The sequence below is a fragment of the Solea solea genome, chromosome 11, assembly GCF_958295425.1.
Source record: "Solea solea chromosome 11, fSolSol10.1, whole genome shotgun sequence".
Lineage (NCBI taxonomy): Eukaryota > Metazoa > Chordata > Actinopteri > Pleuronectiformes > Soleidae > Solea > Solea solea.
In genome coordinates, this window is record NC_081144.1 from 13211224 (window position 1) to 13355402 (window position 144179).

General features: G+C 40.0%; 11 protein-coding genes across 14 annotated transcripts; 7 read left to right on the top strand and 4 right to left on the bottom strand.

Annotated features, from left to right (window-relative positions):
- Positions 1–4199: 4199 nt before the first annotated feature.
- On the top strand, positions 4200–11740 carry adora1b (adenosine A1 receptor b). The gene is made up of 2 exons (XM_058643164.1): positions 4200–5463; positions 7468–11740. Exons 1-2 carry the CDS (start codon positions 5126–5128, stop codon positions 8234–8236), a joined length of 1107 nt encoding a protein of 368 aa, XP_058499147.1. The 5' UTR covers positions 4200–5125; the 3' UTR covers positions 8237–11740.
- A 7691-nt stretch (positions 11741–19431) lies between these two features.
- mmp9 (matrix metallopeptidase 9) lies at positions 19432–23784 on the top strand. 2 transcript variants are annotated; one of them, XM_058644289.1, is made up of 14 exons: positions 19447–19530; positions 19564–19764; positions 20032–20270; positions 20377–20525; positions 20632–20760; positions 20880–21053; positions 21182–21355; positions 21446–21619; positions 21747–21902; positions 21990–22197; positions 22288–22427; positions 22530–22680; positions 22909–23012; positions 23119–23784. In XM_058644289.1, exons 2-14 carry the CDS (start codon positions 19627–19629, stop codon positions 23241–23243), a joined length of 2061 nt encoding a protein of 686 aa, XP_058500272.1. In that variant the 5' UTR covers positions 19447–19530; positions 19564–19626; the 3' UTR covers positions 23244–23784. The 2 variants fall into 2 exon arrangements, with proteins under 2 accessions (XP_058500271.1, XP_058500272.1); XM_058644288.1 differs by having other exon boundaries at positions 19432–19764.
- Positions 23785–24877: 1093 nt separating this feature from the next.
- Positions 24878–37308, top strand: znf335 (zinc finger protein 335). 2 transcript variants are annotated; one of them, XM_058643208.1, is made up of 28 exons: positions 24878–25258; positions 26558–26751; positions 26850–27126; positions 27216–27293; positions 28423–29580; positions 29670–29852; positions 29972–30136; positions 30229–30490; positions 30581–30758; positions 30843–30955; positions 31053–31071; positions 31157–31273; positions 31553–31629; positions 31770–31930; positions 32033–32253; positions 32337–32436; positions 32937–33025; positions 33141–33400; positions 33532–33646; positions 33772–33969; positions 34641–34783; positions 34921–35060; positions 35156–35253; positions 35372–35458; positions 35589–35672; positions 35780–35839; positions 35942–36047; positions 36593–37308. In XM_058643208.1, the coding sequence occupies exons 2-28, from the start codon at positions 26560–26562 to the stop codon at positions 36724–36726; spliced, it is 4815 nt and encodes a 1604-aa protein (XP_058499191.1). In that variant the 5' UTR covers positions 24878–25258; positions 26558–26559; the 3' UTR covers positions 36727–37308. The 2 variants fall into 2 exon arrangements, with proteins under 2 accessions (XP_058499191.1, XP_058499192.1); XM_058643209.1 differs by lacking the exon at positions 24878–25258 and adding an exon at positions 25430–26418.
- Positions 37309–37697: 389 nt separating this feature from the next.
- Positions 37698–39459, top strand: LOC131468826 (uncharacterized). Its single transcript, XM_058643458.1, has 6 exons — positions 37698–37839; positions 37929–38240; positions 38372–38501; positions 38602–38726; positions 38804–38850; positions 38949–39459. Exons 1-6 carry the CDS (start codon positions 37806–37808, stop codon positions 39105–39107), a joined length of 807 nt encoding a protein of 268 aa, XP_058499441.1. The 5' UTR covers positions 37698–37805; the 3' UTR covers positions 39108–39459.
- Positions 39460–39875: 416 nt separating this feature from the next.
- Positions 39876–42683, bottom strand: LOC131468733 (pepsin A-like; the record flags this gene model as incomplete). Its single annotated transcript, XM_058643272.1, has 9 exons — positions 39876–40080; positions 40188–40286; positions 40508–40652; positions 40794–40910; positions 41005–41201; positions 41310–41428; positions 41897–42014; positions 42190–42331; positions 42592–42683. Coding segments are annotated over 9 exons (1167 nt in total), but the record flags the coding sequence as incomplete, so codon positions are not given.
- Positions 42684–44051: 1368 nt separating this feature from the next.
- prok1 (prokineticin 1) lies at positions 44052–46225 on the bottom strand. Its single transcript, XM_058643682.1, has 3 exons — positions 45981–46225; positions 44982–45107; positions 44052–44488 (listed from the first exon to the last, which is right to left on the bottom strand). The coding sequence occupies exons 1-3, from the start codon at positions 46053–46055 to the stop codon at positions 44369–44371; spliced, it is 321 nt and encodes a 106-aa protein (XP_058499665.1). The 5' UTR covers positions 46056–46225; the 3' UTR covers positions 44052–44368.
- Positions 46226–48297: 2072 nt separating this feature from the next.
- On the top strand, positions 48298–50513 carry lamtor5 (late endosomal/lysosomal adaptor, MAPK and MTOR activator 5). Its single transcript, XM_058643264.1, has 4 exons — positions 48298–48442; positions 48535–48596; positions 49264–49381; positions 50055–50513. Exons 1-4 carry the CDS (start codon positions 48408–48410, stop codon positions 50113–50115), a joined length of 276 nt encoding a protein of 91 aa, XP_058499247.1. The 5' UTR covers positions 48298–48407; the 3' UTR covers positions 50116–50513.
- Positions 50514–51579: 1066 nt separating this feature from the next.
- Positions 51580–72994, top strand: slc16a4 (solute carrier family 16 member 4). Its single transcript, XM_058643960.1, has 11 exons — positions 51580–51887; positions 54340–54425; positions 55178–55303; positions 59994–60144; positions 60440–60572; positions 60710–60853; positions 61155–61316; positions 61410–62057; positions 67331–67542; positions 70509–70602; positions 72510–72994. The coding sequence occupies exons 4-11, from the start codon at positions 60028–60030 to the stop codon at positions 72716–72718; spliced, it is 1719 nt and encodes a 572-aa protein (XP_058499943.1). The 5' UTR covers positions 51580–51887; positions 54340–54425; positions 55178–55303; positions 59994–60027; the 3' UTR covers positions 72719–72994.
- A 5500-nt stretch (positions 72995–78494) lies between these two features.
- Positions 78495–83271, bottom strand: rbm15 (RNA binding motif protein 15). Its single transcript, XM_058642438.1, has one exon. The coding sequence runs from the start codon at positions 83124–83126 to the stop codon at positions 80574–80576; it is 2553 nt and encodes an 850-aa protein (XP_058498421.1). The 5' UTR covers positions 83127–83271; the 3' UTR covers positions 78495–80573.
- A 3107-nt stretch (positions 83272–86378) lies between these two features.
- alx3 (ALX homeobox 3) lies at positions 86379–91459 on the bottom strand. Its single transcript, XM_058642439.1, has 4 exons — positions 91011–91459; positions 87197–87471; positions 86924–87049; positions 86379–86738 (listed from the first exon to the last, which is right to left on the bottom strand). Exons 1-4 carry the CDS (start codon positions 91357–91359, stop codon positions 86379–86381), a joined length of 1110 nt encoding a protein of 369 aa, XP_058498422.1. The 5' UTR covers positions 91360–91459.
- Positions 91460–110934: 19475 nt separating this feature from the next.
- slc6a17 (solute carrier family 6 member 17) lies at positions 110935–126540 on the top strand. Of its 2 annotated transcripts, XM_058643266.1 has the most exons (13): positions 110935–111106; positions 111213–111328; positions 115845–116242; positions 118549–118706; positions 119124–119250; positions 120586–120767; positions 121315–121425; positions 122795–123036; positions 123148–123340; positions 124196–124388; positions 124479–124638; positions 124809–124971; positions 125381–126540. In XM_058643266.1, exons 3-13 carry the CDS (start codon positions 115942–115944, stop codon positions 125741–125743), a joined length of 2193 nt encoding a protein of 730 aa, XP_058499249.1. In that variant the 5' UTR covers positions 110935–111106; positions 111213–111328; positions 115845–115941; the 3' UTR covers positions 125744–126540. The 2 variants fall into 2 exon arrangements, with proteins under 2 accessions (XP_058499249.1, XP_058499248.1); XM_058643265.1 differs by having other exon boundaries at positions 110935–111328.
- Positions 126541–144179: the final 17639 nt, after the last annotated feature.

A 144179-nucleotide genomic window follows, 5' to 3' on the forward strand; every position in this document is an offset into this window, starting at 1 on the left:
TAGACACATTTTTAGTTGATTTTTTTTTTCCTCAGTCATAAAGAACTTGAAATTAAGACTGGTCAAGACCATAACAAATGTATATGTACATGTTAGAATGTTTAGTCACAGTTAGTGGCAGCTACCCGTCCTACCTTCCGTAACACAGAGAACAGTAAAGATAAAGTTTGCTTTCCTAAACTACAAATGATTGATATGCAACAGCATCTAAAGGAACAGAAACAGTACACGCTACACACCAAGGAAGAGATGTGACTGCAGAGAAAGGAGATTGATTAATGCATCTCCATTTCAATGACAAAAAGCACATCAGCTTGGCTGCTTTCCCTTAATTTGTGTTTTCAGTGTGGTGAGCAAGCCTGGCTCAAGGCATGGGCTCTGTGTTTGTTTTTCTAAAATACAAAATGCAAATCCGTTCAAATGAAACCAAAACATTCCCAACTACAATGCAGTTAGGCTTCTACACGCAATATTGGCCTAATACAGGTGCCATATGAGTATTTGTTGTCTGATACTGGCTGATGTGAAATCATATTGTTTTTACATAACACGGAAATATACTTATCTAATTCAACCTTGAACCTTGAATTTTTACACACACCAACATTAGTCTGATATACACTTTTGCATCTTTTGCATAACTGAACAGCATCTTTTTCACCTATCAGAAACCCTGAAATCCTTTTTTTTTTTTAAAGGCCACATATAAACCGTGGACTTTAGTAGACGCTGAAATATCTTTGATTCTGGGCTCGGTGGGAAAGGTGCACTGAACTGTCAAATGTGTCTCATAAAACAGACGCTGAACAGCTGAACCTCACGGCCTCAAGTGGCAAAAACTTTGATGAAATATTTCTAGGCCCTGTGCTCAATGCAGTTTACTGAACTGTGTGTCATCTGTTGAAATTCATTCTTTGGAAAACCTTGGCGGGAAGAAAAACTAAGCTCTTTAAGGAAGGTTGAATGAGATACAAGAAGTGTTTCACCTCTTCCAAATTGTTTACTTGCTGTCATGTCCTTGGTGAAAACAGCATAAATAGTGTTATGAGGCCGTCGGGATAGTGTTTGTTATGCGGAGAATGGCTGTGTTGCCTGTGTGGAGTATCTAAAAGGCGAAACAAACTGAGACAACAACAGCCTTGAATGCTGGAGTTAGGTAACCAGGCTCTTTCCACACCCTGCGCTGTTCTCAACTGAGGCTGGACTTGATATATTCGTGGCTGTCATACAGATTGACACCTAATTGAAAACAGTGTGAGGAAAGCGTGAAATGCAGCCTCGATGTGAGGCTTTATTAAGTGTCTTAGCTCACACATTTGCTCTACACTCACTGACCACTTTATTAGATATGCCTGTTCAACAAATATCTAATCAGCCAATCACATGGCCAGTGCAAGTCAGCGCAAGAACGAACGACCTGCTGAAGTTCCAACCGAAAAGTTGGTTGTTGGTGCCAGACAGCCTGGCCTGGGTATTTTAGAAACTGCTGATCTACTAGGATTTGCACACAAAACCATCTCTAGGTTTGTCAGAGAATGGTCCAAAAAAGAGAAAATATCCAGTTAGATGCAGTTTCTCTGGCCAAAAATGCCTTGTTAATGCCAAAGGTAAGAGGAGAATAGCCAGACAGTAACTCATGTAACCACCTCGTTTAAACCAAGATATGCAGAAAATCAAACCCACATTCCAAACCTTGGAGCAGATTGGCTACAGGTGCAGAAGACCGCACCAACTGCCACTTCCACTACTTTCTCAGGCGTCCTTTTTACCTGACAAAGTGGCAGATGAGTATATAAACATGTATTTATTTATTTATGTATGTATTTATTACCACAAATGAAGCCTCAAGTGGGTCAGGTGTCATCACTGCAAGAAGGCCATATGGCTGCCTGCTTCCTCGGTGCACATTGGCTGACCTCGTACTTCATGCTGAGGCCTCATACCACAAAGCTTAGTTACAGATGGAGGCTGTCTTCAGTGGAGCTTCTGCTAACTGTTGGTCGTCCCGTCACCACCATCTGAAACACAACCAGTTTCACGCTGTGTGTTTGCCATCTTGGCTGATTGAGACTCACTTGTGTGTGTTTGCACAGAGAACAACAATTTAGTGACTGAGTCGCTGGGGTCTGGAAGCATGAAATATCCTTTCCACAGACTTGTTGAAGATTGTTAACAGACTGATCGATAAATCTAAATCCGCCTATAATGTTTCCAGCCCTGCAGTAAAATTCCCATTAGTTTGGAAGACAGGACTGGCTCCAGGCTCAGAGAGGCGCTCTTTGAAGTTTAAGGCACAAGGATATATTTAGAATGACCTGAATATCTGTTCTCGGTGCTTCTCTGAGGTGTTTTGAATTAAATTTAAATGACTGAATCGGAAAAACAAGTGGGCTGTGAATTGAGTAATCGTACCACCATCACATTTGACTATACATACATACTGTATATACTGTTCAAACACTCATGTTGGTTTAACAGTGTAACACAAATATCTAATCAGCTGATCACACGGCAGCAATTCGATGCATTGAGTCATGCAATCAAGGTCAAGACAACCTGCTGAAGTTCCAACCGAGCGTCGGAATGGGGAAGAAAAGTGATTTTGAACGTGGCTTGGTTGTTGCTGCCAGACGGGTTGGTCGGGTTGGCGGATCTATAGAGATTTTCGTGCCTAACCTTTCACAGAGAGTGCGCTGGTGGAAAAATGAGTGTTAGTTCTCTGGGCAGAAAATGCTTTGTGGATGCCAGAGGTAGGTCAGAGGGGAAAGCCCGGATTTATTCAAGATGATAAACAACAGTGACTAAAATAGCCTCTCAACCAAGGTATACAGAAGACCTGTAAACCCAGATAAGTTGATTGTACTTAAACCATTTGTGTCAAGTGATTGCCTCAAATGGTTTAAGTTATTGACAGTAGAGAAAAAGTACAGTCAATTTAAATGTACATAATCAGAAATTTACATTTTTAAGTTACATGCACTTAAATGGTTTCAGTAAGTATAGTGGAGTCTACTTAGAAGTACTGTAGTCAAAACGTAATATTATAAGACAGATACACTTACAATTCTAGTTTTATTAAACATATGAATATATAACATTTTAAAATATTATATTTGGAAGAAAAAAATTCCAATTAAATTATTTGTCAATGACCACCCAATGCAGTACATTTTATTTATTTTATTTAGACACAACCTCGGTGCACATTGGCTGACCTCGTACTTCATACTTTCAAAAACAGAAATATCAACCCACCGTTGTCTGTTGTACTAGGTCAGTCTTGCCTATCAGACCTGAATATTTACTTTAAGCTTGGACACGAACACCCAAGAACTCCTTTTTAAGATTTCTACCAACAACCCTGTTAAACTCCAAGTACACCTGAAAAATATGAAATAACTTCAAGTGTGATATTCAAAGGGCTCAGTTCTTGCATAAGTCCCATGTTTTAGCCTATAATGTTTAAAAAGCAGTGCTCTCTTCTCACAGATGGCAGGGCAGTACTTGCATTTCCAAGGAATTTTAATACGGCTTTAAACAGAAATAGAAGGGCAAATGAGGCTAATGTTAAAAGTGGGCAATAAAGGTTTTTCAAAACTGCATCGAATAATTTGAATTTGACACTACTGTTGCAAAACTATGTAGAAAACACAAGTAGAGAGAGCTACTCAAAAATTGTCACAATTGCAACTCAAAATTGACCTATATGTCAACCTCAAATGTACATGTTTCAAACTAGAAATGTTCCAGCAGTTTCTAATACTTCAATAGAGAAAACAACTCACCTCATTTAGGCAGTGAAATGTCCTTTAAAAGCGCCCAAACTTGCTAAAAACAAAAGGAGCATGCAAAGTGCAAAGACCTTAAATTGCTCTGTGTAAATTATAAAACGCCGCTACTTTCTCTGTAGCTGACATCTTGTCTTGAGTTTTGAACCAATCACAACAGGGCAGCACTGTGGCCTGAGGTAAAACTTGATCGTTTAAGTTTGTTAAATTTACAAAAATGAGTATACCCAATGATTGTCTCATTCACTCTGCATATACTCATACTGTTTAAGCAATGCAATAAAACTCATCTTTAAAAGTGGAATTTACTCAAACTGTTTGCAGAGAATGAACTTTTGGGTTCACCAGGTGAGACTTCTGATACTGGGCTGTATATCTGATTAAAGTGGCTGGTGAGTGTAAACTGTCTGCGCTGTAATGATCACTGCTATTTGTTATCTGCATTCTTCACTGCCTCACCTTTTAGCACAATAATAGCCTTGGAGCAAGGTCCTCCAGCATGGGCGTGGGTGGGAGAGGAAGAGAAATGAAGTGGGAGCTCAGTCACCTCTGCACGACGTCGGACTTTCTTGGGACGGTCCCGCACAAGGCTTCAGCAGCATGCGTTTATTTCTGCATCGCACGCCTCACCACCACATGGACAAGATAAAGCTGGAGTGACACCAGGACTATTTCACTAGATAGACACTGTGAATGGAGCAAAGAAAGAGACGAGACGCTGCTTTTCAAAGCAACTGCATAATTATTCTTACTGAAAGCACAAAGGGGAGGAGAGAGAGGGAGAGAGAGAGAGAGAGAGAGAGAGGGAGAGAAAGGGTATAGCATCCGCCTGCGCTGCAGGTGCTATATCTGTGCGCGCTACTTTCCATGAGGTAGCTGCTTATTTGCCATGTATTGAGCCGAGCATTGGTGAATTTAAAAACGCGGACTCCTGCTGCTGCTGCTGGTGCTGGTGCTGCAGATAAAGCGCCCTCCTGGATAAGTCAGAGCGCACGGGACGGATGCTGTGCGCGGGCAGGTGTATTCAGCCAAGTGGAGGCGCAAAGTAGGAGCGATGCACAACCGCCTGCAGATACAACACCTACTCTGAAGGAAACCCCTTTCATCCCGAGATATGCAGCTTGTTAACACGTGTATTCCCTTCGGAAATGACTGGCGTTCCCCTGCAACTTACACACGATGATGGCCACGCGAAACTGGGCACCGTGGAACTGATGGACGCACGGAGATGATGAGGCTGTAGTGGCCCTGACATAAAACGCAGGGGGAGCTTCTGACTGAGCTGCTTCGCTCGAATCAACCTGGTTCTCATCAAGGACACGATCTCAAGCAGAAGGATGCCCGGGGCACTTTTGTCACAGTCCCTCTACATTGGGATGGAGGTGGTGATCGCAGTCGCGTCTGTTATCGGGAATGTGATGGTGGTTTGGGCGGTGAAAATCAATAAATCGCTGCGAGATACCACGTTTTGTTTCATTGTCTCGCTGGCTGTGGCGGATATTGCGGTGGGAGCCCTCGTCATCCCTCTGGCCATCATGATCAGCATCGGACTTCAAACTCACTTTTACAGCTGCTTGCTGGTGGCGTGCACGGTGCTGGTGCTGACGCAAAGTTCAATCCTCGCCCTCCTGGCTATTGCAATTGACCGCTATCTCAGGGTCAAGATCCCGACCAGGTAATGGAGGTTCACACAGCCATCACATGGAAATATGGATTCATTTTCTCTCATCCATGTGTCACATGGCAAATACATTAGAATATAGTATAATATCCAATAACATAATATAATAGATGGATTAGTGTGTGTATTTAGGCATGTTGACAGCACATACATGTATTTACAAATGTGTGTAATATACATTCATACGTTTAAGTTGCACGCTCTTCCAGTATGCACTTCCATTTTTAATTGCTTAATTACATAGTGTTTCTGAAAGTTGTTAATGTATGTCATTTATGAGCTCTTGAATTGCCTCCTCAGGAGAAATAATATATTTTTATAATAAAAATAGAATAGCTTTATTGTTATTGCACATTCCAAAAAAAATGTTAAGAACTGTATAAAACAGATGTTTCACATTGCTTTCTTTTATGTGTGCAGTGCTTAAACCAACCATTTTCAAGAGATATAGGTTTGATAAATGAACCTTAATTTAAAAAATGTTTTGCATATGGCATTAATTCTTAAGTAAAAGGAAAAATCTTCCACAACTAATCCATGGGTCATGACCCAGACTCTGGGAATGAAAGCCTTAAATGGTGCACAAAAGAATCCAGCTAAAACAGTCAAACTCATAGCAGTCGGAGTAGAACTAAATAGCATGTTGAAAAGTTTGTGTTTTCAGGGCCTTTTCTGAAGATAATCTAATGACTTGATGATGAAACCCCCCTCACACACAGCTGATGTCACCAGAGCTCCAGTGCTGTAGAGAAAGGTTTCATCCTGTCTCATGTTACACTTCACAAAATGCCAGTCCCTTTGTATGGATGCACTGTAGATCTGACTCCTCCCCCGTCCTATGTGTGGAGGAGTAAAATATTGACAGAAAAATGATATCTGGGGTCAGTGGTGAGAGATGATCTTTATTGTTTTTCTGGAGGCCACAAGAGAGATGAAGATTGGCTAAAATTGATGGCCAGTCTCCCCTCTTTGTTTCTGATTGGCTGGACCAGCATTGGTTTCTCATGCGAGGCTGAAACAAAAGGCTGAGCAGTGGCGCTGAAAGGCTACAAAGATAACCTAGTAGTAAAGGGGAATTTCTTGTCTGAGATTACTGTCTGTGAGACCCTCAGACTTTAATCTCCACTTGGTGACACCAGTAAGTCTTCCAGGCTTCTGATAGCATTCTATCATGCAGTTAAGCCCGTCACTCATTTGTATTCAGCAGCTTAGTGTATCGATGTGTCTGTTAGAACAGTCTCTGTCACTGTGTCACTAATTCTTTGCTCATGTTGAGTCACAAAACCACTTCCTATTCTTCTTCTATGTGTTAATGTTTCTAATTTTACCCCACACAGATCACTACTGGGTCTTTTTTCCGAAGCAGGCCCCCGGGCTCAGTGTGTGAATAATGAGCTACATACATAGACACACCGTAAAACATGCATCCCCTAATCAATACTAATCTCCAGCACCTGTGACAGCCAGGCTAATTTGCAGCATTTGTTTTTTCTAAGGCTACACTTGAACAGAGCTCATGGTATCATAATGCTAAAATATTCCCCATAATTTGAGCATAAGACTCAATATCAACTGTCACTAATGATCCAAAAGGAATCAGTTGTTACACACCTACTAACTAGGCCTGTTTTCTTCCCTGCATGTAGGTAAGATAGGACAAGTCTCTTTCTGTATGTGTATCGTTTATTGGTCACAATGAAAACATTTAACGCCTCTGCATCTCCCACCTACCATCTGCTTCTTGTTCATAAACAATGAAAAAGCCAAGTCTGTAAAAAGTCTGTTGTTTCATGGCAAGCAGCTTCATTTTACCACTGCAATGGATTAGAAAGTAACATTGAGCCACCTTTAACTAATATAATTCAGAATCTCCTGAACAAAAGATGCAAGAAAGGTCAATGCAAGGACACTGCCACAATGAAAGGATGTGGTGAAAGAGAAAGTACAGCAGTGTTGTGAGAGAAAGTGCTGATATGACGCTGTTGTTTGCACCTGCAGGTACCGGCGGGTGGTGACCCAGCGGAGAGCGGGACTGGCAGTTGTGATATGCTGGATGGTGGCTTTCATTGTGGGCCTGACACCCATGTTAGGCTGGAACAATCTGAGGCACCTCCAGCTGAATGACACCAACAGCTCCAACCTTATCACCTGCCAGTTTGAAAATGTCATCAGCATGGACTACATGGTGTATTTTAACTTCTTTGGCTGGGTGCTGCCGCCGCTGCTTCTCATGCTGGTTATCTATGCAGAAATCTTCTACATGATCCACAAGCAACTTAACAACAAGAAGTTAACCACCAGCCACACTGACCCCAACAAGTACTACGACAAGGAGCTGAATCTTGCTAAATCCTTGGCTCTGGTCCTTTTTCTCTTTGCAAGCAGCTGGCTCCCCCTCCACATCATCAACTGCATCACACTCTTCTGTCCTGACTGCAAGAAGCCCATTGTCATCCTTTATATCGCCATCCTACTCACCCATGGCAACTCTGCTGTCAACCCAATTGTCTATGCTTTCCGCATTAAGAAGTTCCGCACAGCCTTCCGTAAAATCTGGCAGCAATACTTCTGCTGCAAAGACACACCACCTCTAGACCTTCAGCCCAGCGACAGGAAAGATATCCCCAATCTGGAGCACGAGCAGGCGACACCACAGCAGAATCCAATTCTCACATCTGATCCCCCACAGCAGCAGCAGAACCAGAGAACCGAAACACTGCAGCAACCTAAAGAACATCCGCCCTTACAGGAGCAGAACGCTGTCTAAGTCAAGGAATGGAGCTGATTGCTGGTTGAGAAAGTAATGATCAGCACACACTCCTCCTGGTGAGGAGTCTGAGGTCCTACAATGCAGTTGTGACTATAGGAACTCTGATAATATCAATTCTGAGAGATAATTTATCTTTAACTCAGGAGGAGTGGATTTACTGAAAGATGTGTCGAAAAACAAGGGCAATAAGAGTATCGATAAACTTCGCAATAACGGAAGTCATTTTTACAGTGACTCTGTTCATCTTAGTAACAGACTGAAGATATTAAGCTTTAATGGTTTTGTTCATTATGGGGACACAAGTTGTGCGAACGTTACAAAATGTGCAATGTAAGTTATTGTTGTTGGTCAGTATGAGATTATCAAATGTTAAAAACTCAAATGAACATTTATACATTCAATATAGCAGGTTCTTCTCACTACTGTTGTACTGTGTGTATGTCTAAACTGGCAGTGGCAGAAGAATATGAATGTAATAACAGTGTAAATAGTAGACTGCAGCAGCACAGCTGTGTATGTGCATCTTCAGGGTCTTAATAGCACAACAGTGGCAGAGCAAGAAGCTCTGTTTGAGAGATGTTTACAACAAGGTAGCTTGTATGTGCTGAGAAGGGATTTGTACTCCCATAACTCGTCCACGCTGGAGCAGAGTCCCTCAGTGACCCGACAGTACTGATCCATTAGAAGGAGATGGCCAGCGATATGAGACACAGCTGGAGGGAGTGGGAGCTTCTAACCTTTCAGAAGCTACATGCTGGAAATTCATGTCTGCAGGAGGAAAGCGGGTCATGGGGGAGAAAGAAAACATGCACTCAAAGCTTGTGTTTATCCAGACTCCATGCCTGCTGGTGGTGAGTGTGGGCTCTTCCTCCCGCCACTTCCATTGACTGACAATAACCTTATTACAACTCACAGTGGCTTCTATGGCCTTATTCAGAGTTCTAATTAGTTTGACTGAACCATAAAAGACGGCTTAAAGATTGTGAGATCTTTATGAAGCTTAACATTTTGCATACAGCCGGACTACAACCTATAATTATTTTCAGCACTGACACAAAAACATGATATGAGAATGTCAAGTAATGTTGTCTCTTATAAAGACTCCAAGATCTGGTTTGGACAGTTCACTGATGTTCTCCTATAGTGGGTAAGATAGTTGATGATGAATAAGCCATGCAGTTGCTGTTGCTGCCTTTTGTTTAATTTTGAAAAGTTGTAGTTAAGATGGAAAGTCTGCACAGTTCTTCAGTTAGTCGGAACTGGTCAAGTCGCCTTCAGTGAACCACAGGCGATTAATCTGTAGTTCGGTGAGGCGATGAGTGAGTCACTCTGGACGCCCCTGATTTACATAAATTAGCCTGGGCTTCAACTTAATGCACACAAACAGAGGCCTGCTCAATATCCCATATCTTAATACGCAACACTTCTCTACCAAACTGCAGACTGTTTACATGTCTACAAAGTTGCATACTAAGAAGTGGACTGTACATATTACACATGGGAAGTAAATAGAGGATAAATAAAGTGCCATCTGGGTTAGGTATATCATTTTCATTGTAAATATATCCCATAGTTCAATCATAATGAAAGGCTTGCAAATGACTGAGCACACAATGTAATGCTATCTCTCGGAGTATATTTATCTACAAATAATTTGCAAACTGTGATGGAAAGCTTGTTTTCTTTGAAAATTCCACATACAATTTGTTAGTTAAAACATCTTTATGCTGTTGCATAACATGTGAAGTGTCAGTAAGACGCTCATCGAAGCACTCAAGTAGGAGGGAAAGTTTGCTTCAAGTTTATGGTCGACCCGGAGGGGAGTGCTGTCAACCACAGAGGAGGACAATCCTGATGTTGACTGTCCTGGGATTTGTACGCACAACGTCTACTAAACATCATGTTTGAAAACACTTTTGCACAGCCGGTTAAGAACAAGTGCGCTAATGTTAAAGAATCTACAGTGGATCACATGCACTCGTACGTCTTTGCTTTTTGCCTGCATAGAAACATGTTTTGGGCATTTAACCTTTATTTGAGCGTTAACGTAGATAAGCAGCAAGATTCACAAAAGACATACAAGGGCGTTTTGATGTGGTGCACCTTAACCAGTCGGCCAGTTGCAAGCTGGGTTGGCCCATATTTTTCCACACAGTTAGCCAAGCCAGCACAGACATGAGAAGTGTGAATAATGGATTCATGGTGCATATAAAATGACTCCAAATGAGCGCTGAAGTTGCTGTACTGTGTTTCCTTCCCTCATGGGTGAAGCAAACAATAGAAACAAAGGCTGGTGTAAAGATAGGTGATCATTAATCTATTCCTTTCCCACATAAAGTAGTCATTTCTTTCCTTGCAGCATAGGATACATCCATTGAACTACCTTTACACCTAGTGCATCTACTCAAATTTTTTTAACAATTAGTTGGCACTTTCTGAATTGTCATTATTCAACAGCAATCAACACTTACAGCCCCAGATATCTGAACCTTTTAATGGCACCTGACTGCAGCTTAGAGGCTCGGTTGGAATTCTCATTACCACGGTGCAATAATGCAGCAAGTGGCTCCAAGTTAACAGTTTGGAGTTGTCAAAGGCCTGACATGCCATTTCTCTCCCCTGTACATGTAAAGCTTTAACAGCTGGAGGCGCATGATGTTCCTGGAAGGACCATATAATCTGTGCTGTTCTAAAGTTGTCTGCAGTATCACTTCAGTTAACACTTTCACATTTAAAATGTCTATGTTCAGAAGCCATACTGATCATGTGCACACAATATAACGCTGACCAGAAAGCAGATCAATAGTCTGTTTCAACTGAAGGATGTTTTACATAGTTCAGCCTCTGTGGCTATTCTTATCATATTGGCTTGGTTTCCTGGACAAAGATGCTGAGTTTCATTGGAGAACTGAATATCAAGAGAAGAACCACAAATAGGAAAAAAGGAAATACCAGAGCTGTGTATTTATTATAGAACAACAGGTGACCTTGCCTTGTAGTCTTTACCTGACCCACTCTCCTTGGGGCTTATGTGGTTCTTGACCACTGATCCTGAGGGACGCAGCAGGGCCTCGTTTTACACCCCTTTATATTCTCAGTCTCTAATAAAAAAACAACTCAGGTTCAGGGTGGAGCAACCTTCCCTTTCAGTACCTTTGCACATTCAAACATGGATGTCTGCCCAGTTGCAGACAGACAAGAATTGTGTAATGTTGTAATCACATGTGTAATGAAGGCAAATAAACAATAGCGCATAATGAACGTGACCTCCACAAATCTGTACCTGCCCTTCTCTTCACTGGTGAAATCAATATGTCTTTGATTTCAAACATGCTGTACATTTCAGGGGGACAGTTTGAAGGGAACGCTAAATGGTCTGTATTTATGAAATGCTTAGTTGACCACTCAGCACAAAGCTGCTTAACACTAAATTCATGACTTTGCCATTCATCCATTCATTCAAATTCATATATATACCATTCACACACTGCCAGGAGCAACATGGGGTTAAGTGCTCCTGGAATCAAACCCACAACCTTCAACATGAAAGGCAACTCACTCCACTCACCCCTAAATGCACTGTATTTCTCATTGAAAATACACTGATCTCTGCTTGGGCATCATCTACAAGGCAAGAGTGTTGTGCACCTGGTGCTGCTGCTCATCTGGAAACAATGCTCCTTGTCAAAACAGTCAATATACCATCAAAACATCTGTCTTAGAATAAGTCACATCGGCATTTACAGAACAATGGTGTCGCACACGTGAAGGGAGAACAATATCATCATCATATTGATTGCTGACATTGTTCTGCAATGATTGGTTTCCTGTGAAACACAACAACACAGTACCCACCAATTGTGGTGAAGAGCATCCATGTCAGGCCCATCTGTCTTTTGTCAGACTGACAGTTTGTCAATTTAGCTAACAAGAGGCTGCAAATGAAACAGTTAAAAGTAAATAAGTGGATGCAAATTTGCATTAATCATGTAATAACTAAATATGACATGGATGCAATGTGTTTCAGATGTGCAGTCAGCATACAGGGCGGACTAATTCCATCATTAGCTGTGTATTCAGTCTGCTGAAAATCAGTGTGATCCATTATCCTTAACAGTGGTTTTCCAAACTGAAAAACATAGCCCGGAAGGTTCTCAGCATGTGTGAAAACCATGGTTAAAATAAAATAGAATCGGGGTGTAGCAGATAATATAATTGTTCCCTAGCAATCAATTATTCACCAAACATGGTTTTAGAACATCAATCTTTCTCTTTATTGAATCTCTGCCTCAGGTGGTACGTTGAATACACAGCCTTGAAGAATTGTTGTGGCAAAATGTTCCATGTGCGTGAAGCCTGATGAAGATAATTGACAAGAATTGGTTCACATGATTTCATTCAGAGGGATGTTTGGAACAGCAATGCTTTCTGTTTTGCCAGCAGTTTATTCTCTCCCTTGGCCAAATAAGAGATTTTCCACGTACAGTATGTGACTGTCAAAGATTAATATGTTTTCCCCCTGACACTAATTCCCTCTTCGAGCTCTCCCCTAGCACCATTGACTGTCCTTGTGAAAGACTGCCACCTGCTGGTGAAGGCTATATCTTCAGTGCCAGAAGAACCATCAGGACTGAGTTGGCTCTGTGAAGAAGGATAACAAGGTCACATCTGGTTCCTTCATTAAGCTTCTCCCACAGGTCCTGATGACCAGCTCAGCATCTGTAGACTTTTATTTACATTCTTCCAGGCAGTTCCAAAGACCTGCTTTGCTCCGTGATGACACATGAATATCCCAGGGACATCAAGGATTAGATCTTGTAGCTGGAATGACAAAAGCAAACCCCCACAATTCAGTGCAGCGATGCACATATGCATCCACATGGTACACTGTGGCTGCAGAAAGAAGGCACAAGATCTTAATCACTCTCCCGTTGAATGGTGGCAGTCTGGTGTGGATTAGATCACCATATTAAGATAGATAGATCCAGATTTAGATTTTCACTTAAAAATATGCGGAGTGGTATTTCAAAAACGTTCTATCTTTCTTTTTTTTTCTTCTTTTCTTTTAATCATAAAAAACCTTTTTTGTTGTTTTGTGAACATGAATAGAGGTATAATCTTACCATATCCACATAAAATCACCCACAGTCGGTCACTGTGCTCAACATGTTCTCAGTTGTCAAGGGACCCTTATGATCTGAATGTACCTACAGTATAAAAACAGTCAAAGATCTGTGTTACGATCTTTGCCCCAAAAACATATTGCATGTTTTTGGGGCAAATTGGACAGTCTGTAGGTGACCATAGGTGTGAGAGTGAAAGATTGTTTGTTTCTGTGTGGCCCTGTGATGGACTGGCGACCTGTCCAGGGTGTACCCCACCTTTCGCCCCATGTCAGCTGAGATTGGCACCAGCGCACCCCTGCAACCCTCACATGGAGGATAAAGCAGCAGGAGACGAGAATAAATGAAACAAAGACAAAGAAAGACAGGCATGATGTGTACAGTTTATCCAGGAAACAATACATTCATACTTTTATTAGGGCTTGCTTTGTTTCTTAACGCTTCAGCTTACCAAGACATTTTGGAAAACCCTATGCTTCCAACCCTGTGGCAACAGTTCAAGAAAGTCCCTTTTCCCTATTCCAATATGACTGTGCTCCAGTGCACAAAGCAAGGACTATAAAGACATAAATTCCCATAGAAACATGTCAAAATCTTGAGGAAAATCTTCCATGAATAGTGGAAGCTGTTATAGCTGTAAAAGGGGGGCAAACTCCATATTAAAGTACGTCCATGTGTACTTGAATACGTCATTAGAGGTGTGTATTGCTGTTGGTGTAATCGTCAGACATTCCATGACCTTTGTCCATACATGTATAGTGTATGTCAAGGGTTCAAGCAGTTTTCCAGTATTACAGTAAAGTGACAGTATAGTGTACATGCAACCGTCTCTGTGTTTGTCCTGAGGGAAAATGTTGCATTCATTTTGGGCCATGTGGGTTCAAACCTCAGTAACACCACCTGTGGTAACACCGAGCTTAAACATCAGCAAAGACATGAAAAGTTGAAAGATTTGCCTGCCTCAACAAGTCCGAGCTAAAGTGTGCAGAGGCAGCTGAAATGCTGAGCCTGACTCACTTCCTGCCTCCTATCAGCTGTTTGTCCTTTGTCAACAAGGGGGAAAAAAAATCCAACCTCTTCCCAGTTTCTTGAGCAGTGGTTTTAAACATCTGTCGAATGAAATTTCCCGTATGAACCCCTTATTAGACACTCTGTTTGAATGACAGCACACACAGTTCTATTTCCACCAAAAATGCTATTTATGTATTTTTGTTTGATTTGTTTTACAGGCCCTCTGTTTCATAGCACATTTTGAAAACAACTCTTAAGAAAACATATGGAGGTGTTGCTATTGGGTTAAACAAGAAATAATAATATTCTGTGAAATCAGAGTCCACATCATGACCCAGGGAGTGACACTGTGGCAGAGAATGGAACGCCCACAAAGACCGCTGCTTATGACTGGCAGTAATTGGCTTTTAACAGTGGTGGTGAAGATGTCTGTCCATAAAGCCAGCCATATACTGCCAGGACACGCCTCAGACACCAACTACCCTCTTTGCATGGCTTCTGGCCAAACCCGCCGACTGCTTGTTACTGATATTATATGATTACATGAACACATACAAATAGTCAACAGCATCATTGAAAATGATATCTCCCTTGGGCAGCCTGGTGGCCTGAGGGTTAAGCGATCATGATGAACCACAGTGTCCCTGATTTGCTGCCGGCCAGGGAACATGTGTTACATGTCGTTCCCCATCTCTCACTCCCATCATTTACTTGTCAAATGTGTATCATCACAGTCATCAGATACACATATACCCCTACCGCTGCTTACATGCATCCCTGTGGATGATGGGCTCTGTCATATCCTGTTTCACTCGCCGAGTCGCTCGTGTCCCAACCCAGTAGAGTACCGTGAAGCAGAGTAAAGTGGGGACAGAGGAAGTTTGCATTTTTGGTCTGTGGTTGTTGCTACAAAATCAGCACCGGAGCAATGACAAAGAAAGCAGTGACAAACAGAAATGGTTTACATGGCGTGCAACAGCTTTGATCACGCTGACATGGCACAGCGCTGTGATCCTCTGCAGTGCAGCGGAACTTTACTTCCTATATATCAGATTGTGGGAAGTTGTCATCCACTAATGTGAGCCAGATGAAGTCTGACGAATTTCAGCGGCATCAGATCCTGAAAGTTTAATGTCAGTTATTATCTATATGTAGTTTTATCCATTATGTTCAATATATTCCGTTTTCTAAGTATTTTGGAATTACCTACTTTAACCTAGTATTTTATATACTTCACCCTAGACTAAATTACCTTGAGTGGTTATTGAATGGTTATTATTATTCTTATAATTCTGGCATCTGAAAGTATAATAGCATGTCTACAAATGTTCATATTTGTGTGCTATTTGTTTTTGTTTACTTTTGGAATCAGCCTTTTCATTCACATTAAACAGTTTCACACATTAAGCAGTTTTAGGCAAGAAATATTCCCAAAGCTGACTAATAGTCTAGGTTTAGATAAAGTATTATGTGAAGCAGAAGTCGCTCTCCTGTCTGCGACATGAGTCAAGCCTGTGGCCTCATGTACTCCCACAGTCCCATTCAGATGACTGTACACAGCTCTATGGCAGCTGTTTTAAGTTTGTTCATGAAATTATATCTGTTGTATTTATCACATTGACTTATGACTCATTACAAACAAGCAGCTATGTTGAGTGACACTTGGCTTCCACCCAGGCGTTTGCCTGTTTTGATCCCTTCTTATTTTGGTTGTGTCATTTGTTTTGTTTGTTGTGCTCTAAGGATCACTGTGCACCATGTTCACCCACAGGCATGCATAGTATCCTGGCTAATTAGAAAGGGTTACAAATATTCAGAGACAATACATTAGACGTACCGTTCATTACTGTTTTGGTTTGACTGCCACCATAAAAATGAAATGAACAACATGAATGGCCAGAAATAAAACAAAGGAATCACAGAGGCAAACATCTCGGAAAGCCAGAATAAACTGTTGTGCGAGTTTAGTGGGGTATAAAAACAAAAACGACTCCCAGAATAACTGCAAGAACTAGCAGACTCAGCAGGGCCGGGTAAAGTACCTGGTGATGGTGTCACATTTCCTCCACATCAAACACAGTGATGGCACTGTGCGTTACACAGTCGCTGTGTCCCACCGCAAATTCAACAAACCAGTCGTCATCAAACACAACACAGCTGAACGAAGAGGTTGGCCATGGACCACATTAACTGCAGCAGACAGGATGTGATTTTTGCATTTCTAACTGCCTACTAGAAACATCCCATAAACAGCAGAAACAGTTTGTGTTAATAAGGCAATCCGAAACTAAACAGGGCATGTCACAGCTAAGAAGTTGCAACACTTGCAGCACGGTGCTGAACTGTAAACAAAACAATCTAGACCAGCGTCATCAAATTAGGACATACATACCCTGAAATACATACCCTGGTGTTTTTGTCTTGGTGGGAATAGTGTGTGAAGCTCTGCACATAATGAGAGTTGTCACCTTGAGCAATTGCTGACCTTAAAAAGCCAACTTTCTGACCATGTCTGAGATGTGCGGTGTTTTGTTGTGCTCTGCCTCTCTGTGTTGAAGCAGCCACAGGGAAAATGATGTCTTTCCCGTATTTTCCCGTATGACTCTGTTGTTACATGTTAGGCAAATCCTAACGATTCAGCCCATGTAAGCAGTGAGGATCTTGCTGCTTCTATATGACACTATCCAGTTCTCTGATGACGCAGTTTGTCCTCGTGTGTCAACAGGCTGCACTGCCATTGAGGGGAAACTTTAGGGAAAAAAATGCCACACAAAAAAAATGTGTATTTTTTGAGGTTCTGTGCCAGGCGTATTTTTGGGAGAAGAGTGGTGAAAACCAAATGAAATGTGGCATTTGTTAAAATACACGGAGCCATATTCATTAAGGCTTTGACGCCATGTCAAATTGGTGGCAGATGTTTTCAAAGGAGGCCTGGGGATCTGTTGAGGAGACACATAAAAAAGAAATAACCTTGCATCAAATGACACAGTGCTTATGACAGGCATTCTATTTGAAGCCGCTTTAGTCTGAACGAAACATAACTCACTCGATCAAAGTCAGAATAAATATAACTACACTGTGTAGCTGTTTGTATATTCAGTATTTTGTTCCTGGAACAACGTGTTTGGGGTGGTGTTAATATACATATATATATATATATATATATATATATATATATATATATGTGTGTATATATATATATGTGTATATATATATATATACATATATACATGTATATGTATATATATATATATAAATAAAGAATTTTATTAGCAAAATGAGCATTTGCTAAATCTTTATGGAAAGTTTTTAAATCGTCATGTCAAGCCTTATGAAACTTGTACAAAATGCACTGGTATATATGCTTTACTGAAATGACAACATCAGTGTGTCAACATGTGTGATGTAACATCCATTTATTCATATATGAGGAAGGATACACCCCATCATCAAACCACAGGCAACCACAAGTACTTCACACAGCCTCCTCATTAGGAAATGCAGAGGTACAAGATATCCTTTACCATAAAAGGCAAGTTTCTTGACAAAGGACAAAGGATTCACACCTAATGTGTTGCAATCTTCAAATTAAATAAATATATTTGAGTTGCAGCCATTGTATTGTTTGGTAAACAACTATTCTATAGAGGTTAAGGCAGGAAATACGAGATTTATAACTATATCAGTTAAGGGTAAATGTTGACCTGCATCTCTAAATGCAATCTGAGAGAACACAATCTCTCACTTGCAGCGCAGGCCATTCATGTGGGAATGTAGTGAGTTGATAATCTCAAAATTTACAGATTAAGTTCCTTAGATTGAAAAACATTTGTAGGTTTGTGTTTTGTTGGATTTTCTTTCAACACATGGCACAAATTATGAAACAAGATCCCCTTTTTTGGAATTATACAGAAACATGTGGTTACTCAATGCCACGTAGGACATCCATGTTCTTGCTAATAAATTGGGTTATTTCAATAATGATGCCAGTCAAGACATTTCATCAGCAGCCAGTTCCCCAAATATCTAGTAAACAACAGGTTTGCAATACTGCAAAAAAAATCTTACCTCATCAATTTTACTCAGACATTTCATTCCTTCTTGTATAGCTGATTTTAATGTGTTTTTTAATCATATTATTAACATTATTCTCCTGTTAACATGCACATTTCACGTCTTATCAATTTCAATTACTGCTATAACACCAAAATGTCCAAATTTGGAATTCATTTTAATTCTCTTTCAGTTAAATTACAATAGTATATAGTGCTAATCTAGTACGTATATTATCTCAAGACACTTCACATAGTAAGGTCAAGACCTTATAATTATTATACAGACCCAACAGTCTGTATGCACACACTTGTAGAGATATAGTATTTTCTTGCTTGACTTACAAAAGATTTTATCCAGAATCCAACTTTAGATAAAGAGGAAATTCCTATTTATGAAAAAAGTGGAAGCTTATCACAACTTTAAGCATAAAAATAACACAAGTGTCTGACTGGGTCCCATGATTACTGGGTTATATTCAGGCAGATATACAAAAGTGCTTCTCCCTTATAAATTAAAAGATAATGTACAAAGTACACTCATTAGTTGTATAGATGATTAGGGTGTATTAGGCTTATTTTTGTGATTTTCTTCAAATTCCGAATTTTAATCATGTAAATAATAACTTTAAAAAAAAGGCATAAAAAGTCATTTGTTATTTGGTTAGTAGTGTGGTTTTTCAGATGTGTGTTTTTATTAAACAAAACCATAAATGCAACCCTAATTATTTGACATTAATTGTCTTATCCCCTATAATTGTCCTTGTGTTCTTCTGACACAACATGCCCTTCAAAAAAAAAAAAAAAAAGAAATGAGTTAACCACTTGTTGGGTTAGTTCTTAGGTAAATATAAATGTGGAATGTGGACATTTTGGAAATTCCCCATGTCCATTTAACTAGACATTCTGTCAAGATAAATGTAGGAGGTTTGACATTAGTAGTAGGCGGGGATGAGGTTAAGTGAGTAAGAAGCTGCTCTCCATAAATACCAGGTCCACAGCCCCAACCAAGGACACAAAGCAGAGAGACAACAACAGGAGCCAACAGTCAAAACAAAGAGAGAAGCCAGCGCTGACGGAGAATCACCACTGATCCTCAAGAAGGACGCTTTTATTTTCCTTTGGTGATCACTTGTTCACTGCAAGGCTCTCTGTTTTCTGTTCTTTCTTTTTTTTTCAGCATCCCACAGTAGATCGAAACATGAGAGGCTGTGCTTTAGTTGTTTGTTTGGTTTTGGGGATAGGCTTGCAGGAGGGATGGAGCCTTCCGCTCAAGTCCGTCAGTGTCACCTTCCCAGGAGACATCCTCAAAAACATGACTGACAAACAGTTGGCAGAAGTGAGTAGCAGATGGTTCATTTTGTGTTGATAGATCCTGAAAACAGAATGCAATTAAGCTGTGTAAGGAAGCAATTACTTAAACTGAGATATTAATGACATGAGAAAGATGTTCTTCTGTCTATATGATATATAGCTATATGAGAGTATTACAGTGATTGCAATGGTCAAATAAAAGCATTTACATTGTTCTTTAATCAATGGTTTACTTCATGACGATCTGTGTGATCCAGAACCTGGTGTTATGGTTTGTCGTGTTTTCTTTCAGAATTATCTGAAGAAGTTTGGCTACATAGACAGAGTGCACCGCAGTGACTTCCAGTCAATGACGTCCACCTCCAAGGCTTTGAAGAGCATGCAGAGGCAGATGGGGATCAAGGAGACTGGAGAGCTGGACAAGGCCACACTGGAGGTCATGAAACAGCCCCGTTGTGGAGTTCCTGATGTGGGCAACTACAAAACCTTCGATGGAGACCTCAAATGGGATCACAAAGACGTCACATACAGGTGAGTGCAGAGACAGTATGAGAGGACAACATACAAAATGTATCCAGAGGTTTCATTGTTTGTTATTATTAGCCTGAAATCAGTGTCATTCCGCTCTACTTTGCAGAATTCTGAACTATTCTCCAGACATGGAGAGCTCACTGATTGATGACACCTTCGCCAGGGCCTTCAAGGTATGGAGTGATGTGACGCCTCTGACATTTACCCGCCTCTTTGATGGAACGGCTGACATCATGGTATCATTTGGAAAAGCAGGTAGGTTGCTGTAGAGTGGTCCTTTCATGCATTTCCTACATATTGATATCTTTTGTCACATCTGAACTGTAATTTTTATGAATGTGTTTTTTAAACATCTGTACAGACCATGGAGACCCGTATCCATTCGATGGAAAGGATGGCCTTCTGGCTCATGCTTATCCCCCTGGTGAGGGTGTTCAAGGAGATGCTCACTTTGACGATGATGAGCACTGGACTCTGGGTAAAGGACCAGGTAGGTGATTGTATACCTTAAGATACTACTCTCCATCAACCTTTCCTGTGTAGTTGTCTCCCTCTGGTGTTTTGGTTATACACTGCGTTAAATGAAAACATTATATTCTGTCATCAAAGCTGTGAAGACTCGCTATGGGAATGCAGATGGTGCCTTGTGCCACTTCCCTTTCATGTTCGAGGGCAATTCCTACACCACCTGTACCACTGAGGGCCGTACGGACAACCTGCCGTGGTGTGCCACCACAGCAGATTACAGCAAAGACAAAATATATGGCTTCTGCCCAAGTGAACGTAAGTTTGACAGTTTGGTCAACCAGGGAAATCATAGTTCAGAGGTCATCCAGATGAGGGCTTTTTCTCTTGTGACATGTTGACTTGCATTACCCACTCATCCTTGTCCTTAAATCTCGTCCTGACAGTTTTGTACACATTTGGAGGAAACGCAGGTGGAGCCGAGTGTGTCTTCCCCTTTGTCTTCCAGGGGGAGGAATATGACGGTTGTACTAAAGAGGGCCGCAGCGATGGTTACCGCTGGTGTGCCACAACAAACAACTTTGACAATGACAAGACATATGGATTCTGTCCCACTCGTGGTGAGTGACAGGAACCACAATGCTTAAACAATGTGGCGTGATGCCACAGTGGCCTCTTTTCTTACTGTTGTTATGATGTTGTTTGGTCAGAGACGGCTGTAATCGGAGGCAATTCTGAGGGAGAGCCCTGCCATTTCCCCTTTGTGTTCTTGGGTAAAACGTATGACTCCTGCACCAGTGAGGGTAGAGGAGATGGCAAGTTGTGGTGCAGTACCACTAGCAGCTATGATGAAGACAGCAAATGGGGCTTTTGTCCTGATCAGGGTGAGTAACATAAACATAAGATGCAGAGTGCAGAATGAGTATAGTACTACAGTACTATAGTGTGTATATATAGTACTGGGTTGAGATGTAATTGCGTTCATCATGTTCCTTGTTGTCTATGTTGCAGGTTACAGTCTTTTCCTGGTGGCAGCTCATGAGTTTGGACATGCTCTTGGCCTAGATCACTCCAACATTAGAGAGGCTCTCATGTACCCCATGTACGTTTATATGGAAAACTTCTCCCTGCACAAAGATGACATTGAAGGCATTCATTATCTCTATGGTAAGATTCATGACAGGCTGCCTACAAAACACAAAACAAATCTTATTTCAAATATTGCATTTTAAATGTCAACCATCACTGTTGTAGGATCCGGTCCTGATCCCACCCCACCTCAGCCCAACACCCCCACTACTACCCCATATCCAGACCCTGATGAGACCGACACTACAGATGAAACTGTACCCACTGTTCCAACCACCACACAACCTTTGGATCCAACCAAAGATGCTTGCAATATAACAAAATTCGACACAATCACTGTGATCCAGGGAGAACTGCATTTCTTTAAGGATGGGTAAGCAAATCATTTCTTTCTGTTCTTTACCACAGAAGAATAAATGGTGTGAGTGAACCATCGTAATTTACATAATCTGCTGATCAACAGAGATTATTGGAAGATGTCCAGCAGGAGTGATGGAAAACTCAGTGGACCATTTTCTATTTCTGGGAGGTGGCCAGCTTTGCCCTCAACCATTGATTCTGCTTTTGAAGATCTTTTGAACAGAAACTTGTACTTCTTCTCAGGTAAAGAAACTTGATGAATTAAAGATGTACTGTATAACTGACCATTGACTAACAAACCAGAGGTGCATATATTGATTTTAACTTTTTTATATATTTATAAAGGGAACAGATTCTGGGTATACACAGGGAAGAGTGTTCGGGGACCCCGTAGCATTGAGAAGCTCGGCCTTCCCAGCAGCATTCAGAAGATAGAGGGATCCCTGCTGAGAGGGAAAGGCAAAGTGCTGCTTTTCAGTGGAGAGAGCTTCTGGAGGTGAGTTACAACTATGTTTTATGATTAATCTGGAGAAATCTGGAGAGCTGAAGTAAAGTTGTTGCTGAAATACTTAGACTTAGTTGGTCTTTTAACAAGGTAGTTAAATGTCGCCTCCACTGTGGTTGTTCCCTGTCAAACTTACTGTTAAAATTAGGTTTTACAACACGGCCATTTCTGGAATTTTAATAACATTTCCTGCTATGTTTTTGTGTCTGATCAACACAGATTTGATGTCAAGGCCCAGAAAATTGACAAAGGATATCCCAGATACACAGATGTGGTTTTTGGCGGAGTTCCCAATGATGCTCATGATGTCTTCCAATACAAAGGTAAATAGATATGTTTCAAATATGTATTAATTCTACATTACAAAACACAGCAAACTAAAACTAAATTTAGCATTCAATTGATTTAATTTTAATATTTATGCTTTAGGTCACATCTACTTCTGCCGAGACCGCTTCTACTGGCGTATGAATTCCCGCAAGCAGGTGGATCGTGTTGGCTATGTAAAATATGACCTTCTTCGTTGCACTGATTCTTCATTCTCCCACTACTGAGGAGAAAACACACAAGGATGAGCTCAGAATCGATGTCAGGAAGAATGTGCTTTCTGGGATGTAAATATTTGTCCATGATTGATGTTTTACTACATTGATCTAAGAAAAGTCAAAAGCCCAATACAAGACAGCTAATTGTTATCTATCTATACTGATTCACCCTCAGTCTAATAATATGTGAACTAATATGATATGACGTTATGGTAGTCTAAAATATGAGACCAATAGCCATCATTTTTTTCTCTTAAGCTGTCTAAATGTGATTCAAGACTTGCTGAATAATTTCTTATGTCTGACAGGTTCAGACTCATAACAGTATTAGATTATTTTGATATTCATAGCAATATCTAATATTATATATTTTTGTGTCCTAAAGCTGATTTGTTTAGTATAATTATGTGTGTTTATTTTTCAAAGTGGCTTCAAAGCCAAATACTTGCACTGGAAGACAATGCATCTCTCCTCCACTGAAAATATTTATTAAACTGCTGAGTTTTGTATGAAAGTTTTAACTTAGAATTCAATAAACATTTCATGGAAACTACTGTCTACTGTTCTCAATAACACTTGAGTCTGTAGTAAAGCCTTCATTGGTTTTAAGTTTGAGATAGGTAGGTGTCCAGATTTTTACTGACTGATCCTTTCAGCTCAATAATCCCTTCGGTGAAGGGCAACCAGAACAAGTACGGCGGGAACAACTCGAGTGTCTTTATGAAGATTTATTTCACACACACACAGTTAGTTAGTAGTTAGACAGCAGTTAGGTTGGAAAACCGACAAGTCGCACAGGTTCTGATGGTTAGTTAGACAAAGACACATGTGAAGGTTAACATACAAAAGAGCTTTGATAGCAAAGCTTTGATGACAAACTGCACTCTGATGACAACAGTGGTTTGATACCAACTGAGCTTTGATTAGAAAAGCGCATGCTTAAACATAATATCTGTCACATATGACAATAAATAGAGTGATAGTTTTGCCTGCTGGAAAGTTCTACAGTAGGTGGGACGTCTTCAGGATATGAACTATTTGTTGACTGTTGTTGGACCGTCTTCAGATGGCTCATGTATAAACTGAGCACTTCTTTATGTTTAATACATTTTAGTAAGAAGATGTGTATGAACTGTAAGACAGACTCGGTACAGGTGGGTGGCTGGTTTATTGGGTACACCATCAAAAATAAAAATAATGTGTATCTCAATAAATGCAGTTCTTACATAAATGTTTGATTTCTATTGTGAACCTCTCAGTAAATGCAGTTGTTACATAAATGTTTAATTTCTATTGTGAACCACTCGGTATACTGGTACGTGATTTTGTGCAGTGAAGAAGCATTGTATGAATACATGTATACATAAATGTGTATATATATATATATACACATACATATATATACATACACATACATTTAATTAAAAGAAATTAAAAACAGTATAAATAGATACATAAATGAATGATAACAGCGGTGAGATTAAAACAATAAAAAAGGGGGGGGGGGGGAGGACGAAATGAGGGATTGGGAACGACTGGTCTAAAGGTGTTTTTGTTTTTTTTTGTGACTAAGGCGTATGAACTAAGTAAATGCACATAAAAACCCACGGTCAGCACAACAAGTATACCACTTAATTAGTTTACGACTATTCAAAGTTCAGACGGCGACAAGCGAAACACATATTACTCCGCACCCAGTTGCGTAATACGCCTTTCTCTGAAAGCAATAGTCCGCTTGGTATTTACAAACATAACGTATAAACAAACAATACTTGGCGAAGTCTTTCATGGATACATTAACGTCAAAGGAATACTGATAAAATTGATGAAACATATTTGAAAAATTAGTCCATATCTCCGTTTCTCGACAAAAATAAAAAATAAATAAGTTCCGGTAGCACGAACAGGAAGCAAGGAGATATTCATGGCGCCCGTCTAGAATGAGGCAAAAATTATCGGTGACTTATTTCTGCTCTGTTTAGCGTCTCTGTACTGGAAGATACGGATCTACTCGAAAATACACGGTAAGAAAAAATAATGGAGATTGTAGTCGCAAAGAATGAAAACATTTTCATTTTCTTCAGGGAGAGTATTAGGGCAATCTGCTGTAGCTGAGGCCCTCGAGGTCCCCAGTAGAGCTACCAGAATGCCTGAGTGTAAAAGGGGCTGCCTGGCTTAAAATGGCGATGTGGAGCAGGCAGGGTAGAGGGCAGCTAGGCCCTCACAAAACGGTTAGCACACTTCCATGTCGAAGCTAAACCTTACGTGTCGCCTTCCCAATATAAACGATACACCCCAGTCGTCGCGGTCTCCATATTTAGCCACCCGGAGTACTATGTCACAAAGTGGGAGACGTTTTGTATATGTTTACAGTCGTGCAAAACACAGCAGTGGCATCAAAACAATGCTGACCACCTAAGCTAACGCTAGCTTCTGTGGTTCTTTGGGAGCTAACTTTGTTACATTTGTCATTGTGGTTCATTGCCGATGTCTTAAACTACAACTAGGGTTCCAACATAAGCTTTTGGTTCCCAGGATGGTGGAATGTACGTCTTGTTAAATATATACGCCTAACGCAAAGGTTTAGGTCCTATATATATATATATAGAAATAGAAAGCAATCCCTTCAGTTGTGTTGAGACCCGACATGAGCAACTCATTGACGGTAGTGACTCACGCTTGTGTTAAAGTTTTCCAAAATAAACACCCTGAAAATATGGATGATGAGAGACTGTATCCTCTTGAAATAATAATGAATAAAAGATACATATTTGTTTCAAATGTTTGCAGTTATTGCCATTATGTTTGGAGCAAGCTTGCTCAACAAAAGTAAAATGATTTAAGTGCAACTTAAATGTACTTTTTCACCACTGCCTTTGTTCAGTATTTTAGTTTATTCATACTTATCCATCCTTAGTTCATCATCACTATCACAGAAGATGACATTAATAATCTCTGACCTTGAAATCTAGACAACAGAAATCAAATAGTTCATGTTCAGTGTGTTGCACATTTGTCACACGTGATAAACATATATATATTATGTTCAAGCAGCTGTTCTGTTACAATTGGCAACATTACTCATTCTAAATTCATCGCAGTTGAGAATTAAAAAGATGAATACATTTTCTTTCAATCTTAAATTGTGCAAGTACTCTCAACATTAATGGCAAGCATCAATTAGGTAAGCAATAACAACTACACAAGTTATATTAATTTTATTAAAGCATGGACCTGAAGTAATGCTACTAAAGGCATGCTTCAAGTGTGGTGAACATAATTTTTTTTTTAAATATTGGGTTCATTATATATTTTGTTGATAGATATGGATTCGGAGGAGAATGAAGTGGAGAGCAGTAGTGATGCGGGGCCCGCAGGGATGGAGGTGCCATCTGAAAGTGGTATGGGCATGGAGTCATCAGAGGCCATGTCGGCAGACAGCAGTGATGCTGCTGCTTCTCATGCACAGGCCCCAGAGTCTGACTGCCACGTGGGACAGAGCTCAGAGGGACTTGTGGTAAGTTTTGCACATATGTGGGTGAAAACTGTGATACAAGTAAACCAGAAAAAACTATTAACTATAAACTAATCATATTCTTGCCCCTCTCTCTTAAGGTGTTCATCCCAGAAACCAGCTCCAGTACAGATGCCAGAGTGTCATCGGTCCACCTCCCCGACTCTTCCTCAGTGGCTCAGTCCACCATTGTGTCCAGCGTCTCCACAGTGACTCAGTCTGTGCTGGTGTCAGAATCAGCCCAAGTGCTGGTCCATTCCAGTGCTGTGTCTGAAGGAGCCATGATGGTTTCTGACTCAACTGCTTCTACCTCGTCAGACCTGGGGTCTGCTATTGACAAAATCATAGAGTCCACCATTGGCCCTGACATCATGAATGGTATTTCCACTGTTCCTTGTCTGTTCTGTTATTCTAATGAATGTACAGTTGAGAAGCCCATTTCTGATCTTGTTTTACTTTTTAATCAGGCTGCATATCAGTGACCAGTGCAGAAGAGGGAGGTGCAGAAACTACCCAGTATCTCATATTGCAAGGACCAGATGACGGTGAGTGTGTTAATGTTAATGCTGACCAGTGACGTGTGGTGAAGTTCATGACTGGGGAGGAACTCTTTCGATGTACAAATACATTAACCTAAAATGGAAGCTTATATTTTAATTGAAACATGAAGTTTTTTTAAAAGCTTTTAATTATGTGTTAATCAATTAGTGTTCAACAATATCAAAACAAGAAAAACAAAAGAATATTTAATAATATAAGGTTAACATTTGATTTTTTTTAAATTTTCTTTTTTTCTTTTTTTTTTCTTTTTCTTTTAATTAAAATTGAAAATCATGTATGGTCTTACCTTTATATGTACAGTACATATATATTGTAAGTCCATGCGCCTATTCTTCTCCAAGAATATCTTGTAGTTTTCTGTATGTATTTCAACATTTTTTTTTTTCAAACTTTTTTCAATGAAACTTCCTTTACCTTATTAGTTAGAATAAACTTCTGTGGTAATGACCAGACTTTTTCCAGTTGATATAACTAACAAAATTGCTCCAGTGAAATGTTGCTGTAGGAACAGAAACCAAATCTTCCTGAAACAAGGCTCCTGTTTTAGAGTTCATACCTCTATTAATAGAAAATCAAAATTTACCCAGTGAAGTTTCTAACGGATCAGGAGGTGACAATGACAGGGGTGGAGAGTGGTCAGCATTCTTAAATAATATACATAATCCAACCTTTTGGAGTTACTGGTATATTATATCGGGCAAGAAATTCAGAGAAGTTGTACAGAAGTCCCCTACTATTAAATAACTGACTCACTAAAAGAATACCATTGTTGAACTCTTTATCATAAAATAGTGATTTATTGTACAAAACACTACAGTTATTCCAAAAATAAAAGTCCCTTCTGAAATATTTTTGAAAGTTAATGAAAATGACTACCACATTGATACAATGCTATTTATTGAACAAATAAACAATAAGTTAATTGATAATTGGTAAAATAATTAAGTACACTTGATAAAAATGCAGACTGCCCATGTAATTTTAGTCTTCTAATTAGTGACTTACATTTATTTACACTAGTTATATTAAATTAATGTTAGTGAGGGAATTCAAAAGGAGATCCTTTTTTAATAAATAATGTACAAATCATCTTTATGTATTTGTCCATTATAGGCGCTCCCATGGTAGCTCAGATGTCATCTTCTGCCCTGTCCAGTCGTATAGCCATAGAAGCTCTTGCTGAAGGTCCCACATCCACCTGCTTAGAGCAGGGGGACCTGCAGGGCAACCTTGATCCTGACCAGCCTGATGATCAGCCTGGCCACTCAGGTTACCCAGAGGACAGCAGCAGTCAGCCTGACCAGCCCCAGCACTCCCACCCCTCCCAGTACCTGGATTGCAGTGCAGATGGCCCAGACCAGACAGGAGAGTCCTCTTCTTCCTATGTAGAGTGTTCAGGTGAGGAACCAGACCAGACACGCTCTCAGTCAGGCTTTCCTGACTACAGTGGGGACAACAGTGACCAGGACCTGCCAGGATATGTGGAATGCAGTGGAGCTGACTCAAACCATACCAGTCAAGGTCACTATGTCGTTGAGTGCAGTGCTGGATATCTTGAGTGTGCAGTGGATGATGGAGAGCAGCCACATCATTCACGCAGTTATATTGACAGTAGTGCAGACCACCGATCCCAGATAAGTCGGCAGTATGGAGCTGAGTATGATGGAGAATGTGTTGCAGCTGACTCTGAGCAACCAGGTTGTTCTCAGTACCAAGCCAGGGATGATGATGATGATGATGATGAGGAAGATGATGATGATGATGATGATGAGCAGAACCAGGATCCAGATCAGCCACAGCACTCCCAACAGCAGCCCCAACACTCCTGTTACATGGAGAGCAGCAATGGCCCAGAGGCCTCCCTATATGCAGATGACAGCTCCTCATCAGACCACCCTCTGGCTGACACAGCAGGTTCAGGTGGGCTTCCTGAGGCACTTGAGAACAACGAGAGTCAGCCTGGGCCCTTCATCAGCAGCAGTGGGACATATACCTCCAATCCAGAGCCTGAGCTGACTCAACCGTGCTCACCCAACCAAGAGGAGCCCCAGGGTTCCCAAGGGCCTCAGGTTGAAGCTGGGCTGGTCAGGGAGATGGAGACATCATCAGTGGCACAAGGCACTGGAGACAGACCTCCAAACCTAGCTGAGCTGGAGGAGCTGATGGAAGTCGTGATTGTACATCAGTTCAGGTGTAAGATGTGTCCATACAAGAGTGCTTCTAAAGACACACTCATAAACCACATGAGAGACAAACATTTTAAACCTGCAGGTAAGGTAGCTGATGATCGCGCACATTAATATTTTACTTGGCAGTAAGTTGTCTAACCTTTGTTTCTGTATAAAATGTTGATTGTTCAGGGGATGCGTCAAAGAAGCGTAAACGTGGACGGCCTCCTAAAAGTGAGACATTGGCCCGTCGCCAGTCAGAGAGGGAAGAAGCTGAGGAGAGAAGGGCAGCTAAGATGAACGCTGCTGAGCCTCATCAGGCAGAAGAAGAGGAGGACGATGTTGTGGATGCTGGTGCTATTGATGATCCAGAAGGTCAGGGAGAAATATTGTAATATAGTTATTACAACTTTGACATTTTTAAGATTGATCAATCACAGGATCATAGGAGTTATATTCATGTATGTTGTCCCTGCTCTTTTGTGTATTCTCAGAGGATAGTGACTTCAACCCAGTAGATGAGGACTGGAAAGGAAGACCACCTGCTATTCTGAAGAGGCCCACTCCTCCTATTTCCTCCTCCTCTCAAGGACGTCCTCGACGTAAGGTTGGTCGTCCGAGGAAGTACAGCTGTTTGGAAGAAGGATATGTCAGCAAAGGTAGGTCCTGAGTTTTGATTAAGATATTAAGATAACAAAAGCACAGAGAGCTACTTTAAGCACAATGTGCTTTTTTTAATCCTCTTTTGCAGAAGCAGAAAGTATTGCTAAGAAGCCCAGGGTTAGTGCCGATGCTAGTGTACCTGAAGAGGCAAGCTCTTCTGGGTTAGGCAATGGTCCTGCTGTAGAGATGGATGGAGACACTGTTGAGGCCACAATAAGCCAATCAGATTCTGAGAACAAAGACCCGTCATCCAACACTCAGCCAGAGGGGGAGGAGTTCTTCCAGAGGAAACGTGGCCGACCCTCCAAACGTTTCCTTCGCAAGAAGTACAAGAAGTATATAAATCGAAAGTAAGTATCAGATTTTAAATGTAGTTTAAAAGTAGTAAAAGTGTCAGGTACTGTTCTAAATCGAATTACTTTATCTTCATTATCTTCCAGTCGTTATTATAAGTCTCTCAAACCCCTCCTGCGACCCCACAACTGCTGGATCTGTGGCTCACGTTTCCTCACTCAAGAAGATTTGCGCTTCCATGTGGACTCTCATGAAGGCAATGACCCAGAGCTTTTCAAGTGCCTCCAGTGTAACTATCGCTGTAAGCGCTGGTCCTCACTCAAGGTTGGTTTCCAGCACAATGGTGCTCAAGATTACCTCTGTTTACATTAATGTTTCCACAGTGATCTTTAATTGACTCTTTCACAGGAACATATGTTCAATCATGAGGGAACCAAGCCTTTCAAGTGTGAGGAGTGTGATTACACAAGTGTGTACAGAAAAGATGTCATTCGCCACTCCGCTATCCACAACAAGGAGAAGTAAGTAACTCAGACAATATACTGTATAAATGTATGTATCAAATTAAAACTTTTGATCGCATATCCTCATATGTTGTTTTGTTTTCCTTTTCTACAGAAAGAGAAAGACAGAGTTGGTAAGAAATGACAAGTTTTTTTTTTTATTTGAATGATAAAAATTCCAATTGATATGAACTATGAAATACGTATTGATTGACACAGGTACCAAAGGTGTCGGAGTTCCCCTGCCCTGTGTGTCATAGAGTTTATCCAATGCAAAAGAGATTGACCCAGCACATGAAAACCCACAGCTCAGAGAAACCACACATGTGTGATAAGGTGAGAAAGCATTTAATGAGCGTCCATTCATTTGCCATTATGTTTACAATGTGAGTTGATTTTTTTTCACCTAATGCCACTGAGCAAAAAACCTTGCCATGAGAGGAAGTAAAAGGTTTTGCATACATGTAAGTCATCAGTACTCTTTTGTGGGCTACATTTATTTATTTGTCCTTTTTCTTTTAATGTGTGGTTCACCTCTGTGGACTCGTTTTCCTTCTGTGTTCTGTGAGTTCTGTGAGCCTTTCACTGATGATTCTTTCCTTTCTGTCTTTGCAGTGCGGCAAATCGTTTAAGAAGCGCTACACATTCAAAGTGCACCTACTAACCCACATCCAGAGTCTTGGAGACAGCAAGTCAGTAGTTAAAGCTTTTGTTTTGTGTTATTTACCAATGTGCATCTAAAAAACATGGATGTAGTGGTCAGTAATTTGAAGTTGAATTATTAATTGTTCGATCATATTGCAATGAATGTTCTTCTTTGTCTGTGTGTCAGGTTCAAGTGTGAGTTTTGTGACTACACTTGTGACAACAAGAAACTGCTGCTCAACCATCAGCTCTCCCATACCAATGACAGGCCATTCAAGTGTGACTTCTGCAAATACTCCACTTCTAAAGAAGAGTTCCTGGTCTCCCATCTAGCCATCAAACACACGGGTCAATAAAGCAAAGATACTTTTACAAAGTGTATCTGTGTTCTTATCACCTCACGAATGTACCACTGTGTGATACGTGTTAATGTAGTTAAAATCTCTACAGGTGAGAAGCCTTTCTCCTGTGAAATGTGTCACTTCACGACTAAGCACAGAAAGAACCTGCGTCTGCATGTCCAGTGTCGCCATCCTGAGGAGTTTGAGGAGTGGTCAGTGGCTCACCCTGAAGAGCCTGTGCGGAGGCGACGCAGACCGTTCTTCACCCTGCAACAGATGGAGGAGTTCAAACAACATGAAGATGACTCACCGGACTTACAGAACACTATTGTGAGTCTGTCTGAGGGTTTTGCTAAATTTTGTGGCACTGGAAGATTTTATTCATTTATTTATTTATTTAATTATTTCAACAGGTTGCAGTAGATTCTGCAACACTACAAGCCATGCAGGGGATAGAGAATGCCTCTGTGTCCCAGGATGCACTGGGAAACACCACCATCATCTATGAGCAAGGTCAGAGGCATTACCTTAAATGTGCATTCTGTCATTTCTGTCACCTCGGTTGATGACAGAAGAAGCGTGAAATCCTATAAATAGTTGTGGTGCTGATGAAGCTCTCACTCTTTATGGTGAGAGCTTCTGTGGCAGAACGCACAGCAAACAGAAATGAATTGTCATGATTCATTAGAGACAAATACAATACAACACAAGACAACACACTGGCTAACAAGTTGTACCAAATATTTCCTTCCTCACTCAGATGTTTCATAAGAGCTTTGCCCCTGAAGTTATAACAGAGATAGTAAAGTAGATGACATCATTTAATGCTGACCAAAATTAAACGGTCCATTTCGTTGAACAGTAATATGGATTTCTATTGATTCAAAGAGTGTAAGTCTTAAGTCTCATCATTCTTAGATATTTTAATGCAGAAATTATCTAAAGTTTATTTGTTAGAAATATGTGTGGTGTGGTTTGATGATTTACTGACTTTATTTTCATTTACTCCTCAGCTGAATCCAGTGAACTATCTGCCCAGAACGCCCTGGACCTGTTGCTGAACATGAGCAATGCCCGTGAACTGGTTGGAAACTCTTTACAGGTTGGTCAATTGGTTATTCATTGCTCTTAGAAAATTGATAAGCTACAAAGACATGAAGTGCTGACATTTTTGAAAAGAAATATACAGATGAAGAAATCCCAATTATGCTCCTCAGGTGGCAGTGCTGAAGTCAGATGACAAAGCTCTGGAAAAGGGCACTTGGAGTACAGTGACAACAACAGGCTCGGGCCAGGCCCAAAAGGTTATGACATTCCACGTGTCTGAGAACGGTGAGACTGTGCTACAAGAAGCCTACGAGGCTGCCACTTCTGAAACAGGAGAGCTCACCCAGATCGCCATCGAAGCCTACGAAGGTGGTGGGGACTTCAGTGTGGTAGAGCAGACTGCTGAAGACGTTCATAGCCCTGAATACAGGTAATAATACACACACGTGTAGAGTTTCTCTGATATGTTCATATTCACACAACTCTTTCGTTAGAATGTGGTCGATTGTGCATAGATTTTTCATTAATTCTAATGTTGTCATTAAATGGCTGTTTTTGCAGTAATGGGGAGAACAGCCCCTCTCAGGCTTTAGAGGCATCAGGACCAGAGAGCTTAAAAAGCGAAAAGTACTATCTTGCACCGACGCTTCCTGATGGTGTGCTGCAACAAGTGGAGGTAACTATTGACTGTATCTTTTGCATTCAGACAGCTGTCAGTCCCATATACCCACATTTGGGTTGCAGGAAATTCGTTTTAGGTGTATGAAAGTATGACCGTGTAAATGTTTTTGTTTCTGTCAGCTAAGCAGCGAAGCTCCAGCCTCTCCCTCTGCAACAGACTCGCCGAGTCTCGGCGCTAAGAGGTTTTCCTGCCGAATCTGCATGGAGTCATTCCATGGACGCTCTGACATGGAGAACCACAAGAGGGCGCACTTGGATCCCAACACCTTCAAGTGTCCTGACTGTGACTTCACCTCCACTTCCTGGCCTGATGTCAAGGTAATGAATGTCTCCCAAAATTCCACAGCACTGTCAGTTTTATTCTTCACTTTTCATGTTCCACCATTAAGTCGCACCAGTGTTTATTATGTCATTATGCCGACGTCTCTGTGACACAAAGGCAGACAATAACTGAAGAAAAACACATGCTTAGAACTCACATGGAGTAGATGATTTGACTAGATGCATGGCACATACATTTAGTCAAATTGAGCGACTACTGCAATAAAGGTAATACTGTTTTGTTCTAGTATCATGAGCATTTATTCTTTTGTAATGGAGATGGTGGCAAGACACAAGGCAATCCAGAGGCCCATTGTATAATTTTTATCATACAAATTAACAATTGTCATTGAAAAAGTACAGTCATTTATTACTCACCATGGAGTCACATGGTGCCACACATCTACACCAGACGTCCTATATGATACAATAATGCCAGTAACATGAATACTTTCACTTTCATCAAGTGTTAATATCTTTTTATATTGTAATTTTTTTGGGAATGCATGTTTATTATTCATTATCTTTATCTTTACTGTCTTTACTGCTGTAACAATGTACATTTCCCATTTCACTAATATTTTTTGTGTCCTTTTATCGGTGATTGTCATTCCAACTTGGGGGGCGTCGATTTTTCTGACAGTGATTGATATCCTGTTATATTTTAGGTTCACATGGAGCAGCATTCCTACCTGCGTCCCCACAAGTGTCCAAACTGCAGCTTTGCCTCCAAGAACAAGAAAGACCTGCGTCGACATATGATGACCCACACCAATGAGAAACCCTTCTCTTGCAAACTTTGTGGACAAAGGTGGGAAGCGAAGAAGTTTAAGTTGCCACAAAAATTGTATTCGGTTTAACAGTGAAAACTCTTTTGCCACATGTAAGCATGCATTAGACAACAAAGCGGTAATGAACAGCTGTGTATGTTGTTGTTTTTTTTTTCAGGTTTAACCGTAATGGTCACCTGAAGTTTCACATGGAGCGTCTCCACAATCAGGATCTTCTTACTCGCAAGAGCCGCACCCCGACATCTCAGCAAACCATCATCGTCAACAGTGACGAGGAGGCTCTAGCCACACTGCAGTGTAAGACATATGAACATAACACCAGACTTACAGCTGGTTTGTGCTGAAGAATTGAAAAGAAAATGATACTGTATTCAAAATGTATGTGTGTACAGCTTTGCAGGCACATCAGACTGTTATCACACCCGAGCGGTTGCAGGCTTTGGGACAGGAGCACATAATTGTAGCTCAAGAACAGACGCTGTCAGATCAGGTACCTGTGATCAAATGTACCCGACATACTTACTGTATACCTTCACTCTTTTCTCTCAAACTGTTGTTTGTATGCAGTCTTTAGACCACATTTTGTAACCAAGTGTGTGTATTATTAGGAGGAGGGCACGTACATTCAACAGATAACCACTATAGATGGACAAACGGTCCAGCACCTGATGACTGGAGACAGCCAGCTGGGAGAAGTAAGTAGATTTACTACCACGTGTCTACCAATAATATACATGACAATCATGAAATACAGGACAATACACATTAGCTAAGACCGTGTTGTATGTTTTAGCTTTCATCTCATATTGTAATATCTTGTTACAGGTCCAGTATATCATCTCACAAGATGGAGTACAACATTTGATCCCTCAAGAGTATGTAGTGGTGGCTGACGGCAACCACATACAGGTCAGTGTTTCTCTTTACAAGAAGTTGTTTGTGATGATCATCTTATCGTCACGTGCTGTGTTCAGAGGTGATGCTGCGCTGTTCCAACTCATCTCTGTGTTTGTCAGATGCCAGATGGACAGATCATCCAGTATGAGCATGATGGATCCTTTCTACAGGAGCAGCAGGTGAGTCAGATCATCTGAAATGCTCTCCAGGTTTGTGATAGTATTTATTTTTGTTGGTAAAAACTAACTCTTTTTTTATATATATATTTTTCAAATGTTCAGATTGCTGTGAGTCACGATGGTCAGATCCAGTACCTTCCTGTCAGTTCGGAGCAGCAGATAGTGAATACTGAAGACCTGGAGGCTGCTGCTCACTCTGCTGTCACAGGTTGGCTCTCTTATGGAATAGAATGCACTTCACTTTATTTATAATTATCACTACACAACCTATGTAAATGAAAAGTTTTCTATGATTCTCTACACCATCCTCTCACTTTACGATAAGAATCTATGGGATACAAAATGAGTACTTGGAGATTTTAGATAACTGAACAAATTTCTTTCATTTGCATTATTATAGCCTCTTATTGCATTTTAGTGGGGTCAATTTAGATTTGGTCAGTCTCAGGATGTTCATAAACAAACTTAATAGACCTTTGACAAACCACTTATAATTCATAATCTAATCTAATGTTTGTTTGTTTTTTAATTAAAACCTCATCATTATGTTTTTGGATCATTTATAATGCACCATGATGGAGGCAAAATATTTCAGATCTGTAATGAATGGTAGTATTTTGGTTCTTGCTTTCTAAGAAGACAATTTCACCTTGTATTGTGTGTAAACTATGGGCTTTACGAGACCATGAAAGATGACATAAGTGATAAGTGTGACAATAAATCAAAGTAAATGAAGAATCTTTGTTTTTGTAGCCGTAGCAGAGGCAGCAATGGCACAGACGCAGACAGTCTACACTGAAGCGACACCTGAACAGCTGGAGCAGCTGCAGCAGCAGGGCATCCAATATGATGTCATCACCTTTACTGACGAATTGACAGCTATGTAAACCTACTGGGTTACAAACCTGCGCCGACCAGGACCAATTCAGACCACTATAAGCTGGCAAGTACGGTGCAGTGACCCCGATAATATTTATGCATTCATTAAAGTACCCACACTCATCCACAGTATTATGTGCTTGAGGGTGATTGCACTGTTAAAAATAAGTTCATCAGCTTTTTGTAAATTCAAATAATTACACCCATTGCTTCTAACTTAATCATAGGGGCTGCGCATTTAGGAGTTGGACTGTAATTACTGGAAATGATATGTTAATGTGCCTCAACTGCTTTTATTTGCAAGACAATGTTATCAAAGAACATACAATGGCTTATATCATGTTTTTGGAAGAGGTAGCAAGCACCCAAATGAACATTTTAGTTTTCAGATGGAGTGACAAGGGAGTTTATTTTTGATCTGTTTTAAGATACAGTATGTCAGTTCTTTGAGTGTCACATCTTTGTGTTTACGGAATATGAAAATGTACATACCTTTTGCATTTGTTGGACATTTTGTTATTATTTGATGAATACAAAGTGTTTAATAAGCTGAAAGCTGACACCAAATAAACCACTTTGTGTAAACCTTGTTTTGTATGTTATGTGTCCATGAATGCTTCCAGGGTTTACTGTATTCAATTTTGGTTTTTAAATGTTTATAGTTACATATCCCAATATATACAATCATTCCAATCCAACCACACTTTCTCAGAGATCAGTTGTGTAATCACTGATCACCAGGTCTTTAGTCATTGCATGGTGTACATAGTGCACCAAAAATGTGCTTACGACAGCTAAATACATTTTTACATAATTCAACAGTAGTTTGATGCAATAACAGAAAAACACAAACCACATAGTCAAAACCAGTTAAACCTCACCACAAACTGAAGCCTCAAAAATGATCTTTGCCAACAATATTTTTGTTTTCAGATTAACAAAATTTCTCACAAAGGCAGAACGTTTTTGTGTCACTGAGCCAAAGTGGCAGCTTCCTTTTTTCTTATTAAGGAGGAGCCTCAGATCATCTGAAAACAGGGCAAATATGTAAAGGCAGTAAAATGCTGGGACTGACAACACACTGAAGATGAAGTTTTCCTTTGTCTTTCTTCTTTTATTAGGTACGATGAATAAATGTAATATCAAATTCACAGTCGTATGCTTTCCAGTGCCTTTGATGACATGTCATTAATAATGGTTTATTTTCCAGATATCCCTCATCTAAAAGGGCAACAGAAGATTGAGGAGTATGAACACATTTTGCTGAAACTCCCCTTTCCTTCCTTTTACAACAGCCATAGCAAGTCCTGTTGTAAGCTCTATCCAGGGGGTTGTTTCAAACTACTGGATAGCACAGGATACATCTGCAGCTTTCTGAAAGGAAGAGTGACAAAAGCCGAAAGTGACGGCTGGATTGAATTCAAAATATCAAATGTGCAGTTTCAGGATGGTGGATTCTACAGATGCAGTGTACTGGGAACCCCAGCACCCATCTACAGCGACTACTATGTAGAGATAGCAGGTAAATGTTCTTGAAATGTTCATTGACGTGATGTTCTACTGTGTATGTGTGTTGTGAAAAGTAATGCAAAACTGTATTGTCACCACTTGAGCTAAAATACTAGCTTTAAATATGCATGCTGCATTTCGCAGAAGCTACAAATCCTCGCACTTCTTCTCAGCCTGCGCTGACAACAACCATCAAAGCCCTGAAATCCTCCACAGCACTTCCCACAGACTCCACTGGCCCTGTTCTGACACATGACCACAGTGACAGTCCCGGGTACTCTACCTGCAGATCACTCCATATCTGTCATTCACCGACCATGTAGTGCTCTCCAGCTAAAGAATAATATGAGTTATCTGTCTTGTCTCATTTACAGGTCCCTCTGGGGTTTTGGTCTGCCTCTAACTGTCATTGTGTCCATCATGATGATGATTTTGATCACCGTGGTTATTGGTGTTGTCTGCTTCAGAGTGAAGGCTAGAGCAAAATCTGCACAGGCAGGTAAGAAGGTTACTTAAGGTGATGTGAGTGTTTCTGGAAAAAAAACAAACCAACATGCATAATGTTATTCTTTGCAGACAAACAAGGAGAATTTCAGCATGAGTCACTGAAACAAGACGCCCCGGTAAGTGCAAAACAGGGAACCTGTAGCCTCTGTGACTCACTGTCACATACATTTCTTCCTCTGCAGCATTGTCTCTTGACTAAGTTTGTCCTCTCCAGGAAATGAGTGGCGTAGTCTACACGACGGTGGACTTCAGGGCTCATCAGAAACATGCAGAGCTGTATGCAAACCTGGGGATGCCAAAAACACGAGCAGGATCCCCACACACAGAACATGCTGAGATGGTGGAGTACTCCACACTGGCAATCCACCAGTGAATTTCTCTGAGAGTCTAGTTAGTGCTTGACTTTTTTTTCTGGGACTGTTTTTATTTGTGCATTTTTATGCTGACTTTAAATTAAGACATTTCTTCTAATCTGATCGATTTGAAAGCTTTCCTCAAGCATTATATCCACATGAAAGATTTGGTTCCAACGTGGTCAGTAATAAACACGCCCATGTATGAGTTTATGTATATATGTCATTTCAGTAGTTATAGTTATGTTTTTTCAAGAGCTTGAACCCCAAAAGGTTGAAATTCTAAAGATTAGAAATCACTCTTAAATATTTCCTTGGCATGAGCTTTTTGTCTAAATGATTGAAGGAATAACAATTAAACAATTAAAGATCTATCTGTCTCATGATAAAGGTTGTGTGATTTTCCTCATGGCTTTGTCTGAGTTTCAGATGTCATCCACTGTGTGTCTGTTCACATGGTGACGTCCCGTTATCAGATGGTGTCATCGAGTGATCTTACATTTTTATCAGTTCTTTATCAGCTTCCACCTGGAACCTCTGCTATTCTGAGCTTCACTTGATATTCCTTCCTCTACTTGTTCTTCTTCACACAAAAACGCTGCAGCCTTTCCTTTTTGTGTCGCCTACAAAAGATCAGCTTTCTCTGAAGAGTGAATGAAAGGACAGACTGAACTGATTCTTATTCCTGTGACATTTCACCGTGCTGCGACCAAACATGCTTGGTTGTACTCATAAATATAATTGCTTGTCGTCACCACAGACGCACACATACAAAAATACACAGAACCTTTATATTGCAATAAGCTCTTTAATGCAAAGGTGACATGTTTTGGTCTCCATTCAGACAAATAGACATTACACAGACTTGGCTAGACCAATGTACTGAGCCTGAATATCAAAGATGGCGTAGTACTCCCTGATGAAGACATCTCCCAGGATCCAGAGCTGGCCAGGGCCACCATGACCAAAGCCAGTGTTGCAGCCATAGTATTTCTGCAGTGAGACACGTGGAACAAATAAGTAAATCCTATCCCTGAAATCATCGTTATAGTTTCAGAAAATTGTCTTTTGCAGTGGGTGGTAAGTGGGGGCTAACTGACCTGAGAGACGTAGGCAGATGCAGGCACGGTGAAGGCGTTGCCATTGAGAGTGAAGGTGACATCAGGCATGTTCTGGATGTTTTGGCAGTTCACTGTACCCTGTGAAGAGACCATCACACACAAAGTTAAAGACCGTGTAGTAGCACAAGATCAATTTATTGCCGTTTCGCAGACTTCCAGCTGAGGCTGCTTTTAAAACGTTCTACTTCATAATTTTTATGTGCGAGTTTTGACGTCAGAGCATTACACGTCTGTTTACTGTGGGTTCCGAAAAAGGGGAAAATTTCGGTCAAATAGTGTGGTGTCACGATATGACTCACTTCTCCGTTCTGGTTGGCTGAGGCTCCAACCCATGAATTCATGTTGTTGATGTCACTGGTTGGGCCAACGATCAAGGAGGTGCCAGTGTCAATGATGGCCTGGCAGCCACCACTGCAGGCCACAGTCTGTCCTTCAATGGTAACACTGTGAGGAGCAACCGCAGGAGGTGGATCAGCAAACCCACAAGACACAAGACCCTCTGGCTTGAACCAGAAGGCCTTGTAACATTCAGTGTACTGCATGTGCTATAAGGCAATAACTGATTTTGGATGCGTTTCTTTGTACCTGTCCATCTTGATCTGCCAGTAGGTGGCTGAAGTCAAAGGGATCCAGGTGATTTGGCCAGTGTAGTGGCTTCTGTCAACACCACCAAAAAGCACCTCACTGCCCGGCTGACTGTTCCTGAGAGAGAAAAATGAACGCATCTCATACATGAATGCAATTTGCCATGCTACATGAATCACACACTCCCAACCAAAACATCCTGATTCAATACCTGCTCAGATACACAGAGAACAAAGGCTGGGACACGAGGTTCTGCTCGACCATGTTACAGAAGACAGGGACAACACCATCGGAAGCAATGCTCTGGAAGGCCAGTCCCAAGATGCCATCTGCCGGAAGGTGGACCATGAAATCAGCCTCTGTTTGGCTCATTCCAAACACCTGGTTGGCCACAGAGATGCCGCCCACCTGAACGAAGAACACAACCAGTCCCAGTTGAACAGACCGTGGAGACACTGAATGCCTCCTCGAACATCTAAATAAACTAAGATTTTTTTTCTCCAGGGGATCGTTTACCTCAACAGTGTCATTTGCCAGATATCCATTCATGCTGCCAGTGCCGTACTGGATGGAAAGAGCTTGGTTGCCCCACTCGAAGGTGGAGGACTGCTGTGGGTTAAACCTATTGTGGTTCTCTGCAAAGAAACAACTTCACCTTTACATTTTTTATTTAAAAATGTGTTTTATTACAATGTCAAGCAACTTTAACCCTTTCTAATGATGAAGTGAGTCACATCAAACATGTTCTTAAAGCTCCAATGTGTAACCGTTCAGATGAGTCTGCAGAGCTTTCTGAAAGGATGACTCCAGGTCCACAATCCAACTGTTCTCTTTTAACATTTGTTTCACCATCTCACTGCCTCATTCATGTTTCAGTGAACTGGGAATAATTCCTTGAGCTAAAGTTTGTCTCCCTTGACTGTCGTAGCTGTCTTTCCCCCGCCTTTCCTGCATCAGTCGTGATGTAAAACGCTGCTGTGCTGAGAAACACAGAGAGAGTTGTGTGGATTTGAACGCATCAGCATTCTGTGAAAGCTAAAATACTGTCCACCTGCTGGAGGCTTTATCCTGGGCTGCAGCAGAGTAAACCCAGTGCTACTCACCACAGGCTTGGCTTGAGCAGTAGACTGAAGGGACCCACAGGTTGGAAGAGCCAGTGTCAAAGATGACAGTGAAGGACTGAGGAGGGGTCCCAATGGAGATCACACCATAGTAGGACATCTATGATAGGATATGAGGAGTTGAATAGGTAAAACATTGGCTTGATTCAAATGCAGAGAAATATACTATCTGTGAATCTTTGTGCTTAAACTTTACTGTTGCACAAATGAGTGACAGATGATGTGTTTATGTCACAGTCATAGACTCATAGAATCACATGTTGCTCTGGACTTACGTCAGCATAATTGCTCATTGGCTCCAAACCAGTCTGGTAGAACTTGGCCATTGGGTTGTATGGGTAATTTCTCGTGTACTCCTCCCATATTCCTTTCTCCTGCAAGGCTTCCTTGGCAGACTTTCCCTTGATCAGGGGAACCCTGCACACAGCAAAGCGTATAAACAAAAACGCACAGATGTCCTCAATCTTGTAGCTGGAGACGTGAGACAACAAGACTGTACTACACTGTGCTACTTGCGAGGTTGTTAGACCTCAAAGTAAGATGGAGTGTGATGGCCTTTAGATTTCCCCCCAGTAATAGATGAATAGATTGTCTTTCAACACTTGAGTCTATTCAGGTGTAAAATGTCAAAGAAGTGAAAGTACAGGCTGCTTTTCAAGCGGCTAGCTCAGACTCACCTATGAAGAAAGCATTCAGTGAAAACCACAAGGGCGGACAGAATGATGAGCCGCTTCATGGTGCTGATTTCTTTGCTGTTGGACTCAGATGAGTGAAGTTACTTTTATACAAGTCGAGTCGAGTCCTTTTATACAAAATATCAAGGTTGTGTCTTCAAAATGCCCTTCTACATAAGTTCAAAACATGTGGAGATAACACATATGCGATACACTGATAAACTGTCTCTTATCTGTCAAGCAAATGTCAACAAATGGACGTTTTTTCTAGATTCAGAAAGATATTATGCTTTACTTTAGTAGATGTGTATGTTTATTCAGTGCACACAAATCTTTAAATCAGTGTTAAAATGCAATAAAATCTGATAATCTTGTGTTTAAATAGTAGGCTACACTGTGATCCTAATGGGTTGAAGTACAGTTGGCAGGATTTCTGATAACAGTTAAACTTGACATTAAATCAAGACACAGGGTTTGCTGTAAATTAAAGAAAAACTCAATGAATTTTAAGAAAATCCCTTGAAATCCAGAGCTTTTATTGTTGATTTATCACTGGAAAGTTTACGTTCAAAGCTACAGTGCATTTTATTGGTCATTTTTGTGTTTGTTGATGTTAATATGCTTTGTGAACAGAAACAATGTAACATTATTGATTTGCAGCATACTTCATATAAAAACAGGATATATAAAGCAAGACTATTAGAGTATATACCAGCAATGTAAAGGGTGTCGGGGTAAGAAGCAGTTATCATGTCAAACAGCCAAATGACTGGGTTTTTCTGAGCATTAGAAAACTTTTTGTAGGCGCTTGCTTGTGTTTTCTATCATTTTAGCTTTACTAGTGCAATCTTACTATTGCTTTTGTCTGCCTCAAAGTAAAAATGAAAATCACTTCCTCTGTGCAGCACGGGAATGTCATCGGGCTACACGAGAGCTAAGCACTGCTACTGCGACAGCTGTGTATGGACGGAACAGACATTTGTGTATATTATTTATATACGTATATGTTGCATTTATCACAGCTGAATTGACTGAAATCATTATTTTGATTCTTTATTTAAATAGCTGTTACTTCATTCTGTCTAATGAGGATTGTATTATATATGAATTCATGTGGATCTTAAAAGCAGATGAATACATATCATCGCTTTGTGTTTTTAAGATTAGCAGTAGTAGTAGTGGTAGTAGTAGTAGTAGTAGTAGCAGCAGTAGTAGAAGTAGCAGTAGTGGTAGTATCAAGAGAATGTTTGGCCTTCACAGTCAGATGCCTTTGGTCATCAGTTTTTGATATATACCAAGGTCACCTAGTTTCACTGGTGGAACTTACTATGACCTTCATTATAATCAGACTAATGCCACTTGATCCCTTTACACACACACGTGTTTAATCAAGCCACTTGCTGTAAACTGCACAAAAGAACTGCGGGGCATGTTTTACGTGACATTGTTATTGTTATATTTTATTGACAATTATATCTGTACATTTATTTTTGATAAATTAACACAAACTGAGCATGACAACAAATGCTTTTAAGTTCACAAACAGCTTTCCAAGGAGCCTTCGAAAAATGGCATTTGCTGTGGCTCCTGTCGGTTGGTTACACTTCCATGACATCATTGTGTGCATCAATAGAATACAAACTACAGAATATTATAGTACATAGACTACACAGATGAAGAGTAAAGACAGTGAAGATGACACATGTGTTCTTTAAACCACATCCTGTTCAAGTCTCTGATTTCTGCTGTGACCTTCTTCATCCCAATGTTTGGACGTCCATTAATAGTCAATGTGTTTGAAGTTCTCAGTGCATCTATACTTGCTATCAGCGTATCCGGTGCACACCAAATGGGGGAGACAGGGGCAGGTGTGGTGTTGCCTTTTTCCTGGATATGGCACCTGAAAATGGTTGAAAAGGAGTGGAAATAATCCGACAGTTTAATTCCTCTACAGCTGACAAGTGACGCCACAGGTCCTAAAAGGATACTCCTTAAACGTCTGAATGCAGAGATGGATGTAGTGCTAGAAGAAAGAAGTAAATGTTGCCATCTCCCACCGATCACAGTGATTAACAGCGCAGATTGCTTGCTTTGCTGTGAGGAAGATCAATATCCTCTGCAGTTATCAGCAGCTTTTTCTAAAGCTTCAGTCAACCTGCCAGCACTAATCTGAATTTTCACTAACACTGTGATAAGTGTGTGTGTATGTGTGTTTGGGTGTTTTCTTTAGATCGGAGGACCAATTCGGATTTTTTTCTGGCTTCTACAACATCTAAGGTAAAAACTTTTTTGCATTATGATAAGAGGTTATTAATACTTATTTATCCATTAACATTCATCACTATTGTGTCAGAGTGTATGGATGCAGATTGGTACAATAATATTTCCCCCACCTTATGGCTGAAAGGGTGGCATTGGTCCCCCTCCACACCTCTTGGGACACACATCCTCAGACCTCTCAGCCACAGACTGACGGCACAGCAGAGACCAAAGCCACACTGCACATCTCGCTCACAGGCCTGCAGGACGGACAGAGAGACACAGGGTGATACAGGTATGTGTAGGAAAGAATGAAAGAGACGCCAGAGATGAGGACGGTTCTTTTGATGCCACTGAGCCAGTCTCATTTTTGTTTATGCTAATAGAGATCCCCCTTGATTGTTAGTACAATGAAAGCCATTCTATCCATTGCCTGTCGACTCCCTAATCCATTTACAAATGAATATCAATCAGACGACTGAGATAATTTCCTCTCATTTTTCCAGTGGACTTGAAGCAGAGAAGGATGTGGTCTCTCCTTCACATATAATCACATTTTATGAAAATTGTTCACCAACGTAAGCTGTTTTTTTTTTTTTGTTACATTCAAATTTTGTTGTTTGTTAAAAATCAAATGTCAAAGTTGAATTAAAAATGGCTGTGGATGTTTTGACTGTAAGTAAAAAAAACACTTCTCTGTAGACTAAAATAATTCAAGTCAGTTCATCAGTTTGTCAGTATATTGTGTTCAATATTGTCACAGTTAAAAAAATCCAAATATCTGTCAGCACCGACTTCACAACGGATATGTCATAGACATAGGACTGTCTGTCCGACCAGGCATTATCTGGTCAGGAAACTAATAATCAGCTTTTTTCACTTGGATTGTTTGATTTGCTGATAAAATAATACAAATACTAATCCAGTAATAAGTAATAAGAAAATACAGTGTCTTAATCTACTCAACAAAATAGAAAATTATAGAAATGAGTGCTAAAAGTGATATAAATAGAGTAGTTAATCATTGAGAAAAACAACATTCTAACATTGATTACACAGTTATCTAACATCTGATAAAAAAAAAAAAAACTACTGTTATTACAGCACGGCATAAGCCGAAAGCTGTCACTCACCCCTGTGATGATGGCTCCACTGGACCAGCTCAGAGACACCAGGAGGAAGGACAATAGCACCGCTGTGAAGCCCATGACAACAAGAGGAGAATTACAGTGTCTCACAATCGCTTCTACACTGGACAGCAGCTGGAAACGGACTCTCCTGCACCTTACACTAGATCCACGACCCTCCACTCAGTCATGAAGGTTTCCAATACTTCTCAAGAGGAGGGAGGGGGGGAGCCAAACTCTCTCCCTCTTTTTTACCCACCTCCGACCCCAATCCACCCTCCCCATGTCTGAGCCTTCTGACTGTCTCCTCAAATGCTTCGTCATCTTGCTCATCCGTACGATGTCTGATGGAGAGTGACTCTAACTTTTTGTCTGCTGTAGGGTTTGACCACACATCAGCTCCAAGCAGAAGCTGGCTGATTTTCCATGAGTTTTACATTTTAACACAACATATGTGGAAAATGGCTTCACAGTTGATGAACTAAAATGAATCTGACACCTATTAATTAAAAAAAAGGAATCAAATCCATTGTTTGTCAGAAAGAGGCAGCCATGACATAAACAATATCACCAACATTCACTTAACACGTGTAATGAAGTGGTCACAGTTTAGCATGGTGCCATGTACAGTGATAACAGAGAGATGAAGGCATCTATATAGTTACCAGTAAATCTGTCACACGAGCCATTCTGTAATTGCTGCAAAGTGTTTACATCTAAAAGGTTAATGTTGCAAAAACAATTTGTTAAGACTTACACGTCACACCTCAGTGACATTACTTACTGTGGGATGTTACAAAATGATATGAATAATGAGCCGTGACTCCAAATGCACTATAGCATCAATTATATGGATCAGTGATTACACTCTGACTCCGGGTCAGACTTCTTTTTTTCATTAAGCTCATCTATAGATTTACTGTGCTGTGCCATGTCTAACAGATAATGACTTTATTTGAAATGTATGCCTTCCTCCTCAATACAGATAGAAACACTGACCTTGTCAGGACCAGTCGTCCTCATGGGGACACCAAAACCTGGGCTTAACGAGGCACTACCTCATTTATGAGGAATTGGTTAAGGTTAGGGCTAAGATTTGAAGGTTAGGGATAAGGCTTTGGTTAAGATGTCAATGAGAAAGAGAATGAGAATGAGAGGACAGCTGAGCAAACATGCGTGTGTGAATAAGATATAATGTGTGTGGACCCAGAGAATGATTCCATCCACTCAAAGGCACAAACTTGCACTTGGACGTGTGTTTGCCTACGTGCATGCTCAGACAGTGATGGGCAGCAGGTTGTCAGGAAAGAGAAATATGAGAGAAAGAAGAGGAGAGGAAGAGATAGGAGGGTTAATCAGTCGGACGTTACCCTGCTGCTGCACAGGTGATGGATTCCTCCATTGCAGTGGCCACATAATTACATTCACCCATTTCTGCCTTGTCAGCAGGAGCACTGAAGCTTCACTGTCTTGAGACAGGTAGCAGAAATCATGCAGGAAAGCGAGCCAATTGGTGGTGGCCTGCAGCTTACTTTTGTTGAATAAAATACATTAAGTAAATCCATCATAAAAGCCTCCGGCTTTTTAGCAGAAATATTACAACCATATTTTATGTTCCACAAAGAACATAAATACATTTTTAGATTGGAGCGTTAGTAAAAGTTTAACTTGTTGAAAAGTTGATGGTGGGAATAATATTTTGACATAATTTTATTTTGCAGTAACAATATCTGATTGACAAAAAAACTGGAGTTTGAAAACAAAGCAGTGGCTAAACTATGAATAAAGATTTCAATGAAGTTATTTAATTTACATTTATGGTTTCATTATTGACTCATATTTTTAGTATCCTAGCAACAAAAGCCAAAGATATTGCAAGGTATTAGCGATACTCCAGTAGTATCACATTATATAATGACACTGATCTATTTTTGTTTTTGTGTGTGGGTGCATGTACGTGTGTTTACCATGCTGCTGTAACGTAATAATTTAATCTATCTATCCATCTATCTATCTATCTATCTATCTATCTATCTATCTATCTATCTATCTATCTATCTATCTATCTATCTATCTATCCATCCATCCATCCATCCATCCATCCATCCATCCATCCATCCATCCATCCATCCATCCATCCATCCATCCATCCATCCATCCATCCATCCATCTATCTATCTATCTATCTATCTATCTATCTATCTATCTATCTATCTATCTATCTATCTATCTATCTATCTATCTATCTATCTATCTATCTATCTGCAATTTGTATTATTAAAGCGCGTTTCGAGCAGTTTAGTCCTCACAGGGACCCATAGACCATGTGACGATCACCTGACGCCAGGCGGAAGCTCCGCGGAAGCAGTCAGCTAAAACAACAACGACTTATCAAATTCACTTGAATTTTTGAGTATCTGAACATCGTTAATTATGGAATCCACTCTGGAACAGCACCTGGATGATACGTAAGTCAGTAACGCACTTTTTCTGAGCTCGTGTGTGAGATATTTGAACGTTAAATACGACTCTGCTCCCCCTTGTGTGTGTGTTTTGGCAGTATGAAGAACCCCGCGGTTGTTGGTGTGCTGTGCACGGATCATCAAGGACACAGTCTGGGCTGTAAGAAAACTTCTGTACATACATATGTAGCTCAAAGTTGAGCTTATGTTATGTATCACATCTGCTGTGCAGGAATTAACCTTCCAGTGTAGTTTCACCAGAGTACAGTCAGAGTAATTAAAACCAAGTATAAACTTCTCATTCTGATATTGTTTCCCAGTAGTCTTGTGGAGTACAAAACTGCTAGCTTCAATTTCACAAATTAGCAAATGTAAGAATCCATTCATTGAAACAGGAATGAGAGAAAACTTACTGTGCACATTTTGAAAACATTCGATAATGATACAATTCATGATCTCCTACTGTAACATTCATTAAATGAAATCCTTTAAAAGGAGATCAATGACACTTCCATGTTTTCTTCTTCTTCTGGACTCCCACACTGTCTTTGTGTGAAGTTTCAAGCACTTTTGCTATAGAATTCTTTTTTGTTCACTGATGATATCTTTGATGTTCTGCTATAAAATATGGATAATATGGAAATAATGGATTCTCACTCACAAGTTGTGACTTTACTTCACAAATGTCTTGATGTAGGATTCAGCTTTGGAGGAAAACATAGAGAAGTTACACATAAGATGGATGCTGTTCAATTAGAATCATTATGTTTGGTATTACTTGTTTCTTTCCTGCCTAATGACTCTGCTGTATATTTCACAATCACCAGGCCGCGGCTCGCTGACTGATGATCATAGCGGTGTTGTGTCAGTTCTGGCCAAACAAGCTGCAGCTCTCACCAGAGACCCGACTGACACTCCAACTGTGTGTTTGGAGTCTGAGTTAGGGTGAGCAATAACACCATCTCTCCTTGGTACTGTATACATATTTTACATTCTTGGGGAGATTAGTGAGTTTTACAGAAAGACAGTGATCCAGAAACAAAGATTTGAACGTCAGTGCCCAAAGTCTTGGCACAGGAGCTAATCCGTGTAACTATGCTGCCCCCCTGTGGACTCTGTGAAACACCTGCTGCACTTCAGACTTCAACAGTAATAAATAAATAAAGAAATTATTATCAATTTATTTTAAATTTTATATTGATTTGAGACTAACTGTAGATGAGCCCGCTGTTTTGTTTTTTGAAAAAGGTGTACATTTGTGATCTAATGACCAAGTTTTAGCTGGTATCATGATGATTATGTACTGACTGATTCAACACTTTTAAAAGCTACTCAGCTAAGTTTTTTCTTCAGTTTTTTAAGTTGTTTCTGTGTTGGTTTAAACAAATCACATGCATTTTTAAAAACTTTACTTCAGTGTTACGCTTCTTTTGCTGATAAACAGTATGATGATGATGATAATGATACCAATCGGACCTCATACCAACAACAACAAAAATAATAATAAAGCACTAACGATATGGTTTATGTACTAACACTAATCATTCAAATATATCTGACCAGTTATTATTGTTAAGGGGTATGTTTGTCTGACAATATGTAATTTTCTTTCTTGTAGAAACATTCTGGTGAGGAGTCACGGTACCGTCACAGTAGCGGTTCACAAGATAGCATCTTGAAGAAGTTGCTCACTGGGCACTTTTATTATAAAGATTTGTAAATGTACATCACTATAATCACACAATCTAAATGAACAGTTGGAAAGAGAAATCTGGGGGTTTCCCCAGTGGTTTGCTGTGTTTTCTGTATTTTCAGGTCATATTTAAACTAGACAATGATTTCTAATATTCTAACAGCTACTGAGAGGAGTCAAAAGCCTTTTTTTTTTTAAGTACCAATCAATTAGTACTACTATTTTATTGATGCTGTGCATAGAACAGATCCAATATGATGTTCATTTTCTGTGTGTGTGTCTCTCCCTGGGCTCCCCTCTCTCTGTGAACGTGTATATCCTGTAATCCATCCAGGACACTCATACACAGAGCAACATCTCTTAATAAAGTTTAACTTGACTTTATGCTGCCCTCTTTGTTAAGTATTCATTATTTTCTCCTTTACTCCGTGTGTCATAGTTAACCAATATATATTTTTTTTGGCAGCTGTTTTCACCTAAGTCATGAAAAGCAGGATTCAGAGTTTGCAATCATTTATGCAGCCACTGAAGCAAAGACAAGCGGTACGATTTCATGCGTACAGTCATGAACAAGCCATAACCTGAAAGTAAGTTTCTTTTTTTTCTTTGTTTTTTTAAAGAGAATGAACAGGATCACACATAAATTGTCTGGCTTACTGTTTCACTAGCTACTTCTGCTTTCTCCCAAAAAAATAAAAAATACAATCATTCAAAGATTCAAAAATATTCCTACTCGCATCAAGCTAATTTTGCTGATTGGAATCAAGCGCTGCATTATCGTTTTGAAAATAAATTCTGTGTTGACCATCAAACTTAAAATGCAATCAAAGATAAATGAACGCTTCATTTTGAACATAAAAATACCAAAAATGATTATTATTATTATTGTTATTTTTTGTTTTAAACAAAAAGATTGTAACACAACTGATGTATTTCATAAGAGCAGGAATGCGCTAATTAGTTTATTCACCTTCTATATGTTATATTATATTCAATCCCATATAAACATGAACAACAATACACATTTTTTTGTACAGTTAACACATATTCTAATCCATGTATCACTTAAGAAAAGTGATTTTTGTCTTATGAAGATGATTCTTAAATATTTAAACCCATTTACCAGTGGAATATTACATCAGTTATTAGAGTAATTTGCATCAACCATATCCTTGATTTTTTAATTCGGGGGAAAAAAAAGAGCTCTGTCCTCCACCGTATGCGTCTAAAGACACACATACAACCATTATTTAGTAAAGTAACTGTGCTCTGACTGTAGCAGCTTGTTTTCTGTGGGCTGTATTTTGGTGGCGCTGCGTCTCCTCTCAGGACTCGACTGTGTAAAGTCTAGGGTGACACTGATGTTTTGACCGCAGAGCTCCTTACCGTCCTCCCCCCTCCTCCTCCTCCTCCTCCTCATCTGAGCCCTCAGATGAGGTTCAATGCTACGCCTAAGTCACGTGGTTCCCCACAGCGAAAGCCTCGTTCGCTGCGGCTCCTCAGCGCAATCAGCGAGGTTGAGCCTGGGATGAGAGATGCAACTCAGAAAGGCACGTCTGTCGAGGCAAAGTTATGGCACGGTCATCCTCGGAGGAACAGGTCCTGCACCATTTTCTCTCTGCCAAAAAGTGCATCAGTGATGACGTGCACGCTTTTCTGGAACGCACAACTCCGGAGCGAGAAAACCCCAAATTACGCATCAAATCCAACTAATTGAATTCGGAAGTGAAGCGCGTCAAAAACACAGAGGGATTCCAGGTAGGTGCTCAAATTTTTTTTTCCAAATGTAATACTTTGTGTGGCTGTTCATTAATTATGAGTTGTTTGGCTATTTGTTTGTAATTTCATTGTTTTCTTCTCTGCTCCACCAAACCGTCTCCGACTGAAACAAACAAACAAACAAACCAATTGGCCCCCAAACTATTATTCTGTGTCAAATTACCCCTTGGTTCAAAACTTTCCAAATACTTTGCTTTAGTGCAGTGCAACAGGCCTGTGGTGTGAAGATAACTGGCTGTGAGCCAGATGTTATCAAGACCTCCGTCCCCGTTTTCTGCGCATAGTAATGCGGGTTGTGTGCATGCCCTCCTAGACTAAGCCAAAAGCTTTTAGCTCTGAGTTTACGAGCCCATAATCTCACAATTCCTCATGACTGGTGTTTGGCTCTGCTCACAACAAAGGCGTGTGAATGAGGTTTCTTTTGTGAATTTTACTAAACTTATCAGGCACACACACACACAAACGATGATAACAAAATGTCACATACCGTTTAAATATCCAGAATAACCCCATTTGACCCCATTATCTCCTTTAATAATAGAGTAATTATGTATAAGTCTAGAATAAGCCAAATGCAATGTGATATGTTCACTTTGAAATTAATGAATTATCTTTTTTGCTTTGGATGCAGTTTGTTACACATTCTCTTCAGTATTGAGTACTGTGTACATCTACAGTTAAAGTGATGTCAGTAGACAGTTTTTTTATTCTACTATTTCCTTTCCCAACAACAGTGCAACATTATATTTTTTTTTGCTGTTTCAAGTGAAAATGTGTAAGTCTTTGGAATAGGAAATGGAGCTTTGTTTTCATGTCATAACTTTAAACCCTTGTTGACGTGGTCAGCCTTTGTGTCAACAGTCTTCTGGCTTAAAACTGATGGAATTATTATGAACTGTTGATTTGTGCATTTTTCTTTCTGTCAGTGTCAGAACAGGTCCCATCCCAGCACTGGCAGGCATGGCTTTGTTGCAACAAGTAGAAAACAGTCCTCATTAGACTGTCTAGAAATGTGTTTGTTAACAAAGGTTATGCTGTGCAATAAACTCAAACAGGCTGTGTTACACCAGGACAATCATGTTGACAGTCCAAACCTGTGGAACAGGGAGGGGAGGTTTCCTCAAGCAAAGATGGGGGTGTATTCCTGCTTTTTGCATGGGTATAGTCTTGAATTGATTGCTTTTACTCCACCTTTTTTTTTACTAGGAGACATTGATTAATAGTAATTTGTGGATGAGTAATTTTCTAACTTACGCAACTATAACTTAGCTTGATAAAGTGGCGTCATTTTGCTAAAGAAGTTTTGTGTGTGGCAGGTCACCTTGAGCCTTGACAGAAATATGCAGAGCAGCTACAGTATTACAACTCGACTTATTTGGGTAAAACCTTCCATTCTGCCATGACCCAGATTTAAAAAAAGAAAAGAGCTGCATTAATACTAAATGTATCTTTTTTCAAATTTTGTTCGATAAAAAATTCAATGCATAAACTAAAATTGTAGGTAATTGCATAATGTTTGCTCTGTCAATGCAGTGCAATTTTTATAAATCAGAGCAGCTTTTCCCCGCCATCTGATAAACTATACCTGTAATAGTACAACAAATTTGCATAACTTCAGTTAACTGTCATTAACTTAATAATAAATATGCAAAACAGGTAAAAAAACCAAAAAAAAAACAGAATCTATACATTTTAGATGGGAAAACTTTAGTTTGAATGACTTTGCAACAAAAATGCGTGTTTTGTAATAACCGTACGATTAATAAATAATAATCGATCAATGCTGATGATTTTAAAAAATGGCAAGTATTTGCCCAACCGATTAATAAGTGCTGTAAGTGTTTGTCATTGTCTCTGTTATGAGAGGAAGAACTAGAGTGCAACACTCTGTTGTTTGTGCTGCACATGTGTCAGACTGCTGACTGAAGCACTATTCCTGCATCCCAGTGCAGGGCCTGGTTTCTCTGATGTCTGCATTTCCTGACTAAAAAAAACATGTGAATAGCTCTTGTCCTCAATGACTTGTACATGTAGAATCACACACATAAACACAGATCAACAACAGTGAGCCGGATATGTCCTCAGAACATGGCAGAGAACACTGACAGAACTAAAAGAATGTGTATGTTGTACTGTGTCTTTGAATAAATGATGTGTCTCTGTACCTGCTTTAATATGACAATAATCAATATTTGTTCAAATCTTTATCATATGCAAAGGTGATGATATGTCCTAATGTCCTGATATGTACTACTTAACAACTTCAAACATCAGAGGTGGGGGGAGGAGTCTGACATAAGTCACATATTTGAGGACTTACTTGACTCACGCTGGTTAAAGACTCGACTCGACTTAGACTTGAGTAAAGTTACTTTTTGTTTTATGTTCTCAAATATTGAGGAGTTAACGTTCTGGTTTGTGTCTGCTTTAGCGGCCTGGCGTATCAACCTGGAAACCGAGCGACACAAACACCTCTACGTGAGATTTCATTCGACACTTCAAATCCCACAGAGAAAGGTAAGACAGCAAGTCAGTCAGTTTCTATTTGAAATGAATTTCCATTGTTCAATGTAATTATTATCTTATTTGTGTGTATAAAAATAATAATATAATAATTCAGTTGTATGGGACCGTGAAGCAATCCTTACATTGTATGAGTCATTCAGTGTTTCTATGACATAATTTTAATGTGGAATATGTGGGAAATCTTCATCTTCATCTTCAATCTTCATATGACTTGACTTGTAACTTGTTTGATTTAAAGCAGGGACGCGACTTAACTTGCTTAATTCTTGCAAGAATTTTTGCTGGTGACTCGAGGGTAAAGACTTGAGACTTGAGCCTGTGATTCATATGTATGACTTACTCGCATCTCTGACGATTATTACAGGTTTGGTTACTAGTTTATTAGTGTGGCTCTTTACCATTTAGCATCCTCTCTGCAAGCGCAGCCTTGCTGTAGACTCGGTCTCGATTAAGTTTCAAGTTGAATGGGACCAACATTTGCTGTCATCTGTGGAAGAGATCACTCTCAGCTCCTCTTTGTGCAATATTTGTAGGATCCAGTCTCTGAACTGTGATGGGAGGCGTTTAGTGACCAGTTGAAGCAGGTTTTGCCATTCACAAGAATGCTCCACACAAAGAATTGTGTCATTTTAATATACAAAAGGCAGGGTAGACAGTAACATATCTTTGCTTTCAGGTTTCAGAGATCTTTATCTTAAGCCTCAGTCACCATTATACTCTTTTTTTTTTTTTCTTTCTTGCAGGTACAAAGTTAATCTTGATGCAGCCATAGTTCCCCTCCATCCAGCGTGAGGATGACACTCAGAGATTAGGACTTCTGACCCTATTCATCACCTCTGCAGCCAGCAGGCAAACGACCAAACCAACAGGTAACACCCAACAAACATTTGAATCAGCCATTTTCTGAGAAATTCTGCTGATAACCACTTTATCCTGTAGCACACGATTACCTCAAAAGACAAACTGCACATTTTTCACAGTAGAAGGAGTACAAATATGTAAATGCAGTCTTGATTGCCATAAATTACATAAAGTTGTCTGTAAGAAATAATCCAGAAAAGGTTGCAATAGCAGGCTGCACTGCAACTGAACACATACTGGCTGACAAACGGTAGAAGCCGAGTCAAGACAGAGCGCTGGGAGGACAATGACTGACTACATCACATCTGAATCACCTGTAAGCAAACACTAAACGTTACAGTATGAAGCACAGTTCACTGTGAGTTGAGTGAAATAGATCTGCAAACAAAGTGCTGTAAAACAATGACAACGATCCCCAAAGCTGTGTACGTGTGTGTGTAGAGACTGGGTTAACGGATAACGACAACCCCAGACAGAACACAAGACCCAGTGAACTTTGAGATTTGTCTGACTTTGAGCTGACGATGCTTCAGGGGACTCTCGTTGTAATTCTCCCTACTGTCCACATTAGTCATAAGGAGATGACTTAGTTCCCAGTGTTGAACATGAGTGACAGCAGCCACAGTCGTAATCGACTGTAATCGATGCAAAAGGATTGGAACTTTCCCACACAGATTTCTAATTGCTGAACTCCCATATTAACATTGACTGATATTTATAATGCAACAACTGTATATTTGCCCCTGATCATTTAATATCACCAACAACCTGTCTGTATAATCATATGAGAATATGGAAATAATGGTTCAGTCACGTTGGTGTATGTTCGTGCATGTTTGCCTCTATTTGATTTGTTTGAATAAATCACCAGGACTGTAGTATGTTGGCGAGGTAGTCGTAATTTCCAAGTCACTCACCTAATTAAGGATTTTCCCTATTCATATTTACTGTACTAATAATATAAATTCACCACAATCAACTTATTGTGAGTGCATCGCAGTGCATGAAAAAAAAAAGGTAAAACATCCCATCCCTAATTACGATGACAGTATTACACAAGTATAAATGCTGTGTATGGTTATTATTACTTCCTCAACTATGATGCTCGCTAACCTCACAGTCACCAATCAATATTATCTGACAGCTGTAGCTGGGGCTTTTATTAGATTGACCAAATGATGTGAATACATGACCTACATCAGTTAAGTCAGCTATTTGATTGCATGCTGAGGGTGTGACTGCAGGGTTTTCCCCCTCTCCCCATACTGAAGTTTGAAGCGCCAGTATGATCCTTTCCGTGAGTCTTTTTCAAGCTTGGCTTAAATCTGCCTGAAAAGATGAGCGAGGTTTCCCAAAGCTGTTTAGTATTAACCTAAAACGTATAATCTGTGATTGAAATATAACCCAAAGCATGGCTCCATTACTGAAATTCAAACAATGATTAGATGCTGCTTTCACTCCCTGACCGATTATCAGGTCAAAACATTTCCCTTAGAGCTGGTGTTATGTTGTGTCATAATAAGAACCCCTGCATGAGAAACACAATAGATACCATGTGAACGTTAGTCTTTTAACTGTTTTGGATACGGAATAACACAGTTTCTTTGTGCCGCAAATGGAATCACAATTTTCCCATGAAAACTCCTCCCTTGTGGCCAAGAGAAAAACATACGCTTTTATAGGGGACCAATATAAATATATTGTGCGTGGTGTTCTTTCTATTGCCTTTACACTGTGTGCACCTTTAACGCCGTAATGGAAAGTTAAACCAAAAAAGGTCTGCATTAACATTTAAATATCCTGTATATGGTGAAGTTCTGCTGGTCTTGATTGAGGAAGGGAAGGTATGGAAACCTAGACAAAGGGTGTGAACCTGCATTCCTTACATTCCCTCAGTTATGGCAGTTATGGCAGTTTAGAGGAAGCAGGGGCTTCTTTTTACTGGGGCAGTGTCATGGATTGTTCCTTCAGTTCCCTGGACAGTAGTTTTTTGTTTTTTTTAATATAGTAAGGCATTCTGGATCTGCTGCTATTGTTTGATACAGAGATACCAGTGTGACATTTGAGGAGCAGGTTTGAATTGGTCGTGACGCTGCCGGCAAAATGATTAATAATTGCGTTAATGTGCAGTAGAGCCAGGAGAGCGGATCTTGAGCTCTTACTTTTTAAACTATGACAAATGTCATTGATGACAAACTGTGTTACCTTGTAACCCGTGTTATCTGATACTCTCCTCTTCTTAACCTCCTCAGTCGCCCTATTTAGTGTCTCATTTGATCTGTTTGCTGTTTTCCTCATCTCCTCTCTGCTCTCCTCCTGTTCTCTCCTCCTCTCCACTGTCCTCACAAAAGAAAAACATGTGATTACATCATAAACATACTGTGTGTAGTTTATTAAAACACATTATATCACACAACAACCAATAATGTCACAGTCATCACTACTCATTAGTCCACTCTGGCTCACAGTGTGCTGCTACAGCAACAGGAGAACATGTGTTGCTGCCTCACCTGCATCGGTTGTCTTCACCTATTTCATCTCTCATTAAATATTATGAAACTGTAGCCTGTGACTTCACCTCACCTCTGAGCCACAGCTCTATGTTGCACGTCTTATTTATGTTAGTATTAATATTGACCTGACTAAATTTAGTTTACTTTGTTTCATATGCGTATTCTACTCTATAAATGTTTACTTTATGCCCCATTCTGTTGTGTGTGTGAGAGTTTTCTTATTATTAAACCCAAAGATAGAGCACACAGTTGCAGTAGCTGCACTGGGCTGGGACTGTGTGGCAATGGCATGCTTCCAGGAGTGCGTCTTAGCAGAATGTTCGAATCCCAGCAGGGTGTCGCATCATTGGGCCAGTGGGCGAACAAAAGGATCCATAAAGTTTTTACTAGCTCAGCCACTTTACTAGTCCGCTCTGTGTACCAAGAAGGTGGAGATCAAAAGATCGCATTGTTTCATTGTGACTCTTTCTTGCTGCAGGAATGGTGTTTTTAAAAGTTCCATCCCTGCAAAATATGTATGTAGGTCAGACAAAGAACGAGTGTGGAGAACATTATTATATGCAGTGTGTCCTGCTGGTAGTGTGGTGTTAGTTCTTGACTCAAAAAAAGCTAATCTACAATCCCCCATCGCTCCGACCCTCAGATCCCCAGCACATTTTCAAACACTTAAAGCACACTCTAAGGACAACTTGTGAACAGCACATGGGGTAAATATTTTCCCTCACAGTACACTGGCCCAATTCATTCCCCTTTTAATCCGCTCTCTGCCTAATTTGGTCTCGGCTTCTTATGCATGTCTAAGTCACACTGAGTTACTGATGAAAGCCACATATGGCTGGTTATTATAAACACTTGTTTACTATGCCTTTTACTTTGCTCAGGGTAACAATTGCTTTGCAGCTTCTGAGAAAAGGTTAGGACTCATGCTCATGTTCTTCATGTGTTGCCAGTGTGGTTAACAAGTTAACAAGTCTTTACAAGTCAATGGAATTTCATTTCATCACTCAATGTAGTTCCAGGGTGAAAATTGCAAAGAGACAATTTGAAGGGTTGACTGTAAAGTGTTAGAGGATTAAACTCTCATAAGCGCCAATAAAACTTTAGTTTATTTAATATGTGCATTTCATTGAGCATTTCTTTGATTATTTCACCAAGCTCCGCGAAGGAAGTAGATCTCTGATGAACAGTGATGAGGAGTGAATGAGATGAGATCAGGTAATGAAATAGCACACTGCCTGCTGTGGATGAAAACCACAGTACAGATATTTCATAATACAGTCAATAAATCACCTTTTCAACTGGAGTTAGAGTCTTAACTTCAGCAAGTTAAACATACAGTGTGGGTCCATGCAAACACCAAACACACTGTGCACAAGTCTTAGATTTGTTGTTTTAGCAATGACTATATATATACTGTATATATATATATAGTGTAAATTTAAAATTGAAGTATTGACTTTAAAAATAGCAGCAGCCCTGTCTCTCTTAGCAGTGCTCTAAAGCTTTTACTTAGTACTGGGTACAATAATTATAATTAATATGATTATCATATAACCTGGTATGTTGATTTCTACCGTGACATCACCCTGTAAATAAAAAACATGGTTTACTGTGAGTTGCTCAGTGGAGGGCTTCTCTCTCTCTCTCTCTCTCCCTCTCTCCCTCTCTCCCTCTCTCCCTCTCTCCCTCTCTCTGTCTCTCTCTCTCTCTGTTTCTCTACCTGATCCTCCTGAAAGTCTGGGATTCATTCTCTTCCATATGCTATAGCTGCTGCAGAGTCTGGGAAAGCATCTGAAATCTGAGTTGTTTACATCTCCTCCTGCCACTGAGTGGTCTTTTTCTCGGTCTGTTTTGAAGTCATTACTTCATGCCCAAAATGAAAAAATAGACACCATTTATAAATGATTTAGTAGAGGTTTCTTGGTGGCTGCCTGAAGGAAAAGCAGTAAGAGTAAGACAAACCTAATATTACATTTTGAGGTTTATTTTGAAAACAATTAACAAATTATTTTTATGCCACATTTGTTACTGTGTAAGACATTAATCTAAAAGGCTGCTAAATTATTATTTATAGCCATGCAATCCAATCTATATTCATAGCCTGTACAATTAAATTAATGTGACTGACCTGATTATCTAGCCTATCTATTATAATTATTGACATTTTCTTTCTTTTTTTTCTTAGTGAGACTTTCTTAGTGCAACTGAGTGACACAGCCATGAACCTCTTCAGGAAGGATGCCATGAACACAAAGAAGGAGAAGGAGAAGGAGATCCAATATGAGGATCCTCCAGATGGAGGCTGGGGCTGGATGGTGGTGCTGCATTGCTTCTTGGTATGTCCACCTCAGTTGTTTGCATGAAGTAAAGACATCTTGTTGTGAACTTGTTGCATATTTAATCTATACTTTTGCTTCATTTCAAATATTTCAAGTCAAGTCTAAAGCATACGACACGAGGTTCACACCATCTGCACTCACTCACATCACTGTAAATAATGATTTAAGCCTTTGAACCAGAAACATTGCAATTATTACACATGATAATAATGTGTCGACCTCATAGACATCCTCTGCTAACACTGAGTCTGTGTTTGTGTGTGTGTGTGTGTGTGTGTGTGTGTGTGTTCAGGTAAATGTGCTCGTGATGGGAACACTAAAGACCTTTGGGATTTTTTTTGTGGCATTCCAAGATGAGTTTGAAGGCTCTGCGGAGAGCATCAGTTGGATCGGTTCCATCATGTCCAGTATGCGGCTGTCTGGAGGTTTGAATCATAAAATATGCTCTATTTAGCTCTGTGTCTGTCTTTATGTTCACACTCAGGGGTTGAACTGCAGTGAATGAGGAACATTTTTTTTCATATCCTGTGTCTTTGTGCTTCGTCCACTGCATCATTTGTAGCACCCATGGCCTCAGTGGCATGTGCCAAGCTTGGAACCAGGGTGACCTCCATCATTGGAGCAGTACTGGTTAGTGGAGGCTTCCTCTTAAGTATTTTCGCAACCTGCGTGGAGTTCCTGTACTTCAGCATGGGAGTGATAGTTGGTGAGTAGAGACATACTGCTGGCACTAATTATTATTATTAATTATGTTTATTTTTTGCCTCCTTTATCAGTCGGTACACCATACACTGTTTTGCAATATGCAATATCCTCTCTAGGTTGTTCCTCATTAGGCGTTTCCTGGTTGACCTGTTACATCACAGACAACAATGTCTTTCTACGTCCATTAACTTAAAGGCATTACATTCTTTAAGCATACCTTTGTCTTCTTCTTGTATTATTTCTGGGTCAAAGCTGGGGGATGGGAACTGTGCAGCATGTGCATAATAATCCTTTTCTTGTAGGAATGGGTTTCGCACTACTATACCAGTCCTTCTCAGTGGTCACCGCTCTGTACTTTCGAAGGAGGTTAGCAACAGCGTATGCAATTGGACGGTCTGGAATGGGTTTGACCTTTGCCCTCGCCCCGTTTACTCAGCTGCTTCTGGACCGATATTCTTGGCAAGGTAGGCAGTAGAATTCTTTTAATAAGCGGACCGTAACTTGTGTTTTGACTTTGTCTTTTCTGTGACATTTTGAGCTTTCTTTCTGTCCCACAGGGGCGTTGCTGATTCTTGGTGGTCTCATGCTGAACCTGGTGGCCTCTGCCATGCTTCTGCGACCCATCAATGTGAAGCCTCCAGTGTCAAACTCTACCTCGTCTCCCATCCAAAAGAGCCCCACTATGTCTATCAAGAGCACCTCAGAGAAGGAATACACCAAGACCAGCTTGAATGGCTCCTCTCACTTATCCAATGGCATCTCCCAGTCAGACTTATTCCCGTCCCCTCCTCCTCCTCCTCACAGGGACACTGAGAACCTTGGGAATGAATGTACTCAGGGACTCCAGTCATTGAAGCCTGAACTGACCAGACTGGTCCTCAGTGGTGTGAATGGCCATGAACCTCACCATGACGTGGGTCAGTGTAAACCCACATCTCCTGACAGCTCAGCTGAGCTCAATGGATACAAGAATGGTTCCACCAATAATGGATTTCCCTCACATGCCAGCGTACCCAGTGAGGTGAAAGTCAAAAAAGCCAAAGTACTTGATTTCTCCCTACTTAAGGACCCGTTCTTTTGCATCTACACTTGGTCAGTAGTTTTCAGCCAGCTGGCGTACTTCATCCCCTATTTCCACCTTTCTGCCCGAGCCAGAACCTTGGGCATCGATGCCATGGATGCATCTTTTATCATCTCTGTGGCAGGTGAGACACGTTGGTTTATTACTACACCTTTGTCGTATTCACCCACACAAATTGTTCAGTTATATAGACTAGCAGATATTGATGTAGTGTGTTTATTGTTAGGGCTGGGTCATACTTACCATGTTCCACATTTGCAGTTACCCGTCAGCCAGTTCCACACATGCATACTCGATCTCACGGGCCATTTTAATAATGGCTATTTCTTACGAGGAGTTTGCCTTCTTTTGTACGTCCTGGTATTCTTTGGGTGCGTTTGCAGTAGCCTCATTTAGTGTGGTTAAATCGAACCATGGTTCGTTTTCCCTCCGAGTACGTTTTCTTTGGATTTGGTGTAAATGTAGTCTGAGAGCCTTGCAAGTGAACTCTGGAGCGGTTCATCACTGATGTGAACTCTAGCTGCACCGATCACTGCAAGCGCAGTATTTACGGCTACAGTCTCAGCATTCTCAGCATGCTTATCTACATCCAGAAGTGAGGCGAAGGGAGAGCCGGGAAATCCTCCGTGTCTGGCAGGTCCCATCTCTTCCTTCTCCGCAGGCAAACTAGCACATTCAGCCAAGTATTGTTGCCCCAAAGTGCAGCAAAACTGCCTACTCACCTCTGTTTCTTGGCCGCGGGCAGAAGGATAAGCACAACACCTGCTGCACAGGACCCTCCAGCCTGTGGGCAAAGAAACAGTGGCGAGTCTGCGGTTATGCGGCAGTCCAGGCTTACAATGCTATCTCCGCTAAATGTGCAATCCACAGGTAAGCGCTTTATCCTCACTGGGTAATGTGTATGAGAATACTGAGGCTGCCCACTGGCCACCTCCTGGCCTTCAGTGTGCTGCTCATCACCAGTGCAGCAGTGCAGATGAACATGAAACTGCTGATTCGCCATGATGTAGAAGTAGCTAGGGATTGGTCTCAGCCCTTAGTTATCACCATATCGGTAATAGACAAAAGCAGCAGCAAACAAAGTCAAGTCTTTTAAGTGTATTACTATACTTAAAGTGTATCACACAGTGTCTTTATAATAAACATCTACTAAGCAATATTTACAGACATATTGGATACATGCATCAAATGAATTTGCATATGTGATAAAAACAATACATATAAACTCCCCCACTTTATTAACACATAGCTTTTATAATGCTTACTGAACTATTTTGATAAGCAGTTCAAAAGACCCCACTCTCTGGTATGTCTGTTTCAAGCTCTCTGTCCCATTTGGCGAATGTATATCCAACACCTGACCAAACTTAGCCATTGCCATTTGTTTTTACAGTTAAAGGCTGCTGTTTATTCTTAATTCCCCTTGTCTTCCCTCTCCTGTGGTTGATACACCACTCATGTAATACAATCTTTTTTTTTAAAACAGACTAGACTGCTGCCATTTGTCTTTGTACTTCAGATCCAACTTAGATTTCACAGTGACTGTGAGGAAGCAGGTCCAGGTTTTAGGGGTGATGTGAAAAATGTCCCCACTCAACTTCTGGGCATTAATTATTTGTGAGCTGCTGAGTCTCTGCAGTCTTATGTAATGAATGTGCTTACATAAAAGCTGAACTTTGGTCTACTGGCCAGTGTGGGTGAGTTTAGCAGTATGACATTGATGAGGCCACTCCATATGAACAGAAAACAGCATTAACATTTTGACCACAGACCCCATCTGTGTGTAATTCATTAAGAGTGCTTGGTCAGGCTTTGTGAATAATTTAAAACACCCTAGATGGGGTCGCGTGTTTATGAGTTACAGGCTTCTGTTTTGTAAGCTTTCCCCTTGTACTCAGTACTCTGCAGATAGAGATCATTTTCCCCTTCATATCTGGTGTCTTTTAGATAGTGATAGTGACTGTCACATGGTATGAAACACATCTGGCGTGAGGATGTTGTTGTCGCGGGGGACGTGGAAGTTGCTTTTGTGATAGCAGCACAAGGATTGAGGACAGACATTTGAGGACATTTGCTACATATGAAATGTTTTACACATTTGATGCATCGCTGCTCTCTTTGGCTTTTAAGGACAGATGTGGTTTTATATTGTCCTTGGGATTGTTTAGGTGAATATAAGATCCAAATATTCGACACGACCCTGTTTAAAATAGCAGTATTTTATGGATGAAATCAGCTCGGTTCATCTTAGCACACACCTGCAAAATAGTCCCATGTTTGGGAAATCATAAAGCCCCAGTTTTTTTTTTATTGGATCCAGATCTGGGCTCTGCCTGAGCCATTGTACAACTTTCATCAGTGAAAGTATTCGTTTGTCGATTTAAATGGTTCAAATGTCATTATTGCGCTAAAAGTTTAAATCAAACTATATCATCAGCTTTCTAGAAGATGAAGAATTGGTAATATTTGTAATTTCCACCTTGACTACATTTTCAGTTGTGACTCAAGAAAAATAGTCCTGAAACACAATATTGACGCCTGTGTTTTTTTTCATACATAATAGTAATTCAGACACACTCTGTATCGTGTTTTACATTTTACTAAAAAAAGAAAAAAAAAAGTTGATGGGAAAAGTGAAGAAAACACTATGTCCTTCACAAGAAGCACAGCTGGGATGGGAACAGTTATGGACTGAGCTGAAAATATGACTGGAGTCAAGTAACATGAATGTATAACATTACGCAGGATACAGTAAAATGAACTGAGGAATATGCTTCAAGGCTTCTAAGGTGCCAGTGAGCAACAAGTTCAATTGCTTGTTCTGTCACATTGTCTGGTCCTGTGCTATAATGAGAGAGAAATAGAGACGGAGCCAGGGAGACGGGGCCACACACACCACAAAGCCTCTGTCCCAGAGTCCCACTGTCTCTCTTTCCCCCGATGCAGCGTTTGTCATAGAGGCCCATTGACTGGGCTGAGCAAGGGAGGCCACTATCATCCGGGTCTGTGTGTTTGTCAGCTCTCAGCCACCAAACACTGGAGCTGACTGAAGTCGCTAAGCAACAGTTTACTTGTAAAAGTTGCTGGCATGTTGACAAGGAGGGCCCTCAACTTTGCTCATGTCCAGTTCTGAAGTGGCTGATACTTTGCAGAAGAGCACTGACGCAGCAAAATGTACAAAAGAGAACACAACACAAGCCAGCAACAACCTCAGAGGGAAAACAAAATAGCTTTTATTGTCCTTTTATTTAGTGACAAGGTGGCCTGATGTGAGTACACAGTCAGCCAGAAAACAGGCATAAAACTCCAAAAAAAAACAAACCCAAAAGCTGATTATATTCACTCATCTGTATGAGAAAACAAATATAATAGTGTTAAGATTAACTGGCACAGAAAGGTGGAAACACAGAGACTGTAGTCTTGGCAAAGACATGCAGATGGAACACATTAGGGTGGACCGGGTAATTACAGGGGTGGAAACCTAGGAGAGCAGGAGCTGAAGTGTCTGAACTGAGACAAGATGTAAATATTTCATAGTAAAACAGGAAATAATGGGGGGGTCTGTATTCTAAGTGCATGGTCTAATGCACATAGTGCAAGTGCATTTGGGGTGTGTCCAATTCACTGTCAGGCGCATGATTCAATTGTACTTAGTCTGTTTATTAGTCTTGGTTGTTTTCAGCATAATAAACTAATCAAAGTGTCAGTTACCATTAGCTTTAAAAGCACTTGCAATCACACATGGTTAGTTTCTCTTTCACTTGTGTGTAACAAGCTCACATATATACACTCACACATATACAAGCACATTATTATATTTGTACTGCTATGCAAAATGATGTGCAAAAACAGATTCACTTTCCAATGCCTTAAGATGGCAACCTGCACAGCATCTGACCACACTTTGTGTTAAGATTGAAACGGGAGCTCACAGAGCCACAAGTGCAATATGCCATTTTAACAATATGACAAGTGTGTGCGTCTGAAACTCACAGACACTTGGCTTGCACTTGGCTTGCACACGACTTTGCAACACATGTAACACAGGACCCAGACAGTAGGATGACATGCTATCCAGAATATATAGAAACAAATGGACAAAACCAATAATGTCCTTGGTGCCACATCGAAGCTGCAGTGTGTTGAGGTTGAACACGAACAGCTGCAGGCCTGGATCAACCTGCTGAGGCGAAAACACACAAACAAACGCACAACTTATCTGTATGCAAGCAGGGACACTCCACAGGACACTGTCTTGGGTCGCTAGAGGAGGGCACATAAACATAGCACAGCTGCTTCGTGTAATTCTTCAAACAGCGAGAAACTCTCTAGATTCCGTTATGTAAGCGAGGTAGAGGTGTTCACTGACGAGGCATTTCATTCAAAACCTTAAAGAATAAAGACTTAGTTCATCATCATTTATAACTCACCCAGTGTTAAACAATCTAGATGATCGTAACCTCTTGTAACTCAGTCATTTTACTGTATGAAAAGTAATATTTGGCCGAATTGTCCTCTGTTTTGGGTTTAGTGTGAGTGTAAATGGCTGCAGCCATTGCAGTTGTGGTGCAGAGCCTGAGCAAAGGATGGGTAACTCTGATCCGCACAGAACCAGTTTGTTTCATTGATCAGTGGCTAAGCGCAGCCTGCCTGTAGCTATTCCTGTGACGGTCAATACACCACTGCAGTTTCTGCACTGCCTATCGCGTTCCAGTTGACCTCAGCAGTGAGCAGCACACATCTTGCCCTGTCATCATACCTGAATAGAGCAAAACACTGAATAAGGAGCAGTTAAGCCACGAGTTGCCATCGTTTGTGGATGTAACTAAACATTTTACGAAACAGGAAGAGACATCACACGTGCTAGAGACACAGCTATGTTGCAGTGTATTCTTCCCTCACATTCTTTCTTTACTCTGTCTACACACACACACACACACACACACACACACACAGAGTATGGTGCCTGCAGTCATCTTAACCAGTTTATCTAAGCTAAACTAAACTAAAATACATGCCTTCAGGTTTTGTGGATTACGGCTAAAAAGATAACGGAACTGACAAGTAGCACAAAACACATTTACCTTTTGGGTGAGCTTGTGAATTATGATGATGGTTGTTGTCATTAATAGTCTGTTATATGTGGACATGTTGGACTGGAACTGGACCTGATTGTTTTTTTGTTTTACTACCTGGATATTTTGTTCTCCACTCTGCCTCTCTGCTCTTTAAGAGACTGCTGAAAACACGACTACGTTTCAGTATCAGTGACAATGTTGCATTTCCTGGATGTTTGTGCAGCCATATCAAATCCTTCTACTCACATCGTCAGGAGTGTCACTTGTTTCCTCTCTATTTTTAGAAGCCGTTTAATTCCTTTGTTTGCTTGTGTTACAGGTATCACAGAGACCATCGCCCAGTTAGCCTCAGGCTGGGTGACAGACAGGAACCTGTTTCATAAATACCACTACCACAAAGCATACCTGATACTCTGTGGCCTGGTCAACCTGCTCTCCCCTCTGGCAGATTCCTACATCCTGCTGATGGTTTATGCTGTCTTTTTTGCCGTCTTCTGTGGCGGCTACATGGCTCTGCTGCTGCCTGTTCTAGTAAGGATACCATTTCATCTGCATAGTACAGTGCATCTGCTTACGCTTCAAAAATCATCAACTCGGTCAAATGATAAACCCTCCCATTTTATCAGTTGTGTGGGTAAATGATGTGGTAGGTTAAACACGTTCAAAAATCATGAGCATTTCATAGATAAGAAGGCATTCTCTGAGGTTATGAAATGTTTATTTACAGCTGTTTAGTTGCTAGGTGAATAGGAAATTGCTTTTTTTTTAAATCTCTTATTGTTTATTTGTTCCTTTTTGTAGTTTCAGAAACAGAAGTACATCTAAATACATTTTTATTTTATTTTTTATTTTAATTTTTTTTGGGTGGAATTACAGACCCCACATAATAAATTGCTGCCTAACTGTTGCTGCTAAATTCAATCTATAATGGTTTCAACTGGGCTTTATCCATAAATGTATCCAAGGCTTTGGTTCTGGTCTCCTTACCATGTTGTATGGCAGGTAAAGGTTAATCTAAATCACTTGAAATAAAAGGCAATAAAGGTTAGTGGGGTCAGCGAAGGAACCACAGATTCAGAGATTTGACCGATAGTACCACGGTGTGCTCTCTCTTTACATCAGCGTCGCTCTCACTATATTATCAGTCAGTAGTTCATTTACCATACTATCCAAGACCATAATATAACCTCTATAATCTTGTGAATGATAAATACTTTGAAGTGGGTTCATCGTTTCACATACTGAAGGGAAAAGTATCCATTGGAGATATTTCTTAACAACCGTTATGGGTGGAACAAGATTTTAAGTCAGCGAGTATCCAGTATCTTGAGGTCACATCTCACCTGCAAACATGAGATCATGGGCTGTACATGGTGTGACTTCCCTTTAAAGGCCAAGACATGCCCCTGGGACTAACTGACAAAAACCGTGACTATAGAAGGCATCTTATATTGCGTTCACACCACTTCATCACGTCTTGATTCATGAGCTCTCAGTAGTTACTGCATTTGTGTATGTGTGAGTACTCCGTCTCATATAGGTTGGTCCACATTCACTCATGAGCTGGACCTTGGTTTTGACCTGTGTTTGGATCCAATTTGTTGTGAGAAAATATGCAAACAAACATAAACATGTCTCAAAACCCATTACACACACACACACACACACTCACACACACACAAACACGTTTGTGCTTCATTCATAGTGAGGACCCACATAGGTATAATGCATTCCTAGCCCCTTACCCTAACCTTAACCATCACAACTAAATGCATAACCCTAACCTTTACTCAATTCTAACCCATATGGTTTATATGATATTTGGTCTTCACAAAGCCACAAATACATGACTAAACACACACACACACACACACAAACACTGGTTTGTGCAGGCAGTGATTTACATTCAATTGGACAGATGGAACAATGCAGTATCACTAACCCTAACTGAACTGTAATTCAAGTCTAGGCCTAAGACTTTTTGTATATCTTATTCTCTACTTTGCACTACAATTGTGTTTTAATTTATTCAGTTGTGTTTTAATTTATTCTTGTTTGATTTCTGTCCTTTGGCTGCTGCAACATGTGAATTTCCCCAGGGTGGGATCAACAGTCTAATCTAATCTAATCTAATCTAATCTATTCCATTCTAATGTACTCTAATCTAGTCGGATCTAAATTTAACTACTTACTCTGAAATGAGGTTCTGCCTCATCCCATAAGGACTACTGGACCTGAGGACACTCATAGGTCACTCATAGACATAGTGCATTCCCTAACCCATTAACTATCACAACTAAATGCCTAACCCTAACCTTAACCCAGTTTGAACCCTAACTCTAAAACCAGGCTTAACCCAAAAACAGATATGACAGAAATTTGAATAAAAGGTTTTTTTTTGGTTCATAAAGCTTTTTTGTTCATGTATAAATCTATTATGTTAATATGTCACAATACACAACTCAGGCTTAAAACGTCATTGCAGTGTAGACTGTACACAGCTGATCAGGAAGTCTCTGGGTGAACGGTGACACTTTTTAGAGCAGTGGGCTTCTTATGCAGCAGCTACAAGCTGAAGCAGGGTGTTTTTGGTGCTACTGCAGTGTATGAGAGAAACAATAAGTCTTTTGACCGTCACGTGTTCACCTTATATCTCCCGAATAAAAAAATTTAAACTAGTGACCAAGATATGGGCACGCTGAAGCAACATGCCACCAACCTCATCTAGTTCAAACTAGCAAGTCAGGGGTTTTGTGATGTATTTTCAGCCGTTACCTCAGACGTTCGTTCACTTATGTGTTGACAGACTTGTGCAGCAAAAGGGCAATCTCCCAGTCTAATGTTAAGAAAAGGGTGACCCCGATGACCGGGCTTCCAACCTCAGGCCTGAAACTTGCTGACCCAAATAGATGAAGGGGACAAAAAATAAGTAACTTAGTGTATGTTTTTCTATTAGTAAAATAGTATTACTGTGGATTTAGATATCTTTTATAGACTGGAATAGAAACCTCCATTGTCATTTGTGTGCTTAAATATAACGAAAGTGCGAGTGCTCCGTTCAAGGACACAGACTAATACAAATCATGCTCAACATCCGTCCATCCATCTTCTACCGCTTTATCCTCCACATGAGGGTCGCAGTGGTTTGCTGTGCCAGTCTCAGCTGACATACGGCGGTATTTCACCAGGGCCACATAGAGACAGTCTACTCTCGCACTCACACCTACAGTCAATTTGGAGTGTCCAATTTGCCTAATCCACAAATCTGCATGTTTTTGGACTGTGGGAGGAAACCAGAGAAGCTGGAAAAACATGCTCAACTTAATTTTTTTTTTTTCAGATTTTATAAAGCTGTTAGTACTTTAATGGGTAACTGTTTTTATTTATGTGTTGCTAGTTCTTTTTTAAGCATGACATGCATTGGCAAATGTTTTAAAGCCACAGCGCAAACAGAAGAAGTCTCGGTGTGACAAAAGATGTGTTGTTCTGCTCGCCAGGTCGATCTCGTGGGCGCGGAGAAACTCAACAACTCCATGGGCTTCTCCATGTTCTTTGTTGGCCTGGGTTGCCTCACGGGGCCTCCGTTAGCAGGTGAGTGGATCCCGTCTACACATGCACACGATAACAAACATGAACAACACGTGTGCACTGAAGACTGTAGCCAGCATGACCTCACTTTACAGGACAGGTTTGTGACACACGGTGATGTATGTAGACGTGTTTTAAGTGGGTAAATAACGGGATCAGTGGAAGGACTGAAAAGCCCCTTTTATTTCTATATTTTTGGAAGGGTTTGTGGCACATTCTTTCATGGGGCCCCCGATTCCTTGCAGTGCCTCCAAGTATGTGTTTGCCTTTTTGTGTGCATGCAGAAACCGAAACTGACAGGAGAAAAACAACCTACATTTGCAGTCTGGAGATTTTCAGGGGGGTGATGGATCAGATTTCATCCTGCCTACAAGCCTGTTGTGTGTTCGTGGCGGGGTTTAAGTCATTTTTTTAAGTGATGACAGATTGTCTTTGTTAGGTGTGGAGAGCTGTTTCTAATCTGGCAGCAGTTTGTTATGGTGTGTTTTTTTTTTTTTTGCTGCATACTTCCTCTAATAAACTATGCCTTTTTCTAGGTCAGCTCAAAAAATACTAGCAATGTCAATCATTTGGTCAAATGAAACCACTTGTTTTTTATAATATAAGGAGTGCGGAAAACTTTTTTTTAATTGCCCCTAGGAAAACTATTTTTTCCAGCTGTTAACATGTGGCCCCAGTTTAAGTGTGTGTGTATAAGGTTTTTTTTTTTTTTTCTTTGAACCTAATGTCATAGTCCCTGGATGTAGGATGTAGGGTCATAATTTGACTTATGACCCCCTCCAGAAGGTGGTACGGAAATAGCATGTGGCTCTGTTTACCATTCCTGTGGTTCAAGTAAGAAACTGATGTAAGGCAAAGCATGATCTACAGGTTGTTATAACATCCCCATTGTCCAGTTCCTGCCTTCAGGCAAGTCTGGTTACTGATTTAACTGAAGCTGTAGTGTGGACATAGCTGCTATTTATTTGTCTCACGCCAATTCACCTGTTTCGAAATAAACTGTCACCAGAACCATAGGAACACAGGAAGTTATAGAATGAAGTTATAGTATACGGTCACCTTCAGTGTAGTTTATTCAACAAACGAGTCCTCGTTATGTGTTAAGTGATATTTAAAGTGTGTAAAATGTTTTGAAATTGGGAGATCAAAGAGTTCATTTGTAAAAATGTATATAAAATCAACTGTTTTATTTTACCTCTGTATATTTTATTAGCTTTAGATTACTTTTTTTGTGGATTTCAGTGGATTTTGGTTTTTCATTAGTTTAATAACATCAACTACAGCAGTATGACATAAAGCAGCTGTAGCTCCTCAGACAGCCTGAGTACACAGGCAGTAAAGGGAGAACTGGAGAATTTAACAGTCAAATTGATTGAACGTTGGTTGATTGATTACATTTAAAATGTTATTTTTTTGTCATTTTATTGAGTGGAGGTTTTCATCTGTGGCCTGAAGTCTCCAGATGCAAAAATACATTTCGTAGCAGATGTCATTTTCAATAACACTTAGGGCTTTAACAAGTCTTTTGTATGATCAGTATACTGTAGGCAGTGACTTAAGTGGCTTTCCTGTGATCACACTTAGTAATAACTTTATAACTAAAGCTACACCATGTTTCCCTTCACAGACATCACATTGATCTTGGTTCCATTTACATCTGTGATATTTAATAACTGAAGCTCCAAAGCAACCTGATGTGTAATAGCTGTTGTTGTATCTAATCTAGAAAGCTTGTTTAATAGCTGCTTCGATCCTGATGTGAAGACTTCTCTTTAATCTTTAACATAACAGCACCGTGGTGATGAACAAGTGTCTCCCTCTAACTAAAACATTGCCATGAGTAATTACATTAGTAATTCTTTAACTCCACATGAAATAAAAGCGACTCCTGTGTGGTTGGTGTTTTCCAGGGTTCCTCTATGACTACACTCAGACTTACGACTGTTCCTTCTACCTGGCTGGGCTCTGCTACCTGCTCTCCTCAATCTCTCTGTTCTTGGAGCCACTGGCTCAGCGCTGGAAGCCCAGGAAGAAACTGGTTCAAGCCAAGAGTGCAGAGGGCAGCTGTAAGACCAACGGCTGCTTCACTCCTGACCGTCCGCAGAACGGCGTAGTGTAGGAGTAAAACCCAGGGAAAGCTTTCAATCTTGAATGAGCATGAGCATGACTATGGGCCACAACATGAAGTCGGAACCTGAGTGACTCCTGATCTCTGCAAGAGACATAGTCTGACGAGAACCAGAATATGACCACAGTGGCATGATGTCAGTGGACAAACAGTAGTCAGGGAATGGGTGAATAATTTGTTTAGCTGAACTTTTGAAAAGCCAAAATTTTATTGTCAAATTACAAAAATACTTTTTCCTCTCTTTTTTCTTTTAGTTAGGGTTAGGGTTAGGGACCACAGCCAGCATATTTCAGTATTAGCAGCATGTCAATTACTACTTTCACAAACATAAAACAATTCAAAACAGACATCAATTATTTGTTTGTGATTTGGTGACAATGCTGACACTGATGCACTTTGGGCGACATTGTGATTATGTTGCACATTTGCTTTGGCCTTTAACTTTGTCCGTCTCTATAGCATCATGTGTAGGGTCAGACAGTAAAGTTACATTTTTCACCAATTTCACAAGACAATAGGACAAAGGGGAGATTGTTTGTCACATAGAAGCATTTCAAAGCTACAGTATAGCCAGTGTGCTTGTTTTCAGTGATGCACACACATGTTCTTGTTTTTGTATGTTTATTAATGAATGTTCTGGACACTAAGACACACCATTCAGATAGATTTTTTTGGATATCTCTTGCTTTACATTTTTTCCCCCCACATAGGGCATTACTGGTATCTTTAAACAAAGTGTTTTTTGTTTTTTTTTTACTGACCCCTTAATACCCTTGCATACCTTATTAGTCTTTGTATTTGATTACATTATTTAATTTTTTTTTCATAGTTTTTACTGTTTTTCTGAAACTTGACATTCTCAAAAATGTCCACAGCTGGTGGCTCTAAATAATATACACATAGTGTTATATTACCTGAATTTCATCTCTCGCCTCTGAACTCAGTAGCTGCTTTTGGTGTCAGCTGCTGTCAGTGCACACGACTCCTGCAATTTGAACTGCTTACATTTGAAAACGTGCACTGTCAACAGTAAACTAAGTATCAATTGACATCCAAACATTTAAACTGCTTTTAGCATCTAAAAGTAATGTTTAAACTAATCGTACTCTTCAACTGTTATTATTATTTAAAACTACTCATCTCTTCATTTGCAGTTTAATGTTGAAACACAGTGTAGCTGTGTTCAGCTTTTACTCTTCAGCCGTCAGTTTAAACGCTTTTTTCTATGACATAAGAAATGGACATCCCAGCTGAATCATTACACGACTGACTGACTGACCGATTGCAGCTTCTTTCAGCTCACTTTGACACTTTGACTGACACCTCTGCTCTTTTCCACATTTCAACCTGTTTACAGTCATTGCACCTGCAATTTACTACACAAATAAGCACACTTAATTTTCTTCTATTTTTTTTTTATATATCAAATCTGTTGTGAAATTTTTAAATGCCTACTACTTAAAAAAAACCTGCTCCTTCTGTGGATCAAAGAATTATATTATGCATTTATATCAATAATGACTTGCCAGAACCTGCTGACAAAAACTTGCTCACACATTACTCTCACCTTGTGAGCTTTTCTATTCTTTTTTGTTTTTTTTAAACCTGCCACACGCACACTATCACTGAAACTTAAGCAAACATACCACCTCATTATTTTTGATCAGAGCTGGCTGATCCAGGTCTAACGGACCTGATGAACTCCACCGAGCAGCAGAACTTCCTGACTGTCATTGTATCAACCCTATTTGTCTTTAAATCTCTGACCAACTGTTTTACAAAGTTGTTTTGCCAATGTTGCCCATATAAATGTACGGGGCCCCCAACTGACTGTTGCCCAGCCTTTACAGTGCCTGCAGGCAGCCGATTAATGGCAATGCAACTTATGATTTTATTGTGTTAATCCATGGGAGTCTTTATATATATCTCCATAAATGTATGTATATGTATGTATATATATATATATACATATACATATACGTATAGATATATATGTCTATGTATATATATATACATATATGGTGGAGGATTTTGAGTTTTTACGTGGATTCTTTGTTTTTCACCAGTTTGCCTTCCAAGGTACTGTATTGTATCTTTATTAACCTCCTGTAATGTCAGCCAAAGACACATTAGAAACCTACCTACAACTTGAAGCTCATTATAAATTAATTGTAAGTTTGGTCACTGTTATACTTTAAACCACTATGACTATCCATTGTTCAGTCATGTTGTAAGTTTTCAACAAGGGTGGCCCAGAATCCAGAGAGGGACAAGTGCTTTGTTACACTGCCCTCTTATGGCTGACGCAGGCATCGACTCAAGGAATGCCATCTTAATTAGTCCCAAATTATTCCCCCTCAACTCACTTTCACAATATTGAGCAAGGCTCTTTGTATTGTCTCAATAACCAGTCCTGCACAAAAGCTCTTTTGGCTCACGAGCTGCGTTCACCACCAGTATGCAATCGTGATTCAAGGCCTCTGTATATTTTGTACCATCGTAAAACTTTGATAAAAAAAGTATCTCATGCTTTAAAAGTAGATTTAGTTTGAGTTTATTTTACTTATTAGTTATTTTTGATCTGTTAAGGAACTATGTGTTTGAGCAATACTTTTCATGGCTGCTTGGAAATATTTCTGACACCACTGTGAAGAAAAATGTATGCAAATTCCTGTTTGGGTGAAGAAGTTTTTGTCACTACTCTTACTCCTGGATTTGTTAAATCAATGAGTTTAGAAAACATGCATAACCAATCATAGCTACCTTGTTCCAAGCCTTGTAACAGTGCACACTCAGCTATAATAAACTGATGTGTAACTCGGTCTCTTTTTGTGTAATTCAAACAACTCACGGTGATAAATGCACTGATAAGACAATTCATCTAAAAAGGAAAAAAAGACACCAGCTGCAATTGCAGTTTAATATATTTTATTGTCAAACCATTAAGACATGCCACTGTAAGTAAACAATGTTGTCTCAAACATGGGTCTCAAATTAGACCCTGGAAAGTCTTTTTACAGTTATTTTTGTCAAAAATATCCACATTAAAAGGCTACACACGGTCAAACAAAGAAGACATACGGCTCACTTACCTATGAAGAGACCAGGAGGTGTATTTATCAGTGGCCTTGTGATCCAACTTCTGTCCAGCAGAGTTCTGTTTAAGAGACAGGAAGACATGTTTTTATGTCATTAGTGTTTGAATGTAAGAGAAAAACCTGTAGTGACTGTAATGGTATAAACCTCACTGCTTCATGCTATAGTGAACTGCACCACAGGCAAGTGTGAAACTTAAATGAGTGGATTTGTAGCTTTGTTTACCGACCTGTAAATCAGGTGGAAATCATCAGTATATATAGTAAGATAAGATGTGTTGCACTGAGAAAGTTGTATAATTCCATGTTGGACATTGGTTTAAATTAGCAAAAAACGTACTGCCTTACTAACACCAACATACACGTTTATTATTGAAAGCAAAAATGATTATCTGAAAAGCTGGTGATGCTTTGAATCCAAAGTGTTCTTATGAAACATGTCATTAAGATTGACAAAGTTTATTTTGAGTTAAATCTTTCTATTTAACTGATATAACTGCATCATCATGCTGCGTATAGTAATGATTAATGGATCAGACCTCATTGAGATATACTTGAGAGAAAAGAAAATATTAAGTCGTATTCCTTTAGGTTCATTAGTGTAATACAATCACCATAAAGCAGGGATGACTAGTATAAATGTAACAGTCAGATATTGAACATTGATTGATTGATTACATCTAAACTTAACATGACATGCTTCCGTTGCTGAGTGATAATCATCATTTTATTGAGTGGAAGTTTGGCCTGAAGTCTCCAGATGCAAAAATAGATTTGATTTTCTTTTAAATTCTGCTAAATCACAATAACACTTAAGGCTTTAACATTAAATAATCCAGGTTTTCTGTATGATCAGTATAGTCAGGAGTGGCTTTCTAGTGATCACAGTCATTCTCAGTCTTACATTAGAGAGAAAACACTTAATAACTTTAATAACTACATTTACACCATGTTTCCCTCAGACAACACATCAATCTTGCCTTTAGTTTTTTGGGCTATTTTTCCTTCAGTGGCACAATTGCACAATTGCATCTATATTTAATCATTTAAGCTCAAAAGCAACCTGATGTGTTAAGAGTTTTTCTGGTATCTAATCTAGAAATCGTATTGAACAGCTGCTTAGATCCTGATGCAAAGACTCACCAGATTTTCTCTTTGATCTTTTTACATAACGGCACCTTGGTAATGAACAAGTGCCTTCCTTTAACTACAACATTTGCGCGAGTCATTATATTAGAAACAAATGTAGTAGGTCACTGTTGACATACATCACATTTTGTGAAATGAATTAAAACACCTCTATTTGTAATATGTTATAGTGGGCAGTAAACAATCCCATTATCTTTGGTCTGGGATATGTACCAGTTGCCAATACAGAAATGACCTCAGTAAAGACTTTAGATTGGAACCAGTGCATTTGCATTTGTATGTAGTGTTGACACTTTTACTTACCACTGCTGCCTGAACCACCGACACAGACCTGGCAAGCAGCACTTGTTTTCTTACTCACCACTGCGCCCTTCTCTACTGGTGTTAGATACCAGCTCTGTCCTGGATGTCTGCTGTGCAGTAGTGTGATGTGTCAGGTAGGTGACCGTGAGAGAGGAAAGCAGCTGCTCCGTGGTCCTCAAGATGGCAATGTTTCTCAATGTTTCTCTAGTGATGAAAAGGGTTCTTCTCAGCATACAACGCTGCACTTGTTTTCATGCTAATATGACTAAAAGTGGATGTCAGGAGGAAATTGACAAGTCTCCTTCCTGTGTAAATTGGACTTAAACTTAAAAGCAAAGGCAAAATGAAAAAGGTCTCCTAGAGGATGTTGGGGAAGAGTGGGGTCCGCAGAGTGGATTCCTTCCAGCGGTGTCACATGATGTAATTGACCTGGCCCGTTTTTTGTCTTCTCTCCATGCTGCAGCAGAACTCAGATGTCAACCAAGTACATCTTCAGCACGGCAAACACACCTCTTCATTCGTCTCCTCGGAGAGCGTTCAATCAGAGGAGGACACAAAGTTAAGGGCAAACAATATTCCTAGCTGAGGTTGGGCCAATCCTTTTCCCCTGTGCCAAACATTAAGTCAAATCAAACCATTACTGGGGAAAAAAATATGATAGACAACTCAGCCCAGTAGTTCAGCTTCGCCTCTGCAGTGAGACAGCATGAACTGCAGATGCTATGGAAATTTCAAGCGGTGTCACCAATCTCCCGAGTGGAGTGTGTGACGGCCAGTGATGGAATTTCCTCAGCTCCTATTCAGAACCAGGAACAAAGCACACGAGACCCTTAGATAATGAGCAGGGGAAATGCAGGTGCGTGCTGCTGTTTACTTCGGCCCCCGTCTCCTGTACCGCTCCGCTGTCTGCATCTGCCTCTGTTTCACACTGCAAACTGCTGTAAACAAGGCAGAGGCTCCTCGATCCTGATCAGGTGTGCACATGCCAACAGGAACGGTTGAGGGTAACACAGGGAGTCATGAGGGAAGAATTTAAGATGGACAACTTATGAGCAGCGATCCTCACATGAAAACAGGGCTCTCTCTTCGCTGTTGCTAAACAATTTGGCAATTGTCTCCCTTTTCGTGTGAAGAAACAAAACATCAAGTGACAACTCCTTCGAAACACAATAAGGCAGCTTGTTTCTTCAATTCACTTCCATCGAAGAAACAGGTTTCCCTTCAAATGAACAATTTATTAATAATCGGTCACATTAAGTGCCAAACCGCACTTTCAGGTACGTGAACAGCTTCGCGTGGGCTTTAAGGATTTTCCTTTCCAATGACATCAAAGTGTACAGAGCTCAATTTTCCATTTTTAAACAGAAGTCATCACAGGTGCAGATGGGCTACACAACTTAAAAGCGTCCTCAGCAGTGAGGACTCACAAACACAATGTTGCCTTCACTGCAGAGGTTGTCAGCTCTGCACGCGTCTCCTCGGGAGTCCAGTGTTGCAGTGGGTGTGATGTTGACACATAACAACTTTCAAACATGAATGTTTCCAATACATATGAAACCACACTCAGTAAAGAATAGCCTAGGGTGGATTACTACTGCATGACAATCATACAAAAAAGAAAAGATTGTAAATAGGCTTGTGGAGCATGTCGACAGTCATGAGTAAAATTTTGTCAGATTCGACCGTTAAAATGTAAACTCCAACATAAACTGTAAAGGTACTGTTAAAACTTAAAAATCACACATACCTATTTACTGAGCAACTGGTAGGTTTTTCTTACTTTTTTGTACCAAAATTTGAATTTGACTGAATATTATTATCATTATTATTAATGAAGAACCAAATGGTTTCAAAGCAAAAGTGTAACAAAATGTCAAATATCAACACAAAGTTCTCTAAACTTTTGATCCATTATCCATTACTACTGTTGTTTTCCCCCCAAATCACATTACACAATCCTCTCTAAGGTAGGGAAGCGCTTAATAATATGTTAATTAAAAAATATAACATGTTAGTATTTGTTTACTGTGCCATCTATGAGTATTGTATTATGGGCTGTTCCTTGGGCAAAACTCACTTCTGTTAACATTCAGCATTCCAAAGAGTTGAGGTGACAATTTGACTTAACAGTGTCTCTGGACACACACCGAGTGCATTGTCTGTTTTGAACTTTAGTGTTCAAATAGTGAGGAACATAATGAAAACACTCAATTCTAAATCATGAACCTCAACATGTCTTGTCTTGTAAAAGAAATAACAATGAAGGTAACTAAAATGTATAAGCTCTATCCAAACACTTCTAATCAAGTAAGCTATGAGAAACTTTGATATCATAGGGACCAGCTCAGCTTTAATGCAAGCTCATCAAAATGAGAATACAGTGCACAACCCTTCTTGTGCACACCTCCCTCCATTTACGGAATACTTAAAGCTATCTTGCTGCCATTAGGGTGGTTACCTAAAGAAGGCAAAATAGTCAAACCCTTTGGCCAGTGGGGCGTGGTGCATTGGAGGAGTTGTGCATCAACCATCAAAATGTTAAACGGACCGTTTCTGTAGAGATTAGCTTTGCATCTGCAGTACCAGATCTGCACCTTTTAATGAAATTAAAAAATTAAAAACTGCTGTTAACCTATGCACCCACAAGTCACAATATGATGGTAGAATTATTAGGGTTCGAGCAACAAGGTTGCAAGAACCCTCTTGAAACTGTAAGGATTATTAGTGCATTGTAATTTCAAGCTTTATAAATCATGTCATCTGATTCCTCATGTGAGTGTTTGTTTTGGAGGTAGACACAACAACACTGATATAAAGGCAATAATATACTTGCCAGGGATTTTTTTTTTCTTTTTAAGCTTTTGCCAATATAATGTCATATGGCAATTGTTTGTGGTTTTATTGCCATTGAGGTGTTATTGTGTCTACTCTGAATCTACCTTTGTATTATTGTTTTCCTGTAATTTATGCTGACATTTTAACTTGCAAATTAACAATTTCTTTCTGTAGTTCTTATCTCTTGTTATGACATTGGAATTTACAGACTGACCTATAGTAGATTTGTGACTTTATGAGCAATTCTTACACCCTTTAAAAATAATTTCAAAACCACACAACCTTTGAGTTTTGTAGAAGGGCACTGTTTGTCCTTTTAGTGGATTACATGGCAACATACAAACACTCAAGAACCATACTAGTGCACCCTATAATGCAGAACACACAGCATGCAATAGTAACTGACATACAGCAGATTTTTTTTTTTTTTTTTAACATGATGTGAACTTAGTGTGTTCAGATTTTTAAGCTGCTCCACGAACCACAATCATGACCAGATAGTCCTCTTCACTTTTAGCCAGAGCTTTGGCAGAGGAATCCAGGAACTGCTGGGAGAAATCACAGGGAGGGAAAGCATGAAGAACCCCTGTGTTGTCTTTATCCCTGTTCGCTCCCACGGGCAGGCTGATGACTCCTGCTGCTTGTTTTTGGTTGAGGTAGGACACCAGGTTCCGAAGCGGGCGCTGAGTTGAGGATGCAGGGTCAGATGAAGATGTATCCTCTGTGGTCCCAGGAACTGCCAGTAGAATGGCGTAGCCATCGGGACCTGCCACTTTGATGCGTCGGGACACCTCGTCGAGCTTGGGCTGGTCCAGACGGAGACGCTGAGTTATCTTCAACTCGCTCACCTGCCTCCCTGTTGTGCCGTCAACGAGCAGATCACTGGCTACATTGTAGTCACCCTCCAGCAGGTGCATGTTGGCTGGAAAGTTGCTGTTCTTTAATAACAGCATACCATGCCAGGCCAAACTGAGTCTGGTGCCGTCCGGCTTGGACAGCTGGCCCCCCTTAGAACTGCTCTCAGAACGTTCTCTCTTGACTGGCCCTTTACTGCCATCACCTGCTTTGCGTTTGCGCTCTCCAACTGCTGAAACAATGCTGCTTGAAGAAGCCTTGTCAGAGAGACTCTGGGTTTTAAGTCTCCGTTCTGCTCCACTCCTTTCTAGGCTGCTATGGCGTTCTCGTGCAGGGGAGGGTCTCTCGCCCCGCACAGCACGCTCTGAGTCACTGAAGCGGCCTCCATCTCTGCTGCTTCCTCCAGGACTACCATCTGGAGAAACGCGTCTGCGCCTTACTGTCCTCTCATTGCTCTCTGGGGAGTGATCAATATGTCGTCCATCCTCCATTACACGCCGCTTACGTACAGGTTCTCGTCCCTGAAGCTCTCGTTCCAGAGACCAGGGCTCCCGTGCCCGCCGTTCACGTTCCAAGTGCTCAAGAGGCTCAAAAGGTGAGGCTCGTACTCGTTCACGAATAGCCGGGGTGGGCCACTCAGTTCCAGGAAATAGTTCTCTTTCCCTAAAGTGAAGTGGCGGTGGAGTCCGTTCCCTGACCCTGAGTGGTTCAGGTGCAGCACGGTGGACAAATGACTCGGCCACCATGTCAAAAGGTGGTATTGGAAGAGGCTGCAGGAACTGCTGCTGGTAGCGATGCTCAGTGTCAGCAAAGTCCACTCTCAGTCTTCTTTCTGGACCTCCGAGCGGGAAGCCCCTCATGTGTGTGCATGCTGCCTGAGCAGCATCCAAACTTTCATACTGAATGTAGGCCCAAGTGTCCCCCTTTCTGTAGTCAATTGTCCTGATAGTGCCAAAGCGATCAAACTCTCTTGCCAGGGCAGCCAGCGGAACCCACGGTCCAAGTCCACCCACCCACAAACGTGTGGTGGGAGTTGCTTTCCCATAGCCTATCTTTATGGGATTGCGGCCCACTATTTTGCCAGACATGCTTAGCTTTGCTCGGTGAGCCATGTCAAGATTTTCAAATTTCAGAAATCCATATGTGCTGGTCTGTCCTCGTGTAGGCCTTTTAATGTCCACCTCAGTAATTACTCCAAACCTGTCAAAGGCTCTCCTCAGGTCGGCCTCAGTGACAGTTATGTCCAGGTTGCCTAAAAACAACGTCCTGTTGGCTCTTTGGTCATCTTCTGGAGCTATAAAATCCTCCTCACGAAAAGCTGCTCGCTCTGCAATGAAGGCTGGACGTGCCCTGGCTTCAAACAGAGCAAACTCCCTGTCCCGCTCCAACTCTCTGGGCAGGGGGGGCGGTGGGGGTGGGGGCAGCCGTCCCAGGGCCAGCTGCTGCAGCCGGTAGTCTCTGTATCCGAGCCCCGTGGGAGAGAGGGGTCTCTGTAAATGTCTATGGCTTTGGGTTGCACCGTACAAGTCTCTCTCCACGGGGGAGCGGCTTCTTCTCCTGTTAATGTACACTGCCTCGATTTTCAACGGCCGGTCGTACAGCACCAGCCGCCCCCTGGCGTGCTTCGCAGCCCGGGCGTCTTCCGGCTTCCTGAAATTCACAAACGCTATCCGCTCGTCGTTGCTACGGCTAATCTTGACACTCACATCTCCAAATTTTTTAAACTCGTGAAAGAGTCCGTCTTCAATGTCTTCATCGCTCAGCTGGGTGCCGAGGTCGCTTATTTTGAGGGTTTTGTACTCACTCTCGGTGCTGGGCGGCTGGACTCGCGGCTCCCCCCGTGAAGTGTTACGCTGCGGGGCTAAATCCAGCGTCAGGCTCAGGTTGTGGTTTTTACCCACGGAGCTAGCGGCAGCAGACTGACAACTATGATTATTTCCAGTCCGACTATGGCTGTCGAAATCCCTCTCTCTTTTCTCACCAAGTAGACTCCTTCTCGTCGAGCCACCGTCACTTTTGGTCGAGCTATTTCCGTTATTACTCCCACTGGAGACGGAGAGAGCCCCCATTTTCTTGCTGGTCGGGTGGCATCCTCCCCTGTCTCGAATATCGTCCAAGGCCCGGGAGCGCTTTTTAATCGGCGACCGCTCTTTACCTTTCATTTCAGTCAAGACTAAGCGCCTGATGTTTCGAGTGCCGTTTCTGCAAATTAGTACAGAAAATTAATGAAACGGAAAGCGGATTTAATTCACTGACCCTGCAGCAAAACAACAACAGTCGCCATTTTGTAAAGATTAGATTGAAAGCCCGCCCCTTCGCTCTCATTGGTTGAAAAGTGGGTGGAAAACTTTTAGATCATATGTCAATCATCCGATGAGCCCGAAACGTTGAAATAATGTTATACGTTGGGTGTTAAGTATTCGAGGTGGATACATTATCACCAAGGTAGTGTTTTTTTGTCTTGATTAACCGATGATTTAGTCACTGCTATTTGAAGGCACCATTTGTATGATCTGACCGCGACCTGTTTATTGTAACTGTAGTTCTATGGACTATGGATGCACACACACTAAACAAATTAAATTATCAACAAGGGAAACAAAGAATATGATTGCGTAGGAAAAGACAGGGATATTTCCATCTCAGTGACACAAGTCTCTCATACACCACAAGATGGCAGTATTTGAACAGTAGCTAAATAAAAGGTAAACCTGGCCTTTCTCCCTGGGAATGCATCCAAAACAAGCTGCTGATGAATCTCTTGTAATCTATACATTTATACAGTAGCCTGTAACTGTACATTTATTATTTTTAAAGCTTAAAAACATGAAATGAACAACCTCTTAAATTGATTCGTAATTAAGTGTTAAGTAATTTGATAAACTACTATATTTGTCCATGTCCTTTAGATAACAATGTTTGAGGCACCCATTGAAATCAATAAAGAAAACAGCCAATAATATGTTTCTTTCTATTTCTCAAGTTCAGCTCTTAAGAAGCTGAAATAACAAATTTAAAAAGTGGCAGCCATTACAATACAGTTCATAGCAAGTTCGTTCCACTTCTTAATATTTGTAAAAAAAAAAAAAAAAAAAACAGTCCACAGTACCATAACATGCTAAAAGTCAGGTCTGTGATGGATTGTCATTAATGTATGATCGACTTTAATGGCTGATTGTGCTGAATATGACTCACTTTGCTGTTTGGCTAAAATAGTGTTTATACACTATTTTACTAAAAATGCAAGGATCTGTGCAGTCACAATAGCAACACTTAAAAGCTGAGATCAATCTTGTTGAGATCAAAGCACACAACAGTGGCCAGCAGGCACCGTTATAGATTTTAATGAGCAATAAATCATATTTTTAGTCCAATAATGAGGCTGGGGGTACAGTAACTTCACTACTCTTAGTGGCAGTCTTCACCTAATGACCCTGACGCACATATTGATGCTTAGTTATAACTGCCCCCTGCATTGTGTGGCCTCAAGTCAATCGTTTTCATGTACTTCATTCAGCAACATTAATATAGGTTGCTGGTTTTAATGTTGTGTGGTGTGGTCACTTTCATTTATATGAGGATTTGTCCAAAACTCCTCATCCATAATCATAAGATCGGGTCTTTTGTTTGTCAAATAGTCTATACTGCAATTATTATATAGATTACAACAGTGTACAAAGTTTATCATATAAAATTCACTAAGCTGAAGAGTTTCCTCTTAGGTTTACAGACAGATACAGTTGATTAACCTACTTCCCCCTTTAAAAAAATAAATATAAAATTGAGCACTGATCCACCATCTGCTATTTCTTTAGCTTTCCTAAAGATGGCCATCTTCTCAATCCCTTATCCCTTCTGACAGGGCTTCTTATCTGCTCTACTTAATCTGGGATTTAATCAGGGGGAATATGTAACAGCAGTAAGGGCTGCTGTCTCCCAGGGTCTGGCTGGAATTTGAGGCTGTGGGTGTGGAAAGTGTTTCTGATGGGTTTGTGCAGTTTTCTATTGGAACCACATGTTAGTGGCTCGCACAAAATCCCGACACAGACTACGTGAATGGCAGCTAATCCAGTTTGGCTATCATTGTGAAGCAAAGAAAGAGAAAGGAGAGCCAATCTATTCCCCCGTAAGCCATGTACACTCCTGGGGAGTGGAGTGGAGCCTGGGAGAGCTTTGTCCACCACTGGAACACTTCTCAATTCAAGTTGCTTTCTTAATCTCAAACCGATTTAAATGTTTGCACATCTGCCATGAATATGTTGGTATTTAGTAATTTAATCCAGATGGGATGGTACCATGCTATTCAGAGTTTCCTTGACAATAAAGTAAATTGTTTGGGGTAAAGCACAACAAGGAGCTTTCCTGAAAACAATTATTATGCGTTGGAAATACATATGAGACTAAGTATGCCACGAAAACACATTTATGTTATATTATACTTAAAAGACAACACATCAGTGCATAAAAGCAGAAAGCAGATGACCTGTCTTTAGTGAAAAATACTACTAAAAAAAAAATACGCCCAGAGCCACGGTGACCCCAATTTCTTCTATTAAACTGTAGCTCATTATTCAGTTGGTCGGGTTTACCACTGATGCCAGATGTGAATTACAAATGCCTGCCTCAACATGAACACAGCCATTTGTGGGAGGCTCTCTACTTTATCATCAATAGTGAAGTGTGGTCGCTCAGTTAGTTTTTCATTAATGAACCTGCCACTTGTTCCTGATACATGAGGTGCAACCTGAATTACTCTTGAAGTGAAGCCAAGTATGGCTGCACATGTATGGCCCCTCTGTGGACATCCAGGATACAAAGGAGCTCACCGCACTGCAGAAAACGCTGTGTTTGTGACAACCACAGCCCGCGAAGCATTCTTGCATCATGAACCACATTCCCAGTTGTGATCCAGACTTTGGTAAGTTCTCTTGGTTATCGTTTTCTGAAGGAGTCATGTCCTTGCTAGAATGATTCAGACCAGAATTGTTTTTGTTCCCTTTTCCTAACCTCTTTTCCCTAGAATGACTTTCCTACTGAATAAAAGAGATGATTTTGATGGATGACTTTATTGCAGGTCACACTATAAAGCACAACAGACACATAACAAAGATTAATATGATAATTACATTTTTTTTTATATATGCTTAAATAACTTTTCATCTTTGGTCTCTGCATTGTGATATCTAACTAAAACTGGAAACAAGAAAGTTCCCTTTAATATGTTGGGTTTCATGCATAAAGTTCAAGATGCCTTAATGAAATTCCTCTTTCAGGAACCTCTGAATCGAGAATTGGCTCCAAATATTTTAGTCATATGCTGAAGAGAGTGTGTACATCTGGGAGTGCTCATGGGTCAGAAATGTAATATGCTTTGGCTCAGTCAGTGCATAATCGGGGGGCTGGCACTGTTGTGGTCATGTAGGCCAGGAGAGGATGCTGCCTGGCTCTTTGGCTTTCATCCGCAATGCCACCAGGCCCGTGGGTTTGTAGTCGGCCTCAGGCCCCTCGATGGAAGGAGACCCCAGGCCTCCAGGGAAGCTGTGGAGTGAGTAGAGGCCATTGATGCCAGGATGGTGAGATGGGTGATGGTGGTGGTGATGGTGGTGTGGGTGGCTCGGTGATGCAGGCATACCCATGAAGCCCTGCAGGTTGCTGTGGGGATGAGAATATGGACTCATGCAGGACGAGGGGATGGAATCGGCTCCAAGGACACAACCAGCACCTGAACCACCACCTCCTCCTGAGGTCGGCCCTGGCCACAGATTTCCCTGCATCTGGACGAGATTAAATTAACATGGAAATTCTTTATATTTTGCAGTGAGCATCAAGCAATATACAATAACAGCAAAGGTCACACTGAACAAGTACCGTTTTGTACTACACATAGTATCGCAGCAGGATCAGTAATGTACTTCTCCCACTTCAGCCTGTATGTAATGTGAGATAAGCAGTGGGCTACCTGGTATGTATCATGGCGAGGCAGAAGAGAGATATCATACGTTGCAGCAAAATGGTTGCGGACCTCCTGAATTTTCCCATAACGCTCCCGTTTCCTCCACTTGGCCCGACGATTCTGGAACCACACCTTCAAAAACAAAAAAAATATTGTATAGCAGGATATTTTCAATGCTTGTTCAGTCCACAAACTCTGGTAGTTTCATATTTCCTATTTTACACTTACTCTGGTAAGTGTAAAATATGAAAAATATGAAGTAGTTGCCTAAACACACACCTGAACCCGAGCCTCAGTGAGCTCGGTCCTCAGGGCCAGCTGTTCTCGGGCATACACATCGGGGTAGTGTGTCTTCTGGAAAACTTTCTCCAGCTCCTCCAGCTGAAACGTGCTGAAAGTGGTGCGATTGCGTCGCTTCTTGTTCTTGCCCGATAGGTCGATGGAGTCAGCGATGGAGTCGCCCTGTAAACCAACGACTGGCTCTTTCAGTTTGCCACAACAGTCTGTGCTGATCCCAGGATAGCCCATGGATTTTGGACCTCCTTTCTCTCTGACTGAGGCACACAGAGCACACAGAAAGGTAGACTGTTATATACCTATTTCAAACATACGTATAAATTCATATAAATGCATTTTTTTCTTTTAACATTTGTGTGGTGTTAGATTGCTGTTTGTTTGTAGTTAAAGTACTACCTCTGTGTATTTTAAGGATTTGCATTAATCATCTTCGTATTTAAACTTACATCACTCATTTTATTAATAACAAAAGGTTTGCTCTCACAGAAGCAGTGGCGAAATAAGATCCTTCAAAAAGACATGGATTATTACATGTCTTTTGAAGGATCTAAGAGACTGAGTTGGATCTTAGAAAACACCCAATTTCTCATCCCTTTCACGAAGTAACACTGATAACATTCATACCTAAAGCCAGCTTAAATGTGTTTTGAAACTCAAACCACAGCATCTAGAAGATCCCCCCATGAACATCGGGATGAGAAACATACATCTGTACAGAATAAGCCAGTGTTTGGAATCAAACATCGCATGTCAAGCAACTCCCAGAACTGCCAGAAAAATAATTTAAACTCCACTCTTAAAACAGAAGACTTTCACAAAGATATGGTCCTGGCATGCAGTGGTCACAACCATTAAATTGTATCTTTACATATTATTACCAAATCAAATTAAATATCAAATTCAATGTTTTGTTTATGAGGTATCGTTTAAGAAAAACATTTATCTCTTGCTTGTTTTTTTTACGCGGACGGTTTTAAATCCCTAACAAAAACTGCAAAAAGAAAAAAAAAAGGCTGAGCTGTGAGACTCCTGAGAAAATCAACAAACATCAAACAGCACACACAAAACACTAATTCAGTCAAGCAGGGTTTTAATTGGATTAGCCCAGACAAACCATATTTAGGCAGTGACCTCTCACAGAGTTGGCTTGAATTAAACTCACCACTAGGCAAAGAGCAAAGAAAAAACAAGATTTGATTTCATTTGGAAATACAGAGACAGGACGTTTACGGCCACATTCCAAACCCACGTCAGTGTACGCATTATTGGGAAACTTGCAATATTCATGTCACAACATTCTCATTACGAATAAAAACAGCAATAGCATATATATATATATATATATATATATATATATATATATATATGACACGTATGTAAATGACAAAGCGCGTCATTGTTTGAATTAATCAAGCATATTCTCAGTGTTACGTTCAGCAGTTAAGGAAAATCTGAAAGTCTGAACTGTTTCTTCCTGTTGCACGGAAAGAGCTGCTCCCTCCTGCAGTGTTTGGAAGTTGTTGTCCATGTTCATTAAGTTTAACCCTGAGCTCCAAAACAAAATCACTCTCCATCTTTCTGCAGGCACTCACTCACCACCGTGGACCGCTGAGACACTACTCTGCTATTCTCCTTATTCAATATGGAGCCCAGCAGAGAGCACTTTTCATTGCAACATTAATTTCCTCATGTCCATTAGAACCAACCTCACACCGCAGTTCATGCTGGATATATTCATCAAAATTGCAAACTGAAGCCGCAGGACACAGTGCAGCTTTTACTCTATCAAGCACCCACATCTGCTCTGCCTCCTCTCGTCATGGTAGAAATTTAAGCTGTTTCTATTCCAGGCCTCTTCCTTTGTACATTAACATTTTCAGTTTGTGCAAAACTCTGCTCCAGTCTTTCAAACATGTTTAATCATGCGTCATCAAAATTGTGCCAAAGTCCCTGATTTAAAATGTGAGAACATATGAATAATGTGCAGATAATTAAAAAAATAAAAACAATAAAACAATCTCCGTGTCTTACAAGGACAGATTTGTTTATGCTGCTGCATGGTGACAAAATGTTTCCAATTGACTTTAGTGATGGACGTTTCAATTTAATGGATTAACATGGTGCATTTTTATGCACGACAAATATGAGCAAAGTATAAAAGAAAAAGATAGATTGCACCTGTGAATAGATTTTTGTCCGACATTTATTTTCAACTTACAATTGACAATATAACGCAGTATAAAACATAATGTGGTGAATTGTCAGGTATTCATTTTTTAACCCACCAGTGTGTAAAAGCCCCAATTAAGTGTTATTATACATTCTGGCCTCACTTTTATTTGTTAAAGAAAATGTGAGAAATCTTAGGGCAATTTAAGATATTTGAATTTGGCATCATAAAAGTTAAGTGATTTTTCTGATAATTTTTTTAGGGATTGCCTCAATAACTTGAAAATGTATAATTTTATATATTTGTAAGAATGCATTGTGAATATCAACTCTGCAAATTGATATTAGAACTTCAAGGTGGAAAATAGGTCAGATGGTTTTTCATGTGTTTGTCTGCACCGATGAACTTTCCTTCCACGGCTTAGACAAAACAGGAAGACGCCTTTGCTTTCGAGGGTCAACAAGCCCGAATACACACACACACACACACACACACACACACACACACACACACACACTGTGTCCATCCTGAACAATATGCGGCAACAAATGAAATGATATCTAACAGTTGTCAGTGATAAAGCATTTGTATGTATGATCTGTGTCTAGAGAGGAAAGGAGAAAAAAACTCTCTTATTAAGAGTAATACAAATCCACTAAAAGAAATCCACCCGAACAGTTGATATTGTTATCAGAACTAATTGTGAAAGACGTTGACTTTGGCAGTAACGGTCGTATATTATTCTGGACACAGATATTAAAGAGACCTTATCAGTGCTCGTGTGCTGTTTCTTTGCACAATCAGCAACAAAAAAAAAGACTTGTGTAGTTTTCTTCCCCAAGATGGACACTTGTGTATTTGTGTGCTCACGGTCTTTGAGCACACGCCTGCTCTCTCTAAAATTAAAACCCAACCCCAACTCTTGTTGTTTCAGCCTGCATCACACAATATTGCTTTTATAAGCTTATAAAAGCAACTGAGAGGGAAAATGTCTAAAATACACATAAATAATCAACTGAAGTTTGGCCTAAATAAGTTGACAGCTGACTAGAGGCCTAATGACACACCCAACTTGCTGCCAGTCTGACCTTTAACCTCGCTTACTTTCTGTCAAGTCTGTCAAGTGATAGAAAACATGACATTTTTACCACAACCAGGCCTTCCTGTGCATCTAGTAAATATCACATAACACCTTTGTGTGATTATGAATTGACATAACTGTTACACACTGAAAACAAATTAATGTAAAGATTTGAAATATGCTCCACTGGATTTTTTATATAAATTAAACCAAGCAAAAATACGAAAAGGCAAAATAAAATAGTATTTTGTCTGAATAATAACTCAGGAACTTCCTACCTGAGTTCAGCCAATTATGTAGTTATGACTATTATTTTATTTTTGAGGTAGTTAAATTGAAGTGGAAGTGCTGCAACACGGAAATGTAAACGCATTTCAACTAAAATGTTAAATATTATGCTACTAAAATTCATAGTGTAATTAGAATCGATTGGTTATTATCAATAGAAATGTAAAACAAAGTTCTCAGGGAGTCGTAAAGGTATTGTGTTTGCTCCAACTTTTCGTCTTCTAAACATTTTAGAACAGAAGTGACCTCAAACTTACCTTCTGAGTTGTTTTCATAAAACGTGGACTTGCCCTTCTGGTCGTGGTTTAAACTGTCCAAGAACTTGCTGTGTTTAGACGGTGAGGCGGGCGCGTTCCCCGTGGCGGCGCCGTGCGTAAAGTCCGCCGAGCCATCGCCAAACCTCCCCATGCCGGCGCCGTACAGATCCCCGCGCAGGCTGAGGCGGTGAGGGAGAGGAGGAGGTGGTGGAGGAGGAAGGTGCGAGGGTTTCTGCAGCTCATCGCACGGGAGAAAGGAGCCGGAGCCGCCGTGCTCCAGACCCGGGGAGTTTTCTGGCGTCCTCCTGCTGTTCTGCGAAGAGAAAGGCAAACAACTCTCCGTCTCCATCTTCCTGCTCCAGCAGGCAGGACAGACAACAGCGACTGGGCGCTGATAGAGTGCAGGGTGAGAGAGTGAGAGTTTTTTTCCCTTCTTCTTCTCCTGTGTTCATGTCAAGTGGGTGGGATTTAACAGATCAGAAACAAAGACCCGTGAAACCGGACTTGGTGTGTGTGTGTGCGTGTGTGTGTGTGTGTCCGGCAGTCTGATATAATCCGCCAAAAATTCAATCACGTGTGGTTTCTGTTCCTCCAATTAACCATTTAATTCCTATTTCATATATTGTTATGGACCTAATCAGCAAATCAAGCAGGACAGGAGAAGCGCGCGCGCACACACACACACACACACACACACGGAAAATGACCAAATTAAATTTTTTATTTCGTTTCATTTGAATTTATTTCACCTGAGAATACTTTAGTGTTTTCTGTAAAAACACTTTCATATAGTCGGTCTTCTTTTTCCTGCACGTGCACTACAACTTTGGATCAAGCACCGATTATTATTTTTCCTTGGTAGATAAATACATTTGTGGTCATTGTTCGAAATTGTTGTCGACTTTCGACATGTGTTCGAAAGTCATGATGAAGTTGACATTATTCTGAAAGAGAAAGTCATTTATACAAAGCGGGTGGAAATCAGTTGAAGGCCGCGGAGGTCAGAGAAGAACTGGAGAATAAATTACACGAAATTATACGCAAAAGAACGCAATCAAATATGCTAGTAATAAAAATCAAAGTGTGATTTCATAATAATTCTCACTTAATTTAATAGATTTTTTTTACAGATAAATTACAGCCTAAACTAAATTATTTTAAATGAAAATGCGACGGCACTTTGTTAAAAAACATCCGCTACATTGTTTTATACATATATATATATATATAAAATATCTAGAGTTGTGATTTCACTTATTGAAATACATAGTCCGTTTATTAATTTTTTTTTATTAGTTTACAACTAATTTTAACTATTAGACAGCGAAGACTAGTGCTAGAAATACTTAACAGTTTAGGCCTAAATGTGTATTATCATGGTCATTTGTGGATGAGGTTAATCCGCAGTTGTTACTCTGCGTTTGCTCGATTGTTCGAGCAGCTTCACTTCGCCGCGTCTTTTCAGCGCCCACTGTGATTTCCTGCGGTTAAACGAAATAAAACTGAATGTCTTTCAGAGATTATGGAAAGAAGGACAGTGTTCAAAGTGATAAAATACAGCTTTAATTATTTTTGATATTATTGTCCGATATGTTTTTTAAAAAAACAACAACAACAAAAAACAACAACCTTAGAGTCACATTTGTTTTGATCTGAATACGAAAATAAATAAAAGTAGAAAGATTATGTTTTATCTGACTGTGGCACAAGATGTGTTTTTAGCAGAATTTAGAGTCAGTAGCAAGATACAAAAAAAAAACACAAACAAAAAAAAGGCTTTTGATAGTGACATTTTATCTCTAATCTATAGACAAACTTCATCTAAACATAGTGCACTTACCAGGTTCAGACACGGGGGCCACTGGTTTGGGGGACATCTTAGCATCTCAGTGGATACCTGAGGCCACACTGCTGCTCAGCTGATGGACACGTCTGTAAACACAAGGTCCATTTGGGCTGAGAGGCCTCATAAGCCTCATTTGACTCCATGCTGAGCTCTGAAATATCAAAGTGAGCGTCTACACTATGTTACAGATCCAAGAGGAAAAAGCTGTGCTGCAAGAAATACAAGAGTTAACATTTGAAGGATGGCTCCGTGTGTATAAGCTCAAAGGCTTTCCTGAATTATTGTTTTTATATTAAATGTATTAGTCGTGGAAGTCAATAAACTACCAGGAAACATTTCTAATGACACCCACACATAACATTCTCAAACTACACTCTGAGACTCGTAAAAATATAAAGACATAAACACAGACAAAATACTACCGTTCATCTGGACACCCATTATAAAGACATGGCTGCTTTTGTGCAGAGGAAGAGCCCCTTTAGTTTTAAAGTGATTAGTGACCTCAGATATAAGGCCTAATGGCATTTATGCGTAGCATGACTTAGATTAACATGTCTGCGTCGGTAAAGCTCAGCTAAAACGGCTGCTGTCATGTTCATCACAACCACAGTGCCACCTTTTTACCTTCCCACACTCTAACTGTGTGTATTCATCCCCATAAATGTCAGCTTATAGCTGTTCTTGCCAGCATTTATCAAACTGTCTGGCTGACCACCATTAAAAACCTCATAATTCTGTTAGAGGAGGGTATGTTTTAAAATGTCCACCGAGGGGTGGGGGGGGTTGGGGGGGGGGATGCGGATACGTCCCTCAAATCTTGTGTCAAGCATGTCCTCTGTAGCCTGAGGCAAGCGAGCACTCTTGAATTCACAAACTCAGCTGAGTAAATGCATTCCAGAAATGTGGGCAGAAGGAAGAGCGTCTGTGCTATGATCTTGGAGCTGCCGCAGGTAACAGTGTTTGTATGAATATTGCATCAAGAGAGCATAAGATGCAGGGTATTGATGTTATTTGCTGAGGAATCAGTGTCTCCTACTTGACAGCTGTCTGCTGTGGCTTGCTTAATTATTCTTGCAGGGAGGTGTGTGTGTGTGTGTGTGTGTGTGTGTGTGTGTGTGTGTTGTTCATAGACTAAACTCTCGGGATAAAACACACATTTAAGTATCTGCCACATCAAGCAAAACAAAGCTTTTGTCCTTTATAGAATAAGCACATTTATGTGAATAAATCCTACGTCGACAAGTGAGGCGTGTGTATCTTCACTCTGCACGGCAGTTAAAAGCAGTAAAATGGCAGAAAACAGCATCATCCCAATGTCCATACCATGACCCGCTCCACTCTTTGCTCCCTGCGGTCCTAGACCCTTGTCCTCTCAGTCTGTCCTGGGCATGACCCTGCACAGGAAATCAGTTCAGCCTGTTGGGAGTTCCAGGTCGCCCCCCCCCCCCCCCCCCCCCACCCTCCACCACCACCACCACCTCCCAGCTCTGGGTACAGACAGCGTGGATAAAGGTGACCCTGCACTCTCACATGCACCCTGCGGCCCTGGGGCTTTAAGAGCCGCTTCCACCCCTGCCTCCTCTACATCCTCTCTGCCTGGCTGTCAGCCTGTAGAGCTTTGTCACACCGTGTTACACCTTACATCCTCCCTCTCTCACACACACACACACACACACACACACACACACACACACACACACACAACTTAGTGTCCCAGTTGTATGTGTGCGAGCAGGCCCAGCTGCATTATGCCCTTTATGTCAACAGTTTAATTGATATTTAGTGACGCAACAAAGGTGAATGTGGGTGGACAATGGGAAAATGAAAAAATTCTCACTACTCTAAATACACCTGTATATTTTCCAGCGTTGTAATATAACAAAGTACAAATACTTTGTATCCAGCCTTCCAGTTGGAGGACAACTCGCTCTTCCACTGAGCCACCATGCCTCAATCCTCACTCCTCACTTGTTTGATACTTAAGTACAGTAAATGTCATATACTTTAAGACTTTTACTTAAGTAATATTATAAAACGTGACTTCAACTTCTACCAAAGTAATTTTCTGCTAAGCTACTTTTACTCAAGTATCCCTTTTCTGTACTTTATACAAGACTGATATTTTCTTTAAAACACTTATCATAAAAAAAAAGAAGCAAATCCTGAAAATGGATTTCTAACAGTAGTTTTATTTGTATGTTGTAATTGGCACCAAACCTTTGGACCATGATTCTCCCCCCAGTTCTTAGGCTCCCATAGACCCAATATAATGTAAAAAAAAAAAAGTGGACATATAGTCTTCCAGTTTGCTCATTGCAGCCAAGTAAGAATATGCTGAACAGCCATCAGGGGGCGACTCTGCTGCTTGAATGGAAGTCTATGGGAAAATGAGCCTACTTCTCACAAGAGTGATAAGATCAGTAAGCATTTTCCTGAGGAGTTACTGCTCTTATTCACTAGTTTCAGGTGCTCTTCAATAGCACATGATGCCAATTTCGTAAATTATGCTCCACATCCAATATGTGCAGGTTTCAGGTTGCTTCAACATGGCAACGGACAAATGAATGGGAATCTCAAGGCTTCAGAAAGGGGGTTCAGATTCTTGAGGGACATTATGAGCGGTTGCTACTTGTTCATTACACAAAGTATGTTGTACATTGTGTATTTTCTACAGAGGTGGAAACTATTGAAGTACATTTACTCGTGTTACTGTAACTGAGTAGGTTTTTTTGTGTTTTGTTTTTTAAATGTGATTTTACTTTTACGTAAGTTTGTTTTTTTGGAAGTACTGTACTTAGCTACGTTTTAAATCACATGTGTTACTGAGTAAAAAAAATGTTAGCTTTAATAAAAAAAAAAAACCTCCACACACTGGAAACTTTGGCAGTGAATGATGAGGACAGGTGAATGATGACGACAGGTGAATTGTCGTTAATTAAGGTCCCTGAGTGAGTGAGAAAGTTAAAGCATTTGTGACCTTTGACCCATTTTGACAAATACATTCTGTGTTTTCAAATTTTATTTTTTGCGCCACTTTAATTTGTGATGGTTTGCCTTTAATTAAGAACTATTCACGTGAGATTTGTGTCCCCCTGTCCTTTTTGCACGACACGAGAAAGACCCCCAACTTTTTACCTTAACCTTAACTACATTTTAAACCAGTACTTTTACTTAAGTAACCTTTTATCAAAGTAGAATATTTCAGTACTCTTTCCACCTCTGATTTTCTAACATTCCACCCTATCGCCTCGCTCGTATAGAATCACAGTTGGGATATGTTGTCTATCATGAGATTCTTGCCAACAAACAACAAACATCTGACCCATTCCAACAGCATGAATATAAAGACATTATTAAGATCGATCTGCCAGATGAACACCAACACAGATCACAGCCAACTCACATGAAGCAAAACTCTGTGCCTCATACAAGCTGGCTGCTTTTGTCTGACTATCACCGCCTGAGGTCTTTCCTCTCACGTACAGGGAAGTGATTCAACCTGAGGTTTGCATTAGAATAGGAGAAGGATGGCTAATTCAATTATCCACCATGAATGCACAGCGATGATCCCATATGCAGAGCCAGGGTTCCTGTCAGAGGCCTCCCTCACATCCTCCAGTCTGTGTCCAGAAGCTGCACAGCCAGCTGAGGACATGATTGGCAGCTGCTGACCCTCGAGGTCGCGCGGCTGGAGAGGTGCATTGTGGGATCGCGAAAGCCGGTCGTCTGCAGCAAAGGGGGTTGAGGTTTCGAAGGGAAGTGGGAAGTGGTGTTGTTGTCCTCTGTCTGACCTCATATGAGGCATTGTCGAGCTCACTGGAGCCCAGAGAGCGTTAGAGGCAGGTCCACATGCACGTCCACGACGCACACACACAAGGATGATGAGCCGCGTGTTTATCTGTCGGAAACAAAGGGGCAAAGACTTACACGGACAACAAAGAGATGTTTGGTGGTATTGTTTTGGTTAAAATTGTATTGCATGTTTTTTTCCACCACACAGCCCTGCGAGATCATTGAAAAGCAAAAGCCTTTTTCTAATATTCTCACTGCTGGTAGGATCGTGACATATTGAACTACTCAATTAACCCCCCAGTGAACTTCAAACCAAAAGACGGCCATGTTTGACAGTGTAGACAAACCAACAGTGACAAGCCCTGCATCTTTTGTTCATCAAAATTTGGAAATAGTTCCTCTCTTCATGGTCATGTCTATGAAATAAAAGATTCACTGCAGCAACCCATGTTGCATGTTCTCTTATTGCAGTTTTGGATCTTGGGAGCCAGGAGCACATTGTTCAAATCTAAGACAGAAGAACAGGCACCGCATCCTGATGAGGCACCGTTTATATGCTCTAATTAATGGCTCAATTACAAACAAATAACCTAAATCATTTACTAATCCTTTGTAGATTGGTTATAAGCCTTTAATAAGAACAACATCTGATTTGCGAAGTTTGGAGTAAATTCTCCTTGAACTCAAACCTTTTTCTTTTTATCTAATTAATTCAGTAGGGAAACTTCCACCTCCTAGAAAAAGCCAACGCACATGGTTCTGTTTCTTAACAGATTACTAACAGCTATCAGATTTGCTCGATTATCATAAACCCTACATTACTGTAAGGATTGTATAAATATTTTTGTGCCTAACTTACTTTTGCTGCCGGTTAAAACTAAAAAAAAACAAAAAACTTTTATTATTTCCTTACAAACCTTCATAACAGTTTCAAACTCAGTTAGAAACTGGGGGGCACAACAGCGTTTATTCATTTCTCATGTTTATAAATGCGGATTTGAGGTGAAATCAAGGACCTTCTACAAACTTGCAACCCAGGCATTCAAGATATTACTTTAATGAATTGAAATGTATATAAAAGCATTAGCAAACAATCAGTTTGCACACTTTGCACCTTAAAACCTCTTACCTCTTCAGGAAGTGGTACAATATCTCACTGAACAGAAAACCTACAGTATCTCTGTGAAGAATGAAACTATTGGAATCTTTTTCACTTTGCTTTTTTTCCCTCAGTATACTCTTTGAAGCACATTTATATATATATATATATATATACGGTGGCGATGCTATGATCCACTTGACCCGAGGTGTTGATATTCAAGCACCTTTCAAAATATTTATTTTATTTTATGCCACCCCATAGGATTAATTCTCAATTAGTGTTAATGCCAAACCAAATTGCATTGAGTGAGTCAGTATAAATGTCGTGATAAATGGCGCTGCGCCGTGGCATGAATCCTATAATGAAGGACAGACCAGTGAAACCTCACTCACTCACTCACTCACTCACAATCTGCAGGAATTCATGTACACACTCACCTCAGCGAAAGCATCTGCTATATAGGCCTCAATACGTCGGACACACGCCAGAGCTAAGACGTGAATAAATCCTAATGTGTTTTAAAGTGCACGGGGAGTCGCAGTGCCCTGACGCATGCGTAATGGCACAAAAAAGATTTCTCAACTTTGGCAATTTGTGAACTGTCAGCTCAATGTAGCTCCAAAATGTATATTTATTGTTCAGATTTAGAGCCATATCAGTATCGCACACTGCTCTACATACATGTCAATTTGATCCTTTTTTCTGGTGCCGGTTAAATAAAGTAACATTAGGCCTAAATTAGAAATGGTCAATAAAGACAATTTCCTTTAAGGTTGAAGGACACGTGCAGAGGGTCGTCGATGTGAGGTGAGTGTAGTCGGTCATTACAGGATATTATTACATTTTCTAATGCAATGAGTCAAATGTTAGATGATCTATGATATCCATCGATAATCTTGTAGATGCAGTTTTTGCAGCACGGATCTGGGGACTTGAGGAGTGTCCCCGGCTTTTGTGTTGAGTGGACAGTGACACTTGGGCCATTGGGATATTTATGTAAAAAAACCTATCGAATTATAGCATAAAGACGCATTGCAGTAATTTTGGATAACCTATTGTATAATTATTAATATATTTAATTGTTGTGCGTTTGCATTTATATCAATATTTTTTTGCCATGTTTGTTTTTTTTTTTACAGTAAAATCCGACTGTTGATGGTCTGTAACTGAAGTTTGAGGAAGAATAGGCCTTTATGCTGAACTAAGAAATGAGAAGAGAATATGTACTGAAATGAAGCTGAGGTATTTATCCTGCGCGTAAAACTCAAACCTGTTTGGTGGATAACAAAAGTTACTGAGTTTCTATTTTTGCGAATAATATAAGAAAACAAATCTTTAAGAATTTGATTTTTTTTAAATTTTTTAATTGTATTTACCTATGTTATTATTCATAGAGTTTATGATTAGTTTTGCATTAATAGGCGGGAATCAGTTTCTGTCTCTGGACACTTACGATCGGAGAAAATTGTTTATTTTAATTAGAAATCCACAAATCACAGGGTTTTTACAGATTGCAAATCACAGCAACGGACGAACGAAGGAAATCTTTTAATTATCCGATTTCACGAATTGTGATTTTCCTGAAATAAAATAAAATGACTGTATTATTGGCAAATTAATTTAGGTCAATGTGGTGAAAGTTTTTGTCAGCGAGATCAGGAGATTAATTACGAACCTGAACGAAAAAAAAAAAGAACCAAAGAAAATCATTATTTTGTCGAAGTAAACATCAGAAAAACTTGAAGCTCTGGTTTTCTCAAGTGACGGTAAGATAGGAAAGAAACACATGTCCGTTGCACAATCATAGCCTGCGAATTTATAACATCAAGATAAACCCTGTTGTTTAAAATCATCATTACTCAAAGCATCTTCGCGGAAAACGCAGCACATTTGTCAGTTGTCATATTTGGAGCTTATAGGTCGCAGTCCGTTTGTGTATGACAACTGACAGGCAGTATGATCCCTGGCACTGCCACAGACAAACGCAGACAAACAGACTCACTCAGGTCTGTGATCCTTTTCCAGGACCCGCGGCTTTGGCAGCGCTGCCTCTTTCTCCTGCGCATCAAATGAAAAAACTCCTGACGCACAGGAGGTTTGTCTCCATCAGCTTTCTCAGACATCTCTATATTCAGGATGAAACACAAGAAAGCACAGCGAAATTGCATGTTTTTCTTCCCTTTCTTCTTCTTCTTCTTATGTATAACAAACTTGTAAAAAAAATATATCATTTTTGCAAGTTCAGCTCAGGAGAAGGTGGTGACAGTTTAGAAATGTAACCAAATCAGTGTTCTCATACTCATCATTTGCTATCAACTCATGGTGTCTGTTATGAATTACTCTGCACACTAGGGACTGTTGTGTGGCATCTCATATCTCTATCATGTCTCTTTACAGTGCATTTGACATAGAGATAGATAGATAGATGATAGATAGATAGATAGATAGATAGATAGATAGATGGATAGATAGAGAACACTATATAGACATTAACCTTAGTGCAGCCCTACTCAGATATAACTTGAAAATAGAAATGCCTCATGATAAAAAAAAAAGGTTTTTGGCCCATAAAGCCATTTTGCTTTCAACATGTTTGATGTCATTCTCAGAATGCAAAAACACAGATTATCATGAATGTACGGATGAAAATAATGATCCTTCAGAGAAGATGTGCCGAATGCCAAACCCCCCGGTGCAGTGCAGCCCTTTGTTCCTGTCCAATCAGATACAGCTGTACAAGCCAAGCTCCACAGGGAAAGCTAAGGTCATCCTCCCAGCGGATGCTTTGGCCCATCCTGCTACTGGTGCCCTGAGGGCCTGGGCACAGAGCATGACCCCCCAAACAGCCACCCAGACACTGGCTACAACACCCTCTGCACCCACAGCTCACTCAATCCATGGTGGGTAGTGTTTTTTTTCTCCTCCTCTCTTACTCATCCTCCATTTTCATTATGTTATGTTTTTTTTTTTATTGTGCAGAATGCAGCAGCACATGTGCCACAGGCATGTACATGCATGCATATAATAAAAGCACACTTTTGCTTTACTGCTTGATTTCTCCAAACTCATGGGGAGGATCTTTTTTCCCCCGATCACCATATGTGCACAGCTATCATCTGAGGAAAATTCTTCACGTAGATAAAACTGACTCTGTTATTTAGTTATCAGGAGATCTCAGTGCAGAGATGAGGTCTGTGACTTTGACACATCTTAAAATGAGAGTGTTGCAGCTCTGCTGGGGGAGAACAGACCAGCTTAGCCAATTAGACTGAGTGGATTTCCACCTAGAAAGGACATGTGAGAATTTTGCCTGTTTAGAAAGAGAAAAAGTAAATGACCTTGGGGGCTGAAGTGGCTGGATAGAAAATAAACTGTTTGGAATTACTCTGCACATTGAGGAATAGAAAGCAGCTGCAAAAATCTGAACCTACTCAGTAGATTTCTCTGTGATTTGGAAAAGCTTTCACCAGGCCCATCACTCTAACCTGCGGTGCTGTATTGTTTTGCACGTCTCTGCTTTTTTTTAAGTAGATAACCGTGCCGCTGGAGTGTCAGGTTCACGTTAAAAACAACTTATTTTCTTAACAAGAAATGAGGCAGCACTGCAGCAGACAAAAGCACTGACGCACATGGTCATGGAAGGTGTGTGACAATCGATCAGAAAACTTTGAGGGATTTAGGGTAAGGATAATGAAAGCTGTAGTGGGTGGGGATAAGGCTTGAGTGCTCCAGTAAACGACACACTGGAGACGTCTGCACCAAGTTTCAGAAAATCTAATTTATAGCCACTTCGCAGCAGCTGGATTTGCACTTCCGACAAGGGGATATCGTTTGCAAACAGCATGGATATGATGACTGATGGATATGCAGAGGTTGCTCTCTTGATTCTTAAAATGCAAACTTGACTGCAACACATGTTGTGCAAATTTACATGCAGATACGGATTTAAAAAATATTTGATTTTCTTACCTTTTTTGGGGGGGAGGTGGTGGTGGGGGGGAGTAATAGCACAGATTTTTGTATTTACAGTATGTGCCATGGTTGCATATTTTGGAACTTAGTAACCAATAAACTTGCCCAGTCAGACAGCTAAGACATTAAATGGTAATACCACTTAGAACTACACTCTGGAGCTACTCCACTGACCATAAATTGAGGACTGACTCGAAGGTCTTTTATGTTCCAGGAAATACACCTTTTCAACCAAGAATCCTCTGAACTTTGTGTCTCTTCCTGTTCTTTCTTTAGGGAGCTGAGCTGTGAGATCAGAGATGATGGAATACTGCTCTTTTCGTCCGTGAGAAACAATGGTACGTGCTCCTTCAAAACACTCTGAATTGTCCTGGGGCACAGCAAAATCATATTTGACATCTGAAATTCAATGGTGTGTCCCAGTAAGGATTTTAAGCCCTGCCATCGAGAGTAGAGTCAGCTGCAAGCCACAATTCACTGACTTGGCGTTGGGGGTAGTGAGTTTACAGCAGCATAGATGGAAAAAGAAACCCAAAAGCCATAACGTTACATTTGAGCCTTCTCTGGCTGTTATTGTGCACCATCACTCACAATCATAAGCTCCAGCTACAGCACTCTCACTTTATAAACTTCTTATTCAGTGTGCCTGAGATTAGAAAAACGTTTGGTAATCAGATCAGCCTGGATGAAGACTCGACAGCTGACACTGCAAGCCTCGAATTTCGAATGTTTTTGCAACAACTTTGCTTAAATCACTGTCAACCCTAAAACCAGCAGAGCCACAGTTGTCGCTGATCTGAATGATCCTCGGCGGACAGATCATCAATTTCATGGATGCTAATTTCCTGCGACGCGCTCTGTGTCCGATGATTTGTTGGTGTTGGTGTGGAGAGCAAACCAGTGACCACATATTAGTCAAAGCTTGTTTCCATAGAGAGGCCGAGGCAGTGGAAATGACCACTGTCCCCTTGGTTTGCAGACCTGACAATGAACCCTGAAAGGCCAGCCACCCCCCAGACAGCTTCCCCTCTGGCCTCCAGTCCCCATTATCCAGCCACAGCCTGGGGACCAATCACCCCGACTGCCCTCTCTGTCTCTCTTTTTCTTCCCCCCCATTTCTCCTCCTCTTTCACTATCTGTATCCTCGCTCTCACTCTCTCTTCCTCTTCCACTCGTTTTCTCTCTCTCCAGGTTCTCTTTACTCTGTGCTCCCTGTGTCACCAAACTGATTAAAACAAACACTGACCCTATTTTGGTATCTAATCCAATTGTGCTCCTTTTCTTCTCACCGGCCCTGGAGCACGCAGCGTATTAGGTATCCTGGGAGCCACACGGCCCCCCTGTGTGACTCATCTTAGATTTCAAACACTCAGGAACCTCACATATGGTGGGCAAAGAGTAAATAAAGTATTAATAAACTCCCCCCTTTTAGCCCTCGTGTAAACAGCCTCCAATGTACAGTTTGATTGTGATTCTAATGAATATGCAAAAACAAAGTGGTGCGTGCGGGACTGTGTGCCAGTTGTATTTCAAGAATGAAGTGAAAAGTTAGTCGTGCTGGTGAGGGTGCCGTGTGGGGGGTTATTGAGAGAAGACTGCTGTTTATTGTTTTATTAACAGGGGCATGTTGGCCTCATCAGGTCAAGGCTTTACCTTTGGCCCCGAGAAAAGGGACCATAGAGAGCAGCAGCCATTGTGTATCAACAGCAACCCATTGAAGTCTGTGTGTGTCCGTGTGTTTTGACGAAGTGTTGCTATTCATTTCGATTCTCTTAAGACTTTCACCAAAGCATTTGCGTCGAAACACATTCTCTTGCAAACTTTGTGTGATCTATGGTTAAAGCCAGAAGTAAGTGTTGGGGTTCAGCGCTGCTGAGAGACCACCTGTAGATAAAGGTGGTATCCGATGTTTGTAAATATTGCATTTCCATGTGTTTACAGTGTCATTTAACACACATGATGGATCTCAAATATAGAGCATTAATTAATTGAACAGTGCTTCACACTGAGCTTGACAGGGAGCTGACACATGTACTTTATCATGTGTGGAGGGATGTTGGCATGTTGTGCGTGTCTGGAGAACTGTGCAGCGTGTTTCTTATGTGAGTGAACAAACAACAGAGTGACACTTTAATGCTGATGACTTTAAAGCTTTCAACCAGCGACTTTGAGCTGAGGTACAGTAACATTACTGATACCATCTAGTGGTGATCAAGGGCTACATCACCCAGAGTTATTTATTAATATCGTGTATCTACTTGATGTATGGACAGTGAATACATCAGTGGTCCAAATGATCATAAACAAAAGGTGAACACGATACTTTTTGACATTGGAGAAGTTGACGTTCGGGTTCAGAGACAAGTTCTGGCATTTCACTTTGAGCATTTCACTTATGTAACCAATGAACGCACAAAAAATATCTTCATTTTATTGAACTTTTAACCTGGAATCCACTGAAATACAACACTGAACTGACATGAATGTCAAAACATCATGTTTTTTTTGTTTTTTGTTTTTTAATATGATGCTTTCTTAAGTACAGTACAGTTTGATAACATGGTAAATTGATTATATGGCAGTCATAATCCTGTGATTTTAACAGCACTTATGCTCATCAAACATACCGTTTTTTCATTGTAATTCACTTACACTAGATTGTCACAGTGTTGCCACATGGACTTACTCTCCACTTGCATGTGTAGTCTGTGTTCTGTAAATATCTAGAACCAGGTCAGGAAGCTGATATTCTGAACCTGCATACCTATAGATACTGTAACATCAAAATCAAGCAACTTCTTTAAGCTCTTTTTAAAGCTGGCGCATATATCAAGAGCTCGGAGTTTAACAACGTGCAGCCAGATGGATGGTCTGTCAGACAGGCACCTTCGATATATGGAGACCAGCTTTGATTATGGTCAGACTCCTTTTGTGGGCCTCGTGAATTATGGTCAATTACTTTTACCCTCTTATAATAATCATTTGTTTTCCCTACTGTCAGGAGGGAGACCTTGGAGTCGCTATTACCTGAAACTTCAGTGGGCGGCTACAGGTTAAAATATATGGCGATAAGCATTCCCACTAATGGCCGTGGCGCTCAGAGCAAAGGCAGTTTTTATAGAGCCCAGAACTGTACATCAAACCCCAAGACTAGACCAGATTTTATGACCAGGTCATTTCACCCTTTACTCTGTTGTTTATGGTTTTAATGGCAGGCTGTTGCCAGCTTTCATGGCTGCTGTGGCTGATTTTTAACTCGGGCAACATGCTGCTGACCCCAAACTAAGGCAACTTTACAGCATGTATGACACTCTGGCTTAATCATTTGATCTGTCCTGTTGAAATACAAGGGCAATTTTCTGTTATTATTCGCACTCTTCCGTACTTTTAGCCACACACAGATACACAATGGGACACTATTATTTTCTTTTCACTCTTCACCCTGCTTTCAGATCGATAATGAAACAGGGTGCGAGGAAAACAAGACATTTTATTGAGAGAGATGTAGGAGGGGGAGCGGTGGAGCGAGGAGAGAACGAGACAGCGAGCAGTGGTAATCAATGGCGGCCACAGAGCGATGGCAAAGATGAGGTCATTTGTCTCCAGGTTTTACAGACTGAGTCGCTGCAGCCGGCCAGACTCTGTATGAGGGCGTCTGAACAAGCACAGAATCTATCACAGTGACAGTGACTGCTGGCCTTGTTACTGATGAAGACATGACTGTGAACACGGTGAGAGGAACAGGCTGAAAGAGCAGGGCAGGTATACGAGGCTGACATTCACTGACCAACCACTTTTATTTTGATGTATTCTATCATGTGCATGTACAGTATGTATGGTCATGTTTGTACAGTAGTTGCTGCTGTCGTTCCTGCTATTAGATTCATAATGATTTTCCTGACTCAAATGAAGTGGGAGAGTGCGTGAAGGAATCTGTTTAACTGACTACCCAAGTACTGAAAGGACATTCATCACTGTGAATTGCTGAATGCACTTTTGCTCTTATCCTTGATGAAAACCCAGTTTTTTTAACTGACATTTTGCTTCAGTTTTTCTGAGCACTTGCTTTTAATTAACCACAGTTTTCATCTCCTTTTTTTTATGCCTCTTACTTAAACACAGAGTTATAAGGTTTTAAACCAATTCTGGAAAAGGTTCATAATGTCACTACCAACCAACCTGGTTTGAACCAGTGTGCCATCCTGGAATGACCCACTACAGACATCTACAGACACATTCTGAATGTGTTTGTCCTCTCTTGTTGTCTTCGGTTGTAAGCTTTTGTCACCGCAGCACAAGCAGCTCTTGTTGCTCTGTACATATTGGTCTCCAGGTTGCCACTCCCTACTGCAGCCCAGATGGCACTGAAAGCCCTCCCTCCCCAGCAGAGGTCTCAGCAGCCTACGTCGACAGACGGGAGGGAGATAGAGGGAGGAGGGAGGATTATCACGCTACTTGTTGTGAGACATGACACTAATTCTGCAAACCGTGGGAAAACAGCCAATCAATCTTTGTCACTGGCCGATCTTGTATAGGACAGTTGAACAAACCACTTTAGATAAACAAATATCGTAAATGGCATATACATATAGTACCATTGTTTTCAGGTTTTCTCTGACCACTTTGCCTTTTCTCATTTCACACGACAGGCACTCGTGTATGGTGATGCCACAATTCTAACCAGTAGAGGGTGCAATAATATCACAGTCAATCCTCAAGAATCACAAGTTAACATCACAATTAGATGTGAATTATAGATCTGATAATGTTTCTTAGGAACCGCATCGGTCAGCTTGCTATGGGATTTGTGGACTTCTGCAAAGATCACACTTTATTTTTTTTTAAAAAAGAAAAAGCCAAAACAAACAACATGTATTTTCATTTACAAGCAAACATCTGTGAAGTCTTTAAGGTTTAATGCTCACTTAACTACGAGATGTATTTCTTGTCATTTTATTACAAATTGGTGGATTACAAAAGGGAACATTTGTGCATAATTGAATTGCCTGGCCTTTTTTTTTTGTTTTGTAAACCATGAGTCATGCTGTGCTCTGTTTGTGAGCAGCAGTGGCCTTTAATGTGCATAAGTCCATTAGATGTTCATCCATGAATAAATAAGTCTTGCTGCCTATGTTTTCATGTCGGCCTCAGAGCTCTGTGAAATAACAAGATCCCGGGATAGATCCATTATAAACACATGGCATGTTGTGTTAGTTTTATGTTTAAATAAATACTGTGGTGTCAGCAGGTGCTATGCAAACGTGGGATTATTTTTTACTGAAGTGAAACTTCTTCAAGAGCAACGTGGATTCTACAGAAATGCAACGCAGACAAATCTCGTTACATCTTCGGTTGTTTACTGTACCTCAGCATCTGCTGTGGTTGAAGGTGGTTAACCAAGAGATAAAGAGGTGGGAACACAGGGTGTTTGGCGAATACCGACATACAAAGTAACATCAGCTTGCTATACACATGTATACGCACAACCCAGGCAGGGTTTTGACAAGAGTGCAGCTGACAGTGTCAGTGCTGTCGGCCAGGGAGCAAACATTCTGTTCATGGTCTTTTATGCTGTGACATAAAAAAGAACAGTGCGGACTCCTGGCATCAGTCACTGCAGATTACTCTTTGTAAGAAGGAAGAGTGTGTCATTTTCACAGTCCACTAACTAGGTCTGTGGGGTTAAGTTACTTAAACACTGTCCTCTAGATTCAGTATATTCACTGCTGATTTATTAAAGGTCTGCATTTATTATTTTGTCTTAATAACTGCAAATGGCTACTTAAATATTTAATTCATACAGTGCAGAAATCATAAACACTCATACTTCATTGCATCTGCCACAGAAAAATGTCCCAAACCTATTTATACCAACAAGACCCATTTCATTTATATTATGCGTGATGTGGAAGTGTTTGCTTATTTCTCTTACTGTACAGCCTCAGACAGCAGGGTGCTGAGCAGCCATCTGGTGTTCAACACAGGGAGGCAGCAGAAGTAAAACCAGTGTCCACTTCATATCACCACTATCTACAGGGACGGCTTTAACACAATTATAGCTGTACCTAATACTTTGACCTTTACATCTTGTTGTGCTTCTCTGCCAATTACCAGAATCAGGTGGTGGAAACACGCTCAACTCAAAACAAGACTCTTAATTTCACAATTCACAATTTCACTCCTAAGAAATTAACATAAAAATGTGTGTCTGCCTTTTGCAACAGCATTTGTCCACACACACGCTGCACAATACACCGCACCACATGTCCTATAATCCCGTTGACATGATAGATGTTTTTCCAGCTGAAACTGGTTGCAGGATTTCATAGTGCTTCTATTTTTGCGTCTGTGAACAGTCACCTGTCTGAGATTATAAAACCCTCATTCATAAATTCAAGCTTTCACCCAGAGACTGACTTATTTGTCATCATCCCATAAATTGACCAAATCTCCATATTGACATCCTCAGAATGTTGTCTTGTGTCGAACCATCACTCCCATCATGCATCACCAGATAAATTAAATGTTTATTACACAGTCTCAATGCCACATTTCTGCAATTGATATAAATACTGCACATCCATCACATGTTTCAATACTCCTGGTTGTCCTTTAGCAGTCATGACTTTTTTGTGTAGGTTCCTGTATCTAGAGATTAGTCTTGAAGCATTACCAGAGAGCTAATGAGCCTTTTGTCACTTTAACAGCAGGGGTGGGTGATTAAAAGGAATGGGTAAAGGGCAAGGGAGGAATAACAAATGAGCTTTCTCTCCTGGAACACTGCAGAAAGCAACTACCTGATAAATGGGCACTAATGTTTACTATTTTTACTAATTTTCAGTGTTGTTTCATCAGCATTATCATTGTAAAGAAGACAGATGGGGCTTTTGGTCAGTGTTTGATGGTGTGATGCCTAAATCTGCATGGTTACAGTTGCCCTGCATTCCACTCTTTTTTTTCCCTCTTATCCGTGGACAGAGAAGCAGCAGGCAGTCAGTCATGGGACTGACTCTCCCCTCATTTGTCCATCTATTTACAAAGTGTACACTCTCACTCCCAGTGGAGAGTAGGCAAGGTGTCAGTACACTGACACAGTTGGGAATGCACCATTAATTGCAGTCACGGGGGTGGTGAGTGGAGAGGGGAAGTTGAATCATCCGTGTCAGTATGGCTCACTCGTACAGAAACACCCCCGAGACACGGCTCTGATTTTGGCTGCCTGTTGTCGTCAGCATGTTTAACACGGGACCTTGGCAACCTGGTTCTCCTGAGATTGGACTTAAGGCCTGGTGCTCCACTGATGGTTATTAGAGAGTGTGCTTTTGCATTATTGCATATGTCATCTGCCCTCTCTGTGTACCAGGTCCTCAGTCATCCACATCCAGACCTACTGTAAGTCTTAAAAAGCTCAGTCAATTATAGCTCAGTCTAATGGCCCATTACCCTCCATTCTGGGGTCTAATACATAATCTAATATAAACTATGTGAAATATTAAGGCTGCATTTAAGGGCCTTAATGCAGTTTCTCCCTCGACAGCCTTCTGTGCTGTGTGTGAGGAATAAAGATAAAATCACTCGGGCAGCTCAAGGTCAAGACTGTTAAGGTCAGAGTGGTAATGATGGAGAGCTGTGTTGGTGTTGCATTATAAGTAACATTTCTTCTGTGATGCCATGAATCAACTATGTAACGTCTTTACCTGCCTCAATGATCCTTAGTGTAATTATGACCTGTGATTATTAATAGAGCATTAAGATGAGTTACCACTGCAGCATAAATCTGACCATGACATGACAAAAACTGTAATGACAGGATGAAACACCAGCACTGTGATACATTTTCTCTTGAAAGGCAGAGGGTTGTTGAACTATATCAGCAGCTCAGCTCAGTAGTTGTACTGCAGAACAACATAGGTGGGGGGGGGGGGGGGGGGGGGGACAGAAGCATGAGCAACCATCATATGATTTGTGGTTGCCATGGCAACTGATCCCAGCAGTCAGCCCTTGGAAAGTGAGTCACATGAGTGAATTGAAGGAGACAGGGAACATGGCATGCATACATGTTGTCAGTTGATGCAGTAGCCTGTTATACTTGTGTGTGTGTGTGGGAGGGAAGGAGGTGTGTTTTAGAAGGTGTCTTGTGATTGGAGGACAGACTGCAGGGTTAGGAGACGGTCTCCGTTTATTTCATTACATTACTGATCCGAAAGTGAAACATGGCATATAGTAAGAACAGGAGTGAGTAGAAACAATCACTGTAAAATATGACAGCTGACAGCAGTCAGTGCTTTGAAAGCCAAGCTTTGTGTTCATCAGTGGCAGAGCATCCTGTGACTCCAGCAGATATCAAACTTACGCACATTCCATCTGTAAATGTCTCTGTATCATGTCTTTGTTTGACTCACACCTTTTTTTTCCATCTCTAAGCTTGTTGTGGTGACAGAGAGAGGATGATGCTAATGAGCTGCTCTATGAAACACTTCTAAATACTGACTCACCCACTGTGTTCCACAGGATCAACTCCAGGATGTCTAAGTTGTCTGGATAATGATCCATTATAGTGGGACAAAAAGGCCATCTTTAAATAGTAATCTGCAATATTATCTTTTAGACTGCACTGAGAAAACTGTAATTCACATGTATATATCTACTCCTAAGTTTAATAAACTGAAGAATATTTCTTTTAAGGGGCCAGATTTAGTAACAGGACTAAAAACAGAAGACCACCTCTAGGCAGGCAGGATCAGATATGAAGTGTGAGAGCAATATCACACTCACTGAGTCAAGGGCAGAATAAAATGCTGGTGTCAGAGAGAAAAATGACTGTGCCACAAATTATCTTCACTACAGAAACTTCCATTAGGAACCCTTTCCCTCTCCACACACACCTCTTGTAGTCAAGTGTGGGATGACATGTCAATTATTGTGTCAACAAGAACCTCCTCGTGTAGTTAGTATCATAAATTGCACATATTATCATTATTATTATTATTAATATTATTATTATTATAGCTATTGTATTTCCGGGCTGCGGGGATGTTCACTAATCTGGACACCAAACGCAGCTCTTCCATCACGTCGTGTGATGAGTTTGAGTGAAAGCCATCAGTGTGTGATTCCTGTATTATGTCTTTGGGAACACTGCAGATGTTCTTCTGGACCAGCTGCTGACGTGCGCGCGAGCGGCTGAGTCAAACCTGCGTCAGACTCCGTCGTGACTCGCCACAGACATACAGTAGTAATGTTTTTCATTCCGTGCGCGGCTGAATTTATCCCACAACACAGCCGCAACCACGTGGCAGCGTGAGGTACGAGCGAGTCTTCGGGCAGAGCAGAGCATCGTCAAAACTCTGATGTGAGACAAACGCCTTCAAACCTGCACAGGTTAATGTTGTTATAGTGGCAGGCGTTGAGCTCCTGCGTCACACTTTACGCACAATGCGCCCCGTGTGACTGGAAGCTCAGTGATTTCGCATCTCTTTGCGCGCAGATATGTTGCACACGGAGTCAGCGCATGAATGAAGATACTGAATAAACCGCTCACTCTTTGGATTCACACTGTTTGCACGCTGAGGACGTCATAATCCGTCCTGCATACTGCACGAGGTAAGGATGGCACGCTTGTAACCATTGTAACCGCCATATATCGCGTTTAATACACGCGTATTCTGTCTGTGATTGAATAGTTTTGTATTGTTGAGAATTGGCACCTCTTTAAACACGGAATCACTTGACAGAGACGGGCGTCAGCTCTCACCTCATCACCTGACAAATGCTGCTTTATTTCGTCGCAGCGGTGTTCGCCGTGATCGTCGCCCATTAATCATCCGAGTTTGACGGTGATGGCGCGCAGCGAGTTTCCAAATTTACCAGCAACGTGACGTTTTCTGCGCGCGGCTGATCACCCGCTGATTTAAACATGAGCCGTGAGCATCCTGGCTTTGTTTTTATCAGGTGATTCATTTGACCTTCACAAGGCTTCAGAGGTTATACCCACACAGACCTGAAGCTATGGTGCGTGGGCCTGTGTGTAGCGTGTCTGCAGGACGCCTCATCGCGGCCACGCAGGTGCTCCCCTTGTGTACCTGTGCCTGTCAGTGTGTTCAGGCTGAAACCTCAGTGAGAGGGAGCACAGTTCACCATAACTGGCATCTGACCAAACCTTATCTTTCACAATTCTACACCCAGATAAGGCTTAAATGTAAAAGCTGCAGAGGAACCTGACTGTGGTGCATGTCTGATAGATACTGAAAGAGTCAACACTGAGGCTTCAGTGTATTTGCACTTGTCCTTCAGGAATCTCATGCCTGTCCATTTAAGACGGAGCAGAGGAGAGATAGGCGATGGTGATGCTGCAGGGATGGGGTTTCAATTTTGCACAAAGAGCCATTGCTTAGCAACCAGACTAGATAAAAGTGGAGCATATCTTTGTAGCAGAGAGGGAGAACCTGTGTGGGCATATAATCACCACCATTTATTTAGCAATATATAGCTCCAGGAGCACAACCTCCCAAGAGGCAAATGCACGCTTGTCACAGACATCTGTCACCACTCCTTCTTTTAAGAGAACTCGCATCTTGTCACGTATCACCCTTTTCATTAATGTGTCGTTCAACTCTTCTAATTTCCTGCCTCTAATTATCTTCAGCGTCAGGGAAAAGAAAACCACACGTGCCTACGTTTCCCTCAGATGGAGCCTGATTACTCAGTCATGATCTGTAACTGTGACTTGCACTGAATGTGAAGTCCAGCTCTAAGTCCGTCTCTCTATTGTGCCATCTGTGTCAGCACATACTGTGAAACTGTGTAAGTTGTTAATGTTCATCTGCATCAACATCCAAAAGCCTCACTGCTCATGATTAAAAAGCTAGAGAGGAGATTAACGTTGGAGGGAATGGGGCAGTGTGTTACTAACTATAGCTACATTTTCATTGTATTTTAAAATAGGGCAGACATGTCGTGTTAGAACATTCAGCAGAGCTCCTGCTTTACACTGCAGAAAAATCCACAAAAGTCAGCAAGTCATCCATTTGTGTTTGCAAACATATGCGTCGTCGTCCCACACTTGATTCAGAGTGTTCCACGATGACTCAGTATTGTGAAGTTGTAGTTCTGCTGTGGGAAAAAAGTCACTGCTGCCCTGGGATATGTGTTGATGTTGCACCCTGAGAGCTGCTGTGTGTCGTGACTGCAGGCGCTCATTGCCACTATTCAGGAATGTGATGTGCGTGCTGCTGGTGTGACCTCCAGGTTGGCTTTTTCCAGCCGACTGGCAACTGTACTTGAGAAGCAACCATGAACAAAAGCTGTTTCAATTTCCTCTGGCTGCATCTGTTGTCAGATTAGACGCCCCTGTCCCTTTTAAGTCTGGTGTCAGTCATTTTCTGCTCCAGAATTATTTAATTCATGTATAATACATGCTAATGACTTCACAGTGTTTTATATCAGTTCAAACGCGAACATTTAGAAGAGTCCTGTCTTATTCAAATGTGTTTTTACAAAAACAAGAAATTCAACCCACATGACAGTCACACTCTCATACAAGGAGCATGTGAGCAACACAAGTGAAAAAAGTCCCGCATAGGAATCTGAACTCCTGTTTAGAAGCCTTGTGACACCATGTTGACGTTTTGCTACCAGAAACTCACAGAAGTTGCCTGCAACCAAGCGTTATCCAGCTCTCAATCGCGCTATTTTCCTCTAAAAGGGAAACATAATTCACAAAATTGCCATCATGTGCTGTTGAAGAAGACGAGCAACTGATTACCTCCTCAGGAAAATGTTGTGTTGTGAATGAAGAGGGAAGCGGATCGTTTTCCATTCAAACGTCTTCTTGTAACCAGCGGAGTTGCTCACTAGTGGCTATTCAGCATATTCTTAATTCCTGGTTGCCTTCAGGAGGAAACTGTAAGACTACATCATTTTTTATATATGGTCTATGCCCTATGTCAGCTGAGATTGGCACAGCGACCCTCATGTGGAGGATAAAGCGGTAGAAGATGGATGGAGTTGAGTTGATTACGTGCCTTGCTCAGCAGCATCACTTCAGCTTTAGTTGTGGAGGAAGCCTCTCTAAGATCAAGGCCACAGCTGCATCTTCAACACAGTCAAGCACCTCGTCAGTTTCAGTGTTTTGTGCTTGCAGCTGCAACATTTCCATTGAAAACAATGAGGCTTTTACAGCATTTTTATGGTGGAGGTTAGGAAAAGTGTGTCATCGCTAACATCATCAAACAGCAGGGGTGCCGTGTGGTTCAGAAACTCCTAAAACAAACTGACCATTGTGAGACTGACAATACCGTTTGTTTGCCTGTTTTATGGTGATCATAAGGTGACGTGGAACAGGATCTGGGTGTTCATGAAGGGGGAGATCCAAGCTTTATGGACATTTTTGATGCAGTCACTTTGATTCAGTTTCCACTGAGGAGGACAAAGACATGTAGGATCATTAGTGGACATTTGCAACAAGCATGTGCTAAGTTAACTTGTGTCAGCTCATTCCCCACATTCTCTGCAAGAAAACCTGTGATTTGATACACAAACACTGGAAGCTTTCATCACAACGACTAACAGTATACAGAATAATCAACCTCCGCAGAGACTGAACCTAAATACAGAGTATACTAATAATTAGTGAAAAGTTTGCTTAGAGGCTTTTGTTTTATTGCACTGTTCTCCACTGGAGGCTGCTCACTGCTGTTTATGCTGTGCACATGACTCAACTTTAGTATAATGGGTCCTGCTGTAAAAAAGGATTGTAATTCAATCTCTGTGAGTCTCATTCGCCTTAATGAAGTGGATTACTGAAATACCTCACTTAGGGCTCTAATGTGCCACAGCTTTTCTTCCTTTACAAATGCTGTATGTAACAAGCAAACAGGAACAGCAGTGGACATTATTTGGAATTAAAATGTATTAGGTCACTGAGGACAAGTCTGACTCTTTTCTTGTGGCACTCTTAGGGGCTACAAGTACTGAAATAGTTTTCTTTATTAACTGGTTTGACTATTTTCCTCATTAATCACTGACAACATATTCAGAGCTTCATGAGTCTGTGGGCCAGCGCTCACACTGAGCTCAGCCAGAGGTGGACATAGGCTACGTTTGTATATATACATTAGTAATACCACATTTTTTCAGGGATTTAAGTCACTACACTGTGTGGTCCTAGATGCCCATGCAACATTAGGGGGGAATGGTCTCATCAGAACGTATGGCGATGTTTCTAATATGCATGCGCTGAGTGTTTACGTCATCACCCTGCACCATTTTGACCTTCCTGCCGCTTCCATACAGAGTCTCTCTGATATGTTTTCTGTTGTAGGTGGTGACTCATGCAAAAAGGAATCAATGTCCGCGTGAAAGTCAGATGCAAGACACTTGTAGTTATGAGTGTGAAAATCTGATCTGTAATGAATCTGAAATGAATTGGATTTGTACAATGTGGCCGGGAATCTGAACATAGCCATAATGTTTAGTCAGACAAACACACGTATTAATTAACCTTACTGTAGATCTGCAACTAATTGCTATTTTAATTTGTTATAATTATTTGTTCAAAATATTAGGGAATCGTTATCAGTCAGTATCAAAATCACAGGATCGGACAGATGAAAATCCAGAAATCCAAAATAGTGCATGCTTCACTATGCACAGTCTGTAAAAATGTAAATACAAAGTCATGTTTGGGCTGTTTATTTCTTTTTTTTGGGAGAGCAATATCTGTTACACCGTTTGATAATTATGTCTATGAAATGACTCGGCACAAAAATGTGTTGTTAACAGCTTCATAGTTCATAAATGGTCTAAAATGACTGTATCAGACTAATATCGGTAGTTTGTGATATCGGTATCAGACACAAAAAAAAGGTATCGTCCCATTAAATTGAGTGATCAATTCACATCTTATTTTTTTCAGTTCTCATTGACTATGCCCGTCTTGTTTGCTAAAAATGGACTTTTAACTTTAACAACATGTCTTAAACCTTTACAGTCAGTTGCCTGTTTGAGTGGCTTGTTTAAAGTTTTTACTTTTTGAAGTGTTGATATTTTTACCTGAAATGATGATTAACTATTACTTGAGATTAAACAACTTTCTTTCTCCAACAATTTCTCTTCACAGATTTAAGAAATAAGCACAACTCTCTGCCCCTGGCTCATCTGCAGCTCCTCTAAATTCACCACCCTCTTCCCTCTGAAGGAGCACCTGTGTTGCTGCCATGCCAAAGAACACCAAGGTGACCCAGCGCGAGCACAGCAATGAGCCTGTCACTGAGTCTGTGGCTGACCTGCTGTCCCTCGAGCACCCAATGGACTATAAGAGCAGTCAGATGAGCATGGGCCTGAGTCCTGGCTCGACCGCTCCAGTAAAGGCGCTGCTGCCCTCTCCAGACCCGGACGCTGAGGACGGTCGACCGGCCTGGAACAACAAGCTGGAGTACATCCTGGCACAGGTGGGCTTTTCAGTGGGCCTGGGTAATGTCTGGAGGTTCCCCTACCTGTGCCAGAAGAATGGTGGAGGTAGGTGAATGGATGTTTGTACAGTCTGAATCGCAGTAACGTGAAAGGTTCGTGTAACACACTAACACTTCGTAGGTGTTAGTGCCTGGCAATCACTTACAGAGATGTGATTTGATTGAGAATACTCTGTGGTCTCTTGACGGTTTGTACGAAATATAAAGTGTTATCTCATAAAAGTTCAATTTGCATCACATTGCTAATACATAATTTAACAAGATCAGCAGTTATTTATTGAATTAGTTGGCACTGCTTTGTCTGGAGACAGTATTAACAGTCAGTCCTGCCAGTAGAGTATATAACATGAATGTTTCACTTCAGGATAAACTGATGGTGACTCCTGCACACGCTGACTTCCATCCACAGCTCATATTTTCAGAATTGTTCCTATTTACCATCTCTTTTTTAGAAGGTGAGAGGAGTAAGTGTGTCTGTGTGTTTGTTCAAATGTTTTGTGGAAATATTGATTTCATCTTTAATATAATATCATTAGTTCTACTGGGTGGATTTTGTTAGTTTTGGGCAGCTATAGCTCTCCCAATATCCCAATATCGTCTTTTTAGGCCATAACCCCATATTGTATGATATATTTAGCCAACAAGTTGTTAAGTGTTCGTTCCTCTCTTTGATAAATTGTGTCACGTCAACCAATTTTGCCAACCACTGGCACAAATCAGAGGGGCAGTGTCTTTAACGTTCCTTAATGGACTGTGCAATCAGAAGCTACAAGATAAGAATAATGTGGTTTCACTCAGGGTTCTACTATAATGAGGGATCCTCCGCTTTAATCATTGTTGGTTTTGCTTCCAGGTTTCTCAGCCTTATCTGCCTGCTATTATGATTTACACGTACTATGATGAGGTGAATACATGGTGACTAAAACATGGAGGAAGTAGAAGAGTAAACACTTATTTTCTAGGCTTTCAGCGTTGTTGGTTTGACCTTGTGTAGGAGGGTTTGTGTGAAGAAGCTATGATTGAAATGCATGAAAACAAAGCTGAATATGTGTGTATTTGCACATTTTAATTTAGAACGTTTGCGTGTGTGTGTGTGTCCTGCTGACTCATCGCATTGTCTTGCCTGGGCTTGTCCAATTAACAAGGACAAACTGTCGATGTCTTCTTTAGGATAAATCCATATCTCTATATTGTTTTTGTATATTGCTATTTCTGTTCTATATCTATAGGTTTAGGTTCTGTTTCCATTCTTGTTTTATTTCTTACTTCATTTACATCTTATCTTATCTTGAGTTGAACAGAACAACACAACGTGTCTCATTTTTGTCCTGACATAAACAAAGTTAATTGACTGAAGACACTAAAGACACTTTGATTTGATCAGAAATGAAATGACCCCGTCCTCGCGGTAATTTTTTTGTGTGTTCCATATTTGGAAACATGCTTCTTATGTATGTATACTTACCTTTTTTGAAGGATACAATGACACATTGGCTTTGCTCAAGGCTTTAGAGCCAACAGTAAAAAAGAAATGACTTGGAATTTGCACTGAAGTGATGTGGAAAAACCTTGGGTGGGGTAATCCATATAAATACCATCCAGCTGGCTGGCTGATGAGCAATATTTGAAGTAAAAAAACAATAGAGTGAACAGTTACCACAATAGTTCTCTACTCACATTTTGTTTTCCTCTATTTTTTTGCTCAGAATAAACATCAAAGATCTGTAAAAGTAGGCACTATAACACAGTGGTTACTCTTAACAGTCCAGATAATAATACAAAAGCAAAACAAAACCCTATGTTCTTTGTTTCCTTTGTCTGCTGCTCGCTCTAATAGCCACTCAGAGCATTATCAGCATTTTTGATCATCGCAACATCACAGTCATTTGGTTTGAGTCTGGAAACCGGCTGCTCAAACCAGATGTCCGTCAGTGTGAGCCCATTCTCTCTGACTTTGGATGGTTTGGTAACCATGGTGTCCCTCTGTGTCTTGACGTAAGCGGGACTGAACATGGTCTCTCTCTCTCTCTCTCTATTGTCCCTTCTGCAGAAATAGACAGGCCTATCTGAGAAAGTGGTGAATGGAAATTAAAGATGACTTAGAGCAAAAATGAGATTATAAAAGAGAAAATAGGAAGATTAAGGGGTTAGAAGGTGACATTTGAGTGGTGGAGGAAGATGAAAGGAGGAGACCTCAAAATAGAACATGTAAGAGATGAAATTAAACAGCACCCCCTCTACTCCTATACCAGACTTTGTCCTTCCCTGTACATGGTTTACAAACACATTCAAATTTACCAAATGCCATACAGCCGTGCAGTAATCCTTCTCTCTGACCATCCTCTGTCTCAGGTGCATACTTGGTGCCATATTTTATTCTCCTCCTGCTCATTGGCATCCCCTTGTTCTTCCTGGAGTTGGCTGTGGGTCAGAGGATCAGACGTGGCAGCATCGGGGTGTGGAACTACGTCTGCCCACAGCTGGGAGGCATTGGAGTTTCCAGTCTGATGGTGAGTACCACTGTGAATTCATCTCGTCTGCATTATGAGCCAAAAACAGGATCACTGTCACTGATTTACCGCGTCAGTCATTCTGAAAGTGATTTCATCAATCAAGTGTTAAAGAGGGCAGGGACATGGTTGGCCTGGGGCAGTGAGCCGTGCGGTAGCTCGGATTTGACAGAGTGAGATTCAGCGGCTATAAATAAATACCTTCTCAGAGAGAACCTCAGCCCTGGCCGCTGAGAGCAAATGGCTCAATAATTCATGCTCTTTCTGGTCCTAAGCTGTGTACGCAGCGTCTTTGCTCTAACTCACTTTGACAAACTGTGTGTGCTGTTCCCTTTTCTTTTCCGTGTGCTGTTTGTGTATTTGTGCAACTGTTTTTAGGAGTGACACTGGCTGATGTTTTCTCTCACGTCCCTTCAGGTTTGCGGTTTTGTGGGCCTTTATTACAACGTGATTATTGGCTGGAGCATCTTCTATTTCCTCAAGTCTTTCCAGTATCCACTGCCTTGGGCTGAATGCCCCATCAGGATTAATGGAACCCAAGCCAGTGAGTCACAAAAAAACAATGCACAGCACAACAGGTAGAGATGTACAAGTGCAGATACAAATGTCATTTTATCTTTGGCAAAGCCCAGACACTGATTACAGGAAAAGGGAAATGAAGACTGCAGAGTCCTGCAGAGACAATTCTCTGTTCAGCTAAGTATCGCAGTGGATGCAGACACACAGAGCAGGGTGGCGACTATAGCTACAGAACGTGTCGTCGCATTTTAGCAGCTTGCGTTGCCTCGCTGTGGCTGTGCCGTCTACAGTGGTGGTCCTGCAGTGTAATAGAGAAGTGCTTTGGCTGTCTCCTTAGATGAGACGGGCCTGTGGTGAAACCCGTCAGGTAGAATGATTCAGGGAAATATCTAATCATGATTCTCTGACAGGTATTGTGATTATGATTTCTGATACATATATACAGTATATATGTAATTATAAGTCAGCTGCAGTTCAATATTTATTTAATATCACACATCAGCACCATGAAAACATTAAAGGACCAGTGTGTAGGATTTAGTGGCATCCAGGGCTGCAGTTGAGTATTGCAACTAACTGACTCCATCTAAGAGGAAGTAACAAAAACACAACAGTTCTTCTTCTCTGACTTCATTCTTTTCTCGGCTCGTGTAAGTTTGTTTACCTTGACAGCTTCAGATTTCATCACGTGATGTGATGTTGCTGTGACCTCCGGTGTTGTAACTCTACATGTGACACTTCTGAGGAGGAGTGCAGGAAGTGCAATTGAAACAAACTTACACTAGCCAAGAAGAGAGTCGAGAAAATAACGATTACGATTCGATTATGAAAATAATCGTTAGCTGTAGCTCCATGGGTATTACATTCTTTTTTTATAAGCGGAGAGCATATAGCAATCTAATATTGAACAAGTTCAATGCTAATTGCATTGTTTTAAATTGCAGTTTCAATCTGAAAACTGTAAGTGTTCAGCCCGGTCAGATAGTACGAGCCAGTACAATGGTTTTCAGCCTGTAGTGAAAAGACAAACAGACTCTGACGTAGTGAAGAGCATCAGCTTTCATTAGCATTCGAGGGCAGGGAGTCGACTCTTATGGTTATTAATGCAGTGACGCTGTGGAGTGTCCGATTGGATTTATTTTGGCTGGAAAATGTAGTAACCTACATATATGTATATACATATACATATACATATATAAGTATATATATATATATATATGTATATATATATATATATATATATAGAGAGAGAGAGAGAGAGAGAGATGAATAGAGAATTACTCTCTGAAAACAAAGAGATTTGGTCTAAACACATTTTTATAGATCCTGCTTTCCCTATCTTTCTTCTCTGCTGTTGTAGTTGTGGAGCCAGAGTGTGAGAAAAGCTCAGCCACCACTTATTTCTGGTACCGCCAGGCTCTCAACATCACCAGCTCAATTGACGACACTGGTGGCCTCAACTGGAAGATGACCCTGTGCCTGCTGGTGGCTTGGATCATGGTCTGCTTGGCTGCCATCAAGGGCATCCAGTCCTCTGGGAAGGTATGGGGTATCCATGACTGCACAGCAGGATTAGAGGCTGCAAACTGTAGAGATTCACACTGTGATTTTAGACCATAAATATAAAATATTTCGACAGATTGAAAATCCCGTTTTAAGAGACATCCAGCATTAATAATAGAGCAAAGGCTGGCTGAGGATGCAACAACTTTGTTTAAAGTTCATCAGAGAGAGTGAGTCGTATACTGTATTGTAACATCCAGCCCACGGATTATAGATTATACATATATAGATTACGACCCTTATGTGGAGGATCACACCGTAGAAGATGGATGGATGGATAGGTATTATTATAGGTTATATAATAGATAAACAGAGAGTAGATTTAGCAAAAACCCTACATTTTTAGTTGTATTTTATGGTTCAATAGATGCTCATAATCCTGGAGGAAGGGTTTTTGTGTCAAGGAGAGATTTCACAGATTTAGTGCCCGGCAAACACAAAACAGTTTTGGGATTTATGCCGTGTGTGGGTGTCCATGGCAACACTGTGTGATGTGTTTGACTTCATCTCTCTCCCTCTCTGTTAGGTGATGTACTTCAGCTCTCTTTTCCCGTATTTGGTGCTCTTCTGTTTCCTGGTACGAGGTTTGCTGCTGAAGGGAGCAGTGGACGGCATAGCTCACATGTTCACCCCAAAGGTGAGATCAAACGACTGTGATTCGTACTCAAAGAACAAAGCAACTCTAAAAGAGGTTTACTGCAGCAGTGTAATGGCCGTTTGGGCAAATGTAGTCTCTTCTTTTCTAATCCTGTAACTTGATTGACATCATCTGTGGAAGGTGTCTGCCTCTTGACCACCAAGGCCATTCAGATTCATTCAAAGAAAACAGCACGTCCACATTTTGTCAAGTGTTGGTTAGATACCCCCCTCTAGTGGTGAGTATGTATGATTGCACATTAAAATAGACTCATGACTTACTGTGAATTACTGTGCAGTTACTTTATGAGCTGTTTTCTCTGGTCATGCAATGAATTAATTGGAAGTTGCACTATCAAAGGAAACAGGTTAATGAGTAAGACAGATTTATGGATTTATAGCTCTTACATTACACTATGATTAAGTCTCCGCCTCAGTCGTCCTCAGAGATAAACCAAGTATCATCTGTAGAAGTTTGACTTTTTTTGAATTTTTTTTTTTTCAAGTTGTTTTGTTATATTTCATGTCCCCAAAGATGTCCACCCTATCACAGGAAGAAAAACAAACAGAAATCTTAATGAATAGGTGAAACTGATCTTCCTCTAAGGTTATATTCAATACCCTAAGTCAAGTGTTTAAAGGCGACATAGAATGCTTGTATCACACATATATGTTAGTTATGGAGGTCTACTTACATATATTAACTTGTTTTCATGATTAAAAACCTCCTAATCGCTGCAAACGAGCCGATCAAAATATCTCCTCGCTGACGCTCTCGTCAGCCGCGCTGTTTTAGACCAAACAGTTGCTGTGATTGGCCAGCCAACGAGGGCTTTCCTACTGTCCTGTGATTGGCCAGGTACCTGGAAGTGACGTAATAGATAGGCCAGCGCTCAGATACACAGCTCCCCCTCTGGCACGGTGGATGCTCTGCATCTCAGCAGCTACAACGAGACTAGTTCTTCTTCTTCTTCTGCGGTTGAATGTACGCAACCGGATGTGCCCGGACTAGTGCCCGCACCGGGAGGCGCTACGGTGGTGAGGATTTCTGATGACAACATCAAATTAAGGAAGTGTCGATCCGCTTCGCAGAGCCCAGGAAAACAATACAACACTATTTTCTCAGCAGTGGCTGAACTGTTTGTTCTGAAACTTTAGGGTTTCATAAACGAGGTAATGACGCAGATACACACAAAAACGCAGCGTTAATTGGAGCTTCCGGTCTATGTCACCTTCAAGGACGCAGATGTAAACTGTTTATGAAATACTGTAATAAATCAACTTGAGGGGGATTTTAAGACGATAAATGACAGTACATATGATCCACTACTATAAGTTTATGTCTCTCTCTCTCCCTCTCTCTTCTTTAGCTGGAAAAGATGTTGGAGCCACAGGTGTGGAGAGAAGCAGCTACACAGGTCTTCTTTGCGCTCGGTCTGGGCTTTGGCGGCGTCATCGCTTTCTCCAGCTACAACAAGCGAGACAACAACTGCCATTTTGATGCAATACTGGTCTCCGTCATCAACTTTATTACCTCCATCCTGGCCACTCTAGTAGTGTTTGCTGTTCTCGGCTTCAAGGCGAATCTAATGAATGAGAAGTGTGTTGTAGAGTGAGTATTTTTTGACCAGCCTTGTCTTACTCACTCACTCATTCCCGCCCTATAATCTCCTCGCTCACTAACACCTTCATCTTCTCCACACCTCTAACTCTCCATGTGCAGGAATGCTGAGAAGATCCTGGGCTACGTAAACACTGGTGTGCTGAGCAAAGAGCTCATCCCTCGTCACATCAACTTCTCCCATCTCTCTGCCCAGGACTACGAAGAGATGTACGGCGTCATTAAGACAGTGAAGGAGGACAGCTTTGACCAGCTGGGCCTGGACGCCTGTCTGCTGGAGGACGAACTCAACAAGGTCAGCAGGAAAGACTTTAAAGGCCTGAGATGAAAATGTGAATGTGTACCAGCATAGTTAGAAATGGGAGAATAACGGTCGAGATGTCGCGAAATATTTGTTTATTTATTAGAAATGACAGATAAGGTGGAGATAAAGAACCACCAGGCCGGTATTTTCCACCAAGGTCAGGGCGCCTGTTTCCACACAGCCACTCAGTCGCGTGTTAATGAACATGAACGTGTAAACATGTAATCAAGAGGTGGATATTGTGTTGTTTTTCTCAATATGGAAATGTAATCAAACTTTAATTTGTATTGACCTTTGAAAATATGTTTAATCATGTTTAACAGCATGTTGCCTATCGCTTCTGGGAAGGCTCCGTTTTTATCAGTAAATTACTATGCAGCTGACAACCAACCCCCTGTCACATGATGCATCACCTTATTTGTGACATTTTCACTCAGGAACTATCTCAACAAATGGAAACAGTTCGACTCAGCTACTTAATTACTCTTAACATTGTGATTATAAATAACATTTGAAGAACTGATCTAGAAAGGTGGAGGCTGGGGGCAAGAAATGAGTGAGGGGGGTTGGGTGTTATTTAAATGGACGACTGCCTTGGTGAGAGAGTGGCTATGATTGTAGCGTGACTAATAGATTGTGGTCAGCTGGCTGTCAACTGATTACAGCTGAGGCGTATGACTACTGTCCTGCATGAACTAACATGTTTGTTGTTCCAGTTTGGAATGATTCATTTGTTCATAGCTTTATTAGTTGTACCTTTTCTTTCTTTTTGCCTATTCTATTAGTGTTTTGAGGCCACTGTTCACCACTGTAAACCCTCTTTGTCATCATCTGTCCATGATCCAGGCTGTTCAGGGAACTGGTCTTGCATTCATTGCTTTCACTGAGGCCATGACACATTTCCCTGGTAGTCCCTTCTGGTCCGTCATGTTCTTCTTCATGCTAATTAACTTGGGGTTGGGAAGCATGATTGGCACCATGACCGGCATCACTACACCCATACTGGATGCTTTCAAGATCCGCAAGGAGATCCTGTGTGGTGAGTCTTGATTCTGGTTCCTCAAATCAAAATGAGATCACTTGATACAATTCTCTGACTCTGATTGTTTCTTCTACTTCTCTCCCCCAGTGTTCTGCTGTGTCATAGCCTTCCTGATGGGTCTGCTGTTTGTGCAGCGGTCAGGGAATTACTTTGTCACCATGTTTGACGACTATTCTGCTGGTTTGCCTCTCATAATGGTGGTGATCCTGGAGAACATCTCTGTAGCCTGGATCTACGGCACTAAGAGGTACAACAGACTGATTTCTCGACAGAAGTGTGCCTAATTTAATATCTGTTGTAGATACTGGGTCCTTCAAAGTGGTATTTGGGTTTTGGTGTAAAAATTGTATGAAAAAAAAGACATATTCTGATTGAATCGTCTGTCCTACATTAGTTCCTTCTTCCGTGTCTTCACAGGTTCATGCAGGACTTGGAAGACATGCTTGGTTTCAGGCCATACTCCTTTTATTACTACATGTGGCGGTACGTCTCTCCGGCTGTCTTGGTGGTGCTCATTGCCGCCACTGTCCTCGAAATGGTGATCAGCCCTGCGGGATACAACGCGTGGGTGGAGTCCGAGGTCAGTGTGGTTACTCCTCACTTTTAGTGCTTTCACACTGACAACGCTCTGGCACGGTTCAGGTTCTCCCTCCAAATTTTAAACCGAGGTTTGTCAATGTAAGCTGTAGACAAGCGGAAGAAGGTACGACAATGTACCAGTGAAAATGGCAAAGGAAACAAATGCAGTGATCTCCGGAAGAGACTAAATGTTTGGTGGTATTTTTGTGTTTCATTTTCTGAATTCATAGAAGAAACGCTTGTTTCCACACAATTGTTCTACTTAACTAGCACCAAGGTTCTGAATGGAACTAGAACCCAACCATGCCAGTGCTTGCCAAAGTGAAATCACAATGTGTGGCTCTTTTTCCATTTCTTTCTACATGTTTCATACCTCTGTGTCTTTTTCTCTATCCTCTGTATCTTACTAGGGCTCAGAGCATTTCCACAATTACCCTCCCTGGGCTTTAGCCCTGGCCTATACCCTCATTGTTGTGGCCTTGCTGCCTTTACCCCTTGTCTTCATCGTTCGCCACTTCAACCTGATCTCAGACGGCTCCAACAAGCTGTCTGTCTCTTACCGTAAAGGCATGATGAAGGACATCTCCAACCTGGAGGAGCAGGATGAGCAGCGCTTCATCCTCAGCAAGAACCCCAGCGAGACTCCCTCGCCAATGCCTGCCCACCGTGCCTACCTGGGCCCTGGTGGCACTCAGGAGATGACCAACACCAACTACGGCACCAGCACCAAGACGGGTTACCAGAACATCGGCTCTCCCGAATCTGAGCTATGATTCACTGGTCTCGTAGATCATTCCGTCCATTAAACCCAGAGATAGAGCTAGAGAGGAAGACAGGGAGGAACAGATTCACTGCCAGTTGTTGCAGTGTTCATCACATCTTAACCCCACAGCCACATCTCTACCCCCTTCTCTGCCTCATCGCTCCCTGCCTATGGTTCTTCCCCATCGTAGGATCCATGCTGCTAATAGCCCATCACTCCGGCTGAGATGAAGGGATCATGGGAATGTGAGTCCCTCTTGGTCTTATAAGCTTTTTCATCTGTCAAGGTATTCCAGTGGCAGAGAGAGGGGCAGAGGGGGGGGGCAGGGTGAAGGTTATAAATTCGCCGGCGTGTGCTTAGATACAGACTTTGTGTTGTAATAAGCTCTGGCTGAGGTTAAGGTGTGTGCAACACCAACATGCTTAATGTTGTGCTGAGATGTAATCTGGTGTGTTGACTGTTTAGAGAAGGTCATTTCTGAATGTCCCTTGCTCTGGGTGATGATCATTCTTCTCTGGTTCACTTGTAGAGGGTTGTGTTTTGTGTTTGTGGGGACAGGATGGAAGGAGACACTCATCTTGCCCTAATCTGCATCACTGTATGAAACCATTCCTCATCTACAGTATATGACAAAATGATTACAAATGCATCCGTTACAGTGTGTAATTAGTGATTCTGATAGTGTACACAGTTTTACGATCACATTATATCTTCACGTTGATTGTGCCTATCATGCATCAGCAATAATAACTAGTCAGAGAAGAGTCTTAATAAAGCTGTGGTTCTCCTTCTATCCACCCCCCCCCCCCCCCCACCCCCCCCTAATGTAGAATACTATACATGTGTGTTGTGCAGTAGTCTGGAATGTCACCGTAAATCATTTATATACACCACAGTAGTGTAATAGGTGGAACAAACTTTTCATTTTTTTCATTTTCGTGAACACTGAAGCACAGACACCCCTCGTAGTTAGAGCATCTCTGAGCCTTAACACCTTTTTTTGTTTTCCCCTTCAAACAATCTTCTCTGTAGTGTTGGTATCAGCACACGCCGTCTCTGTGCTGGTCCAGTCGCAGCTGGCATAGACAAAGCCATTCTATTCTTTTTAATCAGTTATTTTAATTAAGCGACTCTATTTTAATCACTGCCTTCGTAGAGATAAGCAGACTGGCTGCTTCATGTTTGTTCTCCTCTGTACTGGCGAGGCAGGCAGAGAAGGAATCAGTATAATGCGAGTCGTGTCTTTGTGTACAGACAGACAGACGGTGCATGTACAAGTGGACGTGCATTAGTGTGTTGTCATCCACATCTGAATGAGAGCTCCCCGTGACCCGGCCTGTTTAAAAATAGAGCTGTGTTACCCAGGGGATGCCGTGGCAACGCACCATAGATACAGGTCCTCTTCTGATGTGGTGGAGAGAGAGAGGAGACCACCTTGCTTTGTCTGCACCACCTGCACAGCTGTTTGTCCAGAAATACAGAGAGAGATTAAACATTGTAGTGTCGACGTGTGACCACAGTAAGTCTCCAGTGTTACAGTGTTAATAATAATAATGGGTTAATAATCATACCTCATACCAGGGAGGTTGAAGTCTATGTTTTATTGTTTTACGTTTTCTGAAATTGTGACCACTATAGACATCGTTTCTTCTATTTGTGAGAACTAAAATAGAACCTCTTTATTTTTAAACGTGTAGTATTGTATGACGATATGTGTTTAAGGGTATAATGTGGAACTGTAAAATGATAAAAATGTTGCCTCTACTGGCCAGCAGGGGGAGCCAATGACACACACACACTCTTGTGGCCCCTCCCTGAGACAATACTTGAGACTGAACAGATGTAGTGTGAAGCTCACTCTCATTGTTTTGGTGCCTGAACAGCGTCTCTGTTGTCAGTGTTTGCGTTATGCTTTCCTCGCGTTGTTATCTTGGTTAGGTTTTATTTTATATTTTCTTGCATTTGAGTTCAGAACAATGTCTTGTCTCCTTCACTTGAGCACTTTAAGTAGATAAAGACCCTGGGGTTGATTGTTATAAGCACATACGTTTGACAAAATGCTGTGTAGAGTTGAAACCGTAATCACAAGAATGCTTTGACGGAAATGATGAGCAATATTTATGCACATAAAGTATATACAGTACACTCTGTACTGTATATATATTAATATATATATATATAACACTTTCTAATGTAAAGACATTAGCATTCCAACAGGCAAGCACATGTTTTATGATAATATTTATACTTGCTCACTTTAGTGTAAGAGTCCTAAAACTGTAGAGCTAAAGGGAATTCAGCCACTATTCATTTTATTATTTATACCTTTGCTTTTTTTTGCTTTTTTCTTACTGTGACGTCACCTTGTCTGTTGTGACGACTTCCAGTCGTTTTTAAAAGCATGTCTATATTGATGCTTCCATGCCACTGATTTGCACTGTCCCTGGTTTATTTGCATATTTATTAAGGAAAATAGTAAATTGAAATAGATCACATGTGTGGCTGAGGTAGAAGCCCATTACGGGCTTGTGAAAGACAATGGAAAGTAAAATGTCAAAAAAATACATAACTGTACAAGAGAAAAAACACATGAACTATAACTCAAATACAAAACAAATTCACCAAACACTACAAAAATCGAAATTATATAATGGAATCTTTAGTCATCAGAACATGACAAAGCATGATATGAGTGATGACCCGTGTCTGTGAAGTGTAACAGGTGTTCATGTTGCCTCAAACATGCTCAGGTTTCAGGTTCAATTATGTTATGACATGACTCATCCTCAGTCATTTAAAGATAGAATCCCCAATGGACTCTTCATCAAACATAATGTTACATCTATTCCCCCCTGTTTTTCATGGATCAGATGATCGAGCAGACAGTCTTCACCTGTAAAAGAAAAAGAGGAGAAAAAGTCAAAAGTTTGACATAATACAGACATACAGTCTTTTGTGATGATATAACACACGTTTTGTATTATTTTGCTGCTAGTGATTCCAGCTGAGGGCGCTCACCTCTGCAGAAACGGCACAATTAGGGAAGCACAGGAACGTGAGCACAAGGGAGTTTCATGGAGAAGTAGAAGTGAATTCTCTCCAGACAGGAAACTACAAAATACAGAGTAAAACATGTGTAGATCATGTTAGTTAAGGAAAAGCACTGCCATCGTCACAGAAAGTGTCTTGGCTTGTAACTACAGATGTGTGTACATGATGCAAAGTTAAATACAGGATCTTACACATTAAGAGAGCACAATCACGACACCAGTTCCATTTTACTTTGGGAATGGTATAGCTTTCAGGACAATTCATATCTTGTATATGATGTTTTACATATGAAATCCCCCCGAAAAACACTTTCATGCACTATTAAACTTAATAGTAGTACTAATAATACCTAAAATGATGATATTATGATACATTACTATTACTACTATTGAAACCAAGGACTCCAACTCCAGGGTCTTTCTGTCTTGTTCATGTGTCAGCTGTTGCGTTAGATTCCACAGAGCTTAACTGAGTTACTGGTAAATTATCCTGAGATTATCTCAACAAACGTAAAGTAATAGTGTATTTATTTAACTGTGCAAATAGTCTGTGTGTGACCAAACCATAGTTATATTTATAGTATTTAAGACGGTGTATTTACTCTGTACATATTGATGTACATTCTGATAAATTCACTGAGTATCTATAGTAAGAGTGACAGGATGTATTCTTGAGCTGTAAATAATCCTTGTATATTTGGAGATATTTTTGATTTTTGTACTGTAGGTAATGTTGTTTCAGTGTCTGTTGGTTTGTGGTGTTGGTGTGTGATTGTTCTCAGTAAAAATGGACGAGTGTGTGCGTGCGTATTTGTATGTGTGTGTGTGTTTAAAAGTGTATGTAGGTTTTTGATGTTTAAATGTGTGTTTTCTCTCCTCTGTCAGTGTTGTGTGCTGCTGATCTAATCTAGTAGCTAAGACCATGTCGGTGCAGTGAACTGCGACCTCTAATGTGAGCAGTCTCTTCTCTGTGTTTCTCACTGGAACTGCGGCGGTTTCCAGCACAAACCTGGCAACACAATCAAGAAGAAATGTGTTTTTTGCGATAACAGCGCAACAACAGCAACAGAAATCTTTATTTTTTGGTTGAAGAGAGTGAAGAACTGTACAAACATGATGGGTGAAGCAAACAGGAAACTAAAATAAACCACTTTTATGAAACAGAAAAATGCTTTGTGTGTCATTTATTCTGAATGCAGGTGTGACGTGGTAAACAGTGTATGATAAAGTTGTGATATAATACGTAATATTTATTCTTATGTAGTTCATCCTCCTCTTTTTTTCTGTAAATAATGACTGTAAATTTCTATTTTAAGTTTGGATATGGTATGTTATATAAGTAAGATAAGTAAGATGGTTGATTGTTTATAACAACGATTAATGGACAAAGGTGAGATTAAATAAGTTAATAGTATTATCAATTCACCTTTGTCAACGCGGCTCATATTTTATAAAAGTGATGCCAGATGGTACGGTTTGATATCATGGTAGCACGTCAGTGGTCACAATGGTGTGAGAAGATTCTTGAATCCATTTGCAAACACATGGCATCTGGTGTCTCTGTGTACGCGAGCTCGAGACATGGTGGATATGAGTATTCCAGTCAGTTCTGCTGAGTGCTGGATTTAATAAAATGATGTTTCACTCCCACGGGCCATATTGGAGTCTTCAAAGTAATGTTGCTCTAATTGGACCTCATGCACTTAAAGTTCTCATAAAACAGGAACTGATGATGCTGCTGTGGTTAGTTTTGGCCGCACAGAGTGTGTGCTTGAATATCGAGCGATTTGTCTTCCACGTTGTGTCACACTTCCTTTCTTCAGTGGAATCAGCTGTGCACTGTGAACTACATCTAACTATTCAGCATTCTGTAAACAAATTGTATCGCACATCAGATACAAGCAGACTGTGGTGACTCAATGTATTTGTTTTTATGGGAATCCCACCTGCAGCGTCCTTTAAAGATGATTATCTAAAAACAGAACTTCCCATTTTCCCACTGCCCAGCTACCTGATCCAGGAAGGGGACACTTTTCAAACTTGGAGGTGCATTTACCTGGCAGGTGGAGATTGTGTGGGTGGATAACTATCAGTCATACACTCACATGGCTCTCTCAGCTGCTGTTGGCTTCTACAAAGCCTGTTCTCTTCAGATAACTGACACGGCAGCCACGACAACTCATTACTATTTGAAAAGCTTGTCTCACAACAAACAATGTTCGGTTTAACAGTATTGTCACTGAAGGGGTCATCATGAATGTGATGGAAATGATCATGCTTAGCAAAACAGGAAGACTTGGTTCTGGTGGAGCAGAGATCACATGATCTTTCAGTAGTGACAAAACTATGTGACTTTTTTGTCACATTGTGGACGACATACTAACCTATGACTTTTTTGTCACATTTAGGACGACATACTAAACTATTACTTTTTTGTCACATTTTGGACGACATACTAAACTATGACTTTTTTGTCACATTTTGGACGACATACTAACCTATGACTTTTTTGTCACATTTTGGACGACATACTAACCTATGACTTTTTTTGTCACATTTTGGACGACATACTAAACTATGACTTTTTTGTCACATTTTGGACGACATACTAAACTATGACTTTTTTGTCACATATTAGACGACATACTAAACTATGACTTTTTTGTCACATTTTGGACGACATACTAACCTATGACTTATTTGTCACATTTTGGACGACATACTAACCTATGACTTTTTTGTCACATTTTGGACGACATACTAACCTATGACTTTTTTGTCACATTTTGGACGACATACTAAATTATGACTTTTTTGTCACATTTTGGACGACATACTAAACTATGACTTTTTTGTCACATTTTGGACGACATACTAAACTATGACTTTTTTGTCACATTTTGGACGACATACTAACCTATGACTTTTTTGTCACATATTAGACGACATACTATACTATGACTTTTTTGTCACATTTTGGACGACATACTAACCTATGACTTTTTTGTCACATATTAGACAACATACTATACTATGACTTTTTTGTCACATTTTGGATGACATACTAACCTATGACTTTTTTGTCACATATTAGACGACATACTATACTATGACTTTTTTGTCACATTTTGGACGACATACTAACCTATGACTTTTTTGTCACATATTAGACAACATACTATACTATGACTTTTTTATCACATTTAGGACGACATACTAAACTATAACTTTTTTGTCACATTTTGGACGACATACTAAACTATGACTTTTTTGTCACATTTTGGACGACATACTAAACTATGACTTTTTTGTCACATTTTGGACGACATAATAACCTATGACTTTTTTGTCACATTTTGGACGACATACTAACCTATGACTTTTTTGTCACATTTTGGACGACATACTTAACTATGACTTTTTTGTCACATTTTGGACGACATACTAAACTATGACTTTTTTGTCACATTTTGGACGACATACGAAACTATGACTTTTTTGTCACTTATTAGACGACACACTATACTATGACTTTTATGTCACATTTTGGACGACATACTAAACTATGACTTTTTTGTCAAATTTTGGATCACATACTAACCTATGACTTTTTGTCACATTTTGGACGACATACTAACCTATGACTTTTTTGTCAAATTTTGGATCACATACTAACCTATGACTTTTTTGTCAAATTTTGGACAACATACTAACCTATGACTTTTTTGTCACATTTTGGACGACATACTAACCTATGACTTTTTTGTCAAATTTTGGATCACATACTAACTTATGACTTTTTTGTCAAATTTTGGACAACATACTAACCTATGACTTTTTTGTCACATTTTGGACGACATACTAACCTATGACTTTTTTGTCACATTTTGGATCACATACTATGACTTTTTTTGTCACATTTTAGACGACATACTAATCTATGACATTTTGTCACATTTTGGACGACATACTAACCTATGACTTTATTGTCACATTTTGGACGACATACTAAACTATGACTTTTTTGTCAAATTTTGGATCACATACTAACCTATGACTTTTTTGTCACAATTTGGACGACATACTAACCTATGACTTTTTTGTCACATTTTGGACGACATACTAACCTATGACTTTTTTGTCAAATTTTGGACGACATACTAACCTATGACTTTTTTTTCACGATTTGGTCGACATACTAACCTATGACTTTTTTTTCACATTTTGGACAACATACTAACCTATGACTTTTTTTTCACATTTTGGATGACAAACTAAAGTATGACATTTTCATCACATTTTGGACGACATACTAACCTATGACTTTTTTGTCACAATTTGGACGACATACTAACCTATGACCTTTTTGTCACATTTTGGACGACATACTAGCCTATGACATTTTTGTCAAATTTTGGACCACATACTAACCTATGACTTTTTTGTCAAATTTTGGACCACATACTAACCTATGACTTTTTTGTCACATTTTGGACGACATACTAAGCTATGATTTTTTTGTCACATTTTGGACGACATACTAACCTATGACTATTTTTCACAATTTGGACGACATACTAACCTATGACTTTTTTTTCACATTTTGGACGACATACTAACCTATGACTTTTTTTTCACATTTTGGATGACATACTAAAGTATGACATTTTCATCACATTTTGGACGACATACTGAAGTATGACATTTTCATCACATTTTGGACGACATACTAACCTATGACTTTTTTGTAACATATTAGACGACATACTATATTATGACTTTTTTGTCACATTTTGGACGACTATGACTCTTTTGTCACATATTAGACGACATACTATACTATGACTTTTTGGTCACATTTTGGACGACATACTAAACTATGACTTTTTTGTCACATATTGGACGACAAACTATACTATGACTTTTTTGTCACTTATTAGACGACATACTATAATATGACTTTTTTGTCACATTTTGGATGACATACTAACCTGTGACTTTTTTGTCACATTTTGGACGACATACTAACCTATGACATTTTTGTCACATTTTGGACGACATACGAACCCACAACATTTTTGTCACATTTTGGACGACATACTAACCTATGACTTTTTTGTCACATTTTGGACGACATACTAAACTATGACCTTTTTGTCACATTTTGGACGACATACTAACCTATGACATTTTTGTCAAATTTTGGACGACATACTAACCTATGACATTTTTGTCACATTTTGGATGACATACTAACCTATGACATTTTTGTCACATTTTGGACGACATACTAACCTATGACTTTTTTGTCAAATTTTGGATCACATACTAACCTATGACTTTTTTGTCAAATTTTGGATCACATACTAACCTATGACTTTTTTGTCACATTTTAGATGACATACTAATCTATGACTTTTTTGTCACATTTTAGACGACATACTAAAGTATGACATTTTCATCACATTTTGGACGACATACTAAAGTATGACTTTTTTGTCACATTTTGGACGACATACTAACCTATGACTTTTTTGTCAAATTTTGGATCACATACTAACCTATGACTTTTTTGTCAAATTTTGGATCACATACTAACCTATGACTTTTTTGTCACATTTTGGACGACATACTAACCTATGACTTTTTTGTCACATTTTGGACGACATACTAACCTATGACTTATTTGTCACAATTTGGACGACATACTAACCTATGACTTTTTTTTTACATTTTGGACAACATACTAACCTATGACTTTTTTTTCACATTTTGGATGACATACTAAAGTATGACATTTTCACCACATTTTGGACGACATACTAACCTATGACTTTTTTGTCACAATTTGGACGACATACTAACCTATGACTTTTTTGTCACATTTTGGACGACATACTAACCTATGACTTTTTTGTCACATTTTGGACTACATACTAAGCTATTATTTTTTTGTCAAATTTTGGATCACATACTAACCTATGACTTTTTTTGTCACATTTTGGACGACATACTAACCTATGACTTTTTTGTCAAATTTTGGATCACATACTAACCTATGACTTTTTTGTCACATCTAAGACGACATACTAATCTATGACTTTTTTGTCACATTTTAGACGACATACTAAAGTATGACATTTTCATCACATTTTGGACGGCATACTAAAGTATGACTTTTTTGTCACATTTTGGACGACATACTAACCTATGACTTTTTTGTCACATTTTGGACGACATACTAAACTATGACTTTTTTGTCAAATTTTGGGTCAGATACTAACCTATGACTTTTTTGTCAAATTTTGGATCACATACTAACCTATGACTTTTTTGTCAAATTTTGGATCACATACTAACCTATGACTTTTTTGTCACATTTTGGACGACATACTAACCTATGACTTTTTTTTCACAATTTGGACGACATACTAACCTATGACTTTTTTTGTCACATTTTGGACGACATACTAACCTATGACTTTTTTTTCAAATTTTGGATGACATACTAAAGTATGACATTTTCATCACATTTTGGACGACATACTTACCTATGACTTTTTGTCAAATTTTGGATCACATACTAACCTATGACTTTTTTGTCACAATTTGGACGACATACTAACCTATGACTTTTTTGTCACATTTTGGACGACATACTAACCTATGACTTTTTTGTCAAATTTTGGACGATATACTAACCTATGACTTTTTTGTCACATTTTGGACAACAAACTAACCTATGACTTTTTTGTCAAATTTTGGATCACATACTAACCTATGACTTTTTGTCAAATTTTGGATCACATACTAACCTATGACTTTTTTGTCACATTTTGGACGACATACTAACCTATGACTTTTTTGTCACATTTTGGACAACTTACTAACCTATGACTTTTTTTTCACAATTTAGACGACATACTAAGCTATGACTTTTTTTTCACATTTTGGACAACATACTAACCTATGACTTTTTTTTCACATTTTGGATGACATACTAAAAGTATGACATTTTCATCACATTTTGGACGACATACTAACCTATGACTTTTTTGTCACAATTTGGACGACATACTAACCTATGACTTTTTTGTCACATTTTGGACGACATACTAAAGTATGACTTTTTCATCACAATTTGGACGACATACTAACCTATGACATTTTGGCACATTTTGGACGACGTACTAACCTATGACTTTTTGTCACATTTTGGACGACATACTAACCTATGACTTTTTTGTCAAATTTTGGATCACGTACTAACCTATGACTTTTTTGTCAAATTTTGGATCACATACTAACCTATGACTTTTTTGTCACATTTTGGATGACATACTAACCTATGACTTTTTTTTCACAATTTGGACGACATACTAACCTATGACTTTTTTTGTCACATTTTGGACGACATACTAACCTATGACTTTTTTTTCACAATTTGGACGACATACTAACCTATGATTTTTTTTTTACATTTTGGACAACATACTAACCTATGACTTTTTTTTCAGATTTTGGATGACATACTAAAGTATGACATTTTCATCACATTTTGGACGACATACTAAAGTATGACATTTTCACCACATTTTGGACGACATACTAACCTATGACTTTTTTGTCACAATTTGGACGACATACTAACCTATGACTTTTTTTTCAGATTTTGGATGACATACTAAAGTATGACATTTTCATCACATTTTGGACGACATACTAAAGTATGACATTTTGTCACATTTTGGACGACATACTAACCTATGACTTTTTTGTCACATTTTGGACGACATACTAACCTATGACTTTTTTGTCACATTTTGGACGACATACTAACCTATGACTTTTTTGTCAAATTTTGGATCACATACTAACCTATGACTTTTTTTTCACATTTTGGATGACATACTAAAGTATGACATTTTCATCACATTTTGGACGACATACTAACCTATGACTTTTTGTCAAATTTTGGATCACATACAAACCTATGACTTTTTTGTCACAATTTGGACGACATACTAACCTATGACTTTTTTGTCACATTTTGGACGACATACTAACCTATGACTTTTTTGTCAAATTTTGGACAATATACTAACCTATGACTTTTTTGTCAAATTTTGGATCACATACTAACCTATGACTTTTTTGTCAAATTTTGGATCACATACTAACCTATGACTTTTTTGTCACATTTTGGACGACATACTAACCTATGACTTTTTTGTCACATTTTGGACAACTTACTAACCTATGACTTTTTTTTCACAATTTGGACGACATACTAAGCTATGACTTTTTTTTCACATTTTGGACAACATACTAACCTATGACTTTTTTTTCACATTTTGGATGACATACTAAAAGTATGACATTTTCATCACATTTTGGACGACATACTAACCTATGACTTTTTTGTCACAATTTGGACGACATACTAACCTATGACTTTTTTGTCACATTTTGGACGACATACTAAAGTATGACTTTTTCATCACAATTTGGACGACATACTAACCTATGACATTTTGGCACATTTTGGACGACGTACTAACCTATGACTTTTTGTCACATTTTGGACGACATACTAACCTATGACTTTTTCGTCACAATTTGGACGACATACTAACCTATGACTTTTTTTTCAGATTTTGGATGACATACTAAAGTATGACATTTTCATCACATTTTGGACGACATACTAACCTACGACTTTTTTTTCACATTTTGGACAACATACTAACCTATGACTTTTTTGTCACATTTTGGACGACATACTAACCTATGACATTTTTGTCACATTTTGGACGACATACTAACCTATGACTTTTTTGTCACATTTTGGATCGCATACTAACTTATGACTTTTTTTTTCACATTTTGGACAACATACTAACCTATGACTTTTTTGTCACATTTTGGACGACATACTAAACTATGACTTTTTTGTCAAATTTTGGGTCAGATACTAACCTATGACTTTTTTGTCACATTTTGGACGACATACTAACCTATGACTTTTTTGTCAAATTTTGGATCACATACTAACCTATGACTTTTTTGTCAAATTTTGGATCACATACTAACCTATGACTTTTTTGTCACATTTTGGACGACAAACTAACCTATGACTTTTTTGTCACATTTTGGACAACATACTAACCTATGACTTTTTTTTTCACATTTTGGACAACATACTAACCTATGACTTTTTTGTCACATTTTGGACGACATACTAACCTATGACATTTTTGTCACATTTTGGACGACATACTAACCTATGACTTTTTTGTCAAATTTTGGATCACATACTAACCTATGACTTTTTTTTTCACATTTTGGACAACATACTAACCTATGACTTTTTTTTCACATTTTGGATGACACACTAAAAGTATGACATTTTCATCACATTTTGGACGACATACTAACCTATGATTTTTTTGTCACAATTTGGACGACATACTAACCTATGACTTTTTTATCACATTTTGGACGACATACTAAAGTATGACTTTTTCATCACATTTTGGACGACATACTAACCTATGACTTTTTTGTCAAATTTTGGACGACAAGCGTACCCACAACATACTAAAGTACAACATTTTTGTCCAGTTAAGACACTTTCAGCCTATGAGGGGTTCGATCTCATGATCCCTGGAATACAAGGTGAGTGTTTTATCCAGTAAGCCACTGTGGCCCTCTGAAACATGCTGTTTGTGTTTCGCATTTTTGGACAACATACTAACCTAAGACTTTTTTGTCACATTTTGGACGACATTCTAACCTATGACTTTTTGTCAAATTTTGGATGACATACTAAAAGTATGACATTTTCATCACATTTTGGACGACATACTAACCTATGACTTTTTTTTTCACATTTTGGACAACATACTAACCTATGACTTTTTTGTCACATTTTGGACGACATACTAACCTATGACATTTTTGTCACATTTTGGACGACATACTAACCTATGACTTTTTTGTCAAATTTTGGATCACATACTAACCTATGACTTTTTTTTCACATTTTGGATGACATACTAAAAGTATGACATTTTCATCACATTTTGGACGACATACTAACCTATGACTTTTTTGTCACAATTTGGACGACATACTAACCTATGACTTTTTTATCACATTTTGGACGACATACTAAAGTATGACTTTTTCATCACATTTTGGACGACATACTAACCTATGACTTTTTCGTCACATTTTGGACGACATACTAACCTATGACTTTTTTGTCAAATTTTGGACGACAAGCGTACCCACAACATACTAAAGTACAACATTTTTGTCCAGTTAAGACACTTTCAGCCTATGTGGGGTTCGATCTCATGATCCCTGGAATACAAGGTGAGTGTTTTATCCAGTAAGCCACTGTGGCCCTCTGAAACATGCTGTTTGTGTTTCGCATTTTTGGACAACATACTAACCTAAGACTTTTTTGTCACATTTTGGACGACATTCTAACCTATGACTTTTTGTCAAATTTTGGATGACATACTAAAAGTATGACATTTTCATCACATTTTGGACGACATACTAACCTATGATTTTTTTTTCACATTTTGGACAACATACTAACCTATGACTTTTTTGTCACATTTTGGACGACATACTAACCTATGACATTTTTGTCACATTTTGGACGACATACTAACCTATGACTTTTTTGTCAAATTTTGGATCACATACTAACCTATGACTTTTTTTTCACATTTTGGATGACATACTAAAAGTATGACATTTTCATCACATTTTGGACGACATACTAACCTATGACTTTTTTGTCACAATTTGGACGACATACTAACCTATGACTTTTTTATCACATTTTGGACGACATACTAAAGTATGACTTTTTCATCACATTTTGGACGACATACTAACCTATGACTTTTTCGTCACATTTTGGACGACATACTAACCTATGACTTTTTTGTCAAATTTTGGACGACAAGCGTACCCACAACATACTAAAGTACAACATTTTTGTCCAGTTAAGACACTTTCAGCCTATGTGGGGTTCGATCTCATGATCCCTGGAATACAAGGTGAGTGTTTTATCCAGTAAGCCACTGTGGCCCTCTGAAACATGCTGTTTGTGTTTCGCATTTTTGGACAACATACTAACCTAAGACTTTTTTGTCACATTTTGGACGACATTCTAACCTATGACTTTTTGTCAAATTTTGGATGACATACTAAAAGTATGACATTTTCATCACATTTTGGACGACATACTAACCTATGACTTTTTTGTCACAATTTGGACGACGTACTAACCTATGACTTTTTTGTCACATTTTGGACGACATACTAAAGTATGACTTTTTCATCACATTTTGGACGACATACTAACCTATGACTTTTTCGTCACATTTTGGAAGACATACTAACCTATGACTTTTTTGTCACATTTTGGACGACATACTAAACTATGACTTTTTTGTCAAATTTTGGATCACATACTAACCTATGACTTTTTTGTCACATTTTGGACGACATACTAACCTATGACTTTTTTGTCAAATTTTGGATCACATACTAACCTATGACTTTTTTGTCAAATTTTGGATCACATACTAACCTATGACTTTTTGTCACATTTTGGACGACATACTAACCTATGACTTTTTTGTCACATTTTGGACGACATACTAACCTATGACTTTTTTTTCACAATTTGGACGACATACTAACCTATGACTTTTTTTGTCACATTTTGGACGACATACTAACCTATGACTTTTTTGTCACATTTTGGACGACATACTAAAGTATGACTTTTTCATCACATTTTGGACGACATACTAACCTATGACTTTTTCGTCACATTTTGGACGACATACTAACCTATGACTTTTTTGTCACATTTTGGACGACATACTAACCTATGACTTTTTTGTCAAATTTTGGATCACATACTAACCTATGACTTTTTCGTCACAATTTGGACGACATACTAACCTATGACTTTTTTGTCACATTTTTGACGACATACTAACCTATGACTTTTTTGTCACAATTTGGACGACATACTAACCTATGACTTTTTTGTCACATTTTGGACGACATACTAACCTATGACTTTTTTGTCACATTTTGGACGACATACTAAGCTATTATTTTTTTGTCACATTTTGGACGACATACTAACCTATGACTATTTTTCACAATTTGGACGACATACTAACCTATGACTTTTTTTCACATTTTGGACGACATACTAACCTATGACTTTTTTTTCACATTTTGGATGACATACTAAATTATGACATTTTCATCACATTTTGGACGACATACTAAAGTATGACATTTTCATCACATTTTGGACGACATACTAACCTATGACTTTTTTTTCACATTTTGGACAACATACTAACCTATGACTTTTTTGTCACATTTTGGATGACATACTAAAAGTATGACATTTTCGTCACATTTTGGACGACATACTAACCTATGACATTTTTGTCACATTTTGGACGACATACTATACGATGACTTTTTTGTCACATTTTGGACGACATACTAAAGTATGACCTTTTCATCACATTTTGGATGACATACTAACCTACAACATTTTTGTCGACTTACTAAAGTACAACATTTTTGTCAAACTTAAGACACGTTCACCACAGGTGGGATTCGAACTCATGCCCCCTAGAAAACAAGGTGAGTGTTTTATCCAGTAAGCCACTGTTGCCCCTCGAAACATGCTGGTTTTTTTTCACATTTTGGACGACGTACTAACCTATGACTTTTTTGTCAAATTCTGGACGACATACTAACCTATGACTTTTATGTCACATTTTGGACGACATACTAACCTATGACTTTTTTGTCACATTTTGGACGACATACTAACCTATGGCATTTTTGTCGCATTTTGGACGACATACTTACCTATGACATTTTTGTCACATTTTGGACGACATACTAACCTATGACTTTTTTTTCACATTTTGGACAACATACTAACCTATGACTTTTTTGTCACATTTTGGATGACATACTAAAAGTATGACATTTTCGTCACATTTTGGACGACATACTAACCTATGACTTTTTTGTCACATTTTAGACGACATACCAAACTATGACATTTTCGTCACATTTTGGACGACATACTAACCTATGACATTTTTGTCACATTTTGGACGACATACTATACGATGACTTTTTTGTCACATTTTGGACGACATACTAAAGTATGACCTTTTCATCACATTTTGGATGACATACTAACCTACAACATTTTTGTCGACTTACTAAAGTACAACATTTTTGTCAAACTTAAGACACGTTCACCACAGGTGGGATTCGAACTCATGCCCCCTAGAAAACAAGGTGAGTGTTTTATCCAGTAAGCCACTGTTGCCCCTCAAAACATGCTGTTTTTTTTCACATTTTGGACGACGTACTAACCTATGACTTTTATGTCACATTTTGGACGACATACTAACCTATGACTTTTTTGTCACATTTTGGACGACATACTAACCTATGGCATTTTTGTCGCATTTTGGACGACATACTTACCTATGACATTTTTGTCACATTTTGGACGACATACTAACCTATGACTTTTTTGTCACATTTTGGACGACATACTAACCTATGGCATTTTTGTCGCATTTTGGACGACATACTAACCTATGACTTTTTTTTTCACATTTTGGACAACATACTAACCTATGACTTTTTTGTCACATTTTGGATGACATACTAACCTATGGCATTTTTGTCGCATTTTGGACGACATACTTACCTATGACATTTTTGTCACATTTTGGACGACATACTAACCTATGACTTTTTTGTCACATTTTGGACGACATACTAACCTATGGCATTTTTGTCGCATTTTGGACGACATACTAACCTTTGACTTTTTTTTTCACATTTTGGACAACATACTAACCTATGACTTTTTTGTCACATTTTGGACGACATACTAACCTATGGCATTTTTGTCGCATTTTGGACGACATACTTACCTATGACATTTTTGTCACATTTTGGACGACATACTAACCTATGACATTTTCATCACATTTTGGACGACATACTAAAGTATGACATTTTCATCACATTTTGGACGACATACTAACCTATGACTTTTTTTTTCACATTTTGGACAACATACTAACCTATGACTTTTTTGTCACATTTTGGATGACATACTAAAAGTATGACATTTTCGTCACATTTTGGACGACATACTAACCTATAACTTTTTTGTCACATTTTGGACGACATACTAACCTATGACTTTTTTGTCACATTTTGGACGACATACTAACCTATGGCATTTTTGTCGCATTTTGGACGACATACTAACCTATGACTTTTTTTTCACATTTTGGACAACATACTAACCTATGACTTTTTTGTCACATTTTGGACGGCATACTAACCTATGGCATTTTTGTCACATTTTGGACGACATACTAACCTATGACTTTTTTGGTCACATTTTAGACGACATACCAAACTATGACTTTTTTGTCAAATTTTTGGACGACATACTAACCTATGACTTTTTTGTCACATTTTGGACGACATACTAACCTATGACTTTTTTGTCACATTTTGGACGACATACTAACCTATGACTTTTTTTGTCACATTTTAGACGACATACCAAACTATGACTTTTTTGTCACAATCTGGACGACATACTAACCTATGACATTTTTGTCACATTTTGGACGACATACTATACGATGACTTTTTTGTCACATTTTGGATGACATACTTACCTATGACTTTTTTGTCAAATTTTGGACGACATACTAACCTATGACTTTTTTTCACATTTTGGACGACATACAAACCTATGACTTTTTTTCACATTTTGGACGACATACTAACCTATGACTTATTTGTCACATTTTGGACGACATACTAACCTATGACTTTTTTGTCACATTTTGGATGACATACTAACCTATGACTTTTTTGTCAAATTTTGGACGACATACTAACCTATGACTTTTTTTCACATTTTGGACGACATACAAACCTATGACTTTTTTTCACATTTTGGACGACATACTAACCTATGACTTATTTGTCACATTTTGGACGACATACTAACCTATGACTTTTTTGTCACATTTTGGACGACATACTAACCTATGACTTTTTTGTCACATTTTGGACGACATACTAACCTATGACTTATTTGTCACATTTTGGACGACATACTAACCTATGACTTTTTTGTCAATTTTTTGGACGACATACTAACCTATGACTTTTTTGTCACATTTTGGACGACATACTAACCTATGACTTATTTGTCACATTTTGGACGACATACTAACCTATGACTTTTTTGTCAAATTTTTGGACGACATA

Coding starts and splice junctions, on each gene's coding strand:
- mmp9 (XM_058644288.1), top strand. CDS start 19,627: ATGAGAGGCTGTGCTTTAGTTGTTTGTTTGGTTTTGGGGATAGGCTTG. Junction 20,271..20,376: donor CACAAAGACGTCACATACAG/GTGAGTGCAGAG, acceptor TCTACTTTGCAG/AATTCTGAACTATTCTCCAG. Junction 21,903..21,989: donor AGGCATTCATTATCTCTATG/GTAAGATTCATG, acceptor TCACTGTTGTAG/GATCCGGTCCTGATCCCACC.
- prok1 (XM_058643682.1), bottom strand. CDS start 46,055: ATGGGCTTCACAGCGGTGCTATTGTCCTTCCTCCTGGTGTCTCTGAGC. Junction 45,108..45,980: donor GTGGAGCCATCATCACAGGG/GTGAGTGACAGC, acceptor TCCGTCCTGCAG/GCCTGTGAGCGAGATGTGCA. Junction 44,489..44,981: donor GCCACCCTTTCAGCCATAAG/GTGGGGGAAATA, acceptor AACCATTTTCAG/GTGCCATATCCAGGAAAAAG.
- LOC131468826 (XM_058643458.1), top strand. CDS start 37,806: ATGAAGTTTTCCTTTGTCTTTCTTCTTTTATTAG. Junction 38,727..38,803: donor AGCAAAATCTGCACAGGCAG/GTAAGAAGGTTA, acceptor TATTCTTTGCAG/ACAAACAAGGAGAATTTCAG. Junction 38,851..38,948: donor CACTGAAACAAGACGCCCCG/GTAAGTGCAAAA, acceptor TGTCCTCTCCAG/GAAATGAGTGGCGTAGTCTA.
- lamtor5 (XM_058643264.1), top strand. CDS start 48,408: ATGGAATCCACTCTGGAACAGCACCTGGATGATAC. Junction 48,443..48,534: donor GAACAGCACCTGGATGATAC/GTAAGTCAGTAA, acceptor GTGTTTTGGCAG/TATGAAGAACCCCGCGGTTG. Junction 48,597..49,263: donor TCAAGGACACAGTCTGGGCT/GTAAGAAAACTT, acceptor CACAATCACCAG/GCCGCGGCTCGCTGACTGAT.
- slc6a17 (XM_058643265.1), top strand. CDS start 115,942: ATGCCAAAGAACACCAAGGTGACCCAGCGCGAGCACAGCAATGAGCCT. Junction 118,707..119,123: donor TTGGAGTTTCCAGTCTGATG/GTGAGTACCACT, acceptor ACGTCCCTTCAG/GTTTGCGGTTTTGTGGGCCT. Junction 120,768..121,314: donor GCATCCAGTCCTCTGGGAAG/GTATGGGGTATC, acceptor CCTCTCTGTTAG/GTGATGTACTTCAGCTCTCT.
- alx3 (XM_058642439.1), bottom strand. CDS start 91,359: ATGGAGACGGAGAGTTGTTTGCCTTTCTCTTCGCAGAACAGCAGGAGG. Junction 87,472..91,010: donor TTATGAAAACAACTCAGAAG/GTAAGTTTGAGG, acceptor TGTGTGCCTCAG/TCAGAGAGAAAGGAGGTCCA. Junction 87,050..87,196: donor TCACTGAGGCTCGGGTTCAG/GTGTGTGTTTAG, acceptor TTGTTTTTGAAG/GTGTGGTTCCAGAATCGTCG.
- znf335 (XM_058643208.1), top strand. CDS start 26,560: ATGGATTCGGAGGAGAATGAAGTGGAGAGCAGTAGTGATGCGGGGCCC. Junction 27,294..28,422: donor ATTGCAAGGACCAGATGACG/GTGAGTGTGTTA, acceptor TGTCCATTATAG/GCGCTCCCATGGTAGCTCAG. Junction 35,840..35,941: donor CCTTTCTACAGGAGCAGCAG/GTGAGTCAGATC, acceptor TCAAATGTTCAG/ATTGCTGTGAGTCACGATGG.
- slc16a4 (XM_058643960.1), top strand. CDS start 60,028: ATGAACCTCTTCAGGAAGGATGCCATGAACACAAAGAAGGAGAAGGAG. Junction 60,573..60,709: donor CAGTATGCGGCTGTCTGGAG/GTTTGAATCATA, acceptor CATCATTTGTAG/CACCCATGGCCTCAGTGGCA. Junction 62,058..67,330: donor TTTTATCATCTCTGTGGCAG/GTGAGACACGTT, acceptor CTTGTGTTACAG/GTATCACAGAGACCATCGCC.
- rbm15 (XM_058642438.1), bottom strand. CDS start 83,126: ATGAAAGGTAAAGAGCGGTCGCCGATTAAAAAGCGCTCCCGGGCCTTG.
- adora1b (XM_058643164.1), top strand. CDS start 5,126: ATGCCCGGGGCACTTTTGTCACAGTCCCTCTACATTGGGATGGAGGTG. Junction 5,464..7,467: donor AGGGTCAAGATCCCGACCAG/GTAATGGAGGTT, acceptor TTGCACCTGCAG/GTACCGGCGGGTGGTGACCC.